The sequence below is a fragment of the Falco punctatus genome (assembly GCF_963210335.1).
Source record: "Falco punctatus genome assembly, chromosome: 6".
In the NCBI taxonomy this organism is placed as follows: domain Eukaryota; kingdom Metazoa; phylum Chordata; class Aves; order Falconiformes; family Falconidae; genus Falco; species Falco punctatus.
This window is the reverse complement of record NC_137585.1, coordinates 17735697-17850717: the sequence shown is the minus strand read 5'-3', so window position 1 is coordinate 17850717 and position 115021 is coordinate 17735697. Positions and strand designations below refer to the sequence as shown.

The following is a 115021-nucleotide window of genomic DNA, read 5'->3' as shown; positions in this document are numbered from 1 at the left end:
TTCTGCTTTCTGGATTTGCAGTGTTAGAGGGAACGGCTTTTCATTCAGTCAAGGCGACAGATTGCCTAACTAAAATGCCACGCATTTCCAACAGTTACTGACATCTGACAAGCTTGGTAGCAGCTATCTCTTACATAAGCACTTATCTGTCAGATTGAAAATATTAGGTTTTCACAAACAGCTTACCAATAAGGCAGAATGTTTATTCTGTTTTGTGATATTTGTAGAGAATTGTTTAAGCTAGTGAGCTTAGATCAGGAATGCATACAAAATCAGTCAGCTGGGAGCGTGATTAATGCAGTTTTTGTATCTCTGGGACATTTAGAGGCGTAGTGAATTTCATTACACTAATGAACTTAAGGATGTATAAGCCTTCTACTTTTTGACTGAGCACTGACTGATTATACTGTAAAACATGCTCGAAAATAACTTAGATGCACCTGAGATATTCAGAGTATGCTTTAAACAAAGCAATTAAACTAATGAAAAGATTCTGTTAGATACCATTGGTCTTTAGATGAAGTTCATCATGAATGTGTCCTGTCGTACAACATACACTGCTATTGAAAGACATATTCGTGCTTAAAAACGAACAAACAAGGACATTTTGATTTCCCCAGTTATGTTCCTTCATGAAGTGATATAGATTATAAACAATTAATGAAAGTGCCTATAGCCCCATGATAGAAATTAATTTCCCTGTTCCTTCAGCTGCATTTCATTGTGTCTAGGAAGAGCTACATTATAGTTAGTGTGAGTTAACAAAATTAATTAACAGTGTCATGAGAAAGATCAGAGGAAAGTAGTGTTAAAAGATGAAGAGCATGACTAGGGATAAAGGTTAAAAAAATAAAACATAGTTGCTTGGACACAAGAATCACGTGGCTACTTTTTAATTACATGAAGACTACAGAGGGCTTTCCAGTCAGGCCACAAAACTACATAAATAATGTTAAATATATCCTTATCAGCATGGAATGATAATTAATGGCTTTATGTATAATTCCAGTTTTGCAACTCAAAACCCAAGCCAACACAAGTACAATAGCTATTCAATTACTATTATGTGTGCCTACTGCCAGGCGCAGTGCTAGATTTGCACCCGGTACACCCCCACTAACCCCAGCAGTACTGCACCTCCTGGCAGCAGCGGCACCTGTACGCTGGTCACGCGTGAGGCCCCGACCCTTTAAGACCTATCCCCCCGCTAATTCTGTACGGTGGGACCGGCTCAGTGGGATTGTTCAGAGTATATGTTTCTGCATGCGTGTAACTGGGGCAGCACCGACGTCTGAGTAAGTGCTGTCGCCTCTTCTCTGTGGTGACAGATATCTGCAAACAAGTAAATCACTGGCTTTGCAGCCAAAGATGTCTGGATTGGTTTAGTATCTCACTGACGACATTGACCATCAGCAGCTTACAGGGCCAGCAGTGAAGTGGTGAAAGAATCTACCTTTACCAGAAATAAAAAGGCTTCCATATACAGCTGGGTAGAAGGTGGTAAAATGTTTCCAATGACTATTGAAAATTTGGTTTTAATACAGCAGTTGTCCAAAAAGATGGCTTTAATCATCTTTTCAGGTAAGATAGTACAGTGTATTTTAAATGCTGGGTGGACATACAAAATGGTCTAAACAAAGCACAAACTTTACAAATACTTCCCTTATCTGGACTAGTAACTTTTAATCCATTTGCATTCAAAATTTTGCAGTGCATATATACGTCACCCTTTGGGAACTTAAGTGAGGATGGATTAAATACTTTGTTTACACAAGTCATGATTTCAGGGTCTATGCAATACAAATGTTAAAGACGTTTGAAGTATTTCACCAACTTGCTAGATTATCTGTCAAGTAGCCAGGGTGATCACTGTTTTCTTCTTCAACTGTAAGACAAGACACAATGGGGAAAAGTAAGTTGTAGATAAAGGAAAGTTCAGTCAGCCAGAGTTTGCAGGAGATAGAAGTGCCTCAGGCACAGGCCTAGTGTAATGTGACTGCTTAGCTGAGATGCAGGCATCTGTAGAAATAATCACGTCTTCTCCCATTTTAAATGTAGGAATTGAAGAGCAAAGATACAAACCATGTCCGGAGAGGTATCTTAGTACAAGGCACAAATTTTTTATGCAGAAGAAAATAACATATTTGTTCTTTATTTACATGTTTTTCTCAGTCAAGAGGATTCTAAAATCACCTGCAAGCAATCTTCTGAAAGTGCATGGCTTACCCAGGTTTGGCTGCCCTGGTATTCCCTACCACAATGATGGCAATGTTATTCCACACAGTGTTTTGCAGACAAGCTGCCAGTTCCTCCCAGCTTTCTCAGATATGGCCCCTTTCATTTCAGGGGGCTGTTGCTGTCCACTGTCTCCCCTGGAACAGCGACAGCAGGCAGGAGAGTACCACTAAAATTTATGAATCTTGAACTTGAAAGGATTTTCTCTTTTTGTTAGCACACAAATGACACTGTCACTGATTTATCTCTAGAACTTCTGAAATAGTTTGTCGAAAGCACTGCGTTCATTGTTAATTTTGCCTTTCTCTCCCAGTCGAAACGTCACTGGATTTTTGTGGTTAGGGGAGTTCTGCCACAGCAGGGGGAGGGAGCTGAGCCCCGAGCCCCAGCGCTACATGAGGTACAGTGGGAGATTTTCGGAGGTGGTGAGAGCAGGAGTGGCTCCAGCATATCTGTACACACACCAGGTAAATACTGTGAGGTGACCCTTACACCCTCTTTTCATTTCAGGAAAGGTGTGCGCTGAGGAGATACCTCGGGAGAGATGATACTGCAGTGATGGCCTAGCAATTATTTATTAATTGCTGATGATGTCAAGGGCAGTAAGAAGCCTCTCTTATCATTCATTTCTGTGATTTTACTAAGGTTTTACTTCACATTTCCTAATGCAAGTAGAGCTCTTTTTTTCCCATCATGATGACAGCAATGAATAAGGAACTCACAACCAGGACAACCAGAACAAAGGTAGCTTTTAGACATCTTCTGAATCAAAGAGGGGAAGAGTGTAACTCAGAAAAACTCCTGGGACTGTATAGGCTCCAACAGCCTCCACAGCAACCAGGGGACTCCCCGCAGCCTGCAGGGGGTATCCTTCTTTTACAGCCTCCCTATCCCCAGACCCACTTCCAAAAGCAGTCTATGCACCTGAAGAGGTAAAATGTAGAAAGGCAGAGGACAGGGATAGCATAGATGTAGAGTCTCAGCCCGGTGAGCTGTATGTATGCATCAGACGACGAGGGGTTCAGGATAATGGCTTAGCAGGAAAGCTGGTCTAGGGAGGAAAGGTGAAATATATAGCAGGGGGAGGGAGCTGGGGAACACTGGAAAGGGGATCTTCATCCAAGGGAGTGCAACATGCATGAAGGACAGGAGGGAACGCAAGTTATTTTAGCCTGACTCGGTAGCTGGGTTTTGCTGGGGGTTATTGTGGAAGGGAGACGTGGGCTCTGAGGCCCTGAAGTGAGGAAGCATGTGAGCAGGGGGTGAGGATACAGAGACAGGAGGGTTAGGCAATATCTCTGGGAGGCTAGGAACACATGAATGAATTTGGGGAATTTTCAGACCATTTCAGTGCTCTGCCTCTAAATGTCACTGGAACCCCTCACCAGCTGTGCCAGCAACAGACCTCTCAGGACCCAGATGTGAATCCCACAGCTTCTATGCTGGGGGTTTTAAGGGTTCTTTTAAGCCTTTACACGAGGATGTAAGATCCAACAGAGGAATGAAAATTTCACAAGCAAAAAATATGCTACAGAAAAAGGAGCCCCAGTAGAGTTCTGTTTTGGAAAATTCAATTCAAAATTGCCATTCCCTTGAATCTAAACCAATACAAATCTGAAAAGCAAATTAAAAGCAGAATATACAAAAGTTTACCTACTGTTGTTTATCTGATTCATGTTCTAATCTGTGTAACTGTACACTCTAACACAATGCACTCTGTGGAATAATATCTCATTTCAAACCAGACCTTTTAGATCTATTTACTAAATTGTTAGTAAATGAAAAACTGATTAACCCCATTTTAAAAAGTCAGGATAAGACAAAACATGTGTTTACCTTCTTGTGCTTTCCATAAGGAGCTAAGGAACAGTGCTGCAGCTTCAGAAAGAGATAAAGGATTTGCATTTTGGCTGCGTGCTTCTAGAATTATAAAATCAAAGATGCATGGTTTGTTAGTGTTTGACGACATTTCTTTATTTTGCTCTTTGCTTTTTCATCTCTATAGCTAGAGACCGAAAGACAAAAACATGCTGTTGTCTCCTTCCCTGTATAACATTCTCTGCTCAAAACCAGCCCGATAAATATCTAACACTGAAGAGACTAGCAACCTTTTTTAAAAGGAGGCTATTTCAAAGTCACTTAGAAGGTAAAAAGAACATTTTCTTTTTTTCATATGTTCCTTACTTTGATACAATATTCTGTTTCCTCCAGAAATATTATCTAGCATGGATTAATGTCATCTACTTTTGTCATTTCTCAATTCAGCACAATTAATAACTTGATTTGATTTTTTTCTAGTGGAAATAGGAAGTCAGAAGTACTGATGGTAATCCCACTTAACAGCCAGGTCAGCTTGGAACTTACATAAATGAAGTCACACAGGTACGCGAGAGAGGAAAGTCAGACATCTTTATCACGTGCGTTTTAGAATGAAGGAACTAACAAAAGGGAGTTTAATTGCTTCCTTGAACATGATTCCAGGAAGACAAATCCCCTCCAGTTTCCATAGATTTCTCCCATAATCTGAGGAAAGATTGATGTGTTACATACAACTGTGCACATGTACTTACCAAGCTGCATTCTGTCATGCAGATCCTTTTGCTGGCTTTCGTCTGAGATGAATCGACGTCCCTCTACAAAAGCAGCAGGAAAAGGGTGAAAACAACCTCCCAAATCCATTGTAATTCCTACTTCACAATCCCTACAGTGGTTTTTTTTTTCAGTTTACAAAGTTACAGCATTACTTCTACAAACATAAAATGGGAGGCATAAGTCCATCCCAGGGTCCTTCCAAATCAGCAATAGCCCATCTTGAACCGGAACACTCCGAAATGCACGTTATTCCATAGAACTGGTGTTTCAGCACATTTCATGCTTATGTTCACCTGCTGTAGGAACCGTATGTATGGAGGTATTTACTGTCTTTTCCTCGCTCTTTCCATGCCTGCTGTACAGTCAAAAGCCTTCAATCTCTTTGCTGGACTATAAAGTATTGCCTTTAAAAGGAGTATTTCTATTTCAAAAATGAAAAAAAACCACTGAAAAAAATAAAATCACATTACTGCCTATGCATTAATAAGGTTGGTATAGAAGTAACAATGCATTAGTCAGTTGGAAGAATTAAAACAAAAGAGGGCCAAATTCTTTGCTTTTATGAACAGAAATAATTAATGTCACTAGAACTTCTTTCAATTACACTTAGAGTTGTTTGGAGCCTATATTTATGTTGTGGTATTATTGTTTGTATTGTCTCTCTTTTGCATTTTGGATTGTGAGGTCCATTATTTTTTTTTCCAAGGAAGCTATTTTTCTTGATCTCTTAATATCTACCCCACCTGATAGCTCTTAATTTTGAAACAATTCAGAATATAATTTTTAAAAAAAACTTATTTCTGTTAAATCTTGGGGATTTGCATCAAAGAACAAAATCTCTCTTTGGCTCTAAATTTTATCTTTCTATTTAATTCTTCTTTAACTTTCAACTAACAATAGAAACTCTAAAGATCATTTGCACAACCTTAACACCACAATATTGATAACACTTACATCCAAGTTCTCCTTAGAAGAGGTGGTTGTGGTGTTAATACCAACCCTAATGCAAGATGCTTGTAATAGGAATATGTGTTCTATTGCTTGAGAAGATGTTTCAATAATGCCTGAGTGAGAATTAGGAATGATAACTACATCCAGTATGTCTTTAAACCCCTCTAAGATTATTTCAGATAAGAAAACTTTTTCCAACAGGTTTTACAATCAAGCTTTAAACTATGTACATTTTCTGCGCTTTGTTCTGCTTTTCTTCTTCCAACACTTGCTTTCTTCGTTTTGATTTCTTTGCGAAATAATACTACTACTGGTGATGCCACTGTTTCAGAGACAGGAAGAAATAACTATGACAAGATAAAACAACTAATCAGCACATCCCTGCAGGCCTCAGAACAACTACCTCCACAGCGTCCTTGGAGGTTTACTGCTTGTGTGGAGCCAAGCAGATCAGGAATAATCCAGTGGTAATGAAAGTTACCTCCTCAAAACAAAAAAGGCTTGGGACTTACGTGCACCCTTTAAATAGAGCATAGCCTGAGGAGTCCAGTTTCTCCTTTGGAAATGAGCCTTTATGCCAAAATAGAGAAAAGAGACATGTCAATGTTGCATGTCATTACTAACCAGTACAAGTACTTAAACTGCACCAACCTGTGAGATTCATGGATGCTGCACATTCAGCCTGAGCGAGCAGTTTACCTGAGGTGCACTCCAGGAGAAAGATACGAAGGATGCTGCCAGGAACAGCGCCATTGCAGCCGCTGTCAGTTTGCGCAGTCCCTGTGCACAACAAAGAACCACAAGGTGCGGGAAAAGCCTTTCAGATCTGTAGATCCTCTCAACTTCACATCTAAATGTGAGGGTATTTCCAGTCACTCTTTCTCCCTGTCTTGCTATCAAATATCCTCTTGGCTCAGTGGCTATTTCAGCTTCAATACACAGTGATCTGATAGGAGGATGAATGTTAAATCAAACATACATTATTCTCTTTAGTTATATTCATTATAAAGGTTCCATACTGGTGAGAACTGCCACCAAGGCAAGCACCATTTGTGCTCCTATTTACAAGGACATCACATTCTCCAGAAAATAGAATAATGCATGAACTAAGGGGGAAAGGCAATATAAAGTATATCTGGATTTTACCAAAGCTTGAATAACAGAGTTGAGACAACAAGCAAATGTAGGAGACTTGCCTTTCCAAACAAACCAACCAACCATCCAGGAAAGTGAATCACTAATTCCTCAGGAAAAGGAAAATTTAAAATTTAGCATCCTATTTGTATCAACCACGATTAGACACGTGTCACGAGACAGGCTTTTTTGATTCTAGGAGTTTGTTCACTGATGCAGCACATGCAAATGAAAGCATTGAGCATGAATCTTCTGCGAATAAGTTGCACCTCTGCTTGTTCGCACAGACCATGTTATTATCCACGTATTGGTAACAGTGATGGGCAACAGAAAGCATCTAACATTGTGATTCACGGTGGTTTATTTCATCCTGGCTTTGAGAGTGCACCGTGCTATTTATTTTTTCAGTGCAGTTGTTTCAAGCACACTGAATATAACTATGTGAATATTTCTCTCAGGTCATTTTGAAGTTAAAAATATCAAGCCCCCCCTGCAGTTCCTAAATATTATACTTACATGAAAAAGCATTAACTACAAACTAAATATTTCCCACACACCAAAGAGTCTCACTCACCTTCATATTCAGTTCAGTGGCAAATCTTAGGTCTTCTTCTCTTGGGATAATGGGTCACGAGATCTCCTACAGGTTTGGGGATCCCTTTTTAAATCTTCAGAATGAAGGTACCCTCCCCTTCTGCAGCAGGGTGGAGGAGTCTAAAGGGATCTCTTGTCAACCCGGTAGATGGAGAAGCAGAAGGTCTGATGGCTCCTGAGGGAAACCCGTAGTCTTGCAGGAAGTCAGAGAAATGATTGAAAGATAAATACGCTTGGAGATGCACCCCATTAGCCAGGTGAATACCTTCTGAATACATCAGCATCAGTCCTGTGCATTTGCAATACGTCACCTTCTTGCTAGATGATCGATGAACACAGCCAGAAGCAGGTATTAATATGGACAATGAGTGTTTACCTAGGATAACCTAACATATATCAGATTCCTATCCATTGTGGGAGCTGGAAAAGTTAGTAGATTACTCTCCAGTTGTAACATACCACCATGAAGAAAAGGGTGACTTGCCCAGTGTTGCTAGCTTGAGGTTATTGCTAGCATATATTTAGAGGTTGCCGTGTCTTGTTTGATTCTCTGACAATCTCCTGTGTCTAGCTTTCTTATACACAAGTAAAAATACAAAGATGAATTAAAAAAACACAAGAACCACCCCAACCCTTAATAGTCAGAAACGCTTTTTTGTCTCATGGATTGGTTGGAGTAAAAACCTAGCTCATGGGCTTGAATGCGTCAGGCAGTGGAGCAGTAAAGAGAAAAAAGGCAGGAAGAGGCAAGCAGAGAAGCCATTTCCATAAGCTGCTTCCACATGACTGTTGGACTCTTTGCAGTCACGGATAGTGGGTTTGGTCCTCAGGCAAAGAGCTACTCATGTTCAATGCCTAGCCTTGCTGGTTCTGTAGCTAGGGTTCTTTCCTCTCCTCCTTCTTTTATCCATTTGCAAAACGGGAAAGGGAAGCAGAAGGGGAAGCAAAGAAAAAAAGGAGCTAGAAATTTGCTGATTAGAAGGTTGGCCAATAGAAAGTTTACTGAGGCAGCATCACTAGCAGGACCAGCTCGTGGTGTAACAAAAATACAGGTCAGCCCATACCTGTGACAAGCACATGCTCACCTATGCGGACTCTGAGTGAAGACTGTGCAGGTAGACACTGCTAAGGCTTGCTATGAAACTTTCTTCCCTGAAATGGGGTATCTGTAGACTGCTCTGAAGCACACCATTAGTGAAGGTACAATTGCTCTCCTGCTTTTGGGGGGATATTGCTCTGTTCTCTGTTCATGCCGGACAGAATTGTTCATCAAACACAGATCTGGCATTAGCTGCAGCCCACTCTGGTAATAGATGCAGGAAGGAAGAGGGAAGTTCAGGTTTTGGCCTCGTGCCACTCCGGAGATGGCTGGGAGCTGCTGTTACACGTCCATCCTTTTAAAAAGGCCATGCCATGATGCACCCTAGCCAGCAGAAGGGATTCTAGTTGAATCTATTTCAATGTGAAGACTACATTTTCTCTGCCCTTTTCCTCTTGCTCTGACAGATCAGAGACATTTCTTGATGATGTTTAACCTTAGCCTTAGAAGGGGACTGTGCATTGCATTTAGGAGACATTTAAGAGCGAAGACTTGGAGAATATAAAGCTACTCGCCTATTGCTTTCTGGAGTGACTTCAGAGCCTTTTCTTTATGTGCAGACCACAGGACCAGAATCAAAACATACAACTGAGTCTGTGAAAATTAACCCTATTCCTTTGGTATCAGTCAATGTAAAGTATTCCCTCTTCACAACGGTTTTCCATGATAGAAAAACCACAATGTGTTTGGCACTGAAAATAAGCCCTGGTTCTCCTGCTACTGGAATGAGACAAGTTAAACAGAAAATAAACTGTGAAGACAATCAGCTCAGCCCCTTCTGTTGGAACTGGGGAAAAGGGGAGGTGAGTGGGAGTTATGGGGATAGATTTATTTGGTTACCACACTGTAGAAAGACAACTTCAGCTTTTCTTACCTTTTGACCACTTTGCAAAGCCTGAGCTGCTCTGAGTTCGTGTTGCTGGAGTCTCACACTCTCTTTCAAACCTGGCTGTATTGCGAGATTCCCACTCACCTCCTTGGAGAGACGGGGGCTTGTTTGAGGCTGCCTGGAGGGCAGCAGGAATATAAACTGGTCAAAACCTGACCTGGCTCGCTGTGGGATCAGGTGATCGTCAGCTCAGAAGCAAATGCAGGGCCTTGACAGCATCCTCTTAAATTAAACAGTTTTAATGCTCTACTATGAGATGTCTCTAATGGCACTAAGGTGTCTTAAAGTGAAGCGTTTCACTTCAACCTGTAGCAAGAGGCAGGGTACCTTGCCCAAACACCAACCAGGGCACCTGAGACATGCCCATGGGGCTGCCAGCTGTGACACAGGACCTGCAAGGGACCCAAGACTTGTGGAGAAGCAGCTGAAGGGTAGGCAGTATCCCTAGAGCACCTAAAATGACACTAATTGCTTTTGATTAGGAACTGAATTGCTCCTACAGAGTGGAGGGAAACAGGACTTCAAAGAGCACCCTCTGGCCACAGTGTGCAGAGTATTAAAAAGGAAGGACTGAATTCCCTTCTGGAGATGTCTGCATCTCGTCATCAGCTTCAGACAACACTTTTTTACAAAGACAACATCAGGTGAAATGAACCCCATCCCAAACTAAATTTCCATAATGGCTTTTTTTTCCAAAAAGTTTTTATTTTTCCCTTAAATTCTGCGTGCTTTTGTGACTTAGGGCCCTAAATCCATTTATTTTTACTATGACCAGCATTTCTAAGTTGCTTTAGTGTTAAAAAAAAAAAAAAAAAAAAAAAAGTATTTCAAACCCACTTCCCTGGAAATCTGTAAGAAGTCTGCATGCAAAGCAAAGAACTCCAGGTTTGTCAATGCTACTTTAGTGCTGAAAATTTAAAAGATATTTCTCCTCTATTCACAGGTCTTGTCATGATCCTATGAGAAGGTGGTCATCTTACACTGCCCAGAAATCTAACCACTTCTGGGATGGCGTATGGGACATGATTTATTTGCAAACAGAACTAGGAGGCAATACTTTGGGAAGGAAATGCATGTATTGGGAGTGCTTGCATTCACAAAAAAATTGTGCATTTGTATGGGCATATGTAAGCTTGTACTCTTGAAAAATGAAGTAGCCTATAATTGGGTTATGGATCATAACACACTAAAAAACTACAGCACTTCAGGATGATGAGCTGTACATGAAACACCAATTGTCAATGCTGGCATTTCTCAGCTGATTCATATAAATGAGGAAGTGGCTTTGGCATGTAATCAATACCTTAAGTGAGGGAAATAGAGTGAAGCTTGCTATAGCAGCAGGACCCCTTATTAGAAAGAGCATAACCTATTCTTATTCTTAAAGATGATCTAAAGGGCAGAGACTGCTTATCCTGACACTGTAAATGATAAAAGGCCAATTTTGGGGATTGAAGTTCAGTGCTGAGGTGGGTGAAAAAGTTTTTGTGTGGTGGAGTTTTAACTAGTGGAGTCAAACATCCATCACTGACTTGTGTCACAACCACATACTTCCCCAAATCCTTCCCTAGACAGACATTGTGGTGGTCGATTTTTGAACTGCAGGTTAGGACATTAGTGATCTGTCGCTTGGTCGTGAGTAAAAAGTATAGCTGTTGTGTGAAGGTGGCCAGTTGGTATTTCCTTTGTGCTTTCCTACTCATTTGTTAACTCTTCGGGAAATACATCTCAGTTCTGCCTGGCACCTGAACAGCACCTAGCACTGTGGAGTTTTGGCTCATACACACCAACCATAGCGTCTTAAAAAGCTGTGAAATGTCATGGCAGAGTCTGCAAAGCAGGACACTGCAAATAAAGAATTTTGTGTTTAATTTGCAGTAAGGGGTTTTAAGTTAGATAGTAAGGCAAACTTTCTAACAGTAGCACAGTGCAATATAAATAGATTGCCTTGGAAGGGTCTCTTATCGCTGAGAAGCTCAGAGAATAGATTAGCCAGCCCCTTCTCAGGTCTCAGTGTTAAGCTGGTCCTACCCAGAAACATGGTGATGAACCATACGACCTCTTAACATCTTCGTTCGGGCCTGGGTTTTGTGTTTCTGTGATCTTTCAAAGCTGACTCTGGACTTTAACCCCGTACATCCCAGGGGAAATTTGTGTCCAAGTTCCATATTCGCCTTGTAAAACCTGTTGACCAAGCAAACCTTATCTGCAATCCATCAGGACATGTTATGTCAGCCATTTTATGTCACACAAACATATTTTTTCAGCATTATTTTTCAGAATAGGCCCTAACTTCTAGAATTATAGAATCATGCAATAGTTTGGGGTGGAAGGGACCTTTAAAGGTCATCTAGTCCAATGCCCCCTACAATGAGCAGGGACATCTTCAGCTTCTCTGGGAAGTTGTATTTTCATGGTGCAGCTCTGAAGGGAAAAGATACTCCCTGATGTAAACCAGGTCCGTGGTTACAGAGGCCATTAGTGGCTGGCCCAGAATTTATCGGACTACTCTGTCACACATTCAGCACCATAACGTCTATGGGCCTGATTCCAGTGCTACTGCATAGTTACGAGAGTTGCTTTTCTTCTGTTCTCTAGGCTGTATGAGAAGAAATGTACTAAAAACTACCTGAGGTACAGAACAAGCTGTAGAAAAGCCAGTCTGCTAGGGATTATGTACATGCCTCACACAACAGAAGTAACAGAGCCTTTGTTGAAGACTACAGCGTGATCCATGACACATTCAAGTCCTGGCACTACTCTTCTCACCAGTGTATTGAAAGCTAAGAAATTCAAGGGATAATTGTAAGAAAAAATTAAATATGTTATATGGGGTGAGGGATGTTTAAAGGTATCAGGAAAGAGTAGATATCCACAAATAGTTGAAAGGTGTAAATATGACAGAATGGGTATTACTTCTAAAGTTCAGTGAGCCATGGGATGGTACAATATTTTTTTCAGTAATGAACAAGTCTGGGGAAAACATCAGGAAAAAAAGACCAGCTGAAAAACGGTTTTCTCCGGTTTGCAAGCTGGAAAAGAGATCCAACCAAGTACAGGCATTTACAAAGTACATTTGCAGAAGCTGTACAGTTCTACAGACAGGCAGATACTACTGAACACATCTCACAGAACATACCTTTCTGTAATGACAGAAGCTCCAAAGGCCAAGAAGTCATCTGACCTTTTCTTCCACCCACATGAGCTTGGCAAAGAGGATTTTTGTCTTTGTCAAGAAGCTACCCAGTGGGCTACAAAATACACTGAGCATTACGCACACAGCTGTCACCTCTTGGCTGAGCAGAACATCCATCACACAGCCTCACCCTTGGAGCTCGCCAACCTTGGGCAAGAAATGCATGCTGCTGCTGAGCAGCTGGATGCCAACATTTTGTTGTAAACAGTGGATGGAACTGGGAGATACAAAAAAAGGCAAGTTACACTGAGAGACTGCATGATAACCAGACAGGTGTCAGAGACTGCGACAGCCTGCTCCATGTTCTTGACAAAGTGCCCGACCTCTGTGAGCATGGTCCATAAAATGTGCAGTCTCTCAGGCTGGTTTTCCTTACCCATTACCTTTAGGGATGGGGAGGGGTTGATACATTTGTATAGAAATACACATATTTATATGCAAAATACATAACTTGTGTAAAGGAAAATATTGTTACAGGCTAAACAGGAAACTGGGGAGTATTTTCAAGACAAGCCACATAACTTAGGACCTCTGCTGTATTAACATTTGGTAAACTTTGAAAACATTTGTCCCCAATATTTGCCTATGCATACTTAACATGAGGTACACTTTGCCCTTAAGTAGCATGTATTTAAGTTCCACCATGCAGAGAACAGCAATCTTACTAAAATAAGAGTAGTTTTTTGTGTTACACTGTTCTAACAACAAGCATCACTGTGGTTTGAAACAAAGGTTGGTTCTAGAGGCAGAAGTCCAGTTTAGGGGCGAAAAAAATAGCTCTACCTGATGCACCAGGTCATCAGAAGTGACAGGCATTTCAGATGTTCCCAAAGTGGGTGGGAAACCACTTCAGCCGGCTCTGTCAGTGCCTACCTGTCTCAGCCCACAGTGAAGCTCTAAGCAAAACAGTGTAGCACAGCAAAGAAGGGCCATGAGCCACGTGTCCTTGAGCTGCACACTGTGCAAATGGGAGGAGTGGGACCTTCCTGCTGCTGGATCCCCTCCACCCCCCCATCACTGAGGTTACGTGTACTTCTTTTTGCAGAGCTGAATAAAATAGCACAAAACCCACAAACTGATTCAGTTGTTGCACGACTCTTTGATTCCCCCTGTCCTGAAGGAATACAAAGGAAAGGACTGGTTGCAAGTTATTTTTTGAATTAGAAACTTTATTGTGAATGTTACATCACAAGATTTTGTGCGGCTTAACAGCTTAACTATTACACAGTGAGACTTGATTCTTTACAAAGTCCTGTGGTTTGTCAACTGAAGCAACACAAAGTGGAGGCAGACTAAGGGTATGAGGCTTTTAGGAGTGTATCAGGTACCTAGTTTGTATCTCAGATCCTGTGAAAGAAGCATTGCTTCCTGTGCCCCTGCTTTTCTTCCCATCTTTCTCAGTGTAGGCTGCAAAGTCCTTAGGCAATTAGGCAAGGGTCGTTTGCTCTGCACCTGCACAGTGCTGTACAGCAGCACAAATAGCATCACCACCTGGGGAACCTCCCTGAAGAGAGGTCACTTGTTCCTCTCAAGATAGGTAAAAATAGGGGTGCTGTTTTCATGTGGGAGGTTTTATCTTTAAATCAAAAAGTTAAAAATCTTCCCCATACACATAAATGTCTCAAAGATAAGAGATAAAAGATCCTCACCTGGATTGGTTTGATCTCAGAATTGTTACCTCTGTATTACTATCAACTTTACTCCTGGAGGAAAGAGTGCCTAGTTAAAAACACTCATCTGCTAATCAAACCAGAACAAATTCCATCAGCTCCATGGTCTTTGGTAATGCTGCTGGATCACAGTGCCAAGTTTTCACTTTTACTTAACAGTTTTCCCATGAAAGAGGGAAGAGCAATGTCAACACACTTCCACATTTTTGGTTTTAATCACAAAGTACCTGTGAGAGCACTGCTAATTTTTTTTCTATGAGTGCTGCAATAGATGGGGAGGTGTCGTTTCTCCAAGTGTCTGGAGAAGTCTGATGGGCTGCTGTTAGTAGCTACTGGGCAGGCGGTAGTATCCCCTCAACATTATTCTGTTTCCTGTTATTTGTACAGCATATACCTTAAGATCCACACTGTTAAAATGAATATCTTGTTTGAGAATTTATTACTAAAAAGAGGACTTGGTTATCAATCCTAATGACAAAATTCTTTTATTTTGCTTACAAAACCAGGTGCAGAGCAGAGTAACAGAGATTCTTCAGTACACCATCAGCCCAAGAGTCTTCAACACTTGTTTTCCCCTAAAAAGTGGTAAGAGCGATGAAATGTATACAGTTTCTGGATTCTCTGCTCTGTCACAGGAGAAACTGGGAGAGATCTGCTCCTGCCTGAAATTTTGCAGTAGGTGGGAAAAGCAAGAAATAGCTGCTAATAGAAGCCAGAAACACCCCAAGTACCTAAGTTGAGACACAGCAGTAAGCTGTAACATTGTTTCCCTCGCTGTTTTAAAAAAAAAATGTAGAATAGCAGAGAGACTTCAGGATGCACTGAAATTCCAGGTAATTCATTAAACAGCTGCAGGAGAGATGCAAGAAAAAAAAAAAAAGTAGAGTGGAGACTGATGCTTGATTTGCACCTTGTTGTAGCTCATTCCCCCCTGAGCCGGAGAGCTGTGGCAGGCAGCAACAGGTGTCCCTTGTAAAGCTGATTTTCCAGCAAATGAGCCCTCTGCTAAATTGAGTGCCAAAGTTCATTCAGCTAGTCCTTCTCAGAGAAGCAGCTCAAATAGCTTTTGTTACCCTGTGCCCTGTCTACCAGAGAGGAATAGAAAGTGTCTTCCATGTGCTAGTGTAAGTATAAGGTGTGGGGCTGTTTTTTGTTTTGCTTGGTTGCTTGCTTTGAGTTTTTGGTTAGTGTTTTTGGGTTTTTGGGTTTTTTTAATGGGGAATTACAAGCAATATTTAAAACCACATTGTAAATAAAAAGATAAATATTCTTTAATGGAGCATTACTTATATCTGTTTGAAGGCTTTTGTGCATTTAGAGAACATACTTATAATCTAGCTGCAATGTTTTTTTTCTTTTTAAGAGATGTTCTGTGTGTCTACTATAGGAGACTGCTTCAGCTTCCTGTTAGTTATTTTTAAGGTGTACATATTTTATAACAACGACAATAATTGAAAGAAGTCTCTTTAAAGGTATTCCAAGATTCTTACTGTTGTCACTTTTTTGAAGTATCCTGTGGCTAAGGACATGTTTGCTAAGGTAGATGTTATTGCTTACAGAAACAAAGGTAGAAAAATAAACCTTGAGATCTTGACTCTGCATATGTAAAACCAAGCTTCTGGCATGCATAAAGCTTGCTATAAACCAATTTAAGTAAAATATTAAGTATTTATGTCTATTGCAATCTAAATTAAAACTTACATGTGATTTTTCTGCTTTGCTTCACAAGATTATACAAGTGGCAACTCTCACGTTAAATGCTAGTGAGGCATGTTGCTGTTTTTCAGAAAAGAAATATTTTTTTTCTACTGAAAAGGAAAGCAGGGAGCTAACTTCCCAGGGAGGGGGAGGTTGCTTCATTTTGTTTCTTGATGCACAGTTTGAGTGAAAAGACACAGTTCAGTGAAGTCTCTGTCCTTCTGGGGGGTGAGTTGGTATTTGTACTATGCAGGGGGAAATCCCTACAGGGTCAAGGAGTCTGGTGTTCTGTCCCCGCAAGCAACCACGTCAGTCCCTCTCACTCGCGTGGGCTGCCTCATGAGCTCTAGTTGTAAAGCTGCTGTTTAATTTTCCTTTCCCTCTACCCCTAGCAGGAGTTTGATCTGTGATGGTGCTGTTCTAATAGACTGGCTACAAGTGAAATGCAGTCTTGGAGCATGTGAGGATGGTTGTTGTTGGTCATGTAGTTATACGGTTAACATACGCTGGACTTCTTGCTGCTCCCCTGCTTCTTACTTGCAAGTGTTATGATTCGTATGTGTCTTGGGTTTGAGTTTTTTTTTTTTTTTAACACTGTATAGAATCTTGTGGAGATAAGCAACACAGTGTATTTTCAGAGCTGAGGGGCTGAAAGTGATAGAATGGTGGAAGATAGATTTTGTTTCTTCTGTCCTTGAAGGCTCACTTGAAATGCTGAAACTCTTCTTGGACTCACTTTTCCTGCCTCCTCATCCCCCCCCCCCCCCCCCCCCCACCCCAGTATCCACAAAGACCAAACCCAAAGGACAGCCTCATATTTTCCTGAAAGTAAACTTATTTAAATCTTTGCTTCTGAAACCTGTCACGAGATGCTTTCAAAAAAGAATACTTCAACTGATTTGTGTAGCTGTGGCTGCAGGGCTTGACTGGGAGGCCACAGAAGGAGATCAGAAACTGATAATGTCTATAGCTGTAGGAGATACCTTCAGTAAATAGCTGGACAATTGTTGCTGTTAGACCTGAGCAAAAAGTTATGGAAGCAGAGGAGGAAGTACATGCTACAGATGTGATCAGAAGTAATAGTTACAAAAGTTGTGTGAGGCTTTTGTTTCTTTTTAATGAACACTTTTTAGATTATTTTTTTAAGACACCCAATTTGTGATAAATTCATCTAAATAATATTGCTTAGTGCTTCCTTTAATGGAAAAAGATATTCAGCTCCTGCGTTGCAGAGAATTCTTAATTTTTTATTTTTGTTCTCCCTGCCCTCCCTGGCGTGGATATTGTATGTAGGAATAAGTAGTGACATTTCAGAAAGTATTTCTTCCTTTCCTTCCCTACCTTTTCCAAATCCACATCACTCTAGTTGCCTGGAGAAATAAACATCCTGACTGAAGGTTTCTGTCCCAGCTGGTATGTAGACCAAGGATTTTCAAACCCCTTGATACCAAAGCTCCAGCTTGTCTGTTGAATGGAAAACTTGGCACAAAGGGTATGTGTGTGCTCATCGTCCTGGCTCTGACATCCTGTTCCTGTTCTTTCCAGATACTTTGCAAGAAAGGGGCATTGATAATGTCTTCAGAACATGGAGCTAGCAAACGGCATCACAACCCAGTGGACAGTATATGCAGAAAGATCAAATCTATCCAAATGATGGATCAGGTCTCTAACCCTGCTCTGCAGATACCAAAGTTTCAGTCCTGTAACTTCGACAGTCCACAGTGCGGTATTAAAAAAAATCTGGAAGAAATACTGAAGAAAAGAACTCTTAGAAAATGTGATAGTGCTGGTCTGCACTTAATCAGTCCCAGTTCTTTCTCTGCAGACTTGATGTCACCTTATCTCAGGCGTCTCTCCTCTGACTCGTGTTCTGCAAATGCTACCTATTCAATTCTTCAAAGTGAAAAGAGATCCAGCAGCTTGTCGGTGCCAGGGTGCCCCATGGAGAGCTGTTCTCCATCCTACTTCAGATCCAGAGAGGCTAATACCCAGAATAAACTCTGTGCTCTATCAGTTATTGAATCTAAAGATATGTGGTGTGAACAGAAGTATCTTACGTCTAGTCCAAATTTATATTTCTTCACATCTGATAAAAAGCCAGAAAGCACTGTGATCCCATCTCCTGTGCCAAAGAACTTACCTTTGAGCGAAAGAGGTAACGGTCCTGAAAAAACACCCTCCCAATCCAAAATACTAACCATTTGAACATTCAGCCTACATAGATGGCGTTTATTTACTACTTAAACTAGTAACAATACATTTGAGAATCACTCCAATAAGACTTCAAAAAGAATGGAGTAAAACCTTGTATTTTCTCTAAAAAATATTAATGTGAATGTAAAAAGCAAACAAGTAATGAGTCAAGCCAAACACTTTTTCAAATTTTCTAATTCCTCTTTGTGGATAAGACCTTTAGCTATTAATTTAGTCTGCCTTTAATATAAAAAGATATGTGTGTTTGGGGGTGGGTTTCTGAGGATTCTTATTTTTAAGGATTGTTTTCTTAATAACTTAATATGATCATGATTATTTTTTCTACAATATATCTGGAGGGGGAGAGAAGAAAGAGCTGGCCTCTTAGAATATTCTTTTCTGTATGTTTAGTTCATGCAAAAGAATAGCCAGAGTTGCCAAAAATGCATGTGTAGAAGTAGATGCATAAAGCAACTCCCAGCTCAGAAACTCCAGCTCTGCACAGTTGCTGGTATTATTTGGCAGTAAAAGCTCTGTGTTTGGGGGGGGGGGGGGGGGGGGGGGGCGGTGCTCGCTGGTTTTGGTTTTTTAATCATCTTAAAAAAAACCCATACAAACAAAAATTTACAAAAAATGTCATCCAAGCTGTGGAATGCTATGTATACTTATGCTATTACAAACATAATACTGTAGTTAAAACCAGTGGGGTATGAAAGTTACTATGAGCAAATAAAGATGGACAACAACAAACTTATTCTCCATAGGATGGAAGCAGCCACCGGAGTGCAAAGCTGACATGTATGATGTGAGCTTGATCTGTGAAGAAGACCTACTGACCACTATCTTTTGTGCATGTGACTTAGAGCATACAGGTTTGCCAGTGGCTTTTCATTGCTCTGTTTTGTTCTCCTCTCTATGAATTTTCGAGGCTGGGTTTGAGTTATGACTCCTGAAACATGCTAATCTGTGATATGATTAGACTGACTAGCTCCCTTAGCTAGGTGTGTGTGGCAGGTGCAGAATAAACCTATGATTCTTCTGCATGGTGCCCTTCTCTTCCCTCCTCCTTCCCCCTCCAGCTGACCTCTGCACTAAAAGGCAGTGAAGGAAGTTGAGAGGCAACATGATTCTAGCAATCAACCTTATTGAAATGACTGTTTATTTCTTTTAGGCTTATTCCTCTTAGAAAAGAGAACTTTGGGAAACTTCAGGGCAAGAGATAACTCCTCTGAGTTCCACCTCAAACATGATTAAAAGTGGTAAAGAAAGTAGTTGTCTAGCAGAGTAAGATAATGTCACAGGGTTTGCCTAGTTTGATGACATACCTGAAAGCAGTAGCACAGCAAATGTGTCATTTGTTTTTTTTTAAACTGAAGTCCACAAAACTAGTAAACTGTGTTTTCACGCTTCTGTATTAGTAAAACCAAACAAAAAGCTCTCAACTGTTTCTTTCCAGATCGAGCTAGAACAGCAGGTGTCAATTGCTTGTCTACAGCTCTTGAGGGCAGTTCTATATGCTCTAGTGCAGATCAGTAGCGTGCTTTTTATTTTTTTTTTTTTTTTTTTTTTTTACAACTTTGTGTAATGGCCTGCTAGGCTTCAGAGTCTGGTGCATGGACATCTGTATCTATTTTAGGAAAAGTATCAGTTTCCAAGATAGTTGATTATTTGAGACACACAACTAGTCGGGGATCGGAAGACAGTGGTCTTGAAGAGCTGTGCAACATGCTTGACCCAGATCAGAAAGATGTCTCTGTGGACCTGGAAACATACCATGCCATCATGAAAGAGTGGATTGAGGACTGTAAGAGAAAATGGTAATAGTGTTTTTATCAATCAATCTCATAAAAGCTTCCGTTAAAACAGAATAGAAAGCTCTCCTGTAGCTTGTGCCTTCTGTAATCTGGAACAAAGATGGTATTGGGACACTGCGACTACAGTGTGAGTTTTGGCTGAAAGCTTTTAAATGTTGCAAAGCTGGTAAGCAATCCAGTGACGTTGATTTTGTGACTCTTGATGCTTCCTTATTTCAGGGAAGATGATGCCACCGAGGACCCAACAGCAAACATGGAAGACCTGGAGTTTAAAGTGCATAAGAACACCTCTGAAGGTGCAGACCTCTTTATTCTTGTTTGATTTAGGAAAACTCCACTTTCTTATTCTATAACCAAAAATCCCACCTCTTTCAGCAAAAAAGATGCCTGTCCAGATGAATGTTACATCAGGAAGCTTGGAGGCCTTTGGTGGCGATGTGTCTAAAGGAGACATGTAAGTTCATTTAAGCAATTCTTGCTCAGAAATTAGTACTCTTAGCTTTGAATTACTTGAGAGCAGTTTCTAGAACCACTGTTCCAGAAAACTGTCTTGGCAGAGTTGTAATGCTGAACTTTGTCTGCAGTAGCTCTTGATGCTATCGTGTTCTTCCTCAGCTTTTGCTCCAACTTAAAAACACACTAGTAACTTTCCCTACTGATATCTTGGTCCTTCTGTGTCCATTTGCCACCTTAATTCCTTGTGGCCAGAGTTTTGCTGTGTTTCTTCTCCTTTTTAAACTGGTTCCTTCCCTCCCTGGAGTTTTTAGGAGTATGACAATAAAGACATTATCTCCTGAAAATCTGGTCCTTGGTTTTGCTTGGGTTTTCGTTTTCTTTTTTTTTATAGTCATGACTATGATTTGGGTTCTGTTAATAACAAATCACTTAAAGTTATCTTTGAAATTTCTGGTGTTTTACATTTTATGCGTAGTCAAAAATCTTAAGATCTGCTTCCCTACTGTTTCTTGGGATCTCAAGAGTGGTCCTTGTTCAAGTTTCAGTTGAAAGCATAAGTGGGAGGTGATTTAGGGGAAAAGAAAAGGACCCAGAAATTGTGGCATTAATACAAAAGTATTAGTGGTGTCCTAAGAGGTGTTTAGAAAAGGCCTAAGACACTGTCATGCAGGCATCCAGATGTGGCACTTGTCTAGTAGCATACCTCAATTATGGGGAGCATTTTAAAAGTACTTAAAAACAAAACAGTTCCTAGTGTCCACTGAATTAGAGAACTGATCTGGAGATGATCAGATATCTCTGTGCAGAGAAAATGACTGTACACTGCAGCATTACAAGTCCTCTGTGGGCTCTCCTCTCGCCTCTGATCAGTGCAGCACAGCATCAAGACTTCTAAAAAAAAAAAAGTCTAAATTGAGAAAGGTGATTACAGTTAATGTTTCCTCATTTTGTTACTGGAACAGGGAGACTTCTGACTTGATAACCTGTGTTGCGGACCTGCAGTACAACAACCAGAAGCTTCAGGAAGAGAACAACAAGCTGAAGCTCTCGCTAGAAGCTGTGGATGAGACCAACATTAAGCTACTGGCAGATAATGAGGATCTACGTCAACAAATAAAAAGGTGAGAGACACAGACCCTGATGGCACCAGGTCTACAGTGTAATGGCCGTTACAGTAGTTTTCCAAGTGGTCTAGCCTTACTTTACGCTTTTAACCTCACCAGTGCTTCATGAGAGCAACTTTCTTGACTTAATGTAGTACCTGTAAGGTTTATCCCTCGTGCGTGATTGTTCTGCTCTGTACCTCCTCATTCTTCTAAAATCAGTCATTCATCTTATAGTCTGCCTCTTGCAGCATGAGGTGCTGCAGAAGCACACAGGCAGAATCTTAGGGTAAAGCTAAACAAAATGAAACTACTTTTTTTTTCTTTTTTTAAATTACCCTTAACATGATAAAGAGAACAGCCAAGTTCTGGGAGGTTTCCAATCCTGGACCACACACTTGCTGCCAAGCACAGGGGAAATGAGCACGCAAGAGCTGTTTTGCTAGTCCCTTGAGAAACTAGTGAGTTGTCTTGCCAGCTTAGTAGTGCTGCAGCCTGGGGACCCATCAATGCCGCAGATATGACCCTATTCATAATGCTCATCTGATCTAATTAATTCAGATGTGATATAGTTATGTCAACTACCAAACTGTTGCCAGTATCATCTGGGAGATTAAGGCAGGAGTCCTGCAGCATAGCTGGCATGGGATGTGTGCCCTCATGCCAGACCATGTCCTCTGCAGCCTGGAGCTAGCCAGGAAAAGGGCCTTGCCCCAGTGGTTAACTATACACTGGTTGGGGTATCAGGTCAGGATAAGAAAATGATGCAGAGCTTATTCCTGAAAACCAAACTGAAATGGTTTCCATAACTGCTAACAATGAAGTATTGTAAGGATGAGCTTGTGTGCTCAGGTAGCCTGATATATTTGACTGCAACAAGCTAGGTTGTTAGGTGGATGCAAACAAGAGTGGGGTTTGGGTTTGGTTTTTTTTTTTTTGATGCTATGTTTGCTTGGGATTTCATACCTTACTGTGAGAGCAAAGGAGGCTCATAAATAGAGGATAAGTTTATGAGCCTTTACTTACGGAACAAAATTAATGGGCTTAAACTTAGTTGCTGCTCTTCTGTTAAGTACTTGTGCCAAGGAGTAAGTCCCTGGTGGCTTCTAAAAATACTGTTCTTGGTATTTCAAGCCTAATGACCAACAGTAACTCACTGAAGTTTCTGTGGATTTACTTCCCCACATACAGCATCCAGCATTCTGTGCTGAGAGCAAAATCACTGGAAGAAGAACTAGAAGAAACAAAAACTAACCTGAACCTGTCAGAAGAGATGAGACAGCAGATTCTCTGCCAGAATAAACAGCTAGTAGGTGCTTTTGTTTCTTAGCTTATGTTGTACAGTATCTCGTACCTTGCTGTGACAATGGCAGGGCCACTCACACTGTAAAAATCAGTAGATTGACTTTCTTTGTACCAGGGGGTACTGAGGCTTCTTGGAAGAGTTTTGAAACGTGTTGTGTTAGTGTTATGGAAACAACGAAGTATTTGCATGGAAGTTTCTCTAAACTATTGTCAGTTACAATGAAGGAAACCATTAAAAGGGACAGTCTCACATATAACTGTGCTTAAGGACCACAGCTCTCATGCCATCATTGAGCCCTGTCTGTTCTGAAGTTGGTGCCAGAAATCCGTGTGACTTCTCTAGAACCAGCAGGGACAGGAGACTCTGTTCAGATGTCTGCTCACAAGAGTCACTTTTCAGAACACCCTGAGGATGTTGTCAAGACCCATGTGGGCTGGCAGGTATGACAAGGGCCCATCAGAGACCTGTCGGTGCTGGGCTGACAGCAGGAAGGCAGGCAGCACACCTCGGCATGTCTGAAAGGGCACAAGTGAGAGTATCTGAATCGCACCCCAGGTGTCGGAGTAGCAGAGGCTGTGTGGCTGTAAGAAGTGTAAAGCAGCCTGGCAATAAGGCTGATGTGGCCGCAGCTTTGGCAGGTGTTGCCAGACACCAGAGTGTAGGGTCTCTGGTGGACATAGGTTTGCGTTGCTGCTGTGCCTGTGATTCACACCACAGTGGCCACCCTGCATCTTGCTGTGCGGAGGTAGCTGCAAGCTGGTGTTCTACAGCTCTGTGCCCTGCTGGTGCTGGGCATCTAGAAAGCAGGAAAAAGTCTTCCAGGCCAAGCAAGAACATAAGACTTTTTGGTGCTATCCTGCTTTCTGTGTATATTTCTTCTTGTTTTGCTTTAATTGGAGATTACATGCATAATTCACCTTGTGAGAAGGAGGTGGGGTAGGAGAGAGAAATATTGTTAGAAGTTTTGTAGCCATGCTTGGAAGTCCCTTAGTCACTGTCCCCTGTGCAGTGGAGGTACAGAGTGGGATACTACCTTTTTCATGTCTGATTAAAAGCAAACAAAAAAAAGTGTAGCGTGGCTTATAGACTTTCCAGACTTAACTCCAGGATGAGCACAACTAGACTTGCTCACTCCGGCCTTGAATGCCTCCTTCCTATCATCTATGGTTTGAGTTTTACTCTGATTTGAAATGCCTGTGTCAAATCCTTCACGGAGGGTTCATGAGCTGGACCAGCCCCAGCACTCCCCTCCTGGTGTGCTTTCTGGAGCACCACAGCTTCATATTGGGCTCTGGATGATGTGGTCTGTTGCTTTTTCACTTAGGGTGGCTTTGAATGTTGAACTTGACATGCTAAAAACAACTTTTTTTTTTTTTTTTTTTTTTTTTTTTTTTTTTTTGTCTGTCTCATAAACCTGATTAGGAAAGGGAAAATCAGTCTCTCCTCACCAAAGTTACTTCTCTCCAGGAAGAGGTAAAATAAATTGTGACTTTGCAAGTGTGTGTTCTTGTCTAGTTAAATGCTCACAATTTAGAAGTGAAATGTTTGTCAGACTTTGAAGCCTGACATGCTAGTTAGGTTATCAAAATACCTTACATTTTACAAGGATGACTTAACATAAAGCTTTGTATCTTGAAGTTGCACTGTGCTTCAAGTTTTGCGTTTGCTGGGTAAGTAAGGATACAAGGTTGAAGAAGCATGGGGGACAGGGACAAACAGTTCTCCCCTTCTCCTTTTCTCGAAGTACTATAAACATTCCAAATATTTCTAGTTAACACAGCTACCAATATATTGGTATATATTGAAACAATCTCAATCTAACACGTTTTCTTTTCATATTCACTTCTTTTTCTCTCCTTTAAGATCCAAAGGAGGAGCCCTGTATGGAGCTGTAACTCCACCCCCCTACCCCCTAAAAAAAAAACCCAAAACAACAAAAACAAACAAAAACAACAAAAAAAATTGCAGTGGCTGAGGGCTCTGCTCAGATGGATCCATCAACACTGGCCAGGAATCTACATGAGTCTTGTAGAGAATATACTGCTAATAGAGCTATATCCCTAGGTGCACCTTTTTCCCTCCCCACACTCCCCCCTGTTTTTTGTTGATTTTTTTTTTCCCCAGAGAAGTAATAAATCTTTATTTCATTAAACTAAATATTTCATTAATCAGTTTTTACAAGGTGATAAAATGTTTTTTTAATACTTGCTTACAACCTGTATTTTAGACTGGTTAGGTTGCAATAGAGAAACAGGTTACATCATACATAGTAATGAAAAGAAGCACATAGTAGATTCTGGAATTTCTCATCTATTATAACAACGTGGTAATCTTGTTCTTTGCATGTTTACCATGCTCAAAATTTAGTCTTTGTGAAAAACTTGTAAGTCCAAATAGCTATTGAACTGCAGCTTTCTAGAAATAATTCTCGTGCTGCAGGCCTCAAAACTTTTCTTTAGATTTTCAGGTCTGGTGGTGCTTATAAATCACTTTTTGAGGTTTTCTTTCTTTTTTTTTTTTTTTTTTTTAACAGTGTTCTGGAGGAATGGGGAGGAAAGGAGCACAAACTATTTCAGTGGGGCAAGCACACGTGCGTGACTGCTGGTAGTGCTTTAGAGTAGGCAGTATCTTGGGGGTGGAGATGTCATTTTGCTTAGCTCCTTCAGGGAGAAGCTGTCAATCCATTCAGGCTGTGCCTAAATACTCTGTATCTTGTTTAGAATATTAGGAATAGCATGGACACCGATGGACTTAAAAAGAAGATTTTAGAGCTGTCAAAAAATGCAGCAGATCTTCAAGTAAGCATTTCAACTTCAGGAGGAACAGAAAGACAGCCTATAGCTTATTCGGGTCTAGTGAAGGGAATTTCTGCTTCTGGAAGGTAGGCAGCCCTGAGCCTGTCAATATTAAAGAACTGCAGTGCAATCATCGCTCGGACGGTGCCACAGCTCTGGCAAAGAAGGTTGCTGTCTGGAGGCTAAAAACTGGGCTAATATAAAAAAATCCACAGTTTCATTCTTTCCTCAAAGTCAAACTTTGAGGGAAATTTTCCCCCAGTATTTGAGAAAATATATCACAGCCGTGCTTTGCCTGATGTTGCTGAAACTATTAGTAGTCTGGACAGACAAGAGGAAACAAAGGTGACTGAAAGTGGAGAACGTTTCCACTTTTAACTGGGTACATGATTTGAACTTTGAAACACACCACGCAAGGCATTCAAAGAAGATTTTGATTTTTTTTTTTCTAAACAAGGAATGTTTACCCTTTTCCCCCTTCAAGTAGGAGATCAGAACAGACTTGTATTACAGTGCATGCTGATGACTAGAATTATTTTTAATCTTTTCATTCTTCAGATACAAGCACATATCTATGAGAACTCTGTGGTGACTAAAGAGGCAAGCTTGCTCCAGGTTAGTTGCTTTTGCTTCATTACTGTCTTGACTGAGAATACTGACTATGGGATGATTTGTAAAAAGGCAAGGCAGTAGTCTTCACTGTGGCACTTCTATTTCTACTGTTCTCACACTGCAGAACCTGATCCTATAAATGGCTTCAAAGTAGGCGAGATCTGCTTTAGGACCTGCATATGAGTCAGCATAATTAAAGGTTTCAGGAGTATACTTTTATTAAAAAAAAAAAAGAAAATATCAGAACCTATTAAAACAAAAAAAATTTGAAAACTTCAGAAAAATGTATGGAAACTTCCAACGGCTACTTCCTTCAGCAGCTGGTAAGAGAATGTATCTGCAGAAGATCCTTCCCTTCGTGAATTTTACTTAAATTGTTAAATTTGTGTCAAGCTAGAGATGGTGATTCAGAGCCCAATGGAGAAGCAAATTTGTCCTTTCTCATTTCTGATGTGTAATTATCTAGGCTTTGCTAAAAAGTGAACATTTTTGATGTTTTTAAGCATTTTTTTTATTTGAAAACAAAGACTTAAGACTACATAAGGGCATTGACATTCTCTGGATTCATGAATTACACAAATAGCCTTCTAGGCTAATCGTGTTTTTATTTATCAGAACACACTCTAAATCAGCTGATAAAATATTTGACTATTAGGCTGTCTGCAAAAATAAGTGCAGCTGAATTAAGACAGTGGCAAGAGAATCTAATTTCAAGGTGATCTAGCTGATAATTTTGTAGCTGGGTGTTTTTTAATAGTGTGTTTATTTGCCAGAAGCAGCTTGAGGGCACAAATGAATTCACTTTTTTTTTTTTTTTTTTTTTTCAAATAGCTTTCACTTTCTTCTCTGAATGATTCAAAGCTTTTCTGGCCACTCTGGTATCCTTTTATTTTAAAAAGTTTTTTTTGTTGTTAGTCTGTTGAATAAATGGGAATTTTGAAAGCAGGCTGATAGATTGCATGTTTTTGTAGATAAAGATAACTGGTTTGTATAATCTTGAAGAAACTGGTGTGGAAAACTGACTGCTTGTTGGCATTAGGATCTATGGGATAAGTTTATACAAAAGATAAAAAAATCCCCCCTCGCAGCTCTTTATCCAAAGGTAGATTGGATAGGATTGGTCACTGAATATTTTGGCATAACCTTTCTTTCTGCATACCTTCTGTGGGCCTGGAAGATAGAAAACACTTTATTCTGCCCCCCACCCCCCCCAAGCTTCAGCCCCATGTATCTGTTGTCTCTGCCAAGGCTGGAAGCCTGGTTCTATAACCTCACTTTTCATGCTTGGATTTCTGTGTATTTCATCTCTTTCAAAAAACTCAACTGTTTTTTTAAGAGGAAGAGTAGGAAGAACTCATAAAAGGGATGAGAGGACCAAAGCTCCTACCTGAAGTTCCTGTTTTGGCAAAGATACACTCGGCTTGTCTATGCAGTCTCTTCCACTGTAATGGCATAACAGGATTTAAGCCCATTGCTAGTTTGTGATGGTGAGAAAGATAATATTTCTAGTAACACCTCAGCCTTGCCGTGAGGGTTGATATGTTCTCTATCAGCCCTTCAATTAGGTGGTGTTTAATACGCAGAGTGCTACGCTCTGTGACTTTAATCATGAAAACCAAGAGAGTAAACTCGGAACACTGCAACTTGTTTTAAGGGTCATTTGGGATTAAAACTCGTGCCAGGCATAATATAGTCTAGGTTTTCAGCTAAAACTAGAGTGCTTCTGTCCAGTTTAATCTGCTACTGCTGGTAGTGAAACCCATTAAGTAATAAATTAAAACACAGCACCTGGAAAGTGTTTTTCCATCTCCTTCAGGAGTTACATAGAAAAGGTCATCTTGGCTTTCTGTTAGCCAATATGCAAGGTAATTGACTGTATTCTTCTAAAATTGAAGCTCTTTTTATGTAACTATGTTGCTGCTCAAACATAAATCGTGCAGCTTGCTGCTGTGGTGTAGGATCAAGTATAGCGAGTGCTGTTTTGGTTACAAAGCATCATAGCCGTAAATATTACAAATACACAACCTGACATCTAGCACATTGAAGTAAGCTTTAATGGCTCTTTTCTCCACAATCCCTGCAGAAGGAGCAAGACATCAAGGAACTGAAGTTAACCATTGTGGAGTGTTCCTCAGTCATAGAGGTATGGGACTGAGCTTAGGTTTTAATTACACAAGGGGAAAGCATGCATATCCTATGCTTATTCTGTGTAACAAACTAACACTCTAACCAAGTCTGATCTATGTTTTAGACTTTACGGGCAGAAAAAAATAAGCTACTGGAGAACATGCAACATATGCAGCAAGAGCTGATCTCGTGAGTATCGTGAACATGTTCCAGAAAATGCAGTTCATCAAACGTCAAAAAGGGCTGACTATTTTTTTTCTTCTTTCCCCCCCGTCTCTTCTAGAAATGGGTTGAGTTTCCCACCGTTGTGTAAATCTAATGGTAATATTCCTGAAGGGATGAATTCACTGCACTGTGAGCTGGAACTTGCTCAGTCTTCTGAGGTATGAATCAAATCTTTATTGAATCTCATCCCAGTTGTCTTGTATCAGTAAAGGAAGAACAAAGCTTGTTCCCTGTGAATTGTTAGATAGTCCTGGAATTCAAAGCCATTAATCCTAGCACACAAGGATAAAATGTGAGGGTTACAATATTGTCCCAAGTACATTGGAGAAAGTCCAAAAAGCAAACAGCACTGAGATCTGAAAAATGTGATGTACAAAATACATCTGTAAGAACTAGGGTCATACATTTAGCTGGAAGAAAAGCAGACTGATAGGAGAAGATAGACGTTTTCAAATATATAAAGGGTATTATGCTGAAGAAAGTAAGTTGTCTTCTTGTTGTACTACCTGCACCAGACACCATTTCCAATTGCAGGAGAGGAGGCTTCTTTTTCCTTGAAGTCTAATGCAATGAAAAAGAAAACTAGAGTAAGCATCTTGACAATGTTGAGGAGTCTTCATCTAATTTATTCTTTAGGTACTCTGATAAGCATCTTTCTGTAGGTACTACTACCTTGCTCTTCAGCAGGTGTGATGGAGACTGATCTTTAGAAGTACTACCCTGTTCGTTCTTTTTTTTTTTTTCCTGGGGTCTTTGGGTAGTGACTTGGAGGAGGACAGGAGAGGCATCCTTCTGAGTCTGCCACAAGCTAACATACTCTTAATACTGCAGTTGAGCCTGTTGGAGTTGCAGTGTCCCCCATGTCCTCTGAAGAACACCTGGCAGGTGGTTTGATGACTTTTGGGAACTATGCTTTTGATCAGACATGCTTCACGCAACACTGGAAGCTTGGTCTCTAGTTTACTGCTCTTGTAGCTTTCCAGCACTCCAGTGGAGCGCTACTGGGAAAAACAATTTACGTGTACATTATGGTTTTATTTCAGAGTTTTTATCTGAGCTATTCTGTGCCTGTTTCCCTAAAGACATTCCGTGGAGTCCCATCCTTTCTTACAATGCTGTCTTCCCTTCAGATGGAAGCTGTGCAGCAAAGCTGATAACAAATATATGCTATTGTAGTGATTTCTCTTGTAAGACTTCACTGTGCTGCTACTTGCTTTTGTATGTGGGGCATTTGCAAAAAAAGAAAAAGAATCTAATAATGGACTAGAACTACAGGCCCAAAAATGAGAGGTGTACTTGGCTAGGCAGCTCGGTTTCAAAAATAATGTATTGTCCCCTATTGCAGCTCCCCACGGCCACAGTGAGTCACTATGTTTACCTCCCCAGATGCTGTAATGAGACACAATCCCACCAATTCACCTGTAAAGCAAGTAAGGGCTCTGCTTATTCATCACTTCACAAAGCCTCTTCTGAATGAAGATAACTAATTATTGACTTCCTCTTGCCCACTCCTGACATGAAAATTTACTGTGGATTGTTCAGCAGCTTGGCTGGCTTGCTTTTTTAAAATCCCCATGACGTGATGGGTTTGAAAACTTTTACAAGCTTCAAGTTTCAGTAGCTCTGACCTTCTGGTAAATAGGATGCAGGGATACTTCTGAAAAGTCTAAATGTCACTGATGCTGGTTTGTAATAAGGAGATGTCAAAATAAGCTAGCTGGATCTTCCATCTCTTCAAAGATTCTCAAGGCTGAATGGACGTCCCTGGATGAAACGCTGGATCGTGAAGTGCTGCTTTTGCTTCAAGGACCTGAATATGCAGGAGAAAAATTTAAGACTGTCATGCACAACCTGGTCAGTGGCAGAGCTTGTGTGAATAAGGATGTGCTCTTCTATCAGCCTTTTAATTAGGATTTCTCTAAGCACTGATGGTCAGATCATGTTTTCTCCTTTCGAAAAAATAAGAATAGCTGCCCTTGGGGATGGAGGGGGTTACACTTAATCTAACAACATTTTGCACCTACTCCAACACCGTAACTTATAACTTGGGTAATTCTGGGCATTGTGTCAGGCTAGTACTAAAAATGCCAGCCAGGGTTTGGTTTTTTTGTGTGGTGTTTTTTTTTTTTTTTTAGGAGGAGGATGGTGGTGGTGTTTGGGTTTTGTTGTTTTAGGGGGTTTTGAGGGTGTGTTGTTTTGCCTTTTCAGCAGAAGGAAGCCTCTGGAGCAGAGGAGCTTGTCATGACTGCTTTACAATGGGTAAAAGACCCTGATGTGAACATGCAACAGGCTTGGGAAAGTAAACTTCTGGTAAGCAACTGCTTCTCTGAAGCTATTTTATCAAACAGAGGGGCTGTGCAAAAAACTCAAGTGGGATCTTACTGCTGCATGCTATGTATATTAATTACTTGAGATCATAGCAATCCATTTGGGAGTTAGAGATGTCTGTATGGAGAGATATCTTTTGTAACATTTTCTTTTTCGAAGAGAAAGGGGATGATTGATTTTCCACTTAAATGCTGCACTTCTCCTGACTTGTGCAAGAGCTCGCTTTGTTAAAACTATGCTTGAAGGGTAGATAGTCAGTTTGAAGAGGAAAATGAGGTCAGATGGCAACACTATATTGCGTGAGCTATGAAGCTTTTTTTACTACTGCATGTTTGTGTGCCTTGAGCACCTCCTTTCCCCTGTGTTCTGAATCTGGCTAAGGTAGCAGACAGTTTTGCCATCAACAGGAGGAAGGAGGTAGGTTTATAACCAGATTTCCAAACTAAAACCCTCATGGGGTTTTCTTTCTTTTCAAAGGCAGAGAGTTCTACTTTTGCTGGACACGTTCCACAGTACATATTTTACAACTTATTCGTGCATAATTTATTTTTACTACTTCTCATATCTCTAGTAAGGCTTGAAAGTAAAGACTTGTGCTCAAGGTAACTGGCAAAAATAACTTCCACATGTGGTAGCAGTGATCTGTGGACGCAAGCTCTTGCTCTATCCTGCCCTCCCATATAAGAGCATGGTTTCTGAAATCTTGATCTTACTGCAGGCAGCTTTTTCTCTAATCTGCTCCTTCTTGCTAATCTGTTGTTAGGAATACTGTTATAGAAAACTCTACTAAACTGTATATTAATGGTATCTTTCAGCTCCTTAATATATGCATAACCCTTAATTCATCCCACTTGGGTAATAGCAAGTGGTACCAGGGTATGTGCTGTTTTAAGCTGTTAGCTTTTAAGCAGAAAGCTACTCTTCTTTTCCTCTAATACTGCAAAATGTAGCTGGCCCTCTTCACTTTTTTTTTCTGGGCAGATGGGAGAAATCATTGGAGGCAGCCAGCTTTTTTTTTTTTTCCTTCTTTTTGATGTAAATCCTGAAAGCTTCCCCTTGGAGAAGCTGCAAGCATCTTGGTCTCTTCACCCTGGTGTGACTCTGAGTAGATTCTAGGAAACTGCAGGCTTGTGCATTGATGTAGGTTTTTGATCTTGACTGAAAACTTTCTTCTTTGAAGCTGTCACAGCTGCAAAGTGCTTCTTAACTTACCATTTGTGTTGGGATCATATTCCTGTTCAACATGGGATGCTGAACTTTTGGTGTGGGTGTTGTAGTTGATCGTGGCAAATGAACCCTATTCTGGCTCTTAGAGTGATGCATTTGGAAACTAAGCTAAGAGATGATCAAGGAAGAACAAGATTCTTCAAAACCAAAAGTGTCCTATCCTTCTGGGACCTGTGGGGATGGAAAGTGACTTCATGTCAAATGTATTGTCTTCACCTAGCTAGAACAAGCCAGATCTGTGGGAAGTATGGTCTATGGTATATCTTGGACCATGTACTGTCACTTGAAGACTAAACACTTCCACACAATTTCCTCTGAAATATATTATGGACACATTTTACTGAGTTTCAGCATTAAATATATTTTAATATACTTAGAATTTACTTCATGTATAATATATGCCTGTGGTTTTGTGTGTACATGCATATACTGATGGTGACAAAAACTTTTACGCCCTTCTCCTGCAGGAAGGCAAGACTGTGGCACATGTGCCCTGATAAACCTATACCACTTGTGTCAAAACTATGCTGTTTCTGAGAGCAAGTGCTGCCTGTCTTGGCTGACAAACTGATCTTCAGGATGTGGGCATTTGCACATGGTCACATCCCATGTCATCCCAGGAAACATATCTAGCAAAACTGCTCAGTCTCTGTGGATTTTTAAGTATTTATTTTTAGCTTGATACTTGATGTGTTACACTTCTCTTGAGTGAAGCAAGTAGATAACGTGGCCCATACTTGTGGGATTGATGTTTTCCCCTTTGAACTAATGTTCATATTTCTGGGATTTTACATCATTCTTACCTGACCTTTGTTTGACTCTCATTAAACATTCTTTAAAAGCTGAGAACTCTATTTTGCGTATTCAGTTGAACAAGGTCAGAGAAATAGGATTGGATTGTTCTTTCTCAGTACTTTATACTGCAAGTCACTGTTCAGAGAAATACAAAGGGTGCAATGTCACTTAACACCTCATTTTTTTACCCTCTTCCCCACCCCCCCCTTTTCTTCCCACAAATTAGAGGTAAAAGCAAAAGCCTTGGTCACAGAGGTCATCCCTTGGACAGATGCCATCTGCTAGGCATGTATGACAAACTGAAATATTGTCTTGATAGTTTTGGTGGGGTTTTGTATTTTGCTGTAATGCAAACTCAAATTGGTGCCAATGGACTCAGTTATACTTTAAAGAAAGGGTTACAGAAGCCTAAATTATCAATTTTAGGGCTTCTTGCAAGATGGTTGTTATTAAAACTTTCCATTGCGAAATGTTTTTTGCTGCTGTATCTGGGCATCTTGTGATGGAGTTTTTCTGGAGTAAGTTGTAAAGATTCCCTCATGCACCATGTAATCAGCTGCCACACTTACCATATATACTTGATAACCATGTATTTATTCTACAATGGATAAAGAGGAAGAGGACTGTATGTGTACTCTAGATCTGCCCAGAAAGAAAGGCTGAGAGTGACTTTTCACTCAGAAGTAACTTCTTGAAAAAAGTGGGAGCCATTTGACAAAAATTGAACTAGCTTACTATCTCTTTGAGCAATGTGTAACAGTTTGCACATCAAGAAATTTATTTTTTTTTTTATTTTTTTTTTAGAAGTCCTAACACTTGGCAAGAGTCTAGCCTCTCTGTCCCCATATCCCATCAGATTCAGGAATTGGAAGGCACAGGTCTGAAGTTTAGGTAGCTTTGTTAACCCATTAGACTGCACAAAACACTTTTGCACAAAAACCACCCATTTCTCCCTCGTCTCTTCCCTATTAAAATGTATTTCTCCTCGTTTATCTCTTCCTCTGTGCCCCCCCCCCCATCCCAACCAGATGCTGAGTGAGTAGATGACAAAACATTGTCAATCATCCACCTTCTTTATTACTGATAGCATCAGATGTAGGTGATGATATTAAATGGTGGAACAGGGAAATCTATTCTCATCATGTAAATTGGGGCTCTGGTTTACTCTCTGGCTCTGCTCCTCATCTAACCACATGACAGCTCGGTTTCAAAATTCCACAGGCTCTCAAGCAAGAACTAGGAGAAAAAAGACACCTTTGGATCCAGAAACTTCATCTCTTGGAAAAATACAAAGAATCCCTAGATAAGGATTTTATTCAAATAGCAGGTGATTTGAGGAGAACCAAGACAGAGCAACTTCACCTAAGGAAAGAACTCTCTGCCAGGTACCCCTTCAAAGCATGTGGGTCTGTCCTCCCCCCCCCCCCCCCCCTTGTGGTGTTTTTTGTTGTTGTTGGTTGCATCTCTGTTTGGTGGGGTTTTGTCCTGTGGAATAAAAAGTTTACTGATTTCTGAAGGCTTTTTTCATGGAGGAAATAGTCTGCTGGTTTGGAGCGTGGACCTGGTTTTAGCATAACACATACGCTATGTGGGACTTAAGGTTTATGTATGAAGTACAGTCTTGGAGATGCCTTTGGAAACACCAGGGAGACCACAGACTGAGCAGTTACAGCAAGAAGGCAGGGCCTATCTAACAGGTGCAAACATTAAATAAAATGTTGGGTTTCTGTGAAGCAGAAGACCTGTAAAATATATGCCTGCAGGTATTATTGCTTTGGGAGACAATTGCTAGCTTCAGATGATCTGTGTCAGTTTCTTAAGGGTATCACTTCAATAAGTTATCTCATTACATACAAAAATGTAACTTAAATTTCAGTTTATTGGCACATGGTTCCTGCTATGAGTTTTGATATTACAAATATGACAGCAAAGGACAGCAGGTGTAAACCTCTGCCTGCCCACCCTTCCTCTTCTCCTTGGGCATTCAAGAAAGTAGCCAGTCAAATTTATTTTTTTTCTAGAACAACTAACTTGAATTTGTTATCTTTGTGGAACCCAGGCTTACCTATAGTATCATCCTTCTGCTATCCTATGCTAAATATAAATTTTTGCATGCATGCCTCTACCTGGATTTGGGGTGTAAGGAGCTCCCTAGGGCTTTGCATCCTGGAGAGCCAATATGAAGCAGTCATGATGCACTTTAGCTTGACTTACCTTCCATTTAACATTGTTAATATAGACTACTTACATGCTTTCCCTTCACTCAGAAAAGAGCTGACAAAAGTACTGATGGCTTGGTTTCTTAAAGCTGCCTCTCTATCAAAATTGTTTATGGTGGCAGCAACAAGAAAAATATATGTGAAGATAAGTTAGAGAAGAAACAGGCAAAGGGTTTCTGCAGTGGAAAAAAAGGGTTCCTTGAAAGTTATCATCTTTAGCGCTGGTTCTGATGGCATCTGCTTGCTGTCAAGTGGAATACCCTCTGAAACACTGGGAAATCAATCTGGTGAAGCTGTGTAGCTGCACTAATAGCTCTGGCATTTCTTTTCTAGAATGATTGACTCTATATCCCAATACTGTTTCTCCAAAACCATGAGACAATGCATTCTTTTGACAAAACTGTAAAAGTTTGTGCTGCTAAGCTATTCCTCTGTAAGAGTTCCCTGGATATTGCACGAGCTACCCCTACAGTACCCAGCTGGTTGAGGCTGGCCCTGCCCTTGTGCTGTTAAGCTGGGAGAAACCAGGGAAAATCTCCACCCCTTCCTAATTCTGGAGCTGCCATAGAAAAGCCTTGTCTGCCTGCTGGGTTGAATTGTGCTTAGCAAGAACTGAGTCCCTGGTGCTGAGTCCTGGGGAGCTGCAATATGTAACGGCTGAATGTGTTTCTTGATGCATGTCTCGACAACTAAAGTGTGTCATCTCCCGGGCATGCCTGCTCTAAATGTCAGTAACGGATTGTGGTTTGTGCTCTCTCACCCCACAGGCAACGTGAGATAGTAGCTGTCAAACAGTTACAAGAAGAAACTGCTGGCCAGGCAGAAGCCCTTGGTTTAGAGCTGCAAAAAGCTACAAAGCAACTTGAGGATGCCAGTAAGCAGGTGAGGGACAGTCTAGTTCCTTCTATGCAGGAGACAAGCAAGCAGATGCAAAAGGCTACCTACAATGCATCGCTGCTCTTGGGGAAAGGAAATCATGTGTTCGGAACGGAGTGCCTCGTTGCAAAAGTGTAACCGGCAGAGGAAGTAAAATTTGAGGGGGTGGTGACAACAGTTTGCTGATGAAAGAGGCAGCATTGCATATTTGTGGTGGGTTAAAAAAAAAAAAGAAAAAAACCCAGCCAAAAATAGCTTCCATACACAGTCCACCCCAACGTAAAAATGCAGAAGTTCAGAGGGAGCTTTATCACTTCCTGAGAAAGAACAGATGCAGTTTGGTTTCATTTACATGAACTGTAGAGGTTCCTTGTGTTAGCCAGGCTGCTGTATTCACTTTCATTCCCTTTCTTCTTAAATATTGTTTTGTGCTTAGGTGGAGGATCAAACTGAAGCATTTCACGCTGCTTGTGAGGAAGCTGCATCCTCAAAATGCAAGTTAGAGGAAGCCATTTCTGAGCTGCAAAAACTCAAGGTTGTGAATGCAGCTTTAACGAACACTTGCCAGTTGCTTCAAGAAAAGGTGGAGGACCAGAAAAGTGAGTAACTACTGGCAGCATGCCAGCATTCACTCTTGCATGGGCAAATCCTTTATGGTCTAGTTATGGCAAGGGGATATAGGACTGATTTGCAGGTCATCCAGTAGAATGCTCTGTGGAGTCCTCCCCCCTGCCACCTCTCTCTCTCCCTGTCCCGTCTGTGTGTGTGTGTGTGTCCCCTCTTCTATTTTCCCTTCTCCTTTAAGAGGTCTGCAACCACAGCATCTGGGCTGAGAATCGGGTGGGATCTCAATGAGTGGCTGTTGGGCTGGACCAAAGCTGCAGGACCTCCTACCAAAATCTGCAGTCCTAGGAGGAAGCATTAGTAACTCTACAGGTGGCACTGGCGCTCCTTTACCAGAGGTCCTGTTCCCATACCTGAATGGCCCACCTTATTCTTAGCAAAGTCATGCCTCTTTCTTCAGCTTCCTGTGCCAAACAGAACTGATCTTTACGTTCTGCATTCTGCTTGTATTTCCTTTGTGTTTTTGAGTAATGCCATGTATTACACTGCTCTCCTTAGTAGAAAGCAAGCGTGTCATTGCATTGTACACATGCAACTCTTGCTACAGAACCATGGAAACTTCATACTACCTCTTGTTCACTCGCTAACATCAATACTCCAAAAGCTTGGGCAATTGGAGAATACAGTGGTTTGATTCCAGTACTTTTCTTTCCAAATTCTGGAGTACATATCACTTCCTCATAGGAAAAAAAAAAAAAAATGACTGACAGGCTACTGAAGATTTGGCCTCAGGCACACATTTCCCAGGGCAATGTGACTATGTGCATTGTAAAAAAAAATTTTATGTGCAAATTACAGGTTGTCTTGTAGGAAAAAAATTACATGGGAACCCTGTGCTTTAGCTCTAAGGCACAATTGTTATGCACTGATGTGGCAGAAACAGCTCTAGACTGCTTGCTGACTTCTGAACAACAGTTTGGCATTTTTCACGTGTGTGTGCTCATGTTGCTTTCATGCTTACTGCTTCCTTCAAAGTGTGGAGTTTGAGGTATAGCAATGGAAATAGTGTGTCATTTTATAGCTCTGAATAGACAAAGCTCTTCTGCAAAGTGAGCTAGAGTGAGTAAAAAGAGAGAGAGAACCCCAGAGATGTGGGAGAGACTGGTGCCTCTGTGACTCAAAAAAAGAAAAGTAAATTATAAAAAACCCAAACAAACCAAAACAAAAAGACCTTCCCCACTCAAAAAAAAAAAAAAAAACCACACCCCAAACATTGCCACTCTGGAAACGGCTGTGACTTTAGCTTTAAATGACTCCAGGTAGTTTGCAGAAATCTCTTTATGCAGATAAATGGAAATAAACCAGTAGATGTGTAGAGATGTTGCGAAGTCTTATGAAGAACAGGGCTGGCAAACAAGGATGAGAGTGGGGGAGGACAACAATTTATCTTGGTTCCTGCAGAAAGCCAGATGGGTCTAGTGCCCCTTCCCCACCTACCTACCTACTCCATTCCCCTACTTCCTCCCACCTGTGTGGTAAGAAATGAGAAATTAGGGAACCTGTTGGCCAAGGAAGCTACTACACAACCTCAGCCAGCCTGGCACAGCTCCTTCTGTTTCAGATGACTAATCATGCCTCACCGCTAACTGCCGTGGCCCTGATCCAGTGAAAAGACTGAACAAGTACTGAGAGCCGCCTGGAATTTTCACTTGGCCGCTAAAGTGACAGTGCTAATGAAACCTCCTTTCTCTCACACACACATCATTAACTGTAGCATAAAAGCTATGGCTTTTGGTAGAAGTCACCGAAGGCAGGCCCTGGCATTGCCGGACTTGAACAAAGACTGTTTCCAAGTATAACATGGTGCCCATCGACTCTAAGAATTCTGAATAAGATGTCAAGTTGGAAGGACAATTGTGTCTCTTCCAGTCAGCCGTGATGGAGTCATCCGTTTCCATAGGAGCTGTGTGTGGCACCTGAACACTGCCATGAGGAAGCATTGCCCCCACCTTTATTGCAAGGGGAAATGTAACCACAGGGAAGAAAGTGCCCGGTGTTTTACGTAGGGTGGAACTCACAAAACAAAATGCACTTCTAAAATTCTCTTTCCTGTGAAAAATGGTTTTAGGTATAACCAGACTAAAGCAAAGTACAATGGGTTTGTGATAGGCAGAGGTCAGGTTTAAAGATGCTGTAATGTCCAGCTACTTGTTATCAAATTATAAGGAACCCTGTAAGACTTGTAAATGTCTTTTCATAGCAACTGCTAATGCACTGAGATGGGAACTGCTTCAAAGGCGACTCTGTGAATTGCTGTGTCAGGTATGATGCTTGTTTGGTGGGAGAAGAAAAGGTAGGCTTGCACAGGAGGTGTTCTGGTGGAAGGATATCTACAGCTGAGATAGGCTACAAGTAATTTGACAGCATCTGGTTCCTTCTCTAACATATGCACGACTGTGGGGGCAGTAAACTGCATGTACTGATCTGTACGTTATTATTTTCCTTCAGTCTTCTGGAAAAAATGGGCTTACAGGTGTGATGTTGGTATTCACTGAGAATGGTTGTTGGTGATTGTATCAAATGGGGCTGAGGGAAGCTTTCCCTGATGCATTGGTGTGATTTGTCTGTCACAATCAGCCCTCTCTTCTGCAGACAGTCTTGTAAACAAATGTTTAAAATCTTGTAATAAAATATCTTTCAGTATCCACATATTGGAATAGGCAGTGAAATAGTTATTACCTTTGTGCCCCTCTGTGGAAATGTGTTGGAAATTATATAACTCTGGAGTGCTTTGCTTTGAATAAAAATACTTTCTTCAAGTTTGGAAGGAGGTGGAGGGGGAGACATTGTGGGAAGACTTTTTTTTCCTAACTGGCTTTGGTAAGGAACGCTATAGCTCAGGGTCTGAACGGTCTGGATTTAATGCAGAATAACAGTGTATTTATAAAGAGAAACAGAAGAACCTAAAACTTATCCTAGGCTGTAACAGAGGCATCCGAGGAGGAGAATTAAAACTGTGGACCAGCTGCATGTGAATAAAACTTGTATTCATGCATAAAGGTCTGCAGAATTAAAGGCTGGAAGTAGCAAGGGGAAACGGCTGCATAGTTTTCCTGATAGCTGAAAACAGTTCAATTGGATAACGTTCCATTTTGTTCATAATTGGTAGTACTGTTCCTTCTCTTTTTTCCTTTTTTTTTTTTTTTTTTTTTTTTCCCTACGTTTGCCTGCCTTAAACTATTTCTCCATTTCAACAGTGTTGTGCAGAGTTAGAATCTGAGTACGGTCTGCTGCCCACATCAGCTGAGCTGGTAAAAGGGAAGGTAAGTGTGCTTGCTATGACTGTTGCTGAGCCTGTTAAAATGTGACGCTAGTTTTGTTTGGATTTTTTTTTTTATGACCTGAAAGAAATAACTTTCTTGTGAGAAACTTTGCCAAGTTAAAGATTCAATGAAAATAATTTCAGATCTATTTTTATGTATGCATGCGTACACATGTATACATATACAGAAGTATACTCAAAACCTTACTGCAAAACTGGTTTCCTATTGCTTCTGAACAGTTGCTGTGACAAGATACAGGTGTTTGATAAATAGTGTTTTGAGAGGTATCGGAGGCTGAAGATGGGGCTACATCTTCCCATTTCTTTTCCATTTTTCATCATTTAAGCAACATTGGGTCAAATGCAGCTGCCTAAGTGTTGCTTCAGAAGTTTCTTCTAGCTACCTTCAGATGAAACCTCTTCAGCACCAAGCAGCAAGCAAGTGGTGTGCATTCAGGGGCAGGGGACAGCCAGGGCAGTGCTCTGTCTCCATGCTGCTGAGCTGGAGCTGCCCTCCTGCTCCTGCTGAGGGAAACCTCACCTGCGTAGCAGGTGCTGAACACTGGATGAATGTTCCCTTTCTCAGTCTATCTGCTTGGCTTGGCTGAAAAGGGCAGTGGGGTTTTTTATGTGGCTTTTTGTGTTTATTTTTTGTAGTGGTTGGGTGAGTGGGTGTTTGTTTTGTTCTTCTGTCCTGCTCATCTTGCCTGGCTATGTAGTATCTCGTTAGATACCTAGCTTGAACTGACGTGTCTGTGCAAATGTGAAGTTGACTTATTCTATCTTTTCCTGTATCTGTTCTGCATGTTAAGGATATGAGCTTTTCTAGACAAAAAAGCAACAGATAATGTATTTGTATAACTGTTAGTATTACATTATGCAGATGCAACTGTGCATGTGTGTGGGTAGTTGGTGGCATTAATGTATTCAGTGTGATTGAACAACAGCAGCACTTTCTATTTTTTCAATTAGCAGCTCTATTGCTCTAAACAACTGTGGTGGAGTGAAGGGCCCACCTTGTGCACTGAACTTCCCAGGACACTGCCCTCGGATATTTCATACCAGCACAGCACGCCTCTGCTAGGTAAGACCTGGTGGTGTTGGCCATTTTTCTGTCTCTCCTGAAATATAGGAAGAGTTGATAGAACAGTATCAATGGTGCTAAAAGTGCTGGTAGAGTGTGGAAAACCTGTTGCTGGCTTCAGCCTATTTTTGCCTGTAATCCAAGAGGCTGAACCATGTTTATAATGCTCGTAAAGAAAGTCCTGAGAAGGTGGCTGTCTGTCAGCCTAACAGGAGTCCCCAAAAGCTTAAGGAACTACCAGTACAACCCATGCATCTAAGCATGTTCCTGACAAGACGCTTGCCAGTCTGTTTCAAGAGCGCTCAAGTTACGTCCTTCCCATTCACTCTGACTGGCACACACTGAGATGGCAAGTGATGTTCTGCTACTTTGCTACCGAGGTTAGTCCTGGTTTAAAAGCTTGAATGGGTGACATAGCTACTGAGATTAAAATAATTTCATCTGGATTTCTGCTACATCCACAAGGTGCTTGTACTTCCCTGCAACGCTCAAGCCTTATGGCTATGGTAAGTGTCCCTGACAGATAAGCATTGCAGGGCCACGGAACCGCAGAGTGCGTTTGGAATTTTACAGCCTAAGCGTTTCTTCCAGCAGCTAACCAGTACAACACAAGAGTCTCTTCCCACGCAAACTATAAAGTGGTGAAACATAATCCTTATTCAGTTTCCTCCAGTGGGGTGTAGATTTTCCTTGACTGCACGTGCTCCTTGTAGGATTACCGCGCTGCCCTGAGCAGGCTGTTTCAGCAGGCCAACTCTGAACGCTGTTGCAACTTGCTGTAATATCAAAATCCAGCCACAAATAAGGCAGGTATCCTCAGCTTGCACCAGTCAAGTATTGACTTATAAAAGAAGATCTATTTCCTAGCCCCCTCTGCGACACAAAACAATTCACTACAACAGAACTGTCCTACATGGAAGCTTCTATAACCTGACTGATGGAAAATCCTCATCCCCAGATGCTGTGGGCTCTCCATCTACAAAATATGTTAAGGCCCTATAACCTAACCCTTTCATACTAAGGTGGAAGCTGCCTTATTGCAAATCTGTTTGGCTGGTCGGCTGCTTGATTATTTTAGACATAGTCAAGAACTGGCATGTGACTAAATCCAACTTTACTAATGTCTGTTACTCTTGTCTCTTTAACAGATGCTCTGACCTTGGAAACCTCACGCCCAAGGAACTTTCCTGTGCACGGCTGGGATCAGCCTTGTAGGCAGAGCTCTGGCAGCCACGCGTCTGAAAGCTGTAGTCTGGGACACACGTCCAACTCCGATGTGACATCAGTGGGGAGCAAGTACGATGGCAGGATAACTGCTTTGGGGTGAAAGGTGGAAGAGTCCATGGGATCTGGCAGATTCCAAGGGAAAGCTGTAGCCCCAGCACATGCAGAGTTAAACAGCAGGGCATCTCTTAGCTGACCACCAAGTGCCTGGTATTTCCTATAAGGGTGTGATGGGGTAACGCTTTGCCTCTGTTCACAAATGTAGTATTAAAACTTCTTACTGAAACTGTTGGTATGACCACCAACCAGATACAGTCAAGGTGTTTCCATGTCATGCTGGAGAACTGAGGCATGATGTAGGCACCCTTATGCCTATTTCTCAGTATTTAACTCACAACTGACACTCCCATTGAGGAGCCAAAATCCTACTGGATCTGAGAAGTCACGCTTTTTTTGAGGAGTTTAAAGCAGGAATTCTGAGGTTCTTGCTTATCGAACTGCTTTCTTAGATCTTTAAAATAGAGATTGAACATCTTAAGATTATGAAATCTAGCTGACTAGAGTCGGTGAATATTTTAAAAGCCAGGATGTTCCTGAAGATGCAGAGGCAGGCAGTCTGCAGCAAAAGACTCAGCAGATCTTAAAGCTTTTGCCACTGGTTTTCTATAGAATTGTGCAGTGTGGAGGAGGCTGGGAGAAGGGCTGGTGGTGGTTCTTGCTGTTCGGGGGAGGAGGGATTGATGTTAGTGATGAATTTCTCTTTCTCTGAGAGACCAGCTGTCTGACTATACAGATAGCAGTGAATTCAGTTGTTATGTACTTAAGAAAAATTGGCAATATATCTGACTGTTCTTTGGGCAATATGCAAATAAAATGTGTATTGCCAGGTGGAAAATATACTCTGCTGGTAACTATACTGATGCAGACCTTCCTGTTTCCATTACAATGATGGACGCTTCACTTACTGAGGTGAGTGCTGTCTCTGATGCCTGAGATATGGTTTTGAATGGGTTCAAGCATTTAGTGCCTTACTCGGACCCAGACTGAGCAGCTGTAAACCAGCACTGCTCCAAGGCAAATGGAGCTGGCATCATTCAGTGGGGTGCTGGGACATCTTGTTCTGTGTGGCGTAGTCCCTTCTATTTGGGCATGCTTCTGGAATACTGTAGTTCTAGACCCAAATGTCTTGTTGTTTGCATGCATCTGGGTCACGCTTTTAGCTGGGGAGTATTTTAAATGTGGTTTCAAGGCTTGAGACAGTGCTGTTTGTGCAGGAATATTAGTTCTGACAGGGAAGTCTGAGTGATTTCGGTCTTTTTATCCACCTGCAAGAAGCCACAGGATGCTTTATTGTGAATGCTGCCTTTCTCTGCACTTTCTCCCATGCCTACCATGTAACAGCTGAAAAACGACATCTTTGCTGTGTGAAAACTTTCCTTCAGCTGCCGTGCTCAGATATGCCTTCACTGCTGTATTGAATCCCTCATCTACAGCCTGAGCTGCCAGTTGGCTTTATCATAGCAACAGCAAGATGAGCTCCCCTTCAGCACACCTAGATATGCTCCGTGCCGCAGTGCTCGCTACTGAAATCTAGACCACAGCCCTGTCGTGCAAGGCTTCTCATTAGCTTTACAGATTTCGGTATTGGTGGTGGTGGTGATGACAGAAGAATATTGGTCAGTAGTTTCTGTCAAACTGGAAATGACCATTGCCAGACTAATGAGCAGTCAACCTCAAACCCACCCTTTCTAGTGCGTGGCAGCTGCAAGCGCAGCAGTTGTCTGGTTGTAGCAGCAAATCAAGGCAGAAAGTGCAGCGAGGGTAAAAATTAGGTGGTGAGGACCGCCTGTGGCTTCAGCACACTGCTTCGTTGGGGTAGAGCAGGTGAGGAACTCCTAGTTTGTGCTGCTGCTACTTAAGCTACCTTAAAGCAGATAATCTCAAGGGCTCTTGCTTTATCCAGTCCTTCTGGAAAGTCACAGCCCTGCTCAGTTGTTTGAAACGTCTGTGCTTCGTTGGTCTGGAACCTTCTGTAATTCCAGCTAGACTCAGAAATGTCATTTTTCCATTTTTGCCTTTAGAATATTCACACAGAAAGTTTATATTAAAAAGAGGGAAAAAACCTAAAATGTTAAAGCTTACCCCAGAGAAAAGGCAAACGGGCTGTGTCCAGTATCTGTTCCAAGAACTGTGACGTGCAGCAAAATTTGAATATCCTTGTTTAATAGGAAAAGTCTCCATAGTGTTTTTTTATTACACTGTGGTTGCAGATGTGTTTGAGCAGATCGAGCCCTTCAGCATGTAAGTAACGCAAATTATTTTGTCAAAGCATTGTCACCATAGGAGTTTAGAGGCTACTTAATAAAGAAACTCTTGTAAGATCCAGGCAAAGCTTGGGCTTTTCATACTTGTTTTGATTTGTAAGTGTAAAAGTCATATCGCAGACGAAACCAGATGATAGGCCTTCCAACTGTTAATGCTTGTTTGGGAAAAGTTATACAGGACTGTGACCAGAATTTGTCTACTGTGATAGAGCATCCTTGGATTATTATGCTTATCAAAGGGATGGAGGGGGGGAAAATGATTCAGAATGTACTGCAGGATCACCTTTGACACAATCCTTTTATTGGGAAGAATGCCTGTTCTCTCATGCCTTGTGCAAACAGATTTTATTAGGAAATCTCGAATGTGGAGTTTTCCTGTTTAAGTATTCCCTGCCCAATCCATGGGAGCTCACAATCCTAATAGCACCGGGGTTTAAAAACCAAACTGAGGATTTTCCTTCATCACAAAGAGACCACTGACTGTGTGATTACAGGGAGAGGGCATGCAGAATAATGTATTGCTGTATTCAGTTCCAGGTGATGCAAGGTCTTTTGGGGTTTTTTAGGTGATGGGGGGGTGTGGGGGGGTGTGTGTTCAAAAAGCCCTTTAGATTTCTTTTGCTTTCATTCCAACATGCTCTTTATTTTAACCTTCTTCACCAGTGCTCCTGTAGACCTAATGGCCTGAACAAGGCAAATGCAATGCTGTACTTCCTTAAGCTTAATAGAGAATTCAAATAAGAATAAAAATAGCCTGGATTTGCATTAGAGGAAACATCAGTCTGGCTGGGGCAAGGCTCTGTGAGTGCAGTGAAGCTCTGATAGGGGGGGGGGGGGGGGGCTTGGCAGGGAGAGAAGGCACTTACTGATGCTGGGAGCAGTCAGTTGCTCTCTGGAGTGACCAGGAACCTTTGTCAACTCCTTTTCTACTTTGCTGGGTTTCCTGGACCTTCTGAGGATGTGTGAGGGGGAAGGGACGGTACCAGAATGGAGGTGATCACTCCCTGATACAGTTTTTCTGTTGTTACACCCACTTCAAATTTAATAGTGCTCTTGGACACTCGGTATGTAGGGAGCTACCCAAAGCTGGCTAGCCTTATACCTTCTCTGCTTGGATATAGGTTGGGTTTGGTTTTTTGGTTGCTTGGGGTTATTCACTCCTCTTCAGCAGTGGATGCAGTTAACTGGATTGCAGTTAGTCGCAAGTCATTACCAACTTAACCCTTTAAACTTCTGTTTTACCCTGTATTTTTTACCCATAAAGAGAGACCATCCTATCAATTGAATAAGCAAACTGGAGCTATGCCAGATGAAATTAAGAGGGATGTTTCCCACTTAGTAGCTCCGTTGCGTTAAAAGACTTAAGAGGATGTTGGTTTTGTCTGTGATGTGATAAGACTGTGGTCCAGAACCGCACTGCAGTGGCTAAAGGAACATGAGCAAAATTGCGTACCAGCCTCTGTTTAATTCCTTTCTGCTGTTTGCATATAAAGGAGGAGGCCTGAAGCCTTCTGAAATGGCTAGGTAATTAATATATATAATATTGAAAACTAGTGTCATTCAAAGACAAACATGAAAAAGTAGAACACAACATGCAAGTTTCCTGTGTTCTGAATCGCCTGTTTGGTCGAGCTGTTAATATAACGCTTGTATTTACTGAAACAAGTGTGATGTCTGTCTATAGCAGAGTTGAAGCTCTGTGCATGTCACTTGTAGAGTTTGAGGTCAACACTTTGAAAATTAATATATCTTGATGCACAGTGTTAAGATAAAACAATGGTGTTGTAACACATACATTGGTCATTTGAAAAGGTATGTTAGAAGCAAAACATGAAGTCAGGAACCCAAATGCATCTCTAAGTATGATATTCCTGAGATAAGATTTCTGCAAAAACAGTTATTGCTCCTAATGATGATAACATGCTAAGCTATGTACTGTATGTATGGGTGGCTTTAGACTAGCCGATGGATCTGTATGCACTTGGGACCTGTATGCGCTTACCAACTAGTTCTTCACTGCTGAAATGATTTTTGTGCAGCTGGGGGAACTACTAGAACTTTGACATACGTAATATCTACTTGCACAGCAACCCTTTCCCTGATACTGACTCTTCTCTCTTTTCCATTAAGATTAACGGTGCAGAGCCAACACTACCAGCCAGTCTGATCCCATCCAGGTCAGGTTTTGTGCAAGCATTTAAAAACCTTTATGAAGACTGTATAATATGAATGAGTATCTGAAAGAACTTTGTTTTGGCAGTGATCACTTAACTTCACCCCAAGAAGCTCTTACATCGTCTTTGGAAAGCACTGTACCAGTAACAGGTAAGCCCTTAAGGTGGGTCACAAATGTGTGAACTTTTTGCACTGAAAGTCTTGGAAACAGATATGCTCAAGTGTGTGTGTTCACTGAACAGTAAGAGCCCTGTCTTCTGTTACCTGATATTATAGGCTGCCTTCTTATGGAGGAAAAATCACCCAAGTGCTCACGTGAAAAAGAGGATGTGCCAACTTCCGTAGCAATGGAGAAAAACAACGATAAGGATCCGGCTGGTCCTGTGTCAGGTACAGTAACTGCTGCAGCACGCTGGCACTCACGCTGTGAGGAAATGGCTTGCTTCCAGCACATCTTTGAAGTGAGGAAGCTGAGTAAGAAAAAAACTTGTAAATTTCTATTTTTGCCTGCAAGTGCTCTCTACCCTCCCTAAAACTCCGAGTAGGAACAAGGCTTTACCTACTTGGAGAAGGCCAGTAGCTTACAGCATTGCAAGGAGTAAACATGAAATAGCTTAGTGAAATTTTGATGCTTGCTTAGCTGGCAAGGCGTTGTGTGGGTACTAAACCCCAGGCAATTTTGGGAGGGCAGAGAATGTTTTCATGGTTTAAAAAAAAGTTTAGTGACACAGCTACACTAAATAATGCTTTCCTCTCAAAACTGTTGCTCAGTGCACAAGAAGCTGAGATGGGTCAAGAGGAGAGATGAGGATAGAGGCTTTTGGGTATGGCTCTGTTGGGTTTTTTTCTTTTGCTATAGTCAACAACCAGAACAATTATTTTTACTGCATCTGATCGTACTTCTTCCTCTTAAAAACTAAAAGCAAAACAAAACTGGAGTATGTGTTCACAGTGTGTTTGAACTATTTTTAAAAAAGCTGATCTGAATAAGCAGCCCAGAATATGTGTGCATGTTAGTTTGTAACCATTTTTTAATCTCTACCTAAATTTAAGACTCTCTGTCGTCACTTCTGGTTTGGTTTTGTTTTTCCTTTAGTACTATCTTCCTGAAATCTAATTCAGGCCCCTCACTTAAATGTATTTTCTTTCTACTAATTTGCCTCTACTGTTAATTTTCATATGCGGTACCTTTGGCAAGGAGGAAACAGATATGCAAAAGAGATCAGAAGAGTCAAAATACCTTTAAATTCTAAAAATCCTGTTAGCTGCTGTACATCCCTGGAAAGAAAGCATTTCTAGTATTAGAACAGAGGCACTGATGAATTTTCACTTGTGGTTTTTGCTAGTACCATGCAATGTCCTTTAAAGGTGCTTGGGAGCCAGGTCAGATACACAGGGCTGCTGTGAAAATTGGCAGGGACAAAAGGGAGTGCTAAGCAAAGGTGGTGGCTCATGTGAAGGAAGAGATAGTGCTTCAGACCCAAAGGTGGGGTTTTGGTGGTGTGGTGGTTTTTGTCCCCTGTGCCTCCCTCCCCATGACGTTTCTTTGGCTTGGGTTTGTGTGTGTGACTACGTAAACAGAAAAGGGGTAAAAAAAAAAAGTTTTAAAAGGTATAAATAGCTACCAGAGTTACTGCCACACAAGAAATTAGTGTGACTCTCAGACTTTCTTCAGTTTTTTTAATGTCTTCCTTTTAAAATCTTTTTAATAGTTGTCCTCCTGGAGGTTTTTGCCTGCTCTAAAGCTTTTCTAAATTGTGGCACTTGAAAGTCCGTGTTGCATTTGAACTAGCATCATCAGTTCCTGAACTTACCAGTTAATCACCGCTCATCTTCTAGGGAAGAAAGTTATTTTGCTGCTCTGTCAGCACCCTGCTAGTTCAGGTTTGGGGCACAAAGGACAGGCCAAGTGCAGACTGTGCTTGAACCTGATGGACACCTGGAATACCACAACTGTGTGCTTTTCATGACTTGGTTATGCCCAAGCTCCTCTGTAACGGCAACTGAAGTAGCATACGTTTCTTGACTTCATCTGATACTCCGTGATGTGAAAGACAAGGACTACAAATACTCATTTCTGTTAGTTTGTGCATAGGACTGTTTTTTACTTATTCCTGTGCTTATAGATTTCAAAATAGAAATTAATTTTTTAACTGCTTAAAATTAGCAAAGAAACCAAAACCAAACACCCACCAATGCTGGTGGCAAAATAATGAAATTATTTATCTAAGGGAATGTTACTGTAACTCTTGCAACTTCAACTAGAGTAACCACAACCAGGGGTAATAGTCTCACTTGTAGACAAGTAACGCTACTTAGTGGGATTTTTTCCCAGCCAAATATAGTTATAATCACATTTCTTTATGTCTTTATAGTGTTCTCTGCTGCTGCCTCTCCTCCTTAATGCCCTCTCCTGGCATTGGCTGCAATTTCTTTTAGCTTTGTTGTCCCGTGGCTGGTACACTGGCTGTTGCCCTTCTGCTTTTGTAGTTACATTTAGGTTTGGAAATGTTTCTCCCCAGGAGTGGATATGACCAAGAAGCAATTCTGCCCCGTGAAGGAAGAACATAAAACAGCGTTTCAAAACGTTTTAAAGCAAGACCAGGTAAGAGCCCCGGTGGCGACAGTGAGACATAGCTGGTTTGGCTGAGCAGTGACAAAGAATGCTGCAGGAGGGGACAGGCTCTCCAGCGGTGGTGTGGCTGTTCCCTGCTGTAGCTACTCTCTGATATGTCTTTAGGAAGCGGACCTGGAAAAGAAAAATAATAAAGAGCAGAGTGAGGAAGCACCGGCCGTGGTTCCCAGTAGGAAAGGTAAGAGGTTTTTGCTTGATGCCTTGGTGTAACTTGCTGGAGCGTGTGCCTTGGTCACCAGGGTCGAGCTGTGTAAAGAGGTGCAGAGAGCTCCTGCCTCACACCAGTTGCGGGGAGATTTTGTTTTAAGGAATAGTAGCTGCAGTCAGAGATCAAAACGGATTAGCAGTGGAGAGAAGGGAAAGAGTCTTATGCAAAATCTGCTTCTCTGACTTCTACAGATACTGATCTAACTAGCTGCATCTTCTCCTGCACAGGAGGGAAAATTTCTTAGAAGCCTCAAAGGAGTTGGTATATTTGAAACAGTTCTGGCATGCCTGTTCACCCCAAAGATTTGTGAAGCAGCATCCTCTATGCTAGCTAGAACCTGGGGTAACATGATATAGGCCAGCAGGATGATGTTTCTACTGAACTGTGCTTAGACATCTCCACTCTTCTAGTCACCTCACCTTTTGCCTTTGGAGCTCACTAAAAGCTAGTGAGGTAGTAAGTCACACAACATCCTGAACCTATGGGCTGGGGACTTAAGCCAAAACCTATATTTCACCATTTCTGTACTAATTGGATGCCAGATAAAGCTAACTAAACTAACTTCTGGGGCTTTGTACAAGTGATGGTGCTGTGCTTCTTACTGACTCTAACCCTGATATACTCTGAGGTACAGAAGTTGTTTTTCTTGGCAAGAGCTTCAATAGTGGCTTCTGTTGCAGCTTAATAGACTTTCAGAAGCTGGGAGGCGGCTTCTTTGGGAGGCTGTTTTCTCACTTTTGCCTGAGAACTTTTTTTCTTTCTTCTCAGGCAGTTCACCCACCACAGGTGGCATTAAAGGGGATAAAACAAAGCAAAATGAGCCGTAAGTGTGTTGACTTTCAATAATCACCTGCAGGTATGAATTTAAAGCTGCAGTCTGTTAAATGGTTGCTTCTTCTTATCCTACAGTGACTCCCCTAATGAGAAAGAAGTGGAGGTAAGTCTCAACTGGTTGTATCCTTAATATCTCAGACATCAGAAAGATCTTGTAGATAAGCCTGGATTGGTATCTTATCCTGTGTAAAAGAACGATGCTGAGTAGCTTAGACTGGGTATGTTTATATAAATGGGCTTCTTGAATCTGTCTTTCCAAGCCCAATGGAAATTCTGGAAGCGATGGGATGGGAAAAGGTGGAAATCTGTAAAACTGAACAAAAGATTTGTCACTACTGAATCATCTGTTTGCAAGCTTGAAGGAGCATAGCTGTGACCTCCTCCCAGGCAGAATGTGCTGATTTAAGACAGTTTTGTCGAAAGACACAGATGGCTCACTGCATGCTGCCAGGATATCACCTATTCTGGCTGCAGATTATTCCCCCCATGACTACAGATGGGAAGACTGGCTCTGGGGAAGGGAGCCGCGTTCACTTTCTCTTCTGTATCTCCCCTATAACTTTGTTCATGGGGTATAGTCCCAAATGTCGTGTCAGTATCCAAATCTACTTTAAAAACTTCTGCGTTACTTGGATTATTCTGAAATTTTTTTCTTCTTCCATAACAGGCTGAATTTCTGAGGTTGTCATTAGGTTTTAAATGCGACTTGTTTACCTTGGACAAGAGAGTGAGGCTTGAAGAAAGGTCTCGAGACTTGGCTGAAGAAAACTTGAAAAAGGAGATCACAAATGCTCTAAAAATGTTAGAGGTTAGTATTGGCCAGGGCTGGTAGGGAGGATGGGATGAAGGATTGTGAAAGTGTCTCTCTCAATACAGCATTTCTTAGGGTGAGTGTGTGTGCATAATGTATTACAAGCAAATCTGAACAAAATTCTTAAGTGATGCAGTTGAAATATGAGAAACCTGGCATTTGAGAGGTAACCTTCATCTGAGTGTACTGTGTGCTCAGGCAGTGGGGAATCTTCCTGTTACACAGACATCTGGCAAAAACCTTTGTCTTCAGCTGATTTTATGCTAGATAAGGTGAAGTCTGTATCAAGGTTACACTGAGGATGTTGGATGCTGATCTTGTGACTGTGTGGACCTGAGCACAACTCCTCAGTGTCATCAGCTGGGTTCACCCTTCTTTCCCTGCTGATTTTCTTCACGCTGGTTTTCTTACTGATATGCATCTTAGGCTTTAGTTCCTTTGTGTGAAGAAGATAACCAAGCACAGGAGATCATTAAGAAGTTGCAGAAAAGCTTGCAGTTCCTTAGCCAGTACGCAGCCCGAGTCGCCAGTAGAGCAGAGATGTTGGGAGCTATTAATCAGGTAACTACTTCTATGTAAGTGTATCTTCTACAAAGTTAAAAGCTTCTACAGGTGAAAGTATAGCAGTATCTGCTTGCTAGGCTTCTAGTTCCAGAATTAATTTGGGAATCTTGTGTATGTCATGCAGACTGACCAGTACAGCTTAGTCCTAGCTTTCTCTTCTCAGACACACTGTTTGTGTGTTACAAGGAATCCCAGGCGTTATGAGCAGCTATGTTACACTAGCATTGCGCAAAAACGCACAACAGAAATATGGTCCCAATTCAAAACAAAAAAAAGCAAACAAAAATACAAAAATTAATCTGCTGCAGAGGGATCTGTGCAGCAGAAAGCGCAAGAATGCAATGTGGCAACAACAGTCTTGATGCTCTAATTGTATTTCTGTGCCTTATGGAAATGGTAGCTAATAAGGTAAACCTATGGAAATTTACAAAGACCTGCTCAAATGTTACATGTAACTGTGTATAATGCCAAAGAACAACGTGAAAATATAACTTGGCAATACTAGCAAAAGTGTGGTGGCAGCTGAGACTGTAGATCAGAGAAAGAAATGAGGAGGAGTTGTAAGCGCTCAGAAAATGAAGACTAATTTATTCTAGGATAAGAGTAATCACCGGAGAAATGAGACCTGTGTAACTCTGGCACATGGTGGGAGATGGGTTGTAGTGAAACTCTGAAAGGGTGGACAAAACCAGAGGATGTCGCATTGTGGTGACATGAGAGTAATGGTAAAGGGGGAGGGAGCAGTGGGAAGTTTTAAAATCTAAATGTGATGCAGCTCCTCAAAGAGCTGCTGCTTTTTTCTACTGCTGTTGCCCTCACTCTTTAGGAGAGCCGGGTCAGTAAGGCGGTGGAAGTAATGATTCAACATGTGGAAAACCTGAAGCGCATGTATGCAAAGGAGCATGCAGAACTTGAGGAGCTGAAACAGGTCCTGCTCCAGAATGAGAGATCCTTTAGTTCTCTTGGAGATCGAGGTAACCCAGAAAAGCTGCTTCATCTTTCCACTTTCTAGCACCTGCCAGATAGACCCTAGAGTTGAGGGGTTATGTGACTGTTGTATCTCCTTTCCTAAAAATAGAGGAAAAATCAGCAACTTACAACTCTAATTTCAACTAATACTGTTAGTATGTAAGCTGCCATGAATCTCAGGGTGGGGGAAAATATTGAAAGTAAGCAGTAATGTTCTGGCTTCTAGGAAAGTGCACATGCATGTGGTGGTGAAAAATCTTATTCCTTGTGAGCAGTAAATTTGGGTGCTCACTCACACTGGAGCGTTCCCAGCAGCTATTCCTAGGTAGCTGAGCTTTGACTACTCTCTACAGATGCTTCCTGCTCTTTTCTAAGAATTGCTGGCTCCTTAAGTGCAGGTGCTCTGAATTTCCCCCTTTAAGCAGATGGTACAGCGGTCAGGCTTTCAGACAGCACTGTGCACTTGTGGCTTTACCAGAGAAGTATTAAACTATTCTGAAAAACAGAGCATGTATTTTTACAAACGGAAAGGGCAGTCTTCCACACTAGTAAAATCATCACAGGAGCCTTCTGAATCATAGGCTATTCCTTCCTGACTGTAAAAGATTGTCCTGTGACAGGACACTGATACAATAATAGAATATATTCAGTGATAGAAACAGAAATTGATGCCTGTAGAGGATGTATAATGTGTAAATATCATGCACTTATCTAATGAAATAGAAAGCTTTTTCCTGAAATCTCATTTCTGCTTTCTGAGAGTATTCCGATACACCCTTTGTTTAAATGGATACTGCAAAAAGTCGGACCTTTGGTTGCAAATCAAGCTTGCTGCATTCCTGTGAGCCTTTCTAATATTTGGTCTCTTCACAGATGAATCTACGAATAAAAAACTGCCAAATTCTTTTAAGGTAACGGCCCTTACAGCCTAAATGACATTTCAAGTGTGTGTGTGCACACTTTGTGTTTTTCTTTGCTTTGTTGTGTGCTAGTGCTCTGCTACATGCTTGATTTGGTGTGTTTCTGTCTCAAAAATGGGCTGATGTCATCAAACACAAGGATGTATTTTTCAGTCACCCCTACCTCCCTGCGCTTTAGGGAACTGCATGTGGTCCCACTTAAAAGATGAAGCGTTCACAGAAGCTGATTTGGCTGTGCTCTCATGCAGTGGTTACAAAATACTGTTCATGTGTGGTTCTCTCTTGGCACAGAAAGATGAAAAAAAAATAATGTGAGCAACTCAAATTGACCGTAGGAATTCCTGTGAGTGCCATTAGGGGAATATAGACACATTCAGTTTTGGTACTTTGCTGGAAGCTGTGTAGCCAGCCTCACTTCAGATGCTTAGTAGGGGAGGAAAGAAGTTAATACTGCTTTAAAGAATATGCTTAAAGCTAAGTATCAACACCTACTTTTTTTTAATATAGTCTGTATAAAAACAGATGGTATTTTATGTGATCGGTGAGTAATCCAGTCATTCCTTGATAGTCAGTAACGCCTCTTATCTGTATAGCCACCAGCATCCCTACGAAGAGTCAGCATTGCAACACTGCCTAGGAGTGCTGGAAATGCAGGTATTGGGTTGCCACTGGTAAGTAAGGGTTCCCAGATGGTGACGTGCTTTACCTTCTCGAAACTGGCTGGGCCAAAGTGCAAAAATGCCAATGCGGTAAGTGTGTCAAACTTCTTCTCTAGGCCCAGCTCCATGAACCTGATGGAGAAGAATGGAGTGATAAATTCAACAGGAGATCAAGCAGCTGGTAAAGTTACTTGGGCTTGTTTTTGAATAGGGTTAAATATATTTCACTTCCAACCGTGCCTGTATTTAAGCAGCTTATGGAACATCTTGAGGTGTAATAATGTTTAGGCTATTCCTTTCACATTAGTTTTACATGCTTCGATAGGTAAACTTCATGACTAAATGTTAGTGCTCCCTTTTTATTAAGGGTTGGAAGTTTTAAAGATTACCTTGACTTTCTTGCTTTAGAACTAAAATATGAAATCTAGCCGGCTGGCATTGATGGATCTAGTTTTTGCTTTGGGTTTGTTTTGTTCATGTTTAGTGTTTTTTGTTTGTGTTTTTTTTTTTAAGAATCCTCATTTCAGGCAACTAATTTTGAAACTTATTTGTCCAAGGCCTACCCAAATGAGTAGGCTGCTGCTGAATTTCTAATTTCCTGCTATATATCTGATGGAGAAATTAAGGCAAACTTGTGTAAAAATATGACAGGGGGCGACTAGGAGCAAAGCAAAATGAGAAGCGTCCTTCACTACAGCGGTTCATTAGCACCTATTCCTGGGCAGAGTATGAAGATGAACATTCTGAAACAAAGTAAGTTGGACAACAACCTCCTCGGGGGTGTGGGGGTGTGTGCGCAGGGTTGGTTGGCTTGTTGTTAATGAGCTCGTAACTGTCTGCCACCTGAGCAGGGCTATAAAGTCAAGCTGTTGTGAGTGAGCTCTGTTAAGTTGAATGTTGATGGCAAAGCTTTGGAACTGTTGATGCTTGCTTCTAGAAATGAGCAGTCAGAATCACCTGCTGAAGTAGAAGAACAACCACCCAGGAAGGAAAGTATCTCTGAAAAAGGAAAATATCCATCAAAATGGAACCTAGAGTCAGTGTAAGTTTTCTTACATCATCGTGAGGTAAAGCAATGTTTAGGTGGTGGACAGGGGAAGAGGAAGTAAAGCTGTAGCTTTGGTTTGGTTGTTAATTCCCACTTAAACCAACTGGGAATGAGTCATCTCAGGTGCCGGAGACTCACCCCACCAGGGATTCATTACTAATCCTAAAAGGTGAGGTAAAGAGGAGCCTCGTGCTATGATCCCACCTCTTTTGCTTGCTCCACCACTGTTAACAGCTAGGTTACTAGGTCACGCTAACAGGTACTCTTGTAAAAATGATCAAGGATTTGAGGCCTGTGCAAAACTTAACAGCAACTTTGGCACATGCTGAGACACAGGCAGTCATCAAGACTAACTCCAGACTGCTCCTGCTAATTTCTCTGATTATCTCAAGTCTAGGAAGAGAGTGGTGTCCTAAACTGACCCTTGGAAACCCCTGCCTTACAGGAAAGGAGGTTTGCTGTCTCTGCAGGGAAACTGTTCATTCCATATGAATACACAACGCAGCCTCCACTGTGAGCATCCCTGATCAAGGGGGAGAAATGACAATTATGCTAGTGTGTAAAACTGAGAAAACAGTGAGAACAAATGTATTTTTTCTCTATATTGTTTGATAAAGGATGGAGGTACCCAATGTCATGAGAAGTCTAGGATTTCATGACTTCTCCCTAACCTCAAGGAAGGTGCCAAAGCCCTAGAAAACAATAAAATGTAAGGCTAGCACTTTCCATACTTTCTACAAGCAAGATCTCGATCTGTAAAGCAGCTTTCATGACTCCTCTTCAGAAACAGTGTGTGGTACGGGGAGCGTGGATGGACTTCTAAGCTGGGTCAGTCACCCATACAGCTTATCAAAACCTTGCTTACTTGAAGCCTGCGTTTTAAACCCAGAACACAAGCTACAACTGTACACAGGTCCCAGTACAGTTACAACCTTGTTGCCTTTGGTAGTTAAGGATCTGTATGTATGTTTGTGGAGTCTGGTTTGCTTTAGGGGTTTGTGGGTGGGAAGAGGGTTTCCAAGTTTTGAAGAAAAACTCAACTGCTCTACAACTTTCTCTTCTCTGCAGGTGCAATTTAATGTCATCATGGGCATCCCACTTCAAGGCTTCTTTTTCCAATGCTAACAAAACTCTCTGGGTTTCTGTTTCCATCCTGGTCCTGCTTGCTGCTCTTACAAGCTTCCTCACTGGGCTGTCTCTTCAAAGACCAGCAGATGCAGCACCTGTAGGAACTGGGGACTCCTGGACTTCACTACAGCAACTGTTGTGGCCATATACAGGACTTCAACACAATGGACCACCCCCAGTATAACAAAGGTTCTGACTCTTGAAGTTATACTTACAAGTTCTGGACGACAGTATGAGAAGCTAAGATAGTATATTTAAGATTACATGTTCAGGTTTGTTTTGTTGGGTTGTGGGTGCTTTTTGGGGAGATTGGGGTTTTTTTGTTTGTTCGCTTTTTTTGAAAGCATGACTTGAAATTGAAATTATTTTTTCTTCCCCATCCTGACAAGTAATCTTTAAAAGTACCTAAAAGGGTCTCAGTTCCATTCAGGTTTACAACAAAACAGTGATTTTGAATGTAGCTAACAATAAACATGACTAAGTGGTCTAGCCACAAAAGAATAAAGAACTTAGTTTGCTTTAACAAAAACAAATTGTTTGCATTTTAGTCACTGAAACTGCTTCAGTGATTTGAATAGAAAAGGATTCAAGACTTTAAATGTAACTTTATTGAAAGCTTTTGATAATAAAGTCTTAAAGGAAAGCATACAGTACTTAAGAGTATGTTAAAACTCTTGTAGCAAGGAGTAGCTGATATACAACATCAATAAACAGAAAGCTAGCTCTTTCCACTCTATCAATTGCTGCTTCGCTGGCAAAGTCCTTAAGCATATGGTAGAGTGTGGAGTGAAATTCAGAATCTTCTTCTAACTCCTCTGAAAAAGCTTCACTGGTTTCAGTGATCTTGAGCTTTTGTGCTTTCTGACCATTAAACATATAAAGAGACCAGTCTTTGACAGAATCTGCTTTAAGATGCTCACTTACCTATTGAGGGGGGAAAAAAAAAAGTGCTTTAAGGTAAAGCCTGTGACACTGACAGTATAAATTGTAGTATGGAATTCTAAATTTTAGTATATTCATGAGTGTAATACAGAAATAAAACCAAGGCGCTGCTTTAGCTCTCTCTGCCTAAGAGACTATGTACCAGGTACTGGATCAGCATCAAAAGCTTCCATCTAGCTTGCCCCTATAAAAGGTCTGGCCGCTCCAGCTGCTGCTCCTGACTCCTGTGGAGAGAGCAGCTAGGTGCAATAGGCATCACATGTTCTAGTTCTTGCTCCTGGGATTAAGTATCAAGCATGTCACATACATTTAACTCGAGGGGGGGAGAACTGCTCAACATTTCAACAGTATGGTTGGTTTTGCATCTACAAGCACAACTGGCAGTATTTTTCTGTCTGTCTGGGAGAAGTTTTAATGACATATGGTTTAGTTCACAGATGGAAATAAATCAATGCTTAAGTTGCTTATTCCCCTGCCTCTGCAGTAGGGGAAAAAATGAAGCCCCATATGGACAAGAAGAAATTTCCAAATAGTAAATATAAAACTTGCAGCTTAGATTGCTGCTCAGAAGGACTCCTGCACTAGGAGACTTCATGAAAATTGGCATCCAACTTTACCATCCCAGCTTTGGCTAAAGCTTCAATAGCTGACTTACCAGTTATGCATCCTAGCACATTAGCAAGTGTCTTTGTTACTGAGGCTTGTGTCCCATTAGAGATCTCACAAATGCATGAGCTGTGAAGCAGTGCAGAAACAGGCTAAGCTAGTGGTGAATGCTATTAAGTAGTCAACCCTAAATCTTAAAACCACTGCACCAAGCATGGGCAGGGGTTGAAGACAATGTTTGAGATGAGTGTCACTTAAAGACACAGGAACAATTAACTTCTGTAATTGTGGCATTTTTCTTTTTCATAGAATGGTTTGAGTTGGAAAGTGTCAAAGATCACATAGTTCCAACCCCCTTGCTGTGGGCAGGGACACCTTAGACCAACCTGGTCTTGAATGCTTCCAGGGATAGGGCATCTCTAACTTCTATGCTGATTTTTCTCTAAAAGTTTAGTCTAAACCACAGACCTTGAACACTACTTGCTCTTCACCAGCTTCTAGATTCCACTTGCTCCAGGCAAAGGCAAAAGCAGGTGCAACCAGTGCCATCTGTCGATAGGCTCCAGCTTCTGCTAGGGCAGCCTGTAATGCAAAAGTACAAGTTAGACTGAATTATATATACATTTTCCAATTCCCTGTGTTATACAATTGTAAGAAAAAGCTTGCTTTACCCAGAATCCACTGACTATGTGTTCTGCCAGCTTATATTTACCACCTGATTCTACACAACAGGTCTTCATACTGAAAATGTTATCCAAGTGAAAAATAGATGGAAAAAACAACAGGAAAACTATCTGTTCTTGCACTCACCTTCTTGTTCACAGGGACATACTTGTGAGAAAACTCTTCTGGGAAAATGTTCACACCAGCTTTTTTCAAAACTGCTCTTAGGTCAAGTGGACTTGTCCATTTTCCTGTGAGGTGGGAAAGCACATCCTTCTCTTCCACCACTACTGAAGACAACATACACTGATTACCCTGTTGTACAAACCAGTGAAAGCAACTTACTGGTCATGAAAGCTATTTTCTACTTCAGGCATCAAATATTAATATTTTTGCCATTCTGGATGCTGCATACACAATCTACTACTCTGCACTGTAGACTTTAATTTATGTATCCTGAAGAAAGCTGCTTTTCTGTAGGATTTCAGAAATTACACTGGTCTAGTGGCCCATGCGTATGCTCGTACAGACTCTCTTAAAATCTTGTGTGTTACTGAATTGATTTATATGGCAATGAGCATATGGATAGTCATGTGTAACTTGAACCTTTAGAAGGAACAAGTAGCATTAGTAGGAGGTTGCTTGAAATGTTTTTATTTCTCTTGGTGTAGTTGGGAGGAGAGAGAAACATTCTAAGTCTCTAACTGGTGAAACAGTCTTGAATTCAGCAAGGTAGTATCACTACCGAAGTATATACTTCCTGGAACTTTGCAGATCATACAGATGCTTTCTTTTGACCAGTTCACAAAAAAAAAAGTGAAATTTAATCACCAGTACTGTTCCTTACAGTGCAAGGAAAGAATGACATCCTCCTTTTCACCAGCTCAGAGTGAGATTCAAATTGTTCTTGTGGAAGCACCCCAAGTCCTTTATTAAGGACTCTGTAATAAATCTATATTTAAAAAAAAAAATCTGCAAAATAGTTTTATTAAAAAAAATTTACAGTACCTTAATTTGTATTTGAATCGTTGCAAAGGCTGTAATAACTGCAAGTAGTGCTTCATCTATACCAGTAGGTTGCAATTCCCATGCTTGATATGGCATGTTGAGATGAGCACTCTGGAAAAGTGCTATTGTATAAAAGGCATGCATCTCAAAGGTGGCGATCTTTTCTTGTGTTTTATAAGTTATGTTGCTGATGCCATCAGTTCTCCACTGTTGGCCTTTACAAAAGGGATGCAAAAATGCAAAGATGTATTTGTAAAGCTTTGGCTTGTGATACGTGCTGGGGAAGAATTACTTAAGGCATCCTACATTAACCAGTATTTCCTCACAGTTAAGATAAACTATTAGGCACAAAATAAAGAGAATTCATTTAAGGCAAAAATTTCCCTCATTATCTTTAAATACAAGATTGTACTAATTTTGACAGGAAATTTTCTCCTTAATCTCAAAAGAAATACAAATACTAATGTAACTGTTTATTTCTTATTTGCTATATAGCAGGCTATAAGGTAATTTTCAAGAGTAACTTCAAACATTAAACCATCTTAATAGGTTCTACTCTCTTTCATGAATTCAAAGTCAGAGGTATGTTGTATTTATCTAATGAGTATCACATTTGGCTATTAACACTTAATTTTCTTATTTTAACTAAATAGCTCCTAACTACATGTATTAGTAGTTTGGCTTAGTGGACTTTACATGTCTTTACGCTAGCAAAACTTGTTTTGTGGTATACAGTGTCGTACTACTGCCCATTAAATGGCGTGGGTTTTTTCTATTCATATTGAAAAGCTACAGTAAAAAGCCACAACAAGCAGTCCCTTGTTAGATACGATGCAAAAGCAAAACAGAACAACCCCGCCACCAAATCAATTAACATTTAATTCCCCAGATTATTTCTGGGCTCTGAATTGGCTCTTATCTTTACAGCTACATTCTGGAAATAATCAAACTCAGGTATAAATTCAATTATTCAAACTTTAAATGTATATCCTAAATTTGTACCTGTAGAATCCCATCGGCCTATCACAGGATCTTCAAAATACATCACATTATCAGGAAGTCTAAGGATTATCTGTATTGGTGGATGTGTGGCATCTTCAGTGTCTTCTGAGGGATATGGGTATACTTCCAATCCAACATCAAGTACCTTTGGCAAGATGGGAAAGTAGCAGATAACATTTTTATTAGAAAATGCAGTACCCTACTTACTACTTTTCTTTAAGTCTACCTAATCTCCTCTGGAGTTTCCTAACACACCATTTAAAATGTATTACTATTCATGGTTTGCTAATATTGCACACTCAACTACAGTCTTGAAGACAGTAGAAGGATGACTAGCAACAAGGCCTTTGAACTCTTCATGTGCTGTTGATGGCACTCTTAAGGTAGTGCCACACAGTAGGCATGGTCATTTTCTAATAGAGCCACAATCTCAAAAAAACCCCAAGAGCACCTGAAAGGGAAAACCAGATATAATTCCACTTTGCCCACACAGTGTCAAAGGGAATGAAAGAGCTCATGTGACTGATAATGCAGGCCTGTGTGCTCATCTGGCAACAAAGATCCCATGCCTCTTGATCTGCTCACAGTCCCCGTTCTCTTAGTTTGTACGGGAATTTCACTTATTAAAGGTTTTCTGCTTCACAGTAAAAACTGCAATGTAGGTTAGCACTGCATCAGGAAAAGTAGGATACATTGGCTATAGTCCTCAAATACCTTGCAGAGCCTGCAATGGAATTGGCAGTAATTTTGTTACCAGCCTTCTTTAAGTATACCTTTCGCATATGCAAAACTAAGAACTTACCCCTTTGCTTTCACTAAGGCCAAGAGCGTTTTCCAGCACAAGGATCTGTGCTAGCCATGCCGATGAGCACTGAATGAGCACACACCTCTCTAATCACAGGCTTATCTTTTCCCCACAGCTGCTCCAAAAATTGGCCAAATGTAATTGAAAAATTATTTGAAAACTTGTCCCCTAGACTGCTGCTCAGGAAATCACGTACACTGCATATATACAGTGGTGAAACACCTCAGGAATAGCCCTATCGAGGATGACAGGGAAGAGGACTGCACAGGGTGTAATCTCTTTCCTCACCTCCACCATACTCCAGTCCTTGATTTGTTTGACCTGAGGTGGAAGCTGCAGTGCATCGATATGGTACACACCACCCACCAGCACAAACTGTTGCAAATCAACGATGTTTTCATCAGTTACCACCTCTTCTTTTTCATTTGCCTCTTCCTGCATCAGTGGATCCTGAACTTAAAAAATAACCAAACAACATGAGTTAACTTGGTGCTTAAACCAAGACACTGAACTTGCCCGCTTCTATTAATTTTTCAGTTTGCACAGAAATCCCACATGCTTGATGTGCTTTACACTCCGCAGCATTTCAGCACCATCTACTGGTGTTCCCCAAATCTTTTAAGAATTAATTTAAATGTGAGCAGACAGCTGGACAATGAAAAGCACTTCTTGTTTTGGTACTAAGCTTTTTAACAGATTGATCTCTGCTTTAACTTTGTAGTCAATTCAAAATGCTTTATATAGGACTAAGGTTTTACTGACAAAATGAGTCACGTCATTAGTTACAGAAGGATTTCACAAGTATGCAATACAGTAGCTTCTGGACAGGTCTAGTAAGATGGTAGTGGTATGAAAAGAAATAAGTCAAATAAGATATAACACACCTACAGGTCATGTGCTGAAGGTGAAAGCTGGTATTTATGAAGAGCATGAGTAATTTAACACTAAACAAAATTTTCATATAACAAACAATTCACATTTTTTCAAAGCATAATGTAAATATTACATATACCTATTAATTTTAAGTTTTAATTATTTTGGAACTGTTATTAGAAGGCACCAATGCCATGGAAAAAATGCCTAGAAATATTTTCGTTAAAAAAAAAACAAAAAAAGCATGCCCACAGAAAACATTGAGCCAGATGTTACAGAAGGAGGACAGAAGTTCCTATTTACAGGGCTCAAGATAAAGTGTTCAGTACTGTAAAAACAGCTACTGTAAGTGTTATTAAATTTTTTTGTGAGGGAGATAATCTCAAAAAATGACAAATACTTATATAAACTGCCTTCAGACTTTTTAAAAACCAAGTAAAAACATGTGTTAATTTTATAATGTCAGATTTAGTTGCATTATGCAGAGGTTTCATTCCACTCTGTTCACATAACAGCATAATTTCCTGCTGTAGTTATTTCAAGCAAAAAATTTACAGGAAGTAAAAACTACGTTACTACCAGCCACAGTGGCAGCTTGCTCTTTAAATTGATTTTAAAAATAATAGTATAAAAATATTTTTTTAAGGGTCTTAACCACAAAACTGTTTATTCTCTCATGATAAATTAACTTCTTAACGCTGGTACAATTAAGTTCAACCCGGAGAACTGCTGTAGTTCTCGCTCTTTCCCCTGTTCTTGCACTCCTGGTTTTTTCTTCTCCTCTACCCGGCTGCCTGTACCACTGACTGTGGTAACCACGTATCCTTTCAAATGATATTCTGAAAAATGGTTGAACGGGTTTCCAACTCATTAGCATGCCAGCAAAAGTATAGTTTCATAAGTTGTCTCTCCTGATTAAAGCAGATAAACAAGCTTGAAGACATTCAGGTGTAATTAGTACTCTTCTGTGCACATACATTTCACCTAATATATGGTAGGGATTTTCAAAGCCTTACCAAAATAAAATAGCGATTTCCTCCAAATGAAGCCCAAGTTGTTTGTATTCTTTTTAAAACTGTCTTGTTGGTGTGGTCTTTAGAGTCTCATCTGACAACTGGTTGCTTGGACTGTGCTCAGCAGAAAGTGTTGCGGGGTGGGGTTTAGTTTGTTTTAAAAGAAAAAAGGCTGTACTTTTTTTAAAAAGGTCAGCTAAACTATGCTGAATAGTTTGCAGTTGTTCTATTTAAGACAGTACTACAAGAAATCTCACTCATTAAACCAAAGGACACCACACCACTGAAGGAATTTGTAACAACTTCTGTGGGAGAGATAAATAGCTTCAGTTCCTGGAATGAGACCCTGTTTTAGCAAAGTGTATCAGCAGGTATCTCGCTTTAAGCACACTTATAAGTAATACTCAGTAATACCTGCGCTACCTGAGTGCCGACCATCACACGCATTTGAGTAATTTTTTTTCTGAGGAAGTCAATCTCACCAGGTAGCCTGGCAGATTCATAAAGATTGTGTGTCTCACCCACAAACATACATAAACATATGCATAATAATACACAAATGTACCTAAACATAATAAACATGAACATAAACATAAAAAATAAATAAAAATAAGTGCAGGGACAAAATCCATTTGCCTATCTGTCCTACTTTCTCCCTGCATTTAATATGTCAACAAAACTCAAGTGTTAACAGAACATCAAATCTTTATAAACTTTGTGCCATTCACAGAGATCTATATCATAGTGTTTCCATATATAAAATAAAATATTTAGAACAATTATTTCTGTAATGCAGTGCATAAAAACTAAGCAAATACCTTGTGATGATATGTCTGAGATTTCTGATTTCTTCTCCATTTCCTCCTTTGTCTCATTTATATCCACTATGCTACTGCTTTTTTCTTTGAATGAGATAGCACTCTATATAAAGCAAGAGACACTTTTTCATTAGTCAGAGACAAGACACAATAAAGAAGAAAGCATCACCTCCTTCAAGAAGGCCCAAGGAGAAACAGTACAGTTCCACTCCTCCAGCAGCATTTGCACCAATCTTGCTACAGGGTTTTAGGAGAAATCATTCTTACCTAGCTAGCAAAACCAGTTTAGATTAAAGGTACTTATCAACTTCGGAATCAGATACATAAATAGAGGTAAACATAAAATAATGACTTCATTTCCACAGCAAACTCCATCTCAAGCTCCCCAAGTACGATACAAGCACAACGATTTTAGCAGTGTGTACACTCAAAAATTATGTTTATGCTGACTTTACAGCTGAAGAGAGACACAAAAAAACCTTAAGCCATTCTTGAATCCAAAGCCCTACTGAAATTCTGCCAGAACCCCTACCTGCAGCTTTAGCCTGTGCCTTGCCCATGAATTTTTTCCCTTTCTCACACTGTTTTCTATTTTCTAAACATTACCCCAGATTCCCAGCCAAATTTCCAAACCAGATACGAGCTCATCCCTGTCCTAGCAGACTTCTCTGGAAGCACCACAGTAGACAAGTGGCAGTTCATTTTACGAGCCCTCCATTTGGTGGCACAGGCACCTTTGGTGCCCTGTGCTGTGCCTGCCAGTGTGTGGAAAGAACACACGTTTCCTGAAGCAGGACAGAAGGTGAGGGGAGAGAAGTGTTTATGCACATAAATGTGGGGGAACTCAAGGCAGAGCCAGACGGGAGGAGAGACTGCAGTAGCTGAGAGAAGCAGAGTCTTCAGAGGGAACAGGAAAATTCACAAAACTAGATTGAGACAAAGAGAGTAAGATCTGGGAAAGAAAAAGAGAAGGAATGAAATGAGGAGCTTGAAGGAAGTCTGAAAAACGTAAGTGAAAACTGCCAAAAGACAAGATTTGTCATACAAAAAAGAGAAAAGGAACCAACAAAAATGGGATTTCAGGCACTGATTCACTACAAAGGTCTCGGGGACTGAAAAGGAAAAAGCCAAAGATCATTGCTCAAAACATATTAAGAAGGATAAACCATGATACTTTACAGTTATTTGTGCAGAAATTTTCGATGAAGAATCCAAATCATTTATCTGCAGGTCACAGATGATACCAAAAGTGAAAAACCCAAACCCAGTAAGAAGAATAAAAAACCAGGCAACGCCCACAACACCTAAAGCCAACATACACCATTGGAGTGTGCTGGGTAAGAGACCTGGCAGCCAGCAACAGTATTTGGAAAGCTTCTAACAGCAAAGCTTCAGTATACAGACACAGAGCAACCAAGCTGCTGCACAACCAGCACCTACAGAACTATGAATCTTACTCTGCATGCTACAAATTTTCCTAATCTGGGATTCCTGCAGTGATTTTATAGGGTTGTCAGTTTCTCAGAAGCAGAATGCATTCATCTGTTCATACGTCACACACTTACGGAAATACCTTACAATGGCACCTGATATTCCTCATGGCTTGATCCTACTCTTAAACTGCCAACCGAATGGTGACTACCACACCCTGTCCAAACTTCCCCTTCTACCTTCCATACAACAAACTCTGGTCATTCATCCTTCCATTCCCTTGAGAAGATCTACGACATAGTATTAACACAAGTTGCCTTTTTCTATAAACCACTTAAAAACGCGGCACCCTCAGGCACAGGACACATCAAGAAGCTGTTACACTGCAACTGGGCCTTGAGAAACAACAGCAATGTAAAATATCCTTCGGGTTTTTACCTACCTTTCTCCCATCGGTACACGTTTCTTCTTCAGTGGACATGTTGGGCTCTTCCCTGGCTTGCTTTTCCTCTTCTTCTGATCCTTCTACATTGTCTTTTGAATGCTGAGTTAACTTTCTGCTATCTAAGACTTCCAATTTTGGCACACTCTGACACTGCAGCCAAAGTGGAGATACGTGATCATACTGAGTATGCAATATGCGAACAGCAACATTGCTCACAGCCAGTGACTCTGGAAGATCAAATCCATGCTCTGCACCACAAAATATGTGATTTTTGCACCTGTAAACAGTTAAAAAGATAACATTCCCTAGTAAGATTGTCTTTTGTCCCATGGCACAGTTGAAGAAATAGAGTTGGATGTCTCAGTATGCTTCCTGTCTTGTACTGCCAGCTGTCTGTTAAGCCTCTCCAGAAAAGCTGTAACTACATTAAGGCGCTCAGGAACTGCAAAAATAACAGTCCTGATAGGATGACAATGAGGCAAAATCAGATCACTGCTCTTCTACACAGTACATTCATGGTAAAACTCACTAATTAAATGAATGAGCAAATCCTACACAGGTGAAGTCACCACCTGTCTGTGCTACATCAGTCTCAGCATCTTCCACATAAAACCCAGAGAGATACGCAGATGTAAAGGAAATGTTGATAATCAACAGTATTACACAGCCATCAATCCTTGTGACAGTGTAGGAACCAGGCTAAGAACAGGCACAAGAGACCAACTTGCATCAAATCGAGTTACCAAACTTGTGAACTTGGGTTCTTTCACCAGATGTAGAAGTTTGCTGCTCATTGCAATTCCTGCCCAACCGAATCCAGAACAATTAAAATAATACTTATTTTGGGGTAAGATCATCTGGTCACGAGTTCTAACAATCTTCCAGTAAATAGACATTTATTTTTTAATTCTTAGTTGAAAATTTTAGGTGCATCTCTAAGATATTCAAAATGCATTAACACTAAAACCCAGATAGGCTCTGCCTGCAGGTCAGTCTGACGTTGCTGAGCACTCAGACTTGTAGTTATCTTACCAAAGCTTTCAGCAACCGGTCCTTAGTCAAGGCAAAGTCATTTTACCAATTTATTCCTCATATTTGCAAAGTGGGAGTAGGAAGTCTGCTCAAAAATCTTGTTTTGAAAAGTATGTCAATTAAAAACTAAAAATAAAAATATATCAATCAAAAAAAAGTTAAACAGCAATTTAATAAATTAAAAAAAATACCTTTTATTCAGAACCCACTATGGAGGATACCTGCATCCCAGGTTCTATTATCTTTTATCTAACAGTGCTGAGCACAAAGCATCATTCATCGCTTTGCAAACAACTGTAACAGCTTAGAAATTACTTAACGCATCAGCAAGAAACATTACTTCCAGAGCAATTTCATTTCTCTGCATGAGTTTTACAGTTTTCCTTTAAAAACTGTGCTGGCAGTAACAGGGTTCTACTGCAACATTTTAAGAAACAAATCATACATATATATATTCCATATATAAAACATTCCTGTTTCTTTAATAAATGTCTGATGTAACCAGTACCTTCCTTAGCAACAGATTGGTATGAAATTCATCAGTTAGGAGTCTGTCGAATGAATGGTATTCAACACGAAAAAGATTGAGAAACTGGTTCTTAGAGCTTACTCAACTTGAGTAGACAAGGCCAGGCCTCATTTCAAATTAAGAATTTCACTATCCTGTACCTTACTTTCTTCTTCAGATTGGCCCATATACAGAAAGTAACATTCTTATCCTTTATGACTGCCTGCATGTTTCCAGTTTCAGAATCTTCATACATATTAGCTGTCTTCAAAGAAAAAAGGCAATTAAATCATGTTTTCTTTTATTTATATCACTTTTATACTTACTTAAACAAAAAAGACACACAGAAATAAAAATACACCAGACCAGTATGTTGTCTTTATGTACCAAAACTTAACAGTTATAAACTCAAATACCTCTGTTAAAATTTGAACTATGTTCTTTTTTTCCCTCTGACTTCATCAATTCTGTCAATCAAATACTGCCAAATATGGGATCTTACATTATCCCCTTCAGTAGTACTGCCTACCTCCCTTAATCATGTCCCCTCAAAAACATATCTCAGGTCAAGTTAAAAAAAATAATAAATACTTAGCACTAATGGACTCCTATCCCACAGTCACTGCACAGATTATAATATTGTCAATGTAAAACTTGTGAAATTATAATTCATTAGGAGTATAATCCTAAACTCTGTAAAGACAAGAATTTAATATTTCTTAATTTGGAGAGGGTTTTGAGTGTGAACATACAACTGCTTCACTATTTCCTTTACCCCTTTTCCTTTTTTGTTTCCTCTAGCAATATTCTTTTGCTAAACATACTTACATACAGGATTAATACAATTAAAATAGCAAGCAAGATCACTACCTATACATGCAACCCAGAAAACTGATTCCCAAGTACATTTTCATTTCCTTGTTCAAAGACTCTTTACTCTTCTCAAGATCTGAGTTTAAAATATTTTTTAGTCACATGAACTTGTATTAAAAAACATATATAAGCTAACCTTATGACCTGCTTTTCACATTTACAATTTTTTATACAGTCAGCTAATTTTAATTTAAATCACTGATACAAAATAGGAAAAAAATGTCATACCATGCCCCTTATTTTCAACATCTTCAAATCTCACAAAATTTCACCATAATCTAATCTTAAATTTCTTAATGATGGGGATTTCCCCTGCAAAGCTAAGATTTTCAGGGGTTCTGAAGAATTACAAGTCTGGTATCTGCTATACACATGATCTGGAAACTCCAGTGCTAGATTTGGAGACTCACATACTAATCTCTATGACAGTTTATGAACAAACAAAAACAACCATCACAACAAAACACTTGTAGCTAACCCTGCATGCACTGCGCATACTACAGCTTCATAGTAGTAAATCTTACTTTAAGCAGGTGCTCTGTAGCTCCATTGTACTTCTGATGAAGCAGATTCTGCAATTTCAGAATAGATTCCTGGTACTGAGCTGTTTCTTTTTCTGTTATCTCATTTGATGGTGTGTCCAATAAAAGAAACTGCAACTTCTCAATTAACTAGGAGACATAATAGGTGGGAAAATTATCTCTGTTTTGACACCACCCTTAATATACTGTGTGTTCTGTCATATAAAAATCAAGGCAAACTTCCTTCCTTTGTACCTAAACATATCTTGGTCGCAGAAATAATCTTTTTCTATTATATGTCTAGAAATTGTGCTAACCCATCATTATCAGATAAACAGCCAACCATGCAAAGCGCTGGAAATTCCAGGGTCAAGTCTGTCTGCCTTCATTCCTCTAGTCAGATTCCTTCATTCCTTAACCTGTGGGCTGTGAAAAATTAGCTTACAAAATAAATCATTTATTGAACAGATTGGTCATATGAGGAAACCTTTTGGTCAAAATGTAATTTACAGCTTTATTTTGGAACCATATGAAGTCTTAAAAAAAACCCAACAAAACAAACCCAACAAAAACAGATACACATACAGCAATTATATTTTAATTCTCAGAACAATACTTAGCATGAAGTTTGGAACTCTGTCATAACATTGTTGTCTTCCACTACAGGCTAGTATCTTTAACATCTAAGTGATTGTATAGAACTAAAAAATTCCTAGCTACTAAAGTGACCTGCAGCACTGAGGCAAAGGGAGGATCAAGTTCTATTTTATGCTTCCCTTCCACACTTGCCAGACTCCTCTTCCTTGTAGCCTGTGGAATTGCAGTGCTACTGCTCGTTAAAGGTGTGGCAAAGCAGCAGCAGAATTACAACTACCACCGTCTTTTTTATACTGCACCTTGAACATGGTCTACCTCGACAATGAGGTAGACATGATCTCACAGTTCAGAGTGTTTAACAGTTTCCTTTAAAAACACGTAGAACAAGAAAGAAATGCTCAAGTGTTTTAGACCAAGAGAAGTTAGGGACATGGTTTAGTGGTGGATTCAGCAGTGCTGGGTTAACAGTTGGACTTGATGATCTTACAGGTCTTTTCCAACCTAAACAGTTCTATAAGACAAACAATCTTTTTGACATCACCTTGCATTTCCAGCAGGGGCAAAACAAAAATACCTACCTTCTATTATCACATAATACTCTATTGAGCATACAGTGCAAGGCAGCACACATTTGCAGGACCTGAAACAGCTGTAACCACTTTAGTGTTGGACAGGAAACATACAGCTGGGGGGAGGAAGCGTGTTTGTGGGAGAGAGCTGACAGCAGGGAGAAGAGTGGGGAGAAGGAACAGAAGTGGGCAGTTGCCAGGCTTTTGGCTTGGGTTGCAGTGTAGAAGAGAAAAAGTGAAGAGTTATCTGTTGAAATTCTTGGAAAGGACTAGCACATTCCCCACTGGGTCAGAAGAAGGTTGCAGTATGCAGAAGGTGAAAACTGCAGCACCCAGCAAGCACTGCAAGACAGGAAATCTAACACTGGGAACCAAAATGAAATTTGTGTTACACATGCAACTTTCACTCCCAGTTTCTGGAAGACCCCATGCAACTTTCTGAAAAAAACTATAAAGTTAGCATAAATTAAAATAAAATCCTAAATTTACAGAGCAGCCACAAATTCCTTAAAATTTCTTCGCAAGCTATCAAATGGTTGGTGGACTGCATTTTGGAAACTCCTGCTCTTACATGGCACCTCACTAGCTCTAAACGTTACACAACAAAGCTGCTGTCCACTGAAGATTCTATAATATACATGAGCTCATATGTTCTGGCTCAAGACTTTAAAATGTGCATAAGCAGGGAAGATGGATGTTGGGATAAGAGAACTTAGTGTAAAAACATTGCCACAATTTAAAGTTGCATATTTAAAGTCAACAGTCAACTTCTTTAGAGCAAACAATAAATCTGTAATTAAAAAAATGTAAAAACTGAAGAAAAACTTCTGGGTTTTGAAAGTTATAGCCAATTTCAGTCATTTTGTTGGGGGAAAAAAAGGATAAAAAAGAAAGAAAAAAAGGGGCATCAAGGATATGTTCTAGTAAGCTTAAACTGAAAAATACCATTTTAACACTTACATTTAGCACCTGTTCCCCCTTCTCCATCACAAGTTGAATGTCCTCATTTTGATCTTCACGCCATAAGCTCATGAAAGTATTTATTTCCTGCAGTACAGTTGGGTCAGGACTTCCATCACAACTGAGGTAATGCTCCCACTACAGGAAATGTTCAAAGAAAAATAGATACAGGCATGTGGTCCAAATGACTATCATTATTACAAGAAAAAGGAGGATTATGAAAGACAAATATATTATAGTGATATATTCACACCTATATCTAAACAGGGCTGTAACACCACCTGGCTTATTACTATCCCAGAAAAAGATGGTTTACTTTGATATTAATGTGTTAAGATATTTCTGCCCACCTAACATTTGCTGTTTATACTTACTCATTTATCAGTGGTTTCTGTTCTGCTAGGTAGAGCTTGCATGCCTACAAAAGCAACAAATTCAGTACCTGCCACAAAAGACGGGTGGAAGGAATAAATAACTGAGAATATAAATGAGAATGTAAGTGCAGGAGGAAGAGGCAGATGGTTCTCAAACCAAATCCTGCCAACAAACCTGAAAATTCCTACACTGGCAACAAAGCTGCTTAAAAGCCTTCTGCTCCAACAAGTTTATTCCTCCTTTCTCTGTGAAGGTTCCTCCCCCTTACCAGTAGCAACTCCACTGTTACAGAAACCTCTGCTGGGGAGATGAAATCCAAGATATTTTTTTAAAACAATTTTATTTTCAAATCAACTGTTGGTTATTCTTACAGGCGGAGGAAGAAAAAAACTCAGTGACAGGCTAGACCCATTTAACTCTACACACGAGCCTAACATTGGCTCATGGGATCAATATATCACCTATAATGTATTTTTTTCAACCATATAGTAACATATTAAAGAAACATTGCCTCCCTGTTTACTGTGAAGATTATTAATGCTATGTTACTGCTGATTGCATTACAATGTAAAATGGATCTTATAAAGCAAAAGCACTTGTATAATTGCATTCCCAACCACCTCCATAACCATTTCCACTGACTTAAAAAAAACCAATAATAGGTGAGTGTCCAGTACACTGGAAGCTCCTGTATAAAAGATTGATCAACCTTCAGTAATTAAAACATCTGACCTCTTTTTTTAACATCTTTGCACTTAAAAGAGAGCATGGCTCCACATCTGCAGGGCTGCACCCAGTTTTGTGTCCCTCAGTACAAGAGAGAGAGTAGTAAAACTGGAGGCTCCAGAGAAGAGGCATCAAGATGGTTAGGGTACTGGAGAAAATCACGCATAAAGAAAGCCTGAGCTTTGTTATTTTGGAGAGGATTAGCATGTGCAATCTACTAGTACCTAGAGAGGGGTTACAGAGAAGACAGAGGCAAAACTTTCCTCAGAGGCACACAGGGATGATGCATCATGACAATTAGGCAATGATCACAAGCTGTAACAAGGGAAATGCCAATTGCATTTAAAGAAAAATTCTTACAGTGAGAGTGGTAAAGCAGTCAAAAAGGTTGCTCAGAGATACTGTGGCATGCCCATTCTTAGAAATTTTCAAAACCCAACTGAGAACATTGGTCTAACTTCAGAGTTTGCCCTTCTTTGTGCAGGAGGCTAGCGACGTGAATTTCACGAGTCCCTTCTAATGGGATTTATGCTGTGATTCTAGATTTGTTCCACAGAGGTTTTATAAAGGATTAAGCGATATACAAGACAAAGAGAAAATCCTTGTGTCCACAAGTCTATTTAACCTTACCTGCAGCCAAACTGAGCAAATCTCATACCAGGCTGTTACTGAATGATGTTTCTCCAAGACGGATCCACAAGAGCAAAATGTTCTACCAGTGTACTTCCATATCTCACTATTCAAAATTTAACTTTACAGGTACATAGTACTGTGTACGCCCTCCTAAATGTACCATTCCTAAATGGCAGACATTAACTCTTAGCTGCATTTTCATGTATTTCCAGCCCTGATATCTGACCTAGATGTGTGCCATGTCCTTCAAAGTTTTTGCCAGCCTCTCCCCAAATGATGACCTGTGATATCCAGAAATCACTGGAACAAATGTTGTCAATTGTCTCAAACGCTACAAAAATACCTGTAAGCCCTGGCTGAGATTTTTTTGTGGAATGTTTAAAAGTAGAAGGAATTAAACAAATAGAAAAGGAAAGACAAATACCAGAATATCTTAAATTACAAATGCTCTTGACTGCTGGGGTAAGCTGTAGGGTCCTAATACTTTCATGACCCAGACAAGCTCCTCTTTGCCCATGTTTCTTTTCTGTGTACACCAAAGTATACAAGATAGAAGAGAGTGAGCATGGCCAGTTACAGCCTTGAGATGGAACTTGAAATGCAGGCATAGCACACACCTAAATTCAAGAACCGGAAACTCCTGGATCCTGTAATGGAGACGCAGCCTAACACTTCATTGTCAAACCTCTATGACACTTGGCAGATTTTGGAAAGAAAGCTTACCTTTGCATATGCTCTATAATCCGTTTTCCACTGCTGTGCAGAGAAAAACTTCTGTTCCAGTGAATGAAGTTCTGCTAGTTCAGACTCACTTCGTTTTTGATTCTGTTAAATATGTATATATATATATATATATGTCAAACAGAAGAGTTAAATATTTGGTTTACCTTTTACAACTATTTTATATCAAAGGAAAAACTTTGGGATATTTGAACGATTTATCATTTAAACAAACCAAAACACTGATCACTTGCTTTTTTCATGAAACATTTGAGAAAACTGCAGTAGTTCATAATATGTTAGTCATCACATTAGTTGCTGAAATATATGATAAACATAATGTATAACACGATTGTTAACCTCTCACTTGAACAGTTTTCAAATCATCATCCTGGAACTAGCTGTAAGGAGCTGCTAAAAAATGTAAGTGTATGTTGAAAAAACTTGTGCAAGATTTTTTTTCCATATAATTACTACTATTTTATATTCCTCTTGTTTTTCTGAAGAAGAAAACAAAATTAGTTTTTTTAAGTAAACCTTCCTTTTTTTTTTTTAAATACAAAAATATTTAGGTATTTCCAATCAGTTTTTGTTATGAATTCCAGTCTTCTTGGAAAAATAAACATAACCTAGTACACACACAAATCAATGTATCTGCTCTAACCTACAACAACTTACAGAATTTATACCAAATTCTCTTGCCATAGATGTACCAAAAGTAATTATGGGGAACTCAAAAAATAGACCCAATTGAAATTATAGTGGAAATGAAAAGAGTTATTTATTCAAACTGGAGTATCACATATCACAAAATTTAATGCATTTAAACCACAGCACCTTTATGTAGCAAAACCAGGCAAGACTACTCATGTCAGGGAATTTTTCTGAATCAAAGCAACACTAAGCCAAACATTTGCTTAGTGAAAGAATACCACAGAAAAAAAATTCAGTACCATTTCCCTTGATTCTACACGCATTATGTTTTACTACTAATCCAGCTCACTACCGTTTCAGTTTGTGGGATCTTCCATAAGAGTACCTTTCAGGCTTGGAGAGATTTTTTATTATTAATTTTAATCTAGTGATGCTAGAAAATTTCCTCTACATTGTTCCCAACACTAAGGACATAAGGAAATTTATTTCTATGCTCACACTAAATTAGTAATGTTTTACAGACCTTGTCACAAGATTAGAAATAGGATTAGATTTTTTCAGTGAGTACAAACTAACTTTTGCCTCAAGCTTTTCCATCTGTTCTTTTTCAATTCTCTCCTTTTCAAGTCTTGCTGCTTCTTCTTGTTGAGCTCGAAATTGGGCTTCCTCTGAAGATTGGGAAATACATCAATATATAATTATATTTAATAAAACCAGAAAAAGTATTTTGTAATTAGCTGTAATGACAACCATAATGAGCAACACAAACGTGTATCTTATATTGTGCAGAAATCTTCCAAACAAGCCAAACTAAATTGAACCATGGTACTGAAACACAGTATCTATGGCACTACCCCTATCAGCCTGTGACAATACAAGTGGAGACACGGATCAGCAAGCCCTCACAAACAGCAGCAGGAGCACCTCTTCTTTTATCTACAGCTTCAATGGACCCTGGTTCTCAAAACAAAATCTATGGTGAAACTGAGTGGTTCAGTCCCAAGTTATTATTCTCCTTTGCTACAACCTTTGGTTTCCTACAACTTCAATCTTGCAGCTGTTTGTTCATTGAAATCCTCTTTAGGATCAGTCACTCCTGATCACAGTTTTAGCTTTTCTTTGCTGCCATAGGGACTAGAAATTAAGAGAATGTGAAAACTAAAATTGATTTCAACCGCTAAGCCTTCAGCCTAAGCTAGCAGAGCCTATACATCGATCCACATGTTCCCAGACAGTGGCTTGAATGTCACCACCTACACGTAAATCACTTCAAGTATCTGTGTTGCACTGAGGCAAGAGCAACAGCTGTTCCCAAGTCTGCCTGTACTCACCTCAGCTGCTACTCCCAACCACAAAGGTTACTAGTGATTAGTAGTCACTTACTATTACTAGCCATCATAGCATGCCTAAGCCCCCATCGGATCTGATTAGTGGCAGAAAGGGAAGTAGCAGGGATGGATCTGATTTTCAGACAGGGTATCAGGTCGTGATACTAAACTGCAGAAGCAGGCACATTCAAATGGTGAGGACAGGTAAGTTATGCAACTGGGATTTCATTTTAAGGGATACAGCGAACTACAACAGAAAGATCTTGAAGAAGTGGGTGGCGAACCAGTCGCTCAGTAGAGGCAGAACAAGCTCAAGCAAACTATATTTCAGTCAAACCTAGTTCGCAGCCACATTAACTGCTACCCCTTCAGAACACCAGCTAGCCCTCTGCCAACAGCAGTATTCCGCTGGCCTTCTCTGGAAAAAGTCCTTTTCAGAGAATTTCTCTTGACTACTGATATATAGGCTTAAGCAGGGGGAGGGGAAGAAATGCAATGTTTTGTGGTTTTCTAACTTGCTGAGAATATTTGGAAAGGTAATGGTAAAAGAGAAAAAAAAATATCTAATTATTCTAGGCATCCCCCTTCCCAAGTTCCTAACCACAGGAGAAATAACTAGAGAAAAGAGTATGGCTCTAATAGGAAAGTGAGATGCAGTCACACAGAATTTAGCCTACACAATAAAAAAGAGAAGAATCACCTGTGTTTGTGAAATATAGACATTGATGCACATATAGTTTAGGAAATTACTTTCTGTCCATTTATTTAAAATCATTTATAGGGAATATGATGGCATAAATAACTTAAGTGCACAGTACCTTCGTCTCTCAGCCTCCTTTCTTCTTCTTCTTTCTGTAATCTCAGTCGTTCAGCTTTGCTAACTTTCTTTTTGCCACTGGACTTAATGTTTGCAATAAATGAAAAGAAAACAATTGTCAATATAATTTTAATACATTTTGGGAGGTACTTGCCAACTATAACTTTTCCCTTCTAATGTGATCCCTGAATTAATATTCTAGACTCCCTATACAGTCAATGAAGCCTCCAAAACAGCAATATACATCCTGGACTCAATTTTCTTCTCATTTTCATGATGCAGTGTATGCTCTTACAATTAATTTATTACTCTATGCCAGACATTCCTGAACACAGACACAATAGGAGAATATTAAAGTATCTTCTCTTAATGTAGAAGTTGAATAACAGGCAGATCTACTAAGAAAGTAGACGCTAAAATTTCAAACATTTTAGGAAACATTGGGAAATGTATTTGGGGACACAGGCAGGTCTGGCATTCAGAAGCATCTAACTTAGAAGACAACTAACAAAAAGTTCAAGCCCTAGGCTGTTCCTAGAATAACTATACTTAAAATTTGTTCTCAGAAGTTATCATCTTTATCAATTCTTTGCAGTCTGGGCATACATTTTAAAAAAATAAAATACAAGCTAAGTAACATGCAAAATCTGTCACGTAACAGATTAACGAAAACAAAACACTTATTTTTATACTGTAACACAGTATTCATAGATTCTTCACTGATACACATAAAAATTTGACAATTGGATCTGTGCACATGAGGTCACATTATCTTTAAGAGACTTGAACAGTAGAATGTAGAAAGCATAATTCTCTTTGGATTTGAAGATGTTTGCTAATAACCCCCTCACTTCTTTTCCTCACTGGCAAAAAGGAAGATTCTTGGATGAATTTTTATTTTTTATTTTGTTTGGCTTTTGTGTGTGTTTATTTTTAGCATTAACAGTCTTGGGATGCCTAATTAAATATGTAGGATCAGCACTGTGACTACAAAACAGCACTTAAAACAAAGACACATAGAATGAAAATACTGGTTTCCTGTTAATGAAGCAGAAAAGGCAGCCTAAGGTTGCAGTCCTCACCAAGTGCATAGTGACTAAGGACTAAATAATCTTTATTCAGTTTTATGCAGTGTTTAAACAGGTAACACTGCCATTGTATTGCACGTATAACACACTTGCAGTTAATGTGTCTGGACTCCATCTGGAGTTGATGGAATGATACCAGGGAGGAGTGCTGTTCCTGAAGGCAGATCCTGCAAAGACAAGGGCTGAATAAAAGAGATTTAAAAGAGAAAAAAAAAAAAAAAAAGGAAAAGAAGGGGGGGCAGGGGAGAAAGATGTGCAAGGAAGTAGAAGTGGAGCTTGTAAAAACAAGCAGGCTGATTTTGTACTGAATGGCAAAATTAATTCACAGCCAACATTCTTGTTTATGAGTGGGGCAGATAAAGCTATATTTTTGTACACATGAGAATACAAACCATGATATTCTTCTGCATAGGTTCCAACATACGGACAAAACAAAGAGTGACAGCAGCCTAAACTAAGGTTGAAAGCAAAGATATGGATGACAAAAGCTGTCCAGGAAAACAAATTACTTTCATTTGGTGACGTATTTATGTACTGGCTGAACAACGGTATTCTGCCTCTGACACATACAAATGAAAGACAATTAAATCAAATGTTTACTTTTGTAAAACACAGAAAATATACACTGTAAACGGGTTCAGAGCATGAGGCAACGTGAAAAGAGGAGACAAGTCCTCTATCTAGGCATCTAACCTGGATGTTGCACATCAAAGAGCCGAATCCCAAGTCTCCATGCCATCACTGGTGAGAGACAACGATTCAGCCAGGTAAGATAAAATTAGTAAAACAGTATGAGTTCCATCCACAGTGTCAGTAAGAGAATATAATTGGATGGTATCACAATATCAATAAGCACTAAGGATCAAAAGCATTTGTCAGGAATCCAATCCTCCTCTTCCATAGAGAAATGAGTACAGAATGGTACCAAACCAGCACAGTACAGTAGCACAGTGCCCATAGGCAATAGAGAAAGAGGTCAAACACAGCTGACAGGGAGAGACAAAAAAAGAGGACTTAAGTCCAGACAGTTGCAAATGAACACGATGGTATTATGACATCTTCCCACCTGAGTATTCCTAATAATTTGGTAAATATTATTACAAGTAATTCAGTTGATAGGGAACTTAGAAATAATCAAGGAGAACTTCTGTCATTCATCACAGAAAAAGCGTGTTACAAATACTGTTATTTCACATTCTGATTCTGACAAGTGTATTTTCAGATATAAATAATTACTTGGAAAGCTATTCACTTTACACAGCAATAAATATATACATAAATATAACTTTGTGTACAAAGGTTAGCAGGAGCTTGAACAAAAAACAAAGGTGAAAATTTAGAGTTAAAAAGCACCAGAGTCAGCATGCATCTTATCTCACATTTGCTACCAAAGCATTTACTTACTGACTCCTATAATAGTCAGTAAAAGCCATAGTTCTACCCATTAAGATTTCAGAGAAGAATCAGTTCCTTTCAGTTAAAAAAAATCTATATAAATCTTCGATTACTTTTCTTTCAATGAAAATAGAAAATTTGCTTGTTTCAATTACTTATAATCACTTTTTAGTCAACTTCTTTTCACATTCTTATGACAACATAGTACTGACAAAATTGAGATGCACAGCTCCCCAAGTAATGCATTTGAATGTGTTCTTTTGGGGGAAGGGGTAGATAATTTAATTATCACTGAATTAAGAATAATCCACGGGATGAATTTATGCAATCCAGTTTCCCGCAAACTTCTGTCTGTTGTCCCCCCTGCTCGTCACGTGGTCTGTGTCTAGCCTGTGGCTCGAAGCCAGGACACTGGCTTTATGCCCCGACATCTGCTGCCAAGCAAAACACACACTGGCTGCGCTCGTCACCTTCTCTCTAGTAGTTCTGCAGGAACATGACTCAGCCTCCTTGCAAAAGGCTCATAAACTTAAGTGTCCTGGAGACACCTGTTCCTCTTTCAAATTTCATGAAGCCTGACCAACTGGCTCAGAAATACAGATTAAAAAATTTTAAAAAAAACCAACAACAAATCTTTTTTCCTTTTAAAAATCACATTTGCTTACTATTAAGGTCTCACAACACCTTTATTATGACAGATCCTCTTAAAAGTGTCAAAATATATTTTGTAGACATTAAGGCCAGAAGTAACTGATGCTTCCTTTAATTTCAGCATGAAGCGCTTTGTAATTTTACTCACATAATTTCGAAAATAACAGAACTGTGCTGACATAACACTGAAATGAATATTGCAAGGGTCAAAACGCTGTATGTGAACTAGTGTCTACCTACCTTTTTCTTCTTTTTTGGACCCTAGAAGATCAGACAGGGGGAGAGGAGAAAGGAAAGTAAGCATCAGAGAACAGGGTATTGAGTATAAAGGAATAATTAGAAAATAAAACTATTCTGTAAAATTAGATTAGATTAACTACTGAAAAACTATAATGACAGTAATTTCAATATTGCAGAAAATTAGCCGCTAACACATGACTACAAGTGGTCATAATCTATCAGGCTAGATTACACTTATGGTTATAGAAGTATATTTACTTATTCCCAGTGTTAAAAAAACCTAATGTACATCAAATATGTAATTCAGTCCAAGACATAATTTAGTCAAAAAAACGTTTTCAGTGTTTTCTAAACTCCTAATCTGATACTGTGTGCTATTCCAAGTAACACTGAATTACATCATGGGATGACCTAGAAGAACACAAAACCACCACTGGCTCTTTTGTCATTCATTGGGAAACTGCACCTGAAGTGAAGAAATATAGTTAGGGGCCTTCTCCAAGTGACTACAGAAAATACAACAGATTCTGGAAAGCCAAACATCTAACAGCAAATCCCTTATTTGATTTTTTTTTGTGCAAAGTCTAAATATTGCTATGTGAATTTACATAATGTTGGTGTCATTAATTACCCCCACAAGAATATTCCCTGTGGGGTGGCGAAAGGGGAAGAAGGAGAAGACAGGCTGTGCACGGGACGGCGGCGAAGTGTCTTACAATGGAGCAACACCAACAACGAAGCGTTAGTTACCTCCGAGCTGGGTGACATGCTAAGCCGCCATAGTAACAAACCACTGCACAAGAAGCTTGATCAGGGGATTGCAGAAAAGCTAACAGGCCCTTCAAGGGGATTTCTTTTCAGTCTTAAATCTCTTTTTCCATACACTGGTACTTCAGTAACCGATGTGAAATACTTTGGTCCAACCCTCATCCATCTCACCCCCTCATCAGCCTCTCAAGACACCTGTTACCCTGCTCCTGCCTTCCCTCTTTACCTGCAGAAGCTCAAGGCCCTGCGGCTACACCGGCACCGCCCGGGCCCACCGGCACACGGCACACCGCCCACCGCCCGGGCCCACCCCGCCGCGGCCCCCCGCCCGCCGGCACACCGCCCACAGGCCGGGTCCCAGACGTTGCCGCCCGCCAGGCCGCGGCAGCAGCTGAGAGGCCGCCGCCAGCAGCCCGCACTCTCAAGGCTGGTGCCGGCATCTCCGTCACCCGGGCCGGGCGGCAGCCGCCCCTGCCCGCTGCGGTGCGGACCCCCGCAACGAAACCGCCGGCCCCAGCCCCGGCCCGCTCTCACCATGGCACCGCCGTCACGTTGCCTAGGCGACCAGCCCCTCCCCCCACGTGCTCTCCGCCACCAATGGCGGCCTCCCTTCCTCCCACGGCCCCGCTCCGCCCCTCGGCGCCGCCGCGCTGCCGCCCGCCCCCGGCCGGCCAGCAGAAGGGCGGTGCCTCCCGTTTACGGCTTTGCCGTAAAGCGGCGCCAGCGGGGTTTACGGCGCGGCGGGGAGCTGGTGAGACACTGACCTTCTCGGGCCCCGGCCGGGGGGTGCGGGGTTGGGTACGAGCGGGCGCCGGCGGCACCGGGCAGGGCGGCGGGCACCGGGCACCAGCCCCCCCAGGCAAGGCAAGGGGAGGGGGTGACGGCGGCGGCCCCCGTCCCGCAGTGCCAGGAGGGCCGACTGTGCTCCGCCCCAGCTGCCGTTGGTCAGATAAAAACCGGCCTACTTCTTCGGTACTAACGTTGTTTTTTCTTTTTTTCTTTTTTTTTTTTAACGTTACGTCCTGCCGCTGTGTGCGGGCCCCAGTTCATAATGCGTTTAAACGATATTTAAAAAGGAAGATTTATGAACGCAAAATTTTCAGGGATTCCTGGTCTTATTTATATATACGTATTTAGCGCTGTATGCATATATACATTTATGTATATAAATGTGTCTTTAGCAGACCAGAGATAACGAAGGTGCCAGGCCAGCACGTACAAAACTGAGCGTGTAGAAAGCGCAGAGGAGCAGCGCTGGGATAAACGGGTGTTGCAGCAGTGAAAGTTCTTGGGTGTTTCTGGTTTTCTGTTAGAGGTGAGGACGGATGGAACGGGAGAAGAGAAAGAAGCTAAAGGGAAACAAACGGAGCCAAAACCAGGAGAGGCAGAGAGTGGAACCAGAACAGTGCTCAGTTAGAAATCATGCAGTTTCTGTGGAGGATGAGGCTGGGATTTACAGACTCCCATGGAAGGCTAATATCAAACATTATTCTTCAGGTTAAAAAAAAAAAAAGTGTAGCAGACGAGAATAAAGAATTCATTGAAATGTGAGAATGGCCAATTCTTTAAGAGGTGAAGTGCTGAATCTATACAAAAATGTAAGTTCTTAAATGCCACAAGCACTTCCCTTAACCAGACAAAACCCTTTCACCATGCACTCAATTTATTTAAAACATTTTTTTTTTTCTTCAAGCTGCTGTACCTTGGAAGGGAGTATCCCAAAGGAGCAGACTACTTTAGAAGCCGTTTGAAAGCAGCTTTTCTAAAAAACAAAGATGTGAAAGATCCTGAAAAAATTAAGGAACTGATTGCACGAGGAGAATTTGTTATGAAAGAGTTGGAGGCTTTGTACTTTCTCAGAAAATACAGAGCTCTGAAACAGCGCTACTACAGTGATGACAATCAATAACTGGTGCCAATGACTTTGCATGTAACTATATAAATCCATAAAAATAAACAATAAAAGAGCTGTAACCACAAAAGAAATGAAATCTAAATCCTTCCAACCCATCTAAAATACAGGTTAGGACTTTGCTTCCCTTTAAGTAGTCGCCTGAAGGATTTGGGGGTTGTATGTTATGGGCAATAGTTTTTTCTTACAGATATGAAACAATTTTGCAGGAAGTAGTGGTAACATGATTCTGTTCCATTTCACTTCGATTCACATGTTGAACAGAGCTCCTCTTACCCAATAGCTGTGCACTGGAATGCCAATTCAAGGTGCTACACTTAGAGGATTAATCTGACTTCAAAAGTCTTCCCCCTTCAACGATTCACTTCCACTGAAAATGAGCATGTTCTCAAAAGAAAAGTAAATTCTTAAAAATTTTAACTACTTGGTGTGCCAGATTCACATCTGCAGGCTGGCACAGGTGCTGAAGCAATCAATTTGAACAGCAGTGGTTGAAGCACTTACACCCTGAATCCCTGCTACTGCTGACGTCTGATGCTGTGGAACCGCTGTAGCAGGAATACAAAACTTGATCCTTTTCCCCAGAAAGAAAAGTTTGATCGTGGATGCTTGCTCTATGGCTACCTGTAGACCTTGGCTCGACTAGCCCAAACTTGTTCCAGAACTGATATTCTGTTGCATAATCAGGTTGGTTGGTGTTTCCACCCCCCTTCCCCCCCCCCAAGAACTAAATGACACGAGATAAAACATTGGTTTTCTTCTGAAATATAGCTAAGCAATCACTGCGGTAGAACTGTTGGCAGTAGCAAGTCTTCAAACAAAATCTAGAACAGAATTAAAAAATAATGGCAAATTTGACTGTATGGTATGTTGCAATGAAATCTATGTGCTTCAGTTTTCTGCACTGCAGGGACATACAGAAAGTCCTTCCACATCAACCAAACTCCTCTACAGTATATTGCAGTTAAACCTATTCTAAATGAATACCTCTACGTACAAAGTTTAACCTGCCCTTCTCAATAACTGATAAAAGATTATCCAGACATGGTAACAAAGGGCCAAAGTGTAACTTTATAGAACAGTAGGAGTTTCATGCTTTTTTCCTCATGGGACACACTCAGTAATAAAAAATGTCTTCCATGTTTTCTGTAAGTCCATGGAAGGCATTTGATAGAAGAAAAACGTGTACCTGGGAATGAATATCAAACAGCTATTCAGAGTATTTTAAACTTGCAGACCAATTCAAATCATGTCTGCTGTTAAGACTTAAGAAAGCAAGGTCTCTGGGGCATGACTGAAGACTGTACAGCCTGAGCAGCACACACCAGTGAACGAGAAATGCAATCTACCTGAGGAAGGCTCTGCTCATCGCAGAGCGCAGAATGTGACGGCAGCACAGACCAAAGCAGGCGGATCGGTACTTTGTCAAAGCACAGCACCCAGTCTCAGGGGAAGTCCTTGCCCATTGGGGTTCCCAACAGCTTTGTGACAGGTGGGGAGAAGTACCAAAAATAAACAGAACAACTGCCAAATGTGCAATTACTCTGTTACAGAGATGAGGCACAAATTCCTGGGACAGAAAAAGGAAACTGGGACAGCAACTCACAATAACTATTTTTTATTACATTACAATAAATAGGAGCAGTACAGTTTGACAAAAAAATGACAAATTCCAGATCACCTCACAGCACATACTCCTAAAAACATTAAAAAATTTAAAACAAACAGTGGTCTTTTTTTTTTTTTTTTTTAACTTAATGTCCGATATGACCAACATTCCTAGGTCACACAACCAAATGATGGAAAAACTGGATCACACTGCATATGTTCCACATCAAATAAAGCACAATGTACAAAATGTGCATGTTTCAGTTTACACTATACAAAAATAGTTAAAATACATTCCAGGTAAACATATTACATTAAGAAGTCATTCTAGTAAGAAGTTGGCACTCAAGAGGAAAAAGCAGAAGTATTTTCAACATGAAAACACAGGACAGTGGAATAAAGAAATGTTAGGAAAGATTTACCATCTATGTAGCTTTATGTAAACTTGAGACAATATGATTCATTTACAGTTTGATGGTTTTTGAAGGTAATAATTGTATTTGTATTGCTTTATAACATAGACAAGAGCAGAAGATTGTGTGTCAGTATTTAGTCATTACAGAGATCCTGTTACTGTAACAAAATCTATATAGTGAAACTTTTTTTAACTTAGCAAAAATTTTAGGGCAATGAGACTAGTCAAAACAATTTCAGATTTTAGAAAACCAATGAAAAAGTTGTTTACCAGAGTTACATAAAGCTACTGTAAGAAGGTGTTACTCCCTGACGCATGGCAATTTAACGTATTAACATGGTAAGTGATTCACATGTTCATTTAGTAGTTGCTATCAGAGATAGCATCCAGGTATGTTCTTTGAAAGCATTTCAAATAGGGAAAGACAGAATAATTATGAGATCAACTTGTGCAAGCTGCAGTCCAACATGCTTCACCAAATCTCAACAAATACTAAGACAAAACTGCACAACAGTGGCAAGGATGTGTTTTTTGTTGGTCATTTTGTGTTTGTTTGGTTTTTTTAAAAGTAAATTAAGGGCTAATCTAAATAGATTTTGTACTAATTTAACCCAATTGACAGCTATAGACCACATTTACTAAAAAAACTGAACTATTTTATATATAGCTTTATAGCACAGCTATATAAATCCACATTTGATGGTTAAAACATTTCAGCTAAAATTTCTCCTAACATTTTTTAGTTAAATTAACGTAAGAATTTTAGACCAGCCCTAATTTTACATGCAGTGTGACTCAGTTATAAAAAAAGTAATCTTAAGATTACTTCCATTAACTCAAGGTATACTACCCACTTTTGCTACATTCTTCATATATAATCAAGAGTGTCTAAAATGTGCAAATAACTTAACTGACTCCAAAATGTTTTAGCCTTGGAAGCTGTAAATGTTTTGCAAACTAAGATTCTGTTCTTATTCCTTATTGGTCCTTATGATATGTTAGGTTCTCCTATTACTGTTTTTCAGAACATTTCATAATCTGTATTTCACATCGAAGCTGAAAGGAGGGAAAAGGGGTCTGGGTTTTGGTGGAGAGTGGGGAATAGGGGGTGCAGGCAGGGAAAGGCATTACGTCTCTCAGCCACATCGAAATTAAAGAACACGCAGCAATCCAGACGGTACACATCCCCTGCCAGCTTTGCAGCTCTCCACCTATGAGAGTCACTAGAGGTTTTTTTTTTTCCTGTAGACTCAAAAGAATACTTTTTCTCATGCAGCTGCACCTTTGATACCATATAAATGGACCAAGTTACACAGGTATATGAAAATTGTACTGTGTAAAATTCCCACCTAACTGTTTAGGTATACCTTGGGTTAGGGCAGTGCTGCTATCCCTGGTTCCAAACTTTCCAGTGTCCTGAACTATCCTACTTCAATGACTTGTGTTTTTATTTTTTCGGGTATACCAGAGTCACATTTTCACATTTTACCCTGCAGCTGAGTTAGGTACTATGAAGAAGTGTACCTGCAGGAACCCAAGCCTGAATGAAACTATCAAACAGTGTAACAATTACATCAAGGTAACAGGAACTGGCAACACTGCAATTACTGGCTCTTATTTTACTGCAGAATAACTAGACTACTGCAGTACCAAAAATGAAAAGCTTCTGCCAAAATTCTGCATTAATTGCAATAAAGAAAAAAAAGGGGGGGGAGGTAATCACAAGAGAACTTAATCACAGAGAAAGACATACATTAAAAACTTGGTCTAGCTTCATGACAGTCTAGACACTGGAATGCCACTCACCAACCATTTAATCTGTGCAACAAAACTAGTACTTCACAAACATCACACAAACATTGACTCTGGAAACCATACTCTATGCTTACAGTTTGTGCAATTTCCACACCATTTTTATGGCATAGTGGATTTCCAAATTATTTGCATGAAGCAGCTAAATTCAACTCAAACATTCACTCATTTGATGTTACTAGAATTTAAAATTCCTCCCCTAACTTGAACAAAATGGGCATCTGGAAGTATTTCATGCCACTCTTGGGGGGTGGGGGGCAGGGAAGAATGGTTTTACTTTGCTACATAATTTAAGATTCATTCTGATTTAATTCTTATGGTAAATTCTGGATCCATGTATGAATTAACCTAAGAATTTGAATCAACTTATCTGTTAAGGCTTTCTAGTATTTTCTAGAGACACTAAGGGTGAAATCCCGTATCTACTGAACAAAGCTACTTAAAGATTTGCCACTGGGGGTCAGGAGAGCTAGGATTTCACTTGGTCTTCAGACACAAAAAGTTAGTGAAAGTCTTAAAGCAATGCATTAATAATAGCAAATCAACCTAATTAGAACTTTTACTTTTTCCATTGCCAGATGTGCATTGTTGTCTTTTTTTAATTTTTCTTTTTTTATAGAAAAAATAGAGTATTTAAGGAGTGACCGTGACAAACTGCGGTGAAAAATTTTGTGAAAGTTTTATCTTTACATTCATTAAAGTTGATCTGAAATGCTACAAGTCTAGATGCCTAGAAGCAAAATCTACAGGAAGACTATAAAGGCTTCTGGTCTCTCTATATTGCAGTCAGTCTAGAATAAAACGCTGAAATGAAAGTCTCTTTTGCTACCTAATCCTTTTTCCCAACCAGATTTAAAAACAAAAAAATTAAAGGGGACGTTAGAACGTGTAGAGCATCATTTCATTGTTTGGTTTGCACACAGAACAGAAGTTCACAATCAGTAAGAAAAATAGGAAGTTAGCAACTGTGCATGCACCGAAGAGTCCAAAGACAGTTCTCAGGTTTTTGTGTGTGATTTTTTGTTGGGTTTTTTTTTTCATTTCTTCTTTTTTTTAATTATTTTTCTTCACAGGCATTGCTCGTTCAAGAACCAACAGTCATAGAATACTGGCACTTTAAGAGGAATGAAGTTTCCACTGTCATTTAAAACAAGCATTCAGGTAAAGCTAAGAGGATCATGAAGCAGAAAGTAAAGTAATGCTAAAACAAATGCTAATAATTTAGTGTAATGTACAAAAATTACTTAAGTACTTCTTAAGAATAAGGATAAATTGTATTTACATAATTATACACTTTGTCTTTGTCTTCTTTTTCTTCTTTTTACCGTCTTTGCTCATCTTCTCTTTGTGTTTTCTGATTTCTCGAACTAATGTATAGAAGGCATCATCAACACCCTGAAAAGATACGTACATGCACACATTAAGATCACATTAGCAGACTCAGATGCCCACTTAGGTAGAGCCTGTTTTCATCTGACCTCAGCAGGTGAAGTGTATTCAATCAGCAGTCTGTTTTGCTGCCTGCCAGAAGAAGTTGTACTGTCTTCTTTTTGAGGCTTTTATGATGTCCCCTTAAGTAGACTGTGTGTTGGAGGAATTGCCAGGGCAATAGCCCTCTCGAGCATTCATGTTTCTTGGGAATGGGTGTGCTGGGAAAAACATACTCAGGTGGAGGGGGAACTGCAGTGTCCTGTCATATAAGAGGAACACGCCTGACTGCATCACCGTGCAGAGGGGCCTGCAGGAGAGTAGCTTCAGGGAGTGGGCTGCCATCATTTGAACAATTAAACCTGGCTACAAGCTATTCCTCTCCAGAGTTCTGAGGAGCACCGAAACAACCACCTTAATGAGCTGTTTTGATGCCAGCAACAGCCAACACCTGCCTTCTCTCTCAGCCATTCCCCAAACTGGGCTCACAGCCACCTGCAGGTGACTTACTGCTCAGAGGCTGACATACAGGTCTAATTCCATTATTAATGTGGTAATTTAGCCTACTGCCCTCTTTGAGATGGAGAAGAGTGCACATGTTGTCCCACCTCAACCTAGAAAAGCACACATACCATGCATTTAGATTTAAGTATGTATATTATTACCACAGAATGAAGTTGTGAAGCATAAGCTAGCTTTGTTTATGCCTTATTAATCTATATGCAGGCTTAAAAAGTAAATACAAAGACCTCTAGCAGGAATTCAATACCAAAGACATTTTTCAAGCACACTGATCCAGTAATCACATTAGTTTTATAAATCTTTACATATGCAAATCAAATCAATCCCCATTCCATTATGTCCTGTATCACATACAGTCACTTAACAGCTCCAACACTTAACCTATACAAACACTAAAGCTAATGTTTCTTCACATTAAACAGGGTTTTTTTGCTTTTTGATTCTTGGTGGAGTTTTTTTTGGGGGGTGGGAGGTAATTCTAGCTGAATTACCCCATTAAGATTAACTTAAGTTAATTAACTAATTAATTAAAAATTAACTCTCATTAAGAGACCAGAGTATCTTAAAAGCCCAATATGAACCATTATCAATTACAATGTCACTAAGTAACAACCTATTTAGGTGAAACAGTTTACTGCCTAGCTTTCAGGTTGCTCCAACCTCCAATCAAGTACCCATGTTGTCAGTCAGCCTCTACAGTTAATAATTTGAGTACCAACAGTTATAAAATCATTAAGATAAAAAATGATCTTTATTCTTCGCTGCCTTATCCCTTATATTATCTTTTAGATAGACCAGAAATAGTTGTATAATGTTTATGTATCACAGCAGCCAATTGCACCACTGTAGAACTGGTCTAGAAATTTAGCTCTGCAACTGGCAGACAGCTTCCTACCTCTTTATCAGCAGCAGAATTTGCCTTCAAGCTGCCAATAAAAATTAACACTCTGTTTACTCCTGTGTTCTACTTCAGTAAAAGAACTGAAAGTGACCTCAAAAAAGTACAAGCCAAAAATCACCCAATTCATTACTGTTTCAGTCAAACACCAAATAGCAATAAAACTTCATATGGCAAGTTCAAACAACAGTGAGGTGTTAAATAAATTTAGGTTATACTGGGAACATTACTTTATAAGTGAAGCTAATTAAAACCTTCACATTGAGTTTCACAAAACATTTACAAACAACTGATGTTCAATCAAAGTCCCTGGCCGCCTATCTCCCAGTACTAATAGCACACTTTTGCAAGGTCTCATAATACACAAAATACACTTGCAAATAACTTATTCTACATTTTAAAATATGATTGATGAATATAAAATTGATGTAGCATACCTAATGGAAGAGTAGCCTTAGTTCTGGAAAAGGTCACATCCCCCATGAATCTTGAGAATTAGAAATGCTTGGTATTATTTTACATATAACTTGTCTCTTTTGCTTGAAACTTCAGCATTAACACACAAAGTGAGTATTCAGCAATGTTCATGTAAGGAAATGATCTAGAAGTAGTGATGGTTCAAAGTGTATCTATTGCAGTTCCTATCCCAGCCAGCCAGCTAGGAGGACAGTACTAAGAATCAATCACAAAAGACAGAAGAGTAATTCCATTCTTCTAACACAAGACTGGTCTAAGAAAAACCTCTGCACAACATTCTTCTCCAGACCATTCACATGTCCCTACAAAACTACCTATCAGTATTTCACACTCATCATTAATGCGCTAGATAAATACTCGTTACCAAGGACAGTCATTGGCCTTCAGTGGTGTCTTCAAATGAGACACAAACAAATTTGCAATTGATGCCTTCAAACAAGCAACCCTCCCACATTACATTGTTTTAAAGTACATGGAAATATCCAGAGACTGTTATAGGCCTTCAAACGCACAACTTCACAAGTAAGGCTGAAATGTGCCACAATTCCTCATTAAATTTTGGTAATGAATGTAACATGACATACAGAACTACATTTAGAATACTTGTGAATTAGAACTGGAGAACTCAAGATAAACTGCGGTCTTTAACTTTTCACCCTGTCCATTAAATTTTAAATGTAAGTAGTAGATACTCTTGTTTACAGAAGTTCCCTAGAGGCATCAATACTGTAAGACCAAAGGCGGTCAACCTTTCTAGTTCCTACTTTCAGCAAGAATGGACTGCATGCAGCTGACCTTCCTCCCCCTAACAATCGAGTTACTGTGTGCAAGCTTTTTGGGAAGTGTGAGATTTACTGAATGAGTGCTGTAAATCCAGGCTCAGGCTTAGAAACTCAAAATTCACTGTGCACGCTCAGAACTATACCACACTGCCTCAATAAAGGTGCATTGACAAAGCTTGCTCCTAGCACTCATTTTTCCAAAGGGCAACTATTAAAGGCAAAGGGAACAGAAAAATCAAACTGCCTGCTCCTGGCTACAACTTACCTTTGGAGCACCACATGGTCCCATGACCATACAGAAGTCTGGATATGCATGGTTGCAAGCATGTACAAAACTTTGCAAGCAACCTGGCTAAGAAACCCTAAATTCATAAGGAACTGGAAATTCCTTAACACCCCAGCCCTCAAAGTAGACCCTTAAACAAGTTTTAGATTGTAGAAGAGAGTCTTTTTCAAAATATATATATATATTTAATATATAATATACACATGTATCAGTCATGAGGAAAAGAAATTATTTGTACACCTCTAGTGTGGAAAAATCATTGAATTACAGTTTTAAACTGGAAATTTCTTAAGTCAAATCTGTAACTTCTGTAATTCAAACTTTTTACTATTAACCCAGATCAATCTGAATTACATTATCTAGATGTCTAATTTATGCCCTAGAGAAACTTTGTTATAGTAAGCATTTTTATATAAAAACCTTTAACGCTTTCCAGAAAGAGATCTTTTGAGGATTTTTACACTGAGTTTTAGAATTTTCTTCCTGCTAGTTGGAAATTACAAACAGCAAAAATGTGACTTTCTGCCTTACTGTGCAACAGCCAAAGGAATGAACCTTTTGAGAAGCATCAGCAGTTAATGGTAATCTGGGCAAAGTTTTCCTTTTACAAGATTAATGGAACTAAGAAAGCATTCCATCAGCAGCAAGAAGATAAACTGAATATTCTAAGTAGTAGCAAAACACACTCAACCATCAAATGTGATTATCCACAAACAATAAAGGAAAATAAGTACTATCACTGCAAACTGTGTTATAATGAGGTTTTTTGAAGTCTAAAATCCCAGCTGAGACTCACATCATTAGGTGCTGCTCTCCTTAGCTAACTACTATGCATCAGACTGAAATAATATACATCATCTTACCGAATGCAAAGCAATACAAGCCAGGCTGTTTTAAATGCCAGATTTCTCATTCCACTAGAATCACTACTGAAGTACAGCTGTACCACAATAATTTTGGAATATGCTCTCTCCAGCGTAACCTCCTGAACACCAAGTTGCTGAAATGGCTATCGATACCATGAGAGATTTCACCTGAGTATAAAGACGTTTCCTCCACTGAGCAGACTCTTGGAAGTTCTAGAGTCTTGTATCCAAAACTATTTTCTAAATTGGGTATGGGAACAAAAAAACACCAAAAAAAACCCAAAACCCCAACAGTATCCATTTCTGACATAAGAGATTTCTCCTATCTGAGGAAAAAAAAAAAAAAAACAAAAAAACCAACTAACCAACCATGCACAAACTCCAAAAAACGTATTTCTCTTGGACATAGGCAGAAAGAACCTAGGAAGCTGGTGGTAAGAAAGCATGTTCTATGAACTACCAAAAAGAATCTTAAAATCTGAGGAGCTACTTCCACTGAAAAAAAAAATAATTAAAACCACAATTCCTACCATCCTATTTATGTCATTTTTTTTAATCCCATACATATGGGATAAAATTCCACCAACCTCAAGTCCACAGGAAGAAAAGCAGACAGAATTCAGGATGTTTAAAGTCCCAGCATACAAAAAGAAATTCTACTTTAAGGTATGCCTATGTTAGTAAGACAGTAAGAAATGGCAAAGCTGGTTTTGAGAATGCTACAGGAAGTAGGCTTAAGCAATTTAGTTCATATTGCTTTTATCACAAGTAATCTTGCCAAGCTGCCATCAGTTGTTTTTTTGATATCTAAGGAAGAAAAAACCAAGGTATTTTGATGGCATCAATTTTATTGCTGTTTGGATGCAGGACTGGGGAGCTTCATAACCAAAGTTTCAAGTTTCCTGAGAAGGAAACCTTTGATACAAACAATATTACAAAGTTCATCTTTTCTAAGGAAACACCTACAGAATCATCTCAGAGCAGTCATTCATTGCTTAAAAACTAAGAGTATAATAGGCCTGAGCAGATCTAGTAAAAACTGATATGAAACAAAATTCCTTCTCCCTCCCCTGGAAAAAGCAAAACTCCCTTACTGAAGTGAATATTCCTACAGTTGTGACAGTCTCTTTAGGATACAAATCAAATTCCACTACTTCCATGCAAGTTGTTCTGAAGTGTGAAAAAACACCTTGAAAAGCAAACAGTTTTTCTTTTACACATTGGGAAATTCCAGGTCACCCTCCTGTTGGACAAGTACATAAAGAGTAACAACCCATTCTCTGCACTGCTGCAGGAAGAGATAAAGAATTAATGGGATAGTAATATATGCAAGGAGCTAGTCTGATGGTTTGTCCAAAAAGCACTGATTTAGATTACCACTTCTTCCCTATCACAGTTTCTTCTTCCTTCTCTTTTTTTTTTTTTTTTTTTTTTCCTCCTTACAGTGGAATATATGCATAAAAACCAATTTTGTGAGAATTTGGGTATTGGTGCTCCCCCCCCCCCCCCCCCTACAGTTTTATTTCACTGTTGCTTTCCCCTTGTAAATGCTCTCAAAGTGAAACCTTACCATTTTGTCCAAATCTGGATCCCTCATGGCATTATAGCTGACAAAAAAGAAAATCAATGTACTTCTGGAAACTCTAAATTTTTTTCAGCTAGTGGAAAACAAGGGGAAAGTGGCATGGCATAAGGAAGGGCCTGAGATAAGATACCCTGGATGCAGCTGCTAGCCAAATACTACTTTGTTGCATTAGGAACCTCCTGTTTCTGCATTTGAGAAGGACTATAAATACTGTAATTCTCTCCACTCAGTTAATCAACCTGAACAGTCAATCACTGTTTGTTTCAACAGTATCTGCACTATATCTGTAATAAAACGTTTTCCTCTAACTTCTTCACACTTAAAACTAGGTGCCCATTTCACAGGTTGAGAGCTTCATATGCAGTAAAGATTTCTTGTTAATCTATTTATCAAAACCCCATGAAACAAAGCAAATCCATAGTACCTGGGTGTTTGCTAAGAATATTATTCAGGAATACTATACTGAAATCTGATTGGTTTTATATCTTAAATTATGTCATCAATTAACCATAAAACATCTGATTTGCAAGACACTGTCAATCATTTTTATTTTGCAAGTGATTTGTAAAACTTACCCTGTTACATTACAAAACTTACCCTGTTACATTAAAAGGCATTTTTTAATTTGCACACACCCTGGAGTCTTTTCTTCTTTGCTGATTTTTTTCACTCTGTACTGTCGAATCTCTCTCACCAATGTATAAAAAGCATCCTCCACTCTCTGCATTGTAAAACACAACTCCTTAAAAACTGCTTCATTAACAATTGTGACATATTGGAACACCCATGGCAGGGGGGAAAAAAAACCCCAACTACAAAACCACTGAAATTATGAGCTTTACTTGAGAGAAGTATATGGATTTCCATTTATATATTTGAAGTGCTGGGATTGCATATTTGCTGCTTGATAAATACTTTTTAATGCAAGCAAAAGACACACACTCAACAAATTTATTGATTACCGATTATTGTGAATATCCACAGTTCAAGCCCCTTCTTTTTTTTCTGTGCAAGGTAACACTTGGGGAAAAAAAAAAAAAAGAATTATATTTCTTCCATTGAATATCACACTGAAAATAATACCGCTGTTGTTACTGAATCTTTTAATTTTTGTGGGCATGGATGTATTTAGCAGGCATAAAGCTTTATTAGATTGGTAACTGTGGGGTACTTAAAAACACATGCAGTTAGTCACTTATTTTCACTTCCTAGCCAAAGTAAGAACCTGACTGTTCGGACAAGCAAAGAAAAGTAAGCTCATTTATGTTCTGTTCTTTATATAAGGAAGTGTACTTTCTTTGTAGAAATCTGTGGAGCAAACTAACAAAGTACAGAAAATGTCTAAACAGGTAATTTCCTAAGAGGTTACAAAGAGAAAAAATCTTTTAAGGATACTAAATTTTGGGCAATATTGTTTGTAAAGCTACTTCCTTTCCAGAGCAAGCACTATGCTATTAAATTTAGGAAAAGGATATTTGGGTGATGGCAAAGTGCTTTTAAGAAGCACCTTAAGCATACTGTATTTCAGCATACCTCTCAAAAATAATTACAGTAATTCTTCCTGGCAGAAAAAGCAACAAGTTCATTATTATTACGTTTAAGAGCTTGGTCCATGTAGGGTACAAGGCACAGCTAATCTGTTCTTTCTGGGCCACACTCGGGAAGCCATGAGGGTCCCATAATAACAACTAAGTGCAAATGCCTGTGAAATCCTGCTGCTCAGATTTTTCTCTGGTTGAAGAGAGCTCTTCCAAGTCTTTCAGGGATGACACAGAACTGTATGTTTTACTTCTCTGGTCTCGCACCCTACCTTTCTGCAGCTGCATTTAGGTCAATTGGATATGACTGATGATACCATAAGCATTTAAAAAGGACTGAAGATATCTTTAAGAAAATACAAGACAGAGGTACAGCACCAGCTTTAAGTTATAGTATCTGTTATTTTAAACCGATTAAATCTGTGCATGAACTTTAAAATGTAGATAAATCTGTGAGAATGTTCTTGTTAAAAAGATGCAAAATATTTAGTTGCAGCTTTTAAAGGAGAGCACAAATCTCTCCTCTGCCTTACTGTCAATCTCATAACTTGTCTCCTCAATCAGATCAACAGAGTTGTTAATTTAATACAAACTCAGTATTTGAAAACAAAACCAGAACAGGCAGATGATCATGGAAAACAGTTTAAGCCTCAGAACTTTATTACAACCCAATGCACAGCCTGGCTTTTCTTTGGCAGACTCCCCATAAATTATCTTTCCAACTCATCTTCATAATAAGTACCTAATAAGAAAAAGAGCCAGCATTTACTGTCAGTTCATTTTGTATGAACCGTGCCACAGGTTATCACATTGAAGACTCATTCTTAACATACTGCTGCTTATCTGAGGGTTCTTCTGAACTACAGCGACTTGAATTTAAACACGGAATTAGATTTATTTCTTAGATTGTAGTTCTCTGTTTCTATATGATGTGCCCTGTTAGAATGTAGTGAAGTATTGACAGGGAGACAAGTCTTACATCCCAGGTCCGGGAGTTTCCAAAAAATGTAAAACAATTAAAAGCAGCAAAAACCAAGTAAAGCTCATACTTTCATGTTGTCCTGGAAGGAAGTTTATTCCTGAAGAGGAAACAGTAAACACTGATCAGCTGCTATGTGCCAAAGCACAGGCTGTAAAAGAATCAACATTTTTTGCAAACCTGCTGTTTTGCAATAAAAATACATCATTTGATTATGGAGCTTTCACATTAATAATTAGATAACAATTCTTCAGTCAATGTTTATTGCCAACTTTCCCATCACCAATATGAGCTGTAATTTGCTTTAGCAATGCAGAGAGCGGGAGACACAGACAGAGTGAGAGAAGAAATTGCTACTACTGCCACCACCAAGAACAGTTTTATAAATCCTGTTGAAATTATTTTGAAAGAAAATCTGTACAGAAATACATTCAGTAATTTCATTAGCACAAGGTGACATTTTAAAGAGCCAGAGCCAGGTGCCAGCCTTAGAAACTTAAGAAGTCATTTCAATACCAATTTCTTTTAAGATTCTTCAGTATTTTTTCCTTAAATGAGCATGGGCCATATATCTAAGATATGATTAAACCAGTTCTTTTAGCTGTCAGAACTGGAAGCAAAAATATCCTCTGGCAGATATTAAAAACTTCCAAATCTAAACAGCCCAAAGAACCCATGACCTTGAGGCAATGTTTTCAAGATGCTTTTGACTCCTAGGAGACAGCCAAACATTTGATTTTAAATATGACTATGTGTAAAGAAAGATTATTTCAAATACAGATCAAAGTACAAACAGGAATTTTCACATGTTCCAGTTCTTTAAATAGTGCTTAAAGGAAACTAATGAAAGCTAGCCTTCACATCTCAAAAGTGTTCCATATCCACCTTTATACACTCTATCAGAGTTGGTCCCCTAGAACCAACTGTTAGTCAAATAAAAATAAAAGTTATTCATGAGGACATGAGCAAAAAGAACGCTCACTTGCATAAAAACACTCCCAAAATAAAACTTCATAGCAGTAAAGTCAGCTTAGCCAATACTGGAAAACACATAAATCTGCAAAAATCTACTGGCTTGTGTAACATTTAGCTTACAGGTTAAGGCTAATTTTTGCCCTCTGTATAACAGAGGTAATACTTTGAAGGAGTGTTTGGAACAGTTACTACAACTCAGCTACATGCAGAACCCACCAGTGTGGGGAGAAGGGGGATGTAAAGCTGATCAAGTCATTATCTTACGATGGTTAAACGCCAGACGTACAGCAGTAAATTCATACTGCACAAAATCATGACTAAAGTTACAAAGGTAATCACTCCAAAGTTAAGGAACTGCCAGAATTACACCTATCAGCCCTACCTGAATTTCACCCACAGTGCACATGTATCCTATTTTTGCTGCACCTTTTTATCTGTACATTATGCAAACAACAAACCTGTTTCCTCAGCATCCCTGAGGCATTCAGCACATGGCTGAATGCCAGAACTTGTTTCAACATAATCAGAACATTTTCTCCCCACTAAAGGGGGGACTAAGCTTTTTTGGAAGTTTTACCTTACAGCAAACAAGTGACATGAAAAAACTCAAGCCACATTGTGACGTCTGACAAAGTTGTAACCAATTGAAAATAATGTTTTAAAATGGAACCTGTACACATGAACTACATCAAAACTGGCTTGGAGTGAAACACATATAATATCATTAAACAGATATGACAAATCCCTAAAAAAATGGCAAGTTGATTCAAGCAAATTGTAAGTTATCAGTTATTCGTGAACCTTAACTGAGATGTAGGAATGAAGTTCAGACCAGGCACAGGTTCTGAACTTGCTTTTGTCACAAGTTTGGGGCCTAACTAGGATGCAGCTTTGGTGGGCTAAATCAAGTTTGCCTCATCTCTCATTGATACTATCGATAATACTGGGAGCTATACACTCATGTTGGCAGGGAAGGATTTGAATTTAAAGTTTATGTCAAACACAGAAAATTGAAAAGAGCTATCAAAAATCTAAGAAATTCATAACCTTTTGCATAAGGATTCTGCAAGAATAAGTGGTACACATGCCTTAGAAAACCACCAATATTGACACGTTTACATTTAGAAATAGGACTATCACTATATTTCATAAAGTACATTATATTCATTACAGCCAGTGGTCTAACTAAAAAATACTACTACTCTATAGTATTGTACCTGAGTTGCAGGTTCCACTGAGCAAACATTTCACTGATGAACTCAATTATTTGAATGAAAATTCACACAGTGATTTGGCTTAAAACATGACCTTTTTGCAGTAAGCTGAAGTTTACATCTTTACTGCCAGTCAGAAGCAAATAAAAACAAATACACTAACTTCTAAAACAACTTATTTTTGCTTGTCTAAAATCTTAACAACTGACTTAGTTGGAACTGAGATCATTCTGAATAAGTATGCAACATTGTCATTAAAAAAAGTGTCTTGGCAATCAAAACAGACAACATGGAAAGGAATAGTCTATCTCCCCTGCTTCCTTCCCCAGAAAACTTCCTTACTCAGCCTAGAGCTCCAGCAAAAGTGAGGCACAGGGAAGGGCTGAAGCAGGAAGATTGTGGGGGCCCCTTCAACAGGGCATTAGTTCTGATGTTTCAGTGTGGTAGGAGGTGCGTACAGGAAAGGAAAAGGTTCCTACTTTTAAATATTCATGTCACACTTTCTACAGACTCCATAAGTTACCAGACAACCAGCTACATCTGTTCATACTTGGAAGTCCTGCACTTAACCAGAGAGAACTAGATTATTTATTTACATATTTAGCCAAGGCCTGAACTCTGCTCAATAAAAATATAGTCTATGGGCCATGTGAAGCTTGCAAAATTATTTGAAACCCCTAATTTAAAAAGTTACTTTGGAGAAAGGTGTATATATAGATATACATATGCATGTATTTTTTATATATGACAGGGTGAATGAAAAATCATAATATGTAAACACATGTATACACAGATATATACACACATAAACACATATACAAATATTTAGATGATCTTACTATAATTAAAGATCAGGTTCTTCCACCAATTCCCTTTCATCTTCTCAAAAATGTTTTATTAACACAGTGTATTATTAAGCAGTTTCATAACACAACATGTTATGAACAGACTGCAAAAGAATCAGCAACCATACCTAGTGGTTCCAACTTACAGAAGCCAACATTCTCAAGAGTCTATTGGGCGTTTTTATTTTAAAATCCAAAAGACACCTTTAGGGACCCCTTATCTGTAGAGGGTGTAAAGCTCAGTTTTGAAGAACTAAAGCCAACAGTCATATCCCTTCTGTAACATTTCAGTTGGCACCTCCAGAAATACAAAGTCACAGATAAAAGCAGTCAAATTATAGAATAACAATTCATATATGGCTGAACTATTTTCCTCAAACAGGTACAAACCTCTGGCTGACCTCTTAAAATCTGAATGATAAAAAAAGCAGATACTACATAAAACCGGACAGGAGTGCTAATTTTTGAGCACGTGATTTTGTGTTGGTTAGGTATGACGGGGCTGCTTGTAGGAGTAAATTGCAGGTGGGGTAGGGAGAAGAAATCTTGAAAATACACCATCATATCAACATACTTTTATTAGAAGTGGCTACGCAAAAGGAGCACTTCCTCAACAAAGCCTGACACTCTATTACACAGGCGGAACACAGTAAAATCTAGATGTTAGTACAGAACTTCTATTATTTCAAACCTTACATGTAGTATCAGAGTTCTTCCGTTTTTATCCTAACATCTCAATGACAGCCACTAATACAAGACCTTCCAAACAAGAATGCTGTAATTATTCAGTCCACTCATATGCCACATTCTTCAGAACACTCTTGTGGCCTAATTTATTTCCAGCCATTAAAAGTTGTGTAGTTCTTGTTTTTTAACCCTACCTAACACAGACTTTCTCTATTGCCAAAGTTAGCATTCCTTTGAGTCCTCTGTGAAGTTTTACCATTCAGTCCAGGTTTCAAATTGTCAGACACCTGGGTAGGTGTGGCAAATCTGCACTAATAAAATATTCATTCCTTATATCCAAAAATAAATTATTACTGTCTATGAGGAAATTCTGCCAAGTGATGCAGCCGAATTCTGTTCAGCAGTTGCATTGAGCAGTTACTCACATTGCAGTATTCTGCTCTTATTAGCCTCCTCCTGCAACACCTAATTCCTGATTCATAACTTGCACATAACACTTCCGATTATGCAGAGAGTACAAGTTATTCAGCCACTCGGGCCTGATCTGATTTGTACTGATACCAAGTCCTTACCCTTAAATGAAACAGCATAAACCAGCATTTTTCAAAAACTACAGAAGTACAGAACCTATTTCATCTATATCTGTGTAACATCTCTTCTTCTGAATGCACAGATATACGCTATGTATACCTTTGTCCTAGCAAACCCTGAAAGAAGCACTGAAAGGACCCTAATGGTTGCCTCTTTAAGTCTTAGAAGAATGTAAGTTTAAACAAGCAATTAATCCAGTTATTTCAAAAAAACACTTATGGTCCATTGCTTAGCTATAAAAAGGCATATCAAGTATGTCCCACTAGCACTGAATCAATGCCTTAAAGAAAAATTCCTTTTGTTATTACTCACAGAATCATTTAGGTTGGAAAGGACCTGAAAAGACTTAAAACAGAATAAACTAATTAGTTTGTCTGCTTCATCCTCTTGCAGAGGTGAAATGCTTTGTTTCCTCAAAGTAGAAGTGCTTTTTATTCTATTAAAACCTGTCACAACATTAAGAATGCTGCGACCATCTGACAATGGAGAGTAATAGCAGGCCCAGTCTCATTCTTTGAGTCCGCCCAGCTGAAGCAAATCACTCATTAATAAACAATTAATGGCTGTCAATGACTTTACAGAAAGAAGAGACCACAAGAATTTGCACTCTGAAGAAATCTATCAGTATGACCAAGCAATTGTCAGTGCCTACAATGATGAACATGATAATTCAGATAAGAGTTCTGCATTTGTATCTAGTAGGCTTTGAGCTTTACCTGTCTTGTCTTTGCTGATGTTTCGATGAAAGGAATTCCGTAACTTCTTGCTAAATCCTGAGCTTGTTTTGTATCTACTGTTCTGGAAGGCAGATCACATTTGTTTCCTACTAGCACCATTGGGACATCTTCAGAGTCTTTAACTCTCTTTATTTGTTCCCTAAAAAGAAAAGAAGAGAAAAAAAGGGAAAAAAAAGGACAGATGGTATTTAACAGGTATTAATAGTCATAGTTTATGTGGTATATTTTAAACAATAAAAAAATAAGATTAACATACAGAATGATGTTGGAATTTACTGCACATACGCCATTAGAAGCCACCAAAAAATCAACTGACCAACACTGTCACCATAAAGCTTATAATTTCATTTTTTTTAAAAAAAGTGAGGTTGACATTTTGCAAACAACTATATATTTTGATGTCATTACACTTTCCACACACACCCCCCCCCCCCCCAACAGCTAATGCCAGAACAAGGCTAAGCAGCTCCAGTATAAATCTTATTACTTATCTCTCCTACTCAACACTCAATACTCAATTCATTTGCTAAGATAAAACATTGTCAGAAGCACTATGCCTGTTGTCTTGATTTTGGTTTGGGTCGGGAAGGCAGGGGGGATTTGGGCTCGTTTGGGTTCATTTGTTTTTTTTTTAATTAAAGACAGCATTACAAATTCTGCATTTAGACAGGGGGTTTCAGCTTTGAAGACCACTGGTCTAGTTCTCTACAAAGAGAAATTTGGTAAGACTCCTTTCAGCCATTAGTTAGAAAGCATCTTGAAATACTAGTTAGATGTACTCATAAAAAATCTCAAATAACAGGAATTAATTTTACGACTTCTGCCTTCCCAAATAATCTAGCAGTATGTTCCTTAATATAGTCACTGTTTTCAGTTATTTGTTTATAAGCCTTCAGCTTCAGTCTGCAAGGTCATCCAACAGGTGTGTTAATACACAGTAGAAACTCCAGCATTCAAGTCACAACATTCTTTGAAATAAACCGGGAAGGCCTTCTACAAATCCATTACTCTCTTTTAAAAGAAAAACTCCACACACAAACCTATGCTCCACCTTCCCCTTACATCAACATACATCTTACCTTTTTCCCTTCTTCCTCTACAACCAGAGGAAACCCATTTGTAATGATTTGGTTAGATAATGAAGAGAAGTTTCCATTTCCCGCCCCCCCCCCCCCGAGAGCAATAGAATGTTTTTTCAATTTGTCACCCATGCTGTGCTAATTCTTACCATTGTTTTTGTCTGGGGTTTTTTTAGGTCACCAGTACCAATAAGAACATTTTTATATATAATGAAATTTATACGAAGTCTAGAAGAAAAAGAAAGTGCCCACATTCTCAATATTGATCTCTCTCTGGGTTAGTATGCAGCAGTTTTGCCCCTCATTTGCAACAGTACTCTCCTGATCCTGCAGCTTCTCCAGGGAGATAAGGCAGCAGTAAACTATTTCTGTAGGTAGCCATTTACCTGTTTAGCTACTCACATCAACATACTACACTATAAAGCGAGCTGACTTGCTGTCATACAGGAGAGAACGAAGCTATGCAATCAAAGCAGTTGTACCTTGTGATCAGGGCAGTTGCACCTGCTGACTTAGATTACCTTGAACTGTCATGGTATCCCACCTTAAATAAGAAACTGCAACATCTACTCATAACAAAAATCTGCAACTTCAGCTTACGAGTAGATCTTGGGTTTGCAGGTAATACCAACAGCAAAACACTTCACCACCACATGGTGGCATAGAACTGACAGCATTATAAACGCTTAACTATGAATAGCTTAACATTGTATGTTTGGGACTAATCTTAAACTGATGCTGCTGAAGTGATCTCTGATGGGATTTGCATGGCCTTCTAACAGAACATCCAAGGAGAATTCAGTTTAATAGTAAGCTACTAAGTTATAAATCATCTGGTATGGTAATGACCACAGACTGCTTCTATTTCTATATTTCTGTAGCTGACAAAGCAAGCATGAGTTGAAATTTTTAACTAATTGCTACCAAAAAACTAGTAACATGGTTTTTCAGCACTCATCCTGGAGCTTTGGTTTTGCGTTTGTCTGCCCTTCTTGGGCATCAGGGCTCACATGTTACTCTTTTAGTAACATTCCACAGGTTATTTCCCCTCCACTCCCAGAACAAAAGCTAGCACTTGACATTATTGTCTGTACAACTGCAATTGCGTTAAGTTTTTCCATCTTAGCACACAATTTTATCTATGGAATGGGCAGAGTTTAACTAAGTCTTCACTATGAACAGACAGAAATACTAAGTCACATTAGTATATACCAGAAGAGCTTTCAGATACTTTGCCTGCCTAACTTGTGAACAAGGCAGATTTTCAGATTACCCAAAATTCCAGTCCTATAAACGCACAAGTTGCAATATTGCTAATTGGTAACTGTCTCCTTAGATGGTATTTCATAAGAGAACATTCTATTATCTAGTGGAAGAGCAAGCAACCTATCTACCTAACACAAGAGTTGGTAGATTATCTTTCAACATACACACCTATAATGGTGAATATCTTCAAAAGATTTTGTATTGTTTATAGCAAATACACACAGGAAGCCTTCCCCTGTTCTCATATACTGGTCCCTCATTGCACTGTATTCTTCTTGACCTGCTGTATCAAGAATATCCAAGAGACAGGTTTCTCCATCAATTACTACTTGCTTCCTGTAGGAATCCTAAGAAAAGAAAAAAAAACCCAAACAACATAAACCTCTGTTAAATACAAACAAGTAAGAATTTGAACACCTATAAATCAGGAGATATTAAAGTTGTTTACCAGTAATCGAGCATGACTGAAAACACTTCACAGTTAAAATCCAACTTTACAGAAGGGCAAATGATAGTAGGGAAATAGTGTCCCATACTTACATGTATATGGTAATCCAGAAGTAGAAAGAGCACTGAAAGGACATGTTCTTACCTGTATTCTGAATCTTCAGCGAGTAACAGTACATAAGTGCATACACGCACAGAAAAAGGACAGTGTTATTTTGTACAAAAGGACAAAAAGTACAAAATGGATCTAGATCAAAAGAACCTCCCCTTTGTCTCTGTTAATAGACTAACTGAAGAAACTTGTAATCCTGGTTTTAAAAAGTTTGACTTAATTGATTAATCTTACTCAATTTACCAATTATTTACATAAAATTTGACCTTCATTCTATGAATGTTTATGGAAGTGTTGTGGGCCACAACACAGAGAGAGTACACAAGACAACTCCAAAAAAAATATCTATGCCATTATAAAGGAAATGAAGTATAAAAAGCCTTCTGTGTTTGGGACAGGAAATATGTTTTGTATGCCTAAGCAGGTGCACATAATGATAGCTGGTTTTAAGTTATCAAAGTTGAGTTGACATACTTGAAGTTCAAACTTTTTAACCAAGACAGACTATGAGAGTCATATAAAAGCCCTGATGTGTTAGTTGAGGAGATGTTGGAACAAATTATTTCAATGCTATCAATTCAGAGCTTTCAGGTCACAGATTCAAGTGGCTAAAATCTGTACAAAGTCCCAAGCAACAAGATATTAATGTCTAGTTACAACTCTCTTTGGTCCTAGGCTTCTAAGAGTACATAGTTTTAGCAGTACATATATAAGCATTACTTTCCAATTAACTTCTATAAACAACTATTTGAAAATAAAACCATGTCAATAAGCTTTAAAAGTAAGTACACAGTACTTGTGACAAAAGGTATAAACACAAAACCTTGAAATTACCTTTCAGATCCCTTAGCTAGAGATTAACACAATATTGTGATTGTTCTTTTTAACACTATACAGAAGCAAACTTAAAACTACTAGGAAGGGAATTCGAGAATTAAACTTGCAATTCTAGCCATCTTCAAGATAAATTCAGAATGACCTTCCTTCTTCTGTACCTATTTTAAGGCACAGTACACCTACACCTGTGCGTTTTCTATCTATTTGTATTTTTACGAAAGGCTCTCTTTCCTGTTGCTCATGCTAAAAAAAAGTGGGACATAAATGTGAGATTAGAGAGTTTGTTTAGTTTAAGATACTGATTCTGTACAACTGTCTTGAGCCTGGATGACATTTAAAAGTATCAGGTAAAACAATATTGACTGTTTACCCTAAAGATAAAAGTCACCTCCAACATGATTTGGGAAATATTTCACAGAAGTGCAAATTCAGTGTTCAAGTAAGAAGCAGGTAACTTACTTTAGAAACATATAAGCCATTTTTAAATATTGATGCAGCCGAGACAAACACACAACCTCCAATGTGTTTTAAAATAACGTTGGTATTCTCTCTCATTGCTTAAAAAAAAAAAAAAAAACACAAAAAACCCAAACCAAAAAAACCCACCAACCACCCCCAAAGGACACATTTTTATTTCAATTCAATAGCAGATCCCCCATGCCCTATGATACCTTTATCACAGTTCAAAGTACTAGTACAACTTCTATCATTATACTAGGCATATTGACAAAGCTTTCATTTTCTCTTCTTGCAATTTTACTGCTATTTTAAAAATATGAAAAACAGTTCTTGAAAAGCCTGTATTATTCCTTTACATCTTAGCACTTCAAAGGGAAAGAAATTTCGCTCAACTGAGCTCTAAAAACAAAAGCTTTAAGTAATTTTCATCAAAGAAAATAATTTTTAAGAGAAAAAGAAAACAACTTTGAAGAACTGCTGGCTTTAGCATGCCCACCAGGTTAGCAGTAGCAGCAAAGATGCACCAGCATAAAGCACAGCATTAGTACTGAGGAAAAAAAAAAAAAAAAAAAAAAGGTATGCTTTGAGATTATAGTTGTTTTGCCCACTTCTGGAGAGAAAATTCTGTCACTAGCTAGAAATAGGATTTGAGGTGGAAGGAAAAGAAAAACATCGGAGAGAAGATTCAAGCTTATGATTTCCTTAGAAGCTACTGAAATAATAAACCCTACTTTTTTGCCTCCCCCCCACCCCATTCTGGCCCAAACATCAAACCTGAAATCCTATTTGTCACCATAGCTAAGAAAAATTGAAACATCACATTCAAAGCTCAGGCTACTGGGACCCCCACTCCCATCATGGTCAATATCAGTGTAACCATACCCAAGATAAATCTGTTTATTTAAGTATTACCATACTGTAAAAATCAAGTCGTGCAAAACAGAACGTAGGCTGTAACAAAGTGTTATGCCACTACAGTAGTCATGGCACTTCTGCTTCAAAATGCAATCGCAGAACCCACGAGGCCAGATTCCCCCTCAAAAACAAAAAACCCAACCTCCTAAGCTATAAATTTCATAATGTATGAAAAACCAATAGCTTTACTGCACATTGGAAGATTTGCAGTAATGAATGGAATTAAGTAAAAACAAAATGCAAACTAGCAGTTAATTTCAAAGTGGTACCTCATTCCAAATACGAATTTGCAATTTTTCCCCTGTATGAAGACTCAGTATATCTATATAAACAGTGTTAATTTCATTAGTCACTTAACCTGCTTTTATTGGCCTTTCACAAACCATAAAAATCAGCATGAATTATGCTAAAAGAGTAATAATTCCATCTGTTCACAAGCACTGATAAGAAAATGTGATAGGAAATCTCAGCTACACGATACATATGGAATTTATCTAAAAAACCCACGGCCTAATAAATCCCATCTAAGCGAATAACTATAATTTTGTTAAAATCCATTATACCAGTGATATAATGTTAAAATATCACAGCTACTAAGACTAAGCTATAATTAAATATTGGTGGAAGTTTCACAGGTGCACAGGTCATTTAAGAACACAGATTTAAATATCAGTACTCCTAAATCAACCAAGGGATTTTGCTAATCCAATTGAAAACCCCCTGACGGGCAACTAGGAAAGCCATTCTTTCTCTAGGACATTTAAAAGATGACATATATTTAGCACTAAAACATGCTGAAGCTGTAAAAAAATTAAAATTAAATTAAAAAATTATATTGTTACAGAAGATATCCCAAATAAAGATTTAACAAGCCTCGACCAGGAGAGGGCACTAGTCCAACTGTTCTATGTATTATGCCAGATTTACAAGGGTTAGTGTACATACAGTTAAAGAACACCCCACACTTAATTTGCTTGGCTATAAATCTGTGCTTGGACGTTACTTAAAATAAGATATGAAACTGTGAAGCACATATAAAGCATATATATACGAGCAACAGTAGCCACCCAAACATGCACTCAGTTTAATTCCTCCCTCTGCTCCCCATCATCTGCTATGCTCAAATATAAGCAAATAGAATACTCAAGCAGACCATGAAACTTGGCATTTTCCAAACAAGTTATTTATTGAATCATTAAGTCTATTCCACTGAAAACAGCGACAACATTAACATTGTAAATGCATCTGTGATTAAGTGGCTAGTGTATTTTTTTCTCCCTTCAACTACATCATGACTTCACAACATGAGACTTTGAAAGTGTCGAGTTTCATTTTGCTAATCACAGGAAAGAAAATTATTCAGTAACCGTGTAGTTATGAAATCCACCATAGATTACAAGCAGTGATCCCTTTTCTCTGTCTATCCCAAAACATTTAGCTTTATTATTTATCTGTGAGGAAAACTGAGTATTTTGACAACAGCCATACGGCAATGAAAGAAACAGTAGCAAGTGAGAAACAATAGTAGTGACACTACCGAACCATCTTAACTATTCTTATTTACCAGTCAAAGCCACTTTAGCCTTATTTCCTCATACTGCACAGAAAACACTTTACAGCTATTGTTCTTTGATCAGGCACCACAACAGCATCTACAACAGGAAGCACAAACAAGCAACCCTTCTCAACTAAACAGGATTCTGCCCAGGCAAGGACTGAAGCATTTAAAGACAATTAAAAGCCCATTCTCTGCAACCTGTCAGCCACTCCAAATTGCAGAGCACTCTTATTGTAAGAACTGAATTATTTCTTCCCTACAAGCTTACCTACATGATTGCATGTGTGCACTGTGAGTGCACACAAAGTGATTTACCACATGAGTAGGAAGATACAGTCTCCATCCTCAAGGTCTCAGAATTTACAGGACAAAAATGGTAACTAGTACTCAGACAAGAACTTGTTGTGTGCAACAGTATTATCTTCTGCAACTCCTACAAGTTGTGGATGCTGGTAAAACCCAGTAGGTTAAAGGTTTCTTTCTTTCAGAAAAACTTAACTGATTCTGGACCACCACAGTGTTACACTCATCCTGCACACTACTGAGTAACAGACACTTCTGGCAATTTAGGTTCTTTCTGTAAGGAACTGTATTTTCATTTTATTACCAAATACATTTTAATGTAAAATATTCTTCAAAATACTCTGCTTTTTGATTAGCTAAATCCCTCGAGTGATTTAGCAACACAAAAAATGCCATTATTCCTTGGTTGTTTACACAGCTCCGGCATTATAGAACTTACAACATAGAACCTCCACAGTACTTTTTGTAATGTGTAAGCATACCTCTAACCTAAGAGAAATCCAGATGAGTATGAACAAGAATTACCAAGACCAACACCCTCTGGAGTTTCTTTTGCAGGAAAAAGTAAAACCTATTTTGCTTGTTCCTTTCAATGAGTTTTGTGTGTTTTCTGTTTTTTACGCGTGTTTTGGGTGGTGGTTGTTTTAAGATTTGATATCTTAGTAACTGAAAGTGCTGCTCTCCTAGTGCAAGGCAAACACTGTTCCTCTCTCCATAGGTCTCTTCACAAAATCTTCTATAAGCATACATGAAGTCACCTGGCCATGCAACAGAGAGACATAAAGACACACAGGCACATTAAGGTAAACTCAAACTCAAGTCAACACATCTCTGTTTGGAGCATATTAACTGGGGCCTGCACTTTGCTCAAGTAGAACGGCTTCCTACAATCTCAGGGCACTGTATCCTTTCGCTCATGTCTACCCGAGAATGACTACACAGCCATTTTCCAAGTTACCATTTTAAGACTAGATTTAAACCTTTGTGATTCCTTCAAGTGAGCTTGGTAGCACCTCATTGTATAAACATATAAATGAAGTCATAAGCTACAGAGCTTCAGTGCTGGGAACATAAAAATCTTGAGTAAATTATAGTGTCATTTCTCCTTTTATACGGTCTGTGGTTATTAAATCCAACGATACACAGGAGATTTCAGACACCACCAGTATTCTTCTTAAATGTAAGAGGCAGAGCTTGCCCGCTCATTAAAGACCTTTAAAATATCACAAGTTTTAAAGCTCCAACACAATTTCAGATTTTGAGAAATTGTGACATGTATTTCAAAGAATCCACTACAGCATCTTACAACATTTTACTAGATACAGAAACACACACTAGTATGTTTAAGAAAAAAAAAGGGAAAAAATAAAACCAGACTCCAAATTTTTGCTGCATTTGCCATAATATTCCAGGACACATTTCTCACTGTGTGAAACGGATCCTAATGATGGGAGCTGAGAAAGCCTGACGCATACATTTCAGAACTACAAGTTTTCCTTCTTGATATCAAAAAGTTAAGTCACATTTAAGAGGTTGAATGCAAAGCCACAAATATTTTTGCCAACTATTTCCAAGTGAATTTGGCAAATACTCTTTCACAGAAAACCTAAAAGCATGCATCCAAACTGTCCAACAAAACATGGCAATTAACACCATACTTCAATTGATCAAAATTGTTAGTTTTTTACTGCAGTTGTTGTTCCCTTCTCACAGCAATTGCCTCTCCAATGCTACTCCAATGCTGACCATTATCTTCGAGGTCTTTTTATTATAAAGCCTTGTTCTATGTTTTTGTGGTAACTGTCCAGAAGTAAACAACTACCCTTATCACCAACAACCTCTCTTCATAAAAAGTGTAAGATGAAAGCGTTTACCTCTATTGTAGGGTCATATTCATCCACAAAGTGATTCTGAATTAGCTGTATTGTCAAGGCACTCTTGCCTACACCACCAGCTCCAACGACAACAAGTTTATATTCTGTCATTTTTTAGCAGACCTGATGACAAAGAAACCAACGTTACGCAGAGTCAGGCTCCGACTAATGAGGATGCTGTTGGTGCGTTTCATTCAGTATCAGGTTCCTTCACTATTACCGGAAAGCAACTCCCTCCCTGAAAGACAAGACAAAAAGCTACGAGGGAATGCTATTTCTCAAACAAAACTATACATAGGAAACATAGCGCGGGCACTAAGCTGAAGGGCGCCGGTTACAAAGAGATAAGAAACAGAAGGATATACTCAATCTTGGAAAAGGTCAGAGAGTATCTCTTGCAAGGCAAAGATTTTGCTCTCCACTGCCTTCTCCCAAAGCCCCAGCGACTCCGGGAGACCTCCCGGGTTTTTACGGAAGCCGGGCCACATCGAGCGTCCCTCGGGCTGGGCCACAACCCCGGACAGGCGCCTCCCGCACACGGCCGCGGCGGGACAGGCGCGGGTGCGGACACGGCTCCACCTGACGGCTTCGCCTCCCCAGGCTGTTCTCGCCGGGCGAGCCCAGCGCGGCCGCCCCAGCTCCGCCGGGCCCCCCCAGCTCCCCCGGGGCACGGGTGCCGCCGCCCGCCCCGCTCCCCTCAGCCGGCAGCCAGCGGCCCGGCCCGCCCGCCCAAACTTTCCGGCCCGGCGCCTCGGCCCCGAGCACAGGAGGCTTAAGGATTTAGGAGGAGGTAAAAATAAAAAATAACGAAAAAAAAATATATATATGAGGAAAAAGGGAGGGTGGGGGGTGGACTCGGCGCAAGCCGGCCGGTGCCAGGCTCCCGGAGGGCGTTGGCCACCTGTCCCGCCGCCCCCTCCCGCGGCCGCCGAGCCACCGCCCGCGCCGCGGGGAAAGACGGCGGAGGGGCAGGCGAAAGAGGCTTCGGAGGATGCCGGCGGAGGGGAAGCGGGGCAGGGCGCAGCCCCGCGGGCGGCAGCGGGACAGGCGACGGGAGGCGGCCCCCGCCCGGCTGCCGGCGTTTCTGCCCCCACCGCGGGGCGAAGCCGGGAGGAAGACGGGTAAAAGGGGGGTGCCCCGCTCCGGGAAGCCGCACCGCTTCTCCCTGCCCCACCTCGAAGGGGAAGGGGGGAAGAAAGCAAGCGCGGCAGCTCGCCCCGGTTCAGCGGGGTAGGGATAGGGATAGGCGGATACCTGCCCGGCGACTGCAGCGGGCCGCGGGAGCACGCCGGCGCCTCCCTTGCCCGCCCCGCCGCGGCGGTCGCTCCGCGTCCCTTTCCGTCCCGGTCTGAAATGGCGGGGGACGGGGAGGGCTGGGGCTGGAGCTGCCGAGGGAGCCGAGCGCCGAGCGGGTGGATGGATGGGTGGACGGCCGCGATCGATGCGCTCCGCGCTCCCACGCCCCTTGCGGCAGCGCCGGGCCCTCCCTCCCTCCCTCTCACTCTCCTCCTCCTTCTCCTCCTCCCTCTGCCGCCCCGCCGCTCCAACCGCTGCCTGCGGGCGGCTGAGGCGGCGCGGCGGGAGGAGGGGGAGGAGGAGAGGTCGGGACCGCCCGCTGCGGGCACCGGGGGACTCGGCGCGGGAGGGAGGGTCTGTGGGGGAAACGTGCGCTCGGGGGCGGTGAGGGGAGAGAGGTACGGCTCCGGCGTTCCCTCGCCATTTCCCCCTCGCTCAGCGCTGAGGGGGGCCCGGCTGGCACCGCAGAGCGGGGCGCTGAGGGAGCGGGGCCGCTACGGGCGCCCTGAGGGGAGCAGCGCGCTGGCGGCCCGGCCGCGGCCGGCGTGAGGCAGTGCCTGGCCGAGCGTGAAAAGCATTTTTATCCGTAGCTGGTCACGAAAATGTCAGCAGAGGCCTTATGGAATGGCCGCGAAACTTGGGCGCTTGTTAAAGTTGGTCGGCTTTCAGTCGTTTCCAAATAAAACGTATGTCTTCATTATTAGCTATGGGGATGCTCTGTATAAAAGTTAATAAACACAAAGTTTTTGTGGAAGCAAGTTAACAATTGTGCATAGAAGCCTGTTTTCTTATTAAAAAGCCAAAAATGTAGTTTCATCTAATTGAAAGGTTCAAATGTGTTGATTAATCTACTATAATGTCATTTATACGCCTGTGTTACATCCCAAGCAGCAAGATTTTTTTTGAAATGCATCACCAGGTCTCAGACAAAGGTAATTAACCCTGTTCCTAACGAAGCTTATTCCAAGGGTAACTCCAGCAACGCCGGCTGGCTCACACAAGGGATTAATTTGGCCAGTTTTGCTTTCCCTCTTTAAAGTGGATGGTCAAAAATAAGTATGTCGTGTCTACACATCTGGTGTGCAAGAGTTTTAAGAGGCTGGAGCTTTGTTCTCTGCAACTGCGTGGGACAACTTCCAGCTTCTTTCATTCTCGGTGTGCATCTAGGGGGCTCTGCTTTTGGGCCATACCCAGCTGAGCATTGAAGGCATTAACCCTCTGGGACTGTTCTGTCTAATTTAGAAAGTGTGTTCCTGTGATTAATTCACATAAGTAAGGCAAAGCCCCTGTGGTGGTGTTCAGCACTACTGCCTGACGCTAAGGTGTTAAGACTCGGGTAGAAAACAAACACATCTTGGAGCTGTTGTGTGAAAAATGGTGTCTTCTCTGGCAAAGACCTCAAAAGATCAGACAAGCTTTTCTTGTATTCTTGAAGCGAGTCGTTTCTGTCACCGAAAGCTGTGACAAAAGTCTCGTGGTCTCTTACGGGAGCTTCTGTAAGGATACTCCTACAGCAGGAGGGTATATACTGTCATGAACTGCGGAGAAAATGAAATTGGAAAACTCTTGATGATCCCCTTTTCTCCTCTCCCAGGGATTTAGGTGTTAGTAACCTGGTCATTTTTTTGTTAAATGTTATTAGATCATTTCCTAACAACCTCAATAATAATAAAAAAAAGACTCACAAAAACACGTGTGACGGTGTAACATGAAATCATCTTGCAGATCAGAGGTAAAACTGAGTGATTCAGTTTGCTTATTAACTAGGCAATCTCACATGAGTAGATATAAAAACCAAAAGAAAGACGTGCTTTCAAAGAACAAGTAGCCTGGTGGTAAAACCACAAACTTGGGATGTGGGAAACCCACATTCCCATCTGTGGTGTGAAAGAGGCAAAGGAAGGATTTGAATGCAGATGTTTGGTAACCGAGGTAAACGCCCTGATCAGCAATTTTAGGATAGCCGGATCTCACTTTCATATTTTGCCCCCCCTAGGAAAACTATTTGAGTGTTGTGGTTATTCCTAACGCAGTGGGAAAATGCCTGCGTAACAGGAAAACTTGCCCAGTTCTGCACATAATGCTGGTGTTCCACAAACAGCTTTGATGGTTTGTTCTCATCTTACAGGGCTTTATATGGGGAGAAGCTGTTCATCTTTAAACCCACACAGTCACAGCTGGGATCAGAAGAGTATCCAGAGAGCAGCTGCATTTGGTAGAATATTCTCTGTGAAAACTTCGGATCCCGATGACAGCCTGAATCGTTGTATCTCCATACAATCTCAATGAAATGTGCAAACAATCATTTTGCATATCGTTGGGAGGGAAAATGAATTTTTAGGATTCTGGAAAAAGCAGAATGCAAAGCTTGATTTTTTTCTGTCTGTGTGCATTATTTGTTTATAAATGTCTATTATGAAATTGCTGTTTGCTTTATTTAAATTTCATTTAGAAATATCTTCTCAGACTTAATTGTGAAGTGGTTTGAAAACAAGCTGAAATAAAGCCGATCAAAAATATTAAGTGCCAACCCATACACTGCATTGATATGAAAGCTGGTGAAAAGTCAGCACAAGTGATGCAACACCTCCTAGATTTTGCAGAAGTATCATTCTGAGTTACCGACTTCATTTCAGTGATTGCTTCTTCAGTGCAATTTGCACAGAGAATTTTGAACATAGGCAAAGATGCACATCCTCAAATCCCAAAGCACTTCAGTGTGCTAGAGCTAAATACTTTTGTTAAGTTAAAGCATATTCATCAGTTCAAAGGCTTCTTCACATTTGCCTTAAAATATTCCAGTTCCAGTCTTCTGGATCCTCCGATATGGATCTTTGAGGACAAATCACCAGTCGCAGCTCCTTACTCTGACAAGATGCTTCCCTTACGATATCAAGGCCAAGTACAATCACATCAGCTACCTATTTAAACTACTCAGATTTGCCCAGTCCTAAATATTACACAATATTTAATTTACACAAATTTAAAAAAAATAAATACACAAAATTCAGTGACATTTAAGTTTGATAAGATATATATAAGCATTCACCACCCATCAGCTGTTGCAAGGTTGGGGGGAGGAAATGTAAAATACTGCTCCAGCCTCAAGATAAATACGAAGTTTTCCCTGTTAACAGAGAGTGTCAGACAAGCTGAGACAAGAGTTAATTTTCCTGTGGCTTTTCCTGGCATTGAACTCTATGCAAAGCAGATGCAAAGCCAATGTTGAGTTACTACAGGAAGATAAGTGGGTTTGTGCAACATCAAGATTGTCTGCCACAAATTGGGAATATTAGTAAAGAGAACTTCTCTGTCACACACAGACAGGCCAAGGGTCCCTAGCCAGTATGGCCAGTAGAGATGCATATGTTGCCCGCTAACCACCAATATAGATTCAGTCCTGGCCACGTGTAAGCACACAGTTGTACTTCAGTCGGTTTGGCCAGAGGCCACAATACTGGCATTAATGGTGGTTTCGTGCTTTTAGGCCACCATTATGGCACTTTGCACAGGGACAGACACTACCTGATCAGCCTGCGCCTGTAAAGTGTTTACATGACAAAGTTCTTGAAGACATTTGATCTGGCTGCATGGGTTTATATGGGCTGTGTGTTTTGTTTTATGCAGGCACATTGTTTTGTTCTGGTGTAAGATTCCATGTGTCTACCCAGGAGCAGCATTTGAGATATTCCTGTCATTTGGGACATACCAGCCTGCAGTTTTTACCTTTTCGTCTTCTCCTCCCAGGAAAATTAAGACTTCTAAGGAAGTCCTGCCAACTTTGTTACGCTGCCCTATTATTAAGACCACCTACAGAAGATCTTTCTTTTTAAGTCCTATCTGGAGCAGTACAAATGCCCTTACAAATTTTTGTCTGCTGACACAGCAGGATACAATTATATATTCTCCAAGACTTTTAACTCACAGCTAGGTTGTCCACTACCCACTTTAAACAAAAGAATAGCACAAGGTCCTGCAAACCTTCCTTCTTTGTTATATGTAGGCAGTAAGGAAACATGGTTAATGTATTTTTCTGCACTAACATCAGATTTGG

General features: G+C 40.0%; 4 protein-coding genes across 9 annotated transcripts; 2 read left to right on the top strand and 2 right to left on the bottom strand.

Annotated features, from left to right (window-relative positions):
• Positions 1-877: 877 nt before the first annotated feature.
• On the bottom strand, positions 878-17519 carry SPX (spexin hormone). The gene is made up of 6 exons (XM_080392670.1): positions 7487-17519; positions 6478-6558; positions 6291-6348; positions 4806-4868; positions 4072-4155; positions 878-1885 (listed from the first exon to the last, which is right to left on the bottom strand). The coding sequence occupies exons 1-6, from the start codon at positions 7490-7492 to the stop codon at positions 1827-1829; spliced, it is 351 nt and encodes a 116-aa protein (XP_080248796.1). The 5' UTR covers positions 7493-17519; the 3' UTR covers positions 878-1826.
• A 96-nt stretch (positions 17520-17615) lies between these two features.
• IRAG2 (inositol 1,4,5-triphosphate receptor associated 2) lies at positions 17616-57256 on the top strand. The gene is made up of 39 exons (XM_080392672.1): positions 17616-18213; positions 19016-19123; positions 19888-20068; positions 20285-20361; positions 20441-20519; positions 21484-21642; positions 22816-22933; positions 24353-24403; positions 25651-25728; positions 26284-26340; positions 28421-28480; positions 28589-28653; positions 28748-28847; positions 30430-30543; positions 30898-30999; positions 34261-34424; positions 36026-36140; positions 36571-36733; positions 38959-39020; positions 39956-40021; positions 40993-41104; positions 42253-42400; positions 43216-43297; positions 46783-46829; positions 46913-46977; positions 47104-47217; positions 49350-49432; positions 49568-49640; positions 50439-50493; positions 50580-50607; positions 51172-51312; positions 51742-51876; positions 52706-52853; positions 53722-53759; positions 54362-54439; positions 54544-54608; positions 55079-55180; positions 55365-55469; positions 56544-57256. Exons 1-39 carry the CDS (start codon positions 17631-17633, stop codon positions 56785-56787), a joined length of 4365 nt encoding a protein of 1454 aa, XP_080248798.1. The 5' UTR covers positions 17616-17630; the 3' UTR covers positions 56788-57256.
• Positions 57197-111055, bottom strand: LOC308065962 (GTPase KRas). Of its 6 annotated transcripts, XM_080392664.1 has the most exons (18): positions 110926-111054; positions 109672-109929; positions 103335-103513; positions 100801-100960; positions 76524-76605; positions 74954-75045; positions 73727-73828; positions 71270-71407; positions 69147-69293; positions 67911-68014; positions 66207-66486; positions 64334-64436; positions 61918-62084; positions 60825-60969; positions 59823-60037; positions 58962-59129; positions 58620-58733; positions 57197-57527 (listed from the first exon to the last, which is right to left on the bottom strand). In XM_080392664.1, the coding sequence occupies exons 2-18, from the start codon at positions 109780-109782 to the stop codon at positions 57258-57260; spliced, it is 2577 nt and encodes an 858-aa protein (XP_080248790.1). In that variant the 5' UTR covers positions 109783-109929; positions 110926-111054; the 3' UTR covers positions 57197-57257. The 6 variants fall into 6 exon arrangements, with proteins under 6 accessions (XP_080248790.1, XP_080248786.1, XP_080248788.1 ...); XM_080392660.1 differs by lacking the exons at positions 100801-100960; positions 103335-103513; positions 109672-109929; positions 110926-111054 and adding exons at positions 79897-79917; positions 81199-81262; XM_080392662.1 differs by lacking the exons at positions 100801-100960; positions 103335-103513; positions 109672-109929; positions 110926-111054 and adding exons at positions 78304-78351; positions 79897-81192.
• On the top strand, positions 82162-87541 carry ETFRF1 (electron transfer flavoprotein regulatory factor 1). The gene is made up of 2 exons (XM_080392671.1): positions 82162-82262; positions 82358-87541. The coding sequence occupies exons 1-2, from the start codon at positions 82218-82220 to the stop codon at positions 82571-82573; spliced, it is 261 nt and encodes an 86-aa protein (XP_080248797.1). The 5' UTR covers positions 82162-82217; the 3' UTR covers positions 82574-87541.
• Positions 111056-115021: the final 3966 nt, after the last annotated feature.

What these genes read in the sequence shown, in the direction of transcription:
- LOC308065962 (XM_080392664.1), bottom strand. Translation starts at nt 109,782, where the DNA reads ATGACAGAATATAAACTTGTTGTCGTTGGAGCTGGTGGTGTAGGCAAG. An exon ending in CTCAGACATATCATCACAAG is followed by an intron (nt 62,085 to 64,333) that starts GTATTTGCTTAG and finishes TTATTTTTTAAG; the next exon opens with TTCAGGATCCACTGATGCAG. An exon ending in AGGACTGGAGTATGGTGGAG is followed by an intron (nt 60,970 to 61,917) that starts GTGAGGAAAGAG and finishes ATCTTGCCAAAG; the next exon opens with GTACTTGATGTTGGATTGGA.
- SPX (XM_080392670.1), bottom strand. An exon ending in TCTCCTGGAGTGCACCTCAG is followed by an intron (nt 6,349 to 6,477) that starts GTAAACTGCTCG and finishes TTTGGCATAAAG; the next exon opens with GCTCATTTCCAAAGGAGAAA. An exon ending in GCTCTATTTAAAGGGTGCAC is followed by an intron (nt 4,869 to 6,290) that starts GTAAGTCCCAAG and finishes CTGCTTTTGTAG; the next exon opens with AGGGACGTCGATTCATCTCA.
- ETFRF1 (XM_080392671.1), top strand. Translation starts at nt 82,218, where the DNA reads ATGGCCAATTCTTTAAGAGGTGAAGTGCTGAATCTATACAAAAAT. An exon ending in TGCTGAATCTATACAAAAAT is followed by an intron (nt 82,263 to 82,357) that starts GTAAGTTCTTAA and finishes TTTTTCTTCAAG; the next exon opens with CTGCTGTACCTTGGAAGGGA.
- IRAG2 (XM_080392672.1), top strand. Translation starts at nt 17,631, where the DNA reads ATGTCTTCAGAACATGGAGCTAGCAAACGGCATCACAACCCAGTGGAC. An exon ending in AAGCACTGTACCAGTAACAG is followed by an intron (nt 46,978 to 47,103) that starts GTAAGCCCTTAA and finishes CTGATATTATAG; the next exon opens with GCTGCCTTCTTATGGAGGAA. An exon ending in TAGTTCTCTTGGAGATCGAG is followed by an intron (nt 52,854 to 53,721) that starts GTAACCCAGAAA and finishes GTCTCTTCACAG; the next exon opens with ATGAATCTACGAATAAAAAA.